The sequence below is a fragment of the Malus sylvestris genome, chromosome 10, assembly GCF_916048215.2.
Source record: "Malus sylvestris chromosome 10, drMalSylv7.2, whole genome shotgun sequence".
In the NCBI taxonomy this organism is placed as follows: Eukaryota; Viridiplantae; Streptophyta; class Magnoliopsida; order Rosales; family Rosaceae; genus Malus; species Malus sylvestris.
Genome location: NC_062269.1, coordinates 23,339,099 through 23,465,172, shown reverse-complemented (window position 1 = coordinate 23,465,172; position 126,074 = coordinate 23,339,099). Strand labels below are relative to the sequence as shown.

Genomic DNA, 126,074 nt, shown 5'->3' with positions numbered 1-126,074 from the left:
CGCTGCGGTGGTGGCCTGGAACCTTGTCACTCCCAAAGATAACAGACTACTTTCCAAACGGTCTGATGAGTTGGCTGTTAAGGATTCTCTGGCTCTCAGTGTGCAGTGTGCAGGTTCTATGTCTAATATAGCCCAACGTCTATTTACTCAAACCCGTCAAGTTGAATCATTGGCGGCTGAAGTGGTGAGTCTCAAACAGGAGATTAGAGGGCTCAAGCATGAGAATAAACAGTTGCACAAGCTTGCACATAACTATGCTACAAACATGAAGAGGAAGATTGACCAGATGAAGGAATCTGATGGTCAGATTTTACTTGATCATCAGAGGTTTGTGAGTTTGTTCCAACAGCATTTGCCTTCATCTTTTGGAGTTGTACCGCGTAGTGAAGCTCCAAATGATCAACCTCCGATACCTCCTCCTTCTGTGGCTCCGCCGACTGCTGATGCTCCACCAATTACTAAGACTTCTCCTAAGCAGCCTTTGTGAAGGCTCCCTCTTATATTTTTCTGCCTCCTGTTCATTTTCAACGAATTTTAATGTAAAATACCTTGCATATCTGTCAATGTTTCAAAAATAAACCCACACCAAAAACAATTAAACAAAAAACAAATAAAAATGACAATCATGGCAAAATAAAATTGCAAAAAAAGGAAGGTTTTTAGGAAATCAAAACATGGGTTGCCTCCCAAGAAGCGCTTGCTTTAACGACTTGCAGCCGGATGAAACTTCCTTTTAAGCTTGGATAGGGCCCACGGCACTGAGTGGGATTTCTTCCACAATCTGCCCCACATCACTCTCATAGTATAGCTTCAGGCGATGCCCGTTCACTTTGAATTCGTCGCCGTTCCTTAAGCTTTTAACTTGGACTGCACCATGAGGAAAAACATTAGTGACAACAAATGGCCCAATCCACTTAGACTGTAACTTACCAGGGAACAATCGTAGACAGGAATTGAATAGTAACACTTTCTGTCCAATTGAGAATGTTTTTCCCCGAATCATTTTGTCATGAAACGCCTTTGTTTTTTCCTTGTAAATTCGTGCATTCTCATAGGCTTCTTTCCGTATCTCCTCAAGTTCATTCAGTTAGAGCTTCCTATTCATTCCAGCAGCATTTAAGTCCAAATTGAATGTTTTCACAGCCCAGTGCACTTTGTGCTCCAGTTCCACAGGTAGGTGACATGGCTTGCCGTAGATTAGTCGAAATGGAGACATCCCTAGAGGTGTTTTGTAGGCAGTGCGATATACCCACAGTGCATCATCTAAACGCAAGCTCCAATCCTTCCGGTTTGGCCCAACAGTCTTCTCCAAGATTTGCTTGATTTCTCTATTCAAGACTTCGGCTTGGCCAAGTGAGGGTATGACGTGGAAACCCGATGCTTCACATTGTACTTTTTAAACAGCACCTCAATGGTGCGATTGCAAAAGTGGGAGCCTCTATCACTTATGAACACCCTCGACATGCCAAATCTGGAAAAGATGTTAGCCTTGATAAAATCTGTCACCACTCTAGAATCGTTAGTATGGGTGGCTTTGGCTTCCACCCATTTTGACACATAATCAACGGCTAGCAAAATATAAGTAAAGCCATATGAGGGCGAAAAGGGTCCCATGAAATCCATACCCCATACACCAAAGATCTCCACATTAAAGATAGGGGTTTGCGGCATTTGGTCTTTGGCACCGATTATACCTGTTCTTTGGCATCTATCACAAGTTATACAAAATGTTCTAACATCCTTAAATAATGTAGGCCAATAGAAACCACTCTCTAAAACCTTAAGGTCTGTCATTTGGGTGCCAAAATGACCCCCACATGCATAACTATGGCAAAATGCAAGAATTGAATTAAACTCAGAATTATGCACACATCTACGAATAATCTGGTCAGAACAATACTTCCACAAATATGGATCATCCCACACATAAAATCGTGCATCATTTCTGAGTTTATCACGCTTGTATTTATCTAGAGTGCTAGAAACTTGTTTTGTGACCAAATAATTGACCAAATCAGCATACCAGGGCTCACTTACCTCTAGGGACAGCAATTGCTCGTCAGGAAAGTCTCTAGAATGGGTAAGGAGTCCTCCTCATGCACCAAACAGCTGAGGTGGTCAGCCACCACGTTTTTCACTCCCTTTTTTGTCTCTTATTTCAATGTTGAACTCTTAAAGTAAGAGCATCCAACGAATCAGCCTTAGTTTAGCCTCATTCTTGGTGAAGAGGTACTTCAACGCTGCATGGTCAGAATATACAATCACTTTAGTGCCAAGTAAGTATGAATGAAATTTATCTAAAGCAAATACAACTGCAAGAAGTTCTTTCTCAGTGGTAGAATAATTCAATTGAGCATCATTTAGTGTCCGGGAAGCGTAGTGGATGACGTGGGGCTGTTTGTTCCTCTTTTGGCCTAAAACAACACCAATGGCATAATCGGATGCATCACACATTAGCTCAAATGGAAGGCTCCAATCTGGTGGCATGATGATGGGGGCCGAAGTCAACATGTCCTTAAGGGTTTTGAAAGCGGTCTCACACTCCTTGTTGAACTCGAAGGCTACTTCCTTTTGGAGTAAATGGCAAAGGGGTTGGGCGATTTTTGAGAAATCCTTGATAAATCTCCTATAAAATCCTGCATGGCCAAGAAAAGAATGAATCTCCCTCACTGAAGTGGGAGACGGTAAGTGACGTACAAGATCTATTTTAGATTTATCAACCTCAATCCCTTTTTTTGATATGATATGCCCCAAAACTATACCTTGTTTTACCATAAAATGGCACTTTTCCCAATTCAAGACAAGATTAGTTTCGATGCATCGTTGTAAGATCAGAGTAAGATTATTCAAGCATGCATCAAATGAGTCACCAAAAACACTAAAGTCGTCCATAAACACTTCAATGATCTTTTCCACAAATTCTGAGAAAATACTTACCATACACCTTTGGAATGTGGCTGGTGCGTTGCATAGCCCAAATGGCATGCGTCGATAAGCAAAGGTACCAAAGGGACATGTGAAGGTAGTCTTTTCTTGGTCATCGGGACATCTGATTATAACCCAAATAGCCATCAAGAAAACAATAAAATGAATGACCGGCTAACCTTTCCAGCATTTGATTAATAAAGGGCAGCAGGAAGTGATCTTTTCTTGTCGGAGCATTGAGCTTCCGATAGTCAATACAAACTCTCCATCTGATTTGGATTCGGGTGGGCACAAGCTCATTATCTTCATTTTTTACCACAGTGACTCCGGACTTCTTAGGAACAACTTGGACCGGCGAGACCCAATGGCTATCAGAAATTGGGTAAATCACTCCACAATCTAGTAGCTTGATGATTTCCTTCTTCACAACGTCCATCATGGGTGGATTGAGCCGGCGTTGTGCTTTTCTAGATGGTTTGGCTTCTTCTTCCAAGAGTATTTGATGCATGCAAGTGGTAGGGCTAATTCCCTTGATATCGGCCAATGTCCACCCAATAGCAGTTCTGTATTCCCGAAGCACCCTCACCAACTTGTCCTCCTCTTGTGCAGTGAGTGAAGAAGAGATGATGACAGGCAGCGTTTCTTGTTCTCCCAAAAACACATATTTCAAATGGCTCGGCAATGGTTTAAGCTCTAGGGAAGGGGGCTGGATTACATAATGAAGCAACTTGTTAGTCGAATTGGGAATTGAAATTAGGTTAGGAGACTTACCAATATGCCTTGGATTTGACTCTAGGGCAGCAACCATCTCCACCAATTCTTCTTGAATAGGCACGACAAGATGTTCCTTGTTGTTGCCGTGTGCATGCCTAAGTGATAACCCTTCGTTTTTTAGTCCAATGCTTTGCGTGAGAGTCTTTTCAAGTGCATCCTCACTTCAATCATCAAGGAATTCCTGCGCCCAAGAGTCAATCACATCAATAGAGAAACAAGAGTGACCATCATGAGGATATCTCATAGCATCAGAAATATTGAAATCAATAACTTCCCCATCAAATTCCATGGTCAATGTTCCCTTGAATACATCTATCTTTGTACGGGCAGTCTTCATGAATGGTCGGCCAAGTGAGATTGGTAATTGAGGGGAATGGTTCAAGTCTTCTATTTCAAGCACGTAGAAGTCCGCCGGAAAGACTAGGTGATTCACCTGCACTAAAACATCCTCCAAAACACCTTTTGGATACGCATTAGATCTATCGGCCAGTTGAATGATCACTCCATCATTTTTTAATTCTCCCAAGTTCATAGATGCATATATTGAATAAGGCATGACATTTATTTATGCACCTAGATCTAACATGGCAGATTCAAAGCGAGTATTTCCTATAACACAAGGAATTGTAAAACTGCCTGGATCTTTGCACTTAGGAGGTATTTTCGTTGCAACACAGCTGAGACATTCTCACTTACCCTTACCACCTCTTTGTTCGAAGCCCTCTTCCTTGTAGTGCACAGCTTCTTCAGGAACTTAGCATACTTGGGGACTTGTTTAATTGCATCTAGAAGTGGAATGTTGACTTGCACCTTTCTGAATGTGTCAAGGATGTCTTTGTCACTCTCATCCTTCTTTGATTACATAAACCTGCGAGGAAATGGTGCATTGGTTGGAATGGAATTAGAAGTCATGGAATTTGAACCCAACTTACCTTTGGTGGTCGAATTAGGGTGTGTAGGTGGCTGCAGCAAAGATTGCTCAATCCTTGCCGAGGGCAGGCCTTGTTCCTTCTCCTCAGATTGCATCTTTTCGTCCTCATTTTGATTGGATTTAGATAGGTTGGGATCAGATCCAACTTCTTTTCCACTTCGCAAGGTGATGGCTTTGGCAGATTCGAAGCCTCCATTTGGATTCACATCCGTCGAACTAGGTAACTTACCTGGTTCTCTACTAAATTGCCCCATGAACTCAGCCATTTGTCCCATTTGTCTCTTCAATTCAGTCACCTCTCGAGCATGATTTTGCACTTCCTTGGCGTAATTGTGAATATCTTTGGCTTGATTTTCCTGACCCTTCGCCAACGTAGTTAGTAACTGAATAACTTGAGAATTATCAAAAAACAAACCTGAGTTATTTTGGGCAGGTTGTGTTTGGGGTTATGCGGGTGCATACGGTTGCTGTCTGAATGCACTTTGTTGTTGGGTTTGTTGGGGCTCCCTCCATTTGAAATTTGGATGATCTCTCCAACCTGGATTGTATGTATTTGAGAACAGATCATTCCTTGGTTGGTTTTGACTCCCAAAACCCACGGCGTTGGCAGATTCCCACCCTCCGTTCTCGATCAATTGAGGGCATTTATCCGTAAGATGTTCATTCATTGAGCACACGCCACAAGCGGCTACACTTTGTTCTTTTGGTTTTTCAACCATCTGTGAAAGAAGAGTAGTAAGATTAGCCATTTGATTTTGAAGTTCGGAAATAGCATTTACCTCATTAACTTGTTGCTGTCGTAGGTTGTCTCTTTGACCAACGTCTTCATATTATTGGGCATTCAATACTCGGTTAGCAATTAAGGTCTTGGAAGCCATGGGTGTTTTGTCCACCAAAGCTCCTCTCGCTGAGGCATCTAACATTTGGCGTTCAATTAGTAGAAGCCCTTCGCAAAAATATTGAAGAAGAAGCTCCTCCTTCATCTGGTGCTGTGGACATGAAGCAACAAGGGTTTTAAAACGCTCATAGTAAGTGGGAAATGATTCACATTGGTTTTGTTGAATGCCACTAATCCTTTTGCGTAGTAGAATGACTCGAGAAGTTGGGAAAAACTTCTCCAAAAATGCCCGTTTCATACTCTCCCATGATGTGACAATTCCGGGGGCTAGCTTATACAACCAATCTTTAGCCTTTTCCAAGAGAGAAAAAGGAAAAGCCTTCATTTTCAGAATGCTCCCATCAACATTCACAGGGGTCATGCTCGAACAAACAACCTTGAACTCCTTCAAATGTTTATTAGGATCTTCCATGGACAACCCATAGAACTTAGGAATATGGTGCAATAAACTGGACTTTAATTCGAACTCGTCGGTCTTATTTTGGGCCGCCCTTAGATATTGAATGCATAAAGGCAGAGCATTGTCCAATCCCGAAGCAGAAAGCTCCTTGATTGTTCAATTGTCTACTGCCATATCTTGGACTTCTTCAAAAGTCCTTGTCATGGCCTCTTCTTGCTCTTCTACTTTGTCTTTTTCAAGATCTGGTGCAGGTTGAGATGGTTGGGGATCTTGTTGATTCCTTGCTCGTCTCAAAGTTCGTTCAAAATCATCGTCAAAGTCAAAGATGTGCTTATGAACAGGTTGAGAACTTCGAGTCATAAACCACCTAAAATAAGAAAACAAGTAAAATCAGCAACTAGGAACAAAAACACATGAAAATAAACAAAAAGAAATAACAAGGGATTAGCAAAGTTGCTAATCCCAGGCAACGGCGTCAAAAACTTGATGCAAAAATTAACTTAACACACAAATTTAACCCTCTTTTGACAACTGTAGTATAAGTATAAGTAGGGATCGTTCTGGACCGGGGATTATGAGGGCTTGCTAATAACCTCTAAACTGACTCAAAACATAAAACTAAACTTAAAAATACTTAACAAGACTCACAAGACTCAAAGCCAACTTAAAATACTCAAAACAGCTTAAAATAACTAAATAAACTTAAACTAGACACTAGGAATGACTTTGGACAAAAATTGACTTTTACTTGAATCAAAACATTTAAAAACATAAATTAAAACATATTCTAACTAATTAGACACACTAAAGTAAAGGGGGATTGAGTTTTGGACGAAGTTAAAACAAACAAACAAGTATGAAAAACTAGACAGACTGTAAAACAAATTTGAGAAATAAGATGATGGATGGCATAGCTAGAGGCTTTTTCTCCACACATGATATGTATGCAAACAACTCAATTTCCAGTTACTACTTCATTGAATTATGAACGACAATGCTCCAAATTAACTGTGACATCACTAGTTATCTCTCAGATTTTCCTTGTTTTATTGGATTGGATGACATCATTCGACCACCCAAAACATTCTTCAAAAGTTCCCTACATGACATCATAATAGAGATACAATCAAAGATCATTACGTTTAATGAAAATCATAAGCATTGACAAAGCACTTGCAACTATGACATCATGTCGCTTATGCTAGGAATTGAACTTAACGCGATCGTCTATAAGCGACCTTCATTACATGTGAATATAAGTTTGTAACGATTATGTGAAACTTCCTTATATTCTAACAACGGATTTATGCATGCCAATTAAGTGTCGACCCTTAATTAAAAAATACAAATAAGTTATCAATCAAATAGTTAAGCCAATTGCATTCATGATCCAAGAGTTCATAACTGGAATTTATCAAATTATATTGCACACATGATCATGGCTTTGAAATCACCCCCTAGCCAAGAGGGGTTTAGCCACTCATATTGACAACAAAATGAAAGGAAATGAATTTAAACATTAGAAACAAAAGAAAGAAAACACATAAACGCTCCAACGATCCAAGTTGGACAGCAAGCACGTCCAAGCACTTTCCTTCCCTTCCTTTGCTATGGCACAAGGTATTGGTGAGTGTTTGAAGGTTTGTTTGTATGGAGGAATGGATGTGAAGATGAATGGATGTGTTTGGATGAAGGTTGTGTTGAAATGGGAGTGAATGATCTAACAAAGTATGAACTAAATTTATGTTACACACACTTCCTTTTATAGAGGAAGTGCATGGCAATATGGAGTGGTGTAGCAATTGAGTGCAATGATTCAATGTAATGATGCATGAAATCTGAAATGATGGAGGGAACAAGGAATGGTGTAGCAATTGAGTGCAATGAGTGGTGTTTGAAATGATTTAAAGGTAAAAGTGAAGTGATGATGCAAAGCATGGGGGTAAAATTGAGTGGTGTTGCAGCTAGGGAACATGAATGATTGTGGACATGGTAGAGAAAGGAAATGGAGGTGGAATGATGCAACAAATGAGTCAATGGAGGGAACATGGATGATGATGCACGGCATAGGAATCCAAAGGGAGTGCAATGGTGGTGCACAGCAATGATGGAAAAGTGAATGGTGGAGTGACACCCCTTTGTAGCTAAGCTCTTTGTCCTTTTTACATTAATTCTTCTTTCTCTTTAACACATTTCTAGCCTCTTTAGTCTTCAATTTCGTCCATCCACCTTGCTCCATGCATGTGCTATTCATTCCAAACCCAAAACTGCTCCAAAATGTACCAAAATGCATCTTATTGCTTCATAAGGCTTATGGACCTACAAACACACGAAAATAGCTTAAAATACATAATTAACTAAAAAATAACAACATAAATGCATGAGAACAAGCTAACTCAGTTGCATAAATATGCTCCTATCAAGTATACCTTTTCAAATTGAAAGGATCCATCGGCTAAAGATTACACCAAATTAAACATTAAAGAAGCATAACTGAATACAACATAAATCATCCAAATACAGTGCAACTACATGTATATATTAAATTCACAAAAATAAATAAATAAATAAATAAATAAATAAATAAATAAGGAAAAGTGAGGAAAATTTGACCATACGAAGTGCCGATTTCATGGTCTTGCTCCAGTTTCTAATGTCAGAAATGGGTGTGTTGGTAGTACTGGTTATCTTCGTCCTCCACCCCAACCTGCGAAGCGCTTAAATGTCATAACAGCAGCAGCACTACCTGAAGTATCCCTACTAGTCAAAGAAGTAGCAAAAGAAGATGAGGAGGAAGACGATGTATGTTCTTCCATTGCAAAGAGAAAGGGAAAATAGGGGGAAATTTATTTCAAAACCCTAACCCTAATTTAGTTCTGAGCATGGATTTGTTCATATGGGGACGATGATGATGGTCTCGGCTGGTATATGCGACAAATCTGGAGGCAAAGCATGGACCTGCAAGGGTACGCGGCCGGTGAGACTAAGAATGGACAAAGAGAGAATCAGTGAGGAATGTGAGCGAAATTACAGAGTGAGAAAAGGAAGGGTGGGGGATTTGATGAATGGTTACAGAGAGAGTCGGGAGAGAAAAAGAGAAAAAAAGCATGGTCTCCCATCCCGAAACCCTCGATGAGGCCATCTTCAACAAATGGCTCGTTTTAGCCATTTGCGCTCTCTAAGATATTAATATTTTAATTAATAGTACAGGGTCATATTTGCCTTTATCTCCAACCAAGGGCCAAACATAATTTATTATTTAAATTTAAAAACTACAACAACTTAAAATTTAAAAAGGGTGAAAATTATGTGAGAAATAGTGTAGGAATGGCTTAGGTATTTATAGGGAAAAAAAGGGGAATTTTTTTAATTCATTAAAAAAATATTTGGATTCAAAATTTTCCCTTCTATTTGTGTCGGTTATAACTGACAGAAATATAAAAAAAAATTGGGCCAGCCATTTGGCCCTTTGGCCCTTTCAGATTCTATAGGGCCCCATAAGCCCTCGGTTGGAGAGGTTTTTGGACTATTTTCGGACTATTTTCGGCCCTTTGGACCCTTCGGTTGGAGATGGCCTGAATAACAACAAACCTAAACCCACCCCAATCCGTCTCAAACGCACAGGACAAAATTGCCCTTCCAACCCAGCCCCAATATCAGCCCATATCTGATGGCTTTGTTGTAAATAGCGTGAAATTGTGAGGCAAAGATTTGATTGTAGCTAAGCTACAGTCAAATCTCTCCTCAACTTTAGAATAGATAATGGCATGGCTTTTAGCTACAATCAAATCTCTCCTCAACTTTAGAATAGATAATGGCATGGCTTTTAACATCTCTAGATCTTTTGTTAAAAAAAAATTTAAAAAAAAATCTCTGGATCTAGATCGTTACATGACATCAATTAACTTAAGAATAAGAACTTCATTTTTTCGTAAAATTAACACATAAAGTATTAAATATTGCCATATATTGTGGCTTCAACGATTCACATATTTACCAATCTAATATGGAAAAAATGAACTAGTAAGATTCAAGTGTTAAAAGTGAGATAACGCATGAATTTGCACTATATGATTTTCCTTGAAGTCACATTGATCACAAAAACTGTGTCATATCATCATTTCAAGTAAGGTTTTTATCACAAATGATCCTTGAAGTTGATCCATCCACATCATCAAGATGGTCCCTGAAATTGAAAATCGACTAACGTAGTCCCTGAAAAGGTGTCACAAATCTATGTGGTCCTTCTGTCACAATTCTGTTAAAAATTTTGTGCTGATGTGGCACATAAATAGGTCCCACAAGTTGTTTTTATTACAAATGTTCATTGAAATTGAAAATCGATCAATGTAGTCCTAGAAACAGTGTCTAAAATTAATGTGGTCCTTCCATTATAATTATGTCAAAAATTTTGTTATATGTTGATGTGATGCAGAAATGGGTCTCATAAATCTAATTAAATTAAAAACAAATTAGAAATAGGTTTAATAATTTAATAATTAATTAAAAAGGTTATCAACCTAGAAACTTAGTCCTGCAATCACCTCTGATCTCGACCCACACTCCTCTACCTTCATATATGGTAACCTTCATCGTCTCTTCTCTGAAAAGAGAATTCTCAAGACACCCATCTTTGCACCCTTTGACAGCCTTCACCGAATTGGACCATGATTGAGACCATTTTTGGTGATGACTTCTCTGACATCACCTTAACATTTAAGTGATCAACAGCCTCATAACCTCAATCTTGAAAAGTTTGTCGGGCGCTCCCCTTGTGATCTTGGTGACACGAAGAACGGCGAGCTCTACATTGAGATAATCTGATTATGCAAAACGGTATTTTGACAACCTTTTAAATTAATTATTAAATTATTAAACCCACATCTGCGCATAACAAAATTTTTATCATAATTGTTATGGAAATAGCATATTGATTTGTAAACCTATTTTCAGAGACTACATTGATCAATTTTCAATTTCAAAGGCCTTCCTGATGGTGTGGATCAATTTCAATGACCATTTGTATAAAAACTCGTAAATCTTGTGAAACCCATTTATGTGCCACATCAGCATATAACATAATTTTTTACGAAATTTTGATGGAATGATCACATTGATTTGCAACACCCACTTTCAAGGTCTACATTGATAAATTTTTTATTTTAAAAATCATCTTAATAATGTGAGTCAATTTCAGGAACCCTTTGTAATTCCCTTTCAAGTAAATATACAACAAAAGAAAGTCCTATTGTTCTAACCGCGCCTCCTCCATATTAGGGGTGGGCACGGGCCGGGCCGAGCCGGGCCGGACCTAATTTTCAAGGAACCGGAGGTTAAAAGAAACGGGCCAGGCCGAGTCGAGTACATCATATTTCATTACAGGAATCGGACCGAACCCGGCCTGTTTGAAACGGGTCGGTCCGGGCCGGGTCCACCGGTCCTTGGTTTTTTTTTTTTTTTTTTTTTTTTTTTGCGAAACGGAAAGGACTCCAAAACCACCGCCATGCTGCCTTCGTCGTCGCACCACAGCTTCTCCACTGAGCCCCGCACCGGCACCGCCACGTTTCTCACCATGGCCAACATCCTCACAAGCAAAACCTCCATGCTTTCCGACTCTGGTGGCACCTGCTCCGTCTCGGACTGCATCCCTCTCTGCTCTCGGACTACCTAATGGAAGAGAACAAAACAAAACACACCATTTTAATATTCAATACCCAATTTTTCAAATGGCAAACAGATCTGAAGCAACTAAATTCCCCAATCAAATTATAAAAACCCCATTCTTCCTGATGGCATGGGCAGTCTAAAACAGATAAACAAATCCAAATTTTAACAATCGAATCGAAACAGTCCAAGCATAACACAAGCAATCCAAGATAAACAGAATTGAAAATTACAGGAGCTGTTTTTTAAAACTAATCGATTCAAGTTCAATTTAATTCAACAAAGTTTCAAACTCAGTCGATTCAAATTCAATTCAATAATATATTTGAAATTGGAACATAACAGAGGTCAAGGTTCAAGAACCCAACAAAATCCCTAAATCTAGAAAACCCTAATTTAATTTTCAATCCTAAATCCCTAAATCGTAATACCTTAAAACTGAAAAGGACTTTGAGCAGAGTCGTGCGATGCAAATATGGGTCTAATTTAGACAGAGGAGGCGTCGTTTCGAGTTGTTCGACTTCGTCCGTCCCTTTGAGTTCGTCACAGAGAGAGAGAGAGAGAGAGAGAGAGAGAGAGAGAGAGACATGGCGGCGGACGCAGCGAGGAAGACAGGAGCAAATCAGGAGAGATGGAGGTCTGACGATGATGGTGGCGGGGTACAGAGCTGGGATGGTGGGAGGCTGGAAGCTAGTTAGGAGGAGGTCTCGAGGTAAATGAAAGGAGTTGGGGAAGAGAGTTCGAGAAGACTAGGGATGACTGATGAGGAAAAGAAATGGGCCGGGTATGAGTGAAATGAAAAGTGTCGGGGAGGAGAGATCGAGAAGACTAGGGATGAGGAAAAGAAACGGGCCGGGCCGGGGGCCCGTTCCTTTCTATTTTAAGACTCGCCCCGCCCCAATAATTTCATATACCCGAACCGCCCCGCCCCGTTTTGTGTTTAGAAATATTGGACCCACCCCGAACCTGAATTACCCGCCCCTACCCGCGGTTCCTGTACCCGTTTGCCCACCCCTACTCCATATTGTACGGCCCACTCAAATTTTGGCCCTCCATAAACTCTTTAATCAAATCAGTATCAACATTCTCCTCGGGCTCCCACGTGGCCTCATCTATATCCGTCCATTTCACTAAGTACTCTATCTTCCCCTCATCCCCGACTCTCTTCCCCACCACCCATTTTGCCACCGGGTACTCGAGCCCGCCTCAAATATTACCCCCTCCAGCTCCATAATCACACTCTTCAACCCCAACTGCCTTACGAAGTGAATCGGGTTTCCCTGCGGCATTGTTTTAAGTATTTACTTAGCCAAATCCAGCAGCTTCCGTCTTATCTCGTCCTCTACCTTGGGATTCGCTCCCATTCCACCAATAATTTCATGACACCTGGCCAAACTTGACCAGCCACCATGTGCAAAGTCGTCGATCTCCTGCCATTATCGTTGTGATCCAAGTTGGCCCCTGCTTCGGCTAAAACTCGAACACACAACTCTGACCTGAGACCAGAGACGAAGCCGTGCGGTCGTCCCCGTCAACGACGTCGCGTGAGTCATTCTCAGATGCTATAAGCTCGTTCAGAGCAGATTTATCAGCGGTCTATCACAGGCTCTCGTACTCTGCCATCATGTCCTTGGCTTTGGGCGTATAGCCGTCTTTCTAGGAAATCAAGTATTGCGTTCCCTTGCTGCCCTCTAACGCTCTGCTTTCGATGATTTTGTCACCCTCATTGTACGACTTGTCGATATCTTCAGCTTTATTGTCGTAAGAGAGATGAAGTGGGTTCTAGGCTTTAATGGATTGGCTTCCTTGTTGGTCGTTGATGACGAAGACGATTGTGAGGGTGGTGGGCTAGGTGCCAGTGTAAGTGGTGAATTTAAGGTGGTGGAAGGATTGGGGAGGGAAGGAGAACGTGGTGGTGAGGTTTGGGGAGTGTTTGAGGCCGGAGATGGAGTACTAGTTAACGAAGAGAGCGTCCATGGAGTTTTGATGGTGGTGGTTGTTAGAGCAGTGACTAAGCTTTCATTGGTAATGGTCTGAGGAGTGTTCTGGATAATGGAAAGTGTTGGAAAGACTGAGGATAAGAAATCCCATCAATCCATATGTCATGGGTTGCTTTTGCTTGCTTTGAAGTGAGAGTGGGACATTGTTGGTGTTTTCATGTGTTGTTTCTGAGGTTCAAATTTGACACTAAAAGTTGAGGTTCAAATTTAACCCAATTGTTAAACTGATAAGTCCATTATTTTTCAATACTGATAAAGCCCATTTGATGGTTGCATTTTTAACCCCGTTTAATATGACCTTTAGAGAAATGAAACGCGGAAAGAACGCTAGCTAACTCTTTACATTAGTTGGTAGCCAGTGGTAAAGGACGGATTACGGAGGTCTCAAGTTTGAAACCCACTACTGTTGTGGAAGCCAGACTTGTGGTCAGGGGAAGCTGAAATGCCTCTATGAGTCTTCCCGATCCCCGAAAGTGGTATATAACTATGGCTTGCCACAAGTTGTCCTCCTTTTAAAAAATGAAAAAACTCTTTACATTTCCTTTTGACATGTAAATATGATCATATTACTTGCATCAAGCCCTTTTTTTTTTTTGAAAAAAAATACAATATTTCATTCGTTGAAAAAAAAATGACATTACAAATACATATCATGAATAATTCGCCCTTCAAAGGGTCTCAGCAAATTAAATCTAAAAGTATTACAATAAAGGTTCACTAATCGCAAAGCAATGAATAGACTTCAAGCACTCATCCCAGCTCATCGAAAGCTACAAAATTACACTACAAGCATTAAATCTCATGTTACGCGGAGATCAAGTGGAACAAAATTTCAAATCATATATTGGGACAGGGAGTACAATGCCCATGGGTCAATCACGTCACTTGATATTGCCGCCTCAATCCTAGAACAGCAAATGAAGTAGATCCAGCAAATCAAACAGCTCCACCCTATAGCACACGAAAACAAAAATTAAAATCAAGCAACTCTCCTATAAAGAGCAATCCAACTAGCAAACTCTTCTAAAGCGAGAAATCAAAACCAAACTCCAAGACAATTCTTATATATTATTAGAAACAAACAAAATATATAAAAGGATAAAATCATGTTGTTGCTTCACATCCTCCCAACATCTGAGAGCCATATCACCGCACAGGCTAAACACATAGTGTTGTTCTGGCTAAATCCAATTCTGACACAATTCGACATCTTCCATGGCTTCCAACTTCAACACTATATCGAGGGTGATAGCTGGATCAAAACCTTGTGTTTATGATGTGCGTGGAGAAAAAAATGATGGTTATCACTGCGACTACAGTATTTCATGGCTACAATTCTACGCCAAAGAAAGTAAATTGAAAGAGACCAAGAATGATTTTCAAGAAGATTGCCGCTGACCCCAAAGCCAAGGCAAGGGCCAACAACAAATAAGTTTTCTTTGGTTTTTGCTTTAGACCGCTAGAGTTTTTGGGGAAACTTTATTACTTGCATTGAGCCATTTTTATGGTAGAATTTTTTTTTAAATTATTATTATTAAGGAGAGGAGGAGGGGTTTAAACTACTACAACAATTTAGGGGAGGGGAAGTTTTGAACCCAAGATGCAAGGGTGGAAACCCAACACCCTATCCAATAGGATGGTGGACCACATGCAAAACTATTACAATAATCTAGGGGAGGGAGAGTTTTGAACCCGGGAGACATGAGTAGAAACCTAACACCCTATCCACTAGAATATTGGACCACATACGTTTTATAATGGAATTTTGATTTGCTTGCTCCTACGTATAATGAAACTTGTATAAAAAATAATATTAATATAATTACTTTTGTCAAATTTGATCTTTTAATATCATGGCGAGAGTTAAAAACTAATCATACAAATTAGAATACATTTTCTTTCGACCAAAAAAAAATTAGAAATTATTTTCTATGATGTTTTAGTCCTTACAAATTATAAATTACCAATTCAGTTGTGTAAGGTTGCTTGTATACGGACCCCTACATTACGCCCTTCTTACTCTTACCTCCATTAAGAAATGTTGCATTGTTTTGTAAGCGATCGAATCTCAATCAACGTGCAGAGTATTGTTTTCTTTTCACACAAGCAATGTTAAGAGAGATGTGAATCAAGCAGAAAGCCGGGCTCCTTTCTGTACAAACCCCCTACGCCGTAAGCACGTAAAACTAGTTGCCAACACTACCGTGCCAAAATCGTGGTTTATGCCATAGAAAATGAAAGTCATCAGTCCATTGCCGGCTGTATAACAACCCATGATCACATGCCAGATGGACGTAGACTTTTTCGTGATGCAATACACCGGCCAGTTCATCTAGAAACATTAAACTACTCTCCAATCAACTCAGTCTATTGACATTTAAATTGTCTTTTTTTTTTCTCATATAAAAGGTCAAATTGTTAAAGAGTGAATTTTGTATCCGGGATTAAATGAATTTGCATGTGCTTAATTATATATTGAAGTTGAACTATTTTCTATAGAAAGTGGTTTTCACACACTTTTTTTTAGTTTTTTTACACTTATGTTTGATGATTATCGTTGATTCCCTTTGATTTATTTAATTCGATAGCCATAAACAAAGAGTCCCCCATTTTCAATACTGCCAATTGATTTTATGTTAGAACTTTTCAATATATATATATATATATATATATATTATTCACGTGTTAGACTACTCCTTAATCTTAACTTTAAAAAGCAATCCGACTTTTTTCATGTACAAATGTGAATCTAGTATATCAACAAGGCAAGCAAAACAACAACAACAACAACAACAAAGCCTTTTCCCACTAAGTGGGGTCGGCTATATGAATCCTAAAACGCCATTGCGCTCGGTTTTGTGTCATGTTCTCCATTAGATCCAAGTACTCTAAGTCTTTTCTTAGGGTCTCTTCCAAAGTTTTCCTAGGTCTTCCTCTACCCCTTCGGCCCTAAACCTCTATCCCGTAGTCACATCTTCGAACCGGAGCGTCAGTAGGCCTTCTTTGCACATGTCAAAACCATCGTAACTGATTTTCTCTCATCTTTCCTTCAATTTCGGCAACTCCTACTTTACCTCGGATATCCTCATTCCTAATCTTATCCTTTCTCGTGTGCCTACACATCCAACGAAGCATCCTCATCTCCGCTACACCCATTTTGTGTACGTATTGATGTTTCACTGCCCAACATTCTGTGCCATACAGCATCGCCGGCCTTGTTGCCGTCCTATAAAATTTTCCCTTGACCTTCAGTGGCCTACGACAGTCACACAACACGCCGGATGCACTCTTCCACTTCATCCATCCAGCTTGTATTCTATGGTTGAGATCTCCATCTAATTCTACGTTCTTTTGCAAGATAGATCCTAGGTAGTGAAAACGGTCGGTCTTTGGTATTTCCTGATCTCCGATCCTTACCCCAAACTCATTTTGGCCTCCATTTGCACTGAACTTGCACTCCATATATTCTGTCTTTGATCGGCTTAGGCGAAGACCTTTAGATTCCAACACTTCTCTCCAAAGGTTAAGCTTCTCATTTACCCCTTCCTGAGTTCCATCTATCAACACTATATCGTTTGCGATAAGCATACACCAAGGAATATCATCTTGAATATGTCATGTTAACTCATCCATTACCAACGCAAAAAGGTAAGAACTTAAGGATTGTTGATGCACAAAATCAGTGAGGACTTTGGTACAACAGAAAGTATTAAGTTTGTGATCCTCGCTAGATTGCTCCTGTCATTAGTATGGATAAGTATGTAAATGGATAGAGACAGGAAAGCAAACATAAGATGTACGTGGTTCACCCAGATTGGCCACGTCCACGGAATAGAGGAGTTCTCATTAATTGTGAAGGGTTTACACAAGTACATAGGTTCAAGCTCTCCTTTAGTGAGTACAAGTGAATGATTTAGTACAAATGACATTAGGAAACATTATGGGAGAATGATCTCGTAATCACGAAACTTCTAAGTACCGAAGTATGGTATCGTCTTCACTTGCCTTATTTGTCTCATAGGTAGATGTGGCATCTTCTCTGGAAGTACTCTTCCTCCATCCAGGGGTGGTATCTTTAACTGGTGGAGATGCATAAGGTAATGTATCAATTTCACTTGAAGCTTACTTGTAGTTTCAGGCTTGGTCAAGCGCGATACAAACCATGTAGTAGGAGTCCCCCAAGTTGCCGAGCTAGGGGATCTGCTGAAAGAGGTGACATACAAGGTAAGCAATCAGAGCTCCAAGCAATCAGTCCCATATCAGAAGTTTGATTTCAAGTTCCGGCTGATTGTTCTCATTCTCCCTATCTTGCAGGCAACATGAAGGATAAAGAGAAGAAAAAAGAGAATAGATGATATGAGATACTTTTGCTTTTGAAGAAGTAACTTTCCACAGGCTTATTCTTGAACTGGGCTGGAGGGTTTTCTGGTTTCATCTAGAGTATAAGGCCGACTGAAGAATTTGAGGGTCAAAACAAGTCCATCAAATCTAGAGTACGTTCGACCCTGCTGATATGGGATACTTTTGCTGCTGACAAAGTAATGGATGTATCGGTACGTGTTCTGTTACGCTTGTCTCTACATGCTTCCTTGTATCCTTCTCACTTGCCCTATCTGTTCCTCAGGCAGATGTGGTATCTTCTCTGAAGCATAAGATGTTGAAGATGAGTACTCGAGAGCAATGCCAGGTAAGTAATCAGGTAAGGGGTTCCAGGCAGTCAGTTCCTGACTGGAAGCTTGAGTCCAAGTGCTGACTGATTGCTCTCTTTCTCCTTGTCTTGCAGGTAAGAACAAGGTCAAAGGAAAAGACAAGGAAAAAGCATGATATGGGATACTCTTGCTTTTAACCTTAATGATATGAGATATTCTTGCTCTGGTGTAGCTTGTTTGCAGAGGTATTATCGAGGGGAAAGAAAGCTGAGTATTTCGAGAGGTTTCGTTGGGAGTGCCCTCTCAGATATGAGGAAGGGTTGAGCATTTTTGCAGGTCTGCCTGTCCGTTGAGGATGGAGGTCAACATATATAGGAGTCTCCCTAACAACAAGTAGTAATGTTATTCATTTACCCTGCTTGGTCATAGCACGGTAGTGGGAGCTACCAATTTCACGTGTTTTAACTCTGTCAAAGCACTTTGAAAAATTGGTCTGTGGTATCTGGAAAGCTGATGTTGCGTGTGAAGATTACAGACAAGCTTTATCCAAAGAGATATAACTCTCGAAGTTGAGAAAGCGGTGCCTCTTCGATTTTCGAACAAGCAATCCTATCGGGGATCTGGCTCTCGAGATTCGGAGAACGGTGCCTCTTCAATTTTTGAGAAAGCAATCCTGCTGGGAATCTGGCTCTCGAGATTCGGAGAGCGATGTCTCTTCGATTTTTGAGAAAGTAATCATGTTGGGAGTCTGGCTCTTGAGATTCGGAGGGTGGTGCCTCTTCGATTTTGGAGCAAGCAATCTTGTTGGGAGTGTTTTCTCAAATGTGAGTAAAGGTTGGGCATGTTTGCTAGTCTACCTTGCCACGGAGCACAGAGATTGACACACAGGGACTTTCCAATTATCCAGCAGTGGTGCTGTTCCTTTACCCTTGTGGGTAATAATATGGTAGCTAGACCTTCAAAATTTATGTGTCTAAACTTTGTTAGTATTGTTTCTTTGCTATTCTTTTACCCTTCTTGGTCATAGCGATGTAGTGGGAGCTGCAAGCTTCACGTGTCTAAACTTTGTCAGAGATCTTTGGCAAAGTTATCTGTGGTACCCATGAGCTGATGTTGCGTGTGGAAAGTGGATGATTGAACAGTAAGATTCACGTGCTTTCTACTTCACCAAAAATCTTCGACAGAATGCCCGCAATTTCCGCAAAGTTGAGTGTGCATGTGACAGGTGCTGATAAGGCTGAAAAAGCAGGTGCCTCTTCGATTTCTGAGATCAGCCCTCGTGGTCTCTGAGCAGCCCAGCTTTTGAGAAAGCAAGCGCCTCTTCGATTTATGAGATCGGCCTTCGTGGTCTTTGAGCAGCCCAGCTTTTGAGAAAGCAAACGCATCTCTCGTGGTCTCTGAGCAGCCCAGCTTTTGAGAAAGCAAACACCTCTTCGATTTCTGAAGCTCCGTCGAGTGCAGATTTTTATAGAGGCTAGCATTAAGTTCCAAAGCACACTTGAATCTCCACCAGTAGAAGCTCCCTTCTTACACTTCTAAGATCTTGATTTGTCCGACCTCTTCTCTCTTCAACACCTTTGAAAATGTCCGGCCCCTCCGACCGTCGTTTTGACTTGAACCTTGTTGAAGAGGTAGCTACGCCTTCTCCAGACAACATATGGCACCCATCATTCTTATCCCCTACTGGTCCTCTTACCGTTAGGGATTCCGTGATGAAGAATGATATGACCGCTACGATGGTGGTCAGGAACCTTCTCACTCCCAAAGATAACAGACTACTTTCCAAACGGTATGATGAGTTGGCTGTTAAGGATTCTCTGGCTCTCAATGTTCAGTGTGCAGGTTCTGTGTCTAATATGGCTCAACGCCTATTTGCTCGAACCCAACAAGTTGAATCATTGGCGGCTGAAATGATGAGTCTTAAATAGGAGATTAGAGGGCTCAAGCATGAGAATAAACAGTTACACCGGCTCGCACATGACTATGCTACAAACATGAAGAGGAAGCTTGACCAGATGAAGGAATCTGATGGTCAGATTTTACTTGATCATCAAAGGTTTGTGGGTTTGTTCCAAATGCATTTATTGACTTCGTCTTCTGGGGCTGTACCGCGTAATGAAGCTCCAAATGATCAACCTCGGATGCCTCCTCCTTCTAGGGTTATGTCCAGTACTGAGGCTCCGAATGATTCCCCTCCGATGCCTTCTCTTTCTGGGGCTCTACCGACTGCTGAGACTTCTCCTAAGCAACATTTGTGAAGGCTCCCTCTTGTTTGTTTATTTTGACTTATGTATATGTACATATTTGTAACTTATCGGAGATATCAATAAATAAGCTTTGCTTCATTTCAACATATTGTGTTAAATACACCAAAGCCTTCTTCACTAAGTTCTTTGAATTTTTCTTTTGTTAAAGCTTGTATGTTGAAGCTTTGTGAGTGGAGCATGTAAGTTGAGGTAGTGTTCCCTTAATTTCCCGAGTGAGGAAAACTTCTCGGTTGGAGACTTGAAAAATCCAAGTTACTGAGTGGGGTCGGCTATATGAATCTTAGAACGCCATTGTGCTCGGTCATGTGTCATGTCCTCCGTTAGATCCAAGTACTCTAAGTCTTTTCTTAGAGTCTCTTTCAAAGTTTTCCTAGGTCTTCCTCTAGCCCTTTGGCCCTGAACCTCTGTCTCATAGTCGCATTTTCTAACCGGAGCGTCAGTAGGCCTTCTTTGCACATGTCCAAACCACCGTAACCGATTTTCTCTCAGCTTTCCTACAATTTCGGCTACTCCTACTTTACCTCGGATATCCTCATTCCTAATCTTATCCTTTCTCGTGTGCCCACACATCCAACGAAGCATCCTCATCTCCGCTACACCCATTTTGTGTACGTGTTGATGCTTCACCGCCCAACATTCTGTGTCATACAGCATCGCCGGCCTTATTGCCGTCCTATAAAATTTTCCCTTGAGCTTCAGTGGCATACGGCGATCACAACAAGGCAAGTAAAAGAAAAGAAAAAATTATTGGATTCCAACGTTCAATTTCCTCTCTGTCTTGAGAGCAGCTAGCTCCAAACACAATCTACATAATCGTTCACTAATTAATCCTTCCCCCAGAAGAAAGAAGAAATCCAACGGAAGCTTCACGGTTGTTGTATTTCCGATGCTTTTAAGGAAAAATCCAAGAAGGTAACACTCATTAGCAAGAATAAGAATAATATTAATTAGAATGTCCCATAAGCAAAAGAAATTATTTGTTTCCGCGTAAAATCCAATAATAAAATATTTCCCACCATTTCTTTCCTTTTCCTTGCGCCCACCAACATACAATCCTTTCTGTTCTTTTCAGTTTGGTAAGCCAGAAAATTTTCAGCGTATGAAAATGCCGTGTGTCGCGTCAGAATTCCCGGGCTTCCCCACTCACTCCAGCCAGCCATGCAGAAGAATAAAAACTTCTACGCGGTTAGGGCGCCACCCAAGTCCCAACCTAGACATGGGCATTCTAGTCATTTAAGCAACCCAAATTTGCACATTTTCTTACGTGGGGCAGTTCCATTGGTTCATACAGGGAATTGCCATGTGGGCCCTTTACCACTTGTGTGATATAATATATGGCTACTCGTTTTGGTTTTGGACCTTCGCTTGCTTGCTCGCTCTTTATAAATAAGTCGTAGACTGTTACCTCTCAGCATATTAAAGTGTCTCTTTCGTAACCTTCTCTGTAATTGGACTAGGCTCTCGAGCACTCATTTTTTCCGATTTCTCTTCTTTCTTATTCTTTTTCTTCAATTCGCTCGTCGATCATTGCCACCTTCTTCCGAAATGCTGCTCAAATTTCTAGCTGTCATTGTTTTGGTTTTGGGTCTTGTGAGTGCGGAGGATCCTTACCGGTTCTTCGATTGGAATGTAACTTATGGTGACATATATCCGCTCGGAGTTCGTCAACAGGTTTGCAATTTTCACACACTTGTTCTCTGAGCTGTGATCATGATCTTTGATCATATTTTTATAAAATGTTTATGTTTTATATCACTAATTTGTGTAAATTTCAACTTTTGTTGCAGGGGATTCTTATTAATGGTCAGTTTCCGGGGCCAGAAATCTATTCCGTCACCAATGACAACCTTATTATCAATGTCCACAACAGCTTGCCGGAGCCTTTCCTCATTTCATGGTCGGATTTTCTTCTAACTCTATATTATACTTTCTCTTTTCTATTTTTCTGGCCATTTGTCATTTTTTTTTTGTCGGACATTTTGTTATCTTATTTCCTTAATTAATTATTAAGTTGAAAAAGTATTTCTTATAAAATAGGATTAAAGGATTTTTTTCAGTCACTTTCATGGTAACTAAGTCTTCTTACACATATTTCGTACACGCACAAAAAAGTTATAGTTAAATCTTGACTAGTAACCTTTACAGGGTAGGAAGCTAATTAATTAAATCATGCAATAGCAAGAATATTTATTCCCTAATTAGTAAAGGATATAGTCTAATTTGCTTTCCAAAATACAATATTACATTATTTTTGGTTTTGGATTTGGTTTTTGTTTTAATTTTAAATTTAGAATATAATCACAAGAAAGTGAGATAAGAGACATGCACATAAATATAAGTCATTATCATGTAATCTCCAGAATTTCATTTGTCAAATCGCCAGCTTTTTATTGAAAAAGTCAAAAAAAGTGTGTGGTATATATTTTTCTTTCAAATACATAATGCTATCTTGTCAAGATTTTTGAATATTTTTCTTTAATTAGTTTGAATTTTATACGATTATATGTCAGATAAGCACAATTGTCACGTAATTTTACATGTGGGTGGAGAATGACAAGTGCAACATGACATGCATATTTTATGATCATATTATATGCGGGTTTGTTGCTGGCATTTGCAATATGACATCACGCATTTATTTTGTTTTGATCAAGAAAACCAAATTCACTAGGAAACTTTTATTGACTATTTCCTCTAATTAGAAAAAATAATGGTGTGAAACTGCAATGGAGAAAGTAGCTTTTACTATTTCCAAAATCTTTCCAGTTTGTGGGGATTAGGTCAACTCTCAAGAGTTGAGAACCCATAACATGTTGTACCCACTTCCCTCTTGTCTACCCTTTGTTGGAAGTTCTTTAATTGGTTGTAAAATTGGAACTTAAGCTGTTCACGTAGCCGTGTTACGCTCAGTTGTTTACATGCATGTGTGAACTACGAATTCTAATTGTAGATACGTACATATATGATTTACAATGCTTAACAGTAAGACCATAATTGGTCGTAGAAGGAGTCCAGCTTGTTAGGATTTAGGGTTAAGAATTATTTCTAGAGTTTTGAAGTAAAATAATGTAAAACTAAATTGGTCAACGGGTGACTTGAAACAGGAACGGAGTGCAACAAAGGAGAAACTCATACCAAGATGGAGTGTATGGAACCACATGCGCTATCCCACCAGGCCAGAACTTCACCTACACACTACAAGTGAAGGACCAAATTGGAAGCTTCTACTACTTCCCATCTCTTGCCTTCCACAAAGCAGCCGGTGGATTTGGAGCCATTAAAATCCTCAGCAGGCCCTTGATCCCAGTCCCATTCCCCGAACCAGCTGGGGATTACTCCATTCTTATTGGAGATTGGTACAAGACTGATCACAAGGTAATGAAGATTCGAACTTACGACGCCTTTCAATACTGCGATTAAAAGTACTACTAAACTAAGAGCAAGTTGGAACTTCCGTGACTGATTAAATAAACCCGTTTTGTAACTGTTTCTTACAATATGGTGAGGTGAAATTGGAATTTGATCAAATTTTTTAACCTAAAATTGCAGGTATTAAAGACCATTCTAGATCGTGGTCACAGGCTTCCCTTCCCAGATGGTGTTTTAATCAATGGACGTGGACCAAGTGGTACAACTTTCACATTTGAACAAGGTAAAACCTACAGGCTTAGAATATCAAACGTTGGGCTCCAGAACTCTCTGAACTTCAGAATTCAGGGACACACATTGAAGCTGGTTGAGGTTGAAGGGACCCACACTCTCCAGACCACTTATGACTCGCTTGATATCCACGTGGGCCAATCCTACTCTGTTCTCGTCACAGCAGATCAGGCCCCTCAAGACTACTACATTGCTGTTTCAACTCGTTTTACCAGCACCGTCCTCACCAGCACTGCAATTTTTCACTACAGCAACTCGGCCAGTCAAGTTTCAGGCCCAATTCCTGGTGCTCCCACCCAAACTGACTGGTCTATTAGCCAGGCCCGCTCCATTAGGTATGTGACATTTACCATTTGACCAAATGAGGAGGCCAACTTTCCTTTTACCGTTTTAGCATATTTATCTCGTCTTTATTTTTATTAGTGTAGTACAATCTCGCCAATAGTATCATTTGAAAAGCTCTCACCACACTTGGATTTGAAAACACATCCAATTTACCGTTTTCATATTTAAAATTATTAAATTGTATTTGTCTATATAAATCTCATCTTTTTTTAGAGATGTGTTATGATCTAGTATCCGATCAGTGAAATATTTTATTTAAAAAGATTTCGAGTTCGAATTCCCTCACTGTTAATATAACAAAAATGAAATGCTTCATTTGTAGTTGTTGTACACCAATTTAACGTTTAAATTTTATACAATTTTCAGGACTAATTTGACAGCAAGTGGACCAAGACCAAACCCACAAGGCTCCTACCACTATGGTCTTGTGAATGTGAGCAGAACAATCAGGCTAGAGAGCTCGGCAGCTCAAGTGAGTAGGAAGCAAAGATATGCAGTGAACAGTGTATCTTTCATCCCAGCTGACACACCATTGAAGCTTGCAGACCACTTCAAGATTGATGGAGTTTTCAAGGTTGGAAGCATCTCAGATAATCCCACTGGCCAAAGCATGTACCTTGACACTTCAGTCATGGGTGCTGATTTTAGGGCTTTTGTTGAGATTGTGTTTGAGAACAGAGAAAATATTATGCAAAGCTTTCACTTGGATGGTTACGCCTTCTGGGTTGTTGGGTAAGTAAATTGATGATATAATTCTGCAGTATGTTATGAATACAATGAATTTGAAGATGGTAAAGTTGGTCACTAATTCTCACATTTTTACTTGAATTTCAGAATGGATGGAGGTAAATGGACACCGGCTAGTCGGAACGAATATAACCTTAGAGATGCAGTGTCCAGAAGTACCACACAGGTAATTAGTCGCCTATTGATGTCAAAAACTTATCCAACGAGACTAAAACCGTAAATGAGGATGAATATATGAGAGTTTTAAAGATACAAGTGAAAGTAGGGTACCCTATCACATAACAATATAACTGACATTCATGTTTTACAAATGTGACTAAAGTCTGGTTTGAATATGCCACAGGTGTATCCAATGTCATGGACTGCAATTTACATTGCATTGGACAACGTTGGTATGTGGAACGTGAGGAGTGAGTTTTGGGCAAGGCAATACCTTGGACAACAATTTTACCTACGAGTTTACTCGCCTGTGGAGTCACCTAGGGATGAGTACCCAATTCCCAGAAATGCCCTTCTTTGTGGTAGGGCTGCCGGCAGAACAACTAGTCCTTAATCAACAACCTGCTGCAGATGATTTTACACAAAAATTTGATTAACCATTGCACTTTATAAATTAGTCACATTCTTTGCTACAGAAATTGTAACATTTGTACTTTGGCAATAAAATGCAGCTTTCATTTAATTCTTTGGCATGTAATTAATTTGTGCTTCATGTACTAGAAGCCAAGTGGAACAAACATATTGTGGAGTTATTTTATTAAAGAAAGAAAAATAAAAAAATTTAATTGCAAATTGGTGAGGTCAAATAAACAGGCTAGCCTCCTTGTTTGTTTCAGAAAACTTTTGATTTAGTATTATGTGTATACAAAGTGATCACTAATGAAACAACCAAATTTGTTTATAGTACCAATGTGTTTACAAAGTGATCAGTAATTAATAAAAGAAGGGTATCATAGTTCTTATCATACTTAACATTAAGTTCATGGTTATTAAATAATTAACGAAGCAATTAAATATTTGATCAATGCTCAAGCCGGCCATAGGTATGCCAACTCTGAATCATTTCCATGCATATAAATTCCCATTAGAAGCTTGTTCTTAAACATAAAATTTGTTGATACACAGATTGCTTAATTAAATTAATTGTTCTTTAACTACATCTTAATTAATCTCTCATGGCAAACAAGTCATGGGTTGTCCTTTCTCTGGTCCTATGTGTGGCTGTGGCTGTGGCTGTGGCTGTTGTTAGTGCATCAGACCCAGGTCTGCAACTAATCTTCGTACTAGGGGACTCAACTGCTGACGTTGGAACCAATAACTTCTTGCCCACCAGCATGGTTAGGGCTGACTTTCCTCATAATGGCATTGACTTTCCTTCCTCAAAACCCACTGGAAGGTTCAGCAACGGCCTCAATAGTGCTGATTTTCTTGGTTAGTGTATTTGATTGTTCACTAGATAGGACGTTCGTTTCTTTATCTTTATTAAGTAATGACATATCAATAAAAGAACGAACCCTAAATCCTGCATGGATTACAAAGCTTAACATAACTCATTGCTTTTCTTGGGGTGATCATAGCTCAGATGCTCGGTCTCAAGAGAAGTCCGCCGCCTTTTCTTTCTCTCAACGCGAAGTCTCTTCGCAAGAAGAGGTTTAGTGGTGTTAACTTTGCTTCTGGAGGGTCAGGCCTTCTTGACATAACTGGAAAAACATCGGTATGTTTTTAAGATAATTGTTATCATCATAAGCATGTGATGTTTTTTTTTACAGTTTTCTCATTTTCTTGTTCCAGCTGACTCTGATGAAGTTTGGAACACCAGTGAAAACTCCGGTTGTTGCCCCATCCGGCAATCGACAAAATGTTGTGTCATTAACAGAGCAGATACAACAATTTGCCACTGTCAAGAGAAATCTTACGGCCATAAAAGGGGGGAGGAGAGTAACTGAGAAGTCTTTGTTCTTCATCAGCACCGGTAGCAATGACCTTTTCGGATATTACCACTCAAACAGTTCCATTCCAAAGGAAGAGTTCTTATCTTCTTTAGAGCTTGCTTATGAGAACCACCTGAAGGTGATATTTTTCTCTATGCTTAGCACTACCCTAAACCCAAATGCACAAGTTTCATAGTTTAGCTGAGCCCCGTGTTGACATAGCAGAGCTTAATCGATCTTGGAGCGAGGAAATTTGGCATCATTAGCGTTGCCCCCATTGGATGCTGCCCATCTCAAAGGATTCACAACACTACCGGCGGATGTTTGGAGGGTTTGAACGAGCTTGCACTAGCTTTCCATGCAAGGTTGGATGCTCTAATGCTGAAGCTCAGCTCAGAATGCAAGGACATCAAGTATGCACTTGGGAATGCATTTGAAATGACAGTAAATGTCATTCAGAATCCTTTTCCATTCAGTAAGTCAATACTCACTTCAGTAATTTCTCATTTTAGTACATTTTCTTAAGCCCCGTTTGATAACTATTTCATTCCGATTTCTGTTTTCAGTTTCCATAAAACAAAATACTGATTTCAAAATTAAGCCAAATTTTGAATCTCTCTAAAATCAATTTCATATTACAGTCGTAGTTTTCATTTCTTTTGCTCCCCCTTCTCATTCACCAATTTTATCTCACAAAATATGCATTGCACTCAAGTGTCAAAACCCTGTATCTAGGACCTTTTGAAAATAGTTAGCAAACAACTTACAGTTACCAAACGAGATCCTGCAACTAGTAGGTGAAGGAAAATGAGCAATCTAATTACTATCAAATTTCCTTTCCATTTTTCAGATTTCACGCAGGTGGAAGCTGCATGTTGCGGAGCTGGGAAGCTCAACGCTGAATCCTTCTGCATTCCAAGTGCCAAACTTTGCTCGAATCGCAACAACTACTTGTTCTGGGATTTATTTCATCCAACACAGGCTGCTTCCAAGTTAGCAGCTGTAACACTCTTCAGTGGTGGAACACAATTCGTAACCCCGATTAATTTTGCTCAGTTGGCCAAGGCTTAATAGCAGTGAGTAACCATTATGACGTGATAGTTGCATCCGTAGAGAAGACAATAATCGATAAGGATTGTCTGCCCTCCCACTTCCGGTACCCTCCCATGGCCTCCTGTTTGTGTGGTTACGGTTCAGCTACATCAACATTTTATATTACTATTCATTTTTGTCTTATTATCTCTATAAAAAAAATATATAAAATGTTGACGTGGCTTAACCGTGACCACACAAAACAGGAGGGCACATGAAGTGGAAGAGCAGACAATCCTTGTCCGACAATAATTGAAGTTGACTGTTGAAATAACAAGTTTGTAAGCAGATGTTTAAATTTTGTGCTTCTGCAAAACAGTCTGTAATAACGAAAATGGTTTTACATTAATCATATGATAAATCAACAAAGAATATCTAATTAAGAATACAATTTCTTGTATAGACGAACTGAAAATTAACATTAATTACGATTAATGAACGCCTTGCCAGTTACAAGTTAGACCGATCGGGTGCAAAGTCTCAAGAAACATAGGAAAATTTGTATCGAAGAATTAAGAAACAAAATCTCAACATAAAAATTGCAAGTAGCTTGCAAAGTAAATGGTTTGCATGCCTAAATCAAACCAATCCAAGTATGATTTGAACCCTAAACCGAACCAGACCGTAGTAATGAGCGCACTTTTTCGCTTTCTTTTTTCTTCTCGCCTTCGTGAGAAGTTGAGGGTTTGAAGAGTTGGTTGAGAAACAAATAAATTGCAAATCAGAAACTAATCAGAAAGATAATGTAAAAAAAATATATTAAAATATGATAGACACCCACCATTAGTACATGCGTACAATAATTTGGCTGTTTCGCTAAAAATATGATAGACACCCACCATTCTGCTATGTCCCAGAAAACTGGGTTGTTAATTTTGGATTTCTAACAAAAAATAAAAAGATAGAAATGCTAAAACAACAATTACCAATTTTACAGCAGACTACCTGAACAAAAGTTCTGAAAATACGTAGGGAGTTGATTAGGCTAATCGAACGAAGATTGCATATTCTTCAGATCGTGTTTCCAGAAGCAGAAATTGCACATATAGTAGGGCAGAAACCTTTTATGCGTTTCAAATTGCAAATGCACATCGGTGGACATGATGATGAAATCGACAAAACAAACCCAGGAGAAAAACTCAGATGCCCATTGCATGGTGAGGATGTTAGGCGATCACTCAGCAAGCTGCACAATTGAAGGTAGGAATTAGGCTAGCTTCATAGTTACAAAAAATATCTGAACTAGTTAAATAACATTCTACACATCCGAACATGTAACACACAAATCCATCACCGACGCTTTACATCACAGATTTAATCTTAGCCCATGCCCATTAACTACTTAAATGCCATCACCATGCGTCAACATATTTAACAAAGCACTGTGAAGAAACAACAATCCCAACTCCGTTTCATCGGGACATTCCGAACTAAATAGGTACTAAGTTGTCGTTGCAGCATATGCCTCCACGGGAGTCAAGCTCAAAGTGACAGGTATTTCATGGGCTATCCACTCTAAAATACGGGGTCTGAAATTAAATTTACTTTACCAGAAAAAAACAGCATAAGTAAGCCCTAGCATCTAGTTTTGGGGAGTTAAGACATTATTTTAAGGTTGGCATTGCCATTTTATGATTGTACTAACGGTTTTTTGTATAAAGTATATAACTTAGGTAGACTACTGCAACTAATTATCACACAAGCAATGACTGTATATATATCCGAGACGAAACTCAACCTGATTTAGAGGATTATCCGGAGATTTCTTCCAAAGCTTCCATATCATATCCTTGTATTGGTTGTGTGTAAGACCTGGTTTCTCTTCCTTCAGCCTCGGGAGCTCAGCTTCTTCAAAAGCCTACAATTATTACACGAAATTGTCACAAGAAATCACTATGTCAAAATTTCATAAGACCGAAGCGGTAAACACCAAGAGATAAGATTGATTAGGCTGACTTATCAACGAAAGTTTTAAAAAGACATAGTTGGAAAAGTTCCATGGCTCTTAACAAAAGAAATCAGTGATCCTAAGAATATGACTTAGCTTCTACCAATCCCCACCTAAAATTATTATACTTCAAGAAACGCCAACAATTAACATTATACTTCATTAGCAGATGACAACACTGTCCTGTAGAAGTGGGGCAGGAACAACAATTTTACCAAAATCATATTTTAAGTTGCCGTTCCAGAAGAGGGATCACACATTAGATACATTCGTCAGTCTACACAAAAAAACATGCATTTGATATCAAATTTTATGCACAGAGCACACTACATCATAATTGGTGCAACGTGAATTCCTTTTATTGGACCCTGGCTGGAAATTACTGAGATCGTGAGTATAAAGAATGATTCTGAAAGCCCAAGTTCATAGCTTTAAGCTACATTTGAGCACCATGATGAAACGGAAAGTGCTCAGGACTGGATAGGCAACCCATCCGTCCAAAAGAGGTGTTGTACTAACGATTCACACTGCTAAGATTTCAGAGCCAACACAAGCAATCAAGCACACTCATACACACCGACACTTAGAGTAGCTGATCACGACCAACTGAGCAAAATGGACATCATCGCAACTGACACTTAGAAGGCTTTCATTTGCGCTTTCATTTGCATTCCTTCGTATGGCATGTTTTTAATGCCGAGTCGGATTCCTTACTCAGATAATACCCAGAGCTTCAAGCTAGTACAGTACCATTCCTAATTCCTAAAGCTCAGTTATTCGATACAAACTACAACAATTCTTTTCCGAATCCGAATGCATTAGATTTTAGGTTTCAAAGCTATCAAGGAAAGCATTACTATCCAAAACGAAATTGAAACCGATGTAATCCAGTACCCCTAACCAAACAAACCCTAAATTCTCCCAATAACAAAAAAAAATACACCGCACCTTAAACGAAGCCTTGAGCCTCCTCTCCGGGTGCCGATCCACCGGCAAGCTCTCCGCCACGGACATCTTCGCAACCGCCTCCTCCACCGACCTAGCCTCAATAAAAGAATCATCCCGATTCTTATTCTCTACCACCACCATCCTCTCATACTCCTCCTCCTCGGCCGTACGGCTCTGCTTCTTCTTCACCTCATCCGATTTCTTCTCCAACGCCGCCTGCTCCTCCTCTTTCCGCCGTCTCAGCTCGGCCTCGGTCACCTTAGGAACCGGGATCGTGACTCGGCCGACCTTCTTATCGGGCTTCTTTGCCGCCTTTTCGAGCTCCTTCTCCTCCAGCTCCGCCAATCGGCGGGCCTCGGCTTTCCGCGCGGCGGCCTCCGCCCGCTTCTCGGATTCTTCCTCGCGCTTCTTGGCAGCGCGGGACTTGCTGCCCTCCGCCTCGCGCCAGTACTGCTCGTCCTTCTCGCGAGACTCGCGCTCCTTGCGCTCGGCTTCGGTGGAGCTCTTCCGAGCCTTGGCGGCCTCCGCCTTGCTGTTCACACCCATCTTTTTCGGCATGTTTTTCGTGCACACGCTTTAGGGTTTTGATCGTCTGCGACGACTGTGGTGATATTCTCCGACTCCGTTCAACAGCGATGTGATGTGAAGAGTTACTGGGACTCTGGGAACGTGTTCCGTTCACAGACAGCGACGGGACAAAAATAAAAGGCGGTTGCGGTTTATGGGTAGCAAGCTAAGTGGGCCTTAACTGGGCTAAATCAAGAGGCCCAAAATGTTGAATCTAGACTCGCGCTGCTTAATAAGCAAAAGGCTAGCCTAAATTCCATCCTCCCCGATGACAAATCAATTATTTCCCTAACCATGCTACAATTTTCCCCAAGTGCCTATTAAGCCTTAACATTTTTTTCGTTTGAGAAAATGATAATGAGACTCTTTTAAAGTGGGATTTTTCATAGTTATCTATCAAATCACAATTTAACGTTAATTTTCGTGTTAATATTATAAAGGGTAAAAAACTATTTACTACCCTTATGTTTCGTGGTTTTCAACATTTAGTACATCAAGTTTTTTTCGTCTCAGAGTCATACCTAAAATGTAAATTTTGGGACAGTCTCATACATCCGTTAGTCAAACTGTTAAATGTGCCGTTAATTGTGACGTGGCGCCCATGTGAACAATGAATGGGCGCCACGTGTCAGCCATGTTTTTTTTTTCTTTATTTCTTCTTTCTTCTTTCTTCTTCTTCTTCCTCTGACTGCAACTTTTTTTTTTCTCCTTCCTTCCTCCTTCTTCCTTCCCATTCTTCTCCTTCTTCCTCCTCCTTCCTCCTTCTTCCTTCTTCCTTCTCCTTCCTCCTTCTTCCTTCCTCTTCTTCTTCTTCTTCCTCCGAATCTGCCCAAATTCGATTTTTTTTTTTTCTTCCTTCTTCTTCTCCTTCCTCCTTCCTCCTTCCTCCTTCCTCCTTCTTCCTTCTTCCTTCCCCTTCTTCTCCTTCTTCCTTCTTCCTCCTTCTTCTTCCTTCTTCTTCCTCCGAATCTGGGGAAGATGAAGTTTTTTTTTTTTTTTTTTGAGGAAGATGAAGAAGAATGAAGAAAGAAGAAGGAGAAGAAGGGGAAGGAAGAAGGAGGAAGGAAGAAGGAGAAGGAGAAGGAAGAAGAAGGAGGAAGAAGAAGAAAGAAGAAAAAAAAAAGTTGCAGTCGGAGGAAGAAGAAGAAGAAGAAAGAAGAAAAAAAAAAGCCGAATCTGGGCAGATTCGGAGGAAGAAGAAGAAGAAGAAGAAGAGGAAGGAAGAAGGAGGAAAATAAATAAATAAATAAAAACTTCCCCAGATTTGGAGGAAGAAGGAGAAGGAGAAGGAGAAGAAGGGGAAGGAAGAAGGAGGAAGAAGAAGGAAGAAGAAGAAAGAAGAAGAAAAAAAACCGAATCTGGGCAGATTCGGAGGAAGAAGAAGGAAGAAGGAGGAAGGAGGAAGAAGAAGGAAAAAAAAAAACTTCCCCAGATTCGGAGGAAGAAGAAGAAGAAGAAGAAGAAGAAGAAGAAAGAGAAAGAAAAAAAAACGTGGCTGACACGTGGCGCCCAATCATTGTCCACATGGGCGCCACGTCACAATTAACGGCAGATTTAACATTTTGACTAATGGATGTATGAGACTATTCCAAAATTTACACTTTAGGTATAACTCTGAGACGAAAAAAACTTGATCTACTAAATGTTGAAAACCATGAAAAATGAGGGTAGTAAACAGTCTTTTATCCTATTATAAAACATTATGAAGAAAAAAATATAAGGTGACAAAGAGTCCATAGAAAGTCCCACTTTTAAGAGAGTCATCTTACCATTTCTCTTTGCCATAATATTGAATTGTCATAGTGAGCTCGTTGGAACCTTTTTCTTTATATAAATGATAATACGGAGAGATTGAAATGCCCTTGTATTGATTATCGAACTTTTTGGAATTTTTGAGTTCTTGGTTTTTTGGGGGTTGTGTTTGTGTATTTCATTTTTTATGCCTAATGTCATGTGCAAGTCGCATAATCGCTTTCAATGGTGATCCTAACATGTTCGGATTTTGCTTGAAAGAATTGTAATCTATTTAAGGATGTAAAATGATAAAAGTTTATAATTAGGTTAAGTTTGGACTCAAGTGATTAAAAGTATTTATCTTTTTATCTGAAATCTTAAATTTGGTTCCCTTATCTCAGTATCATAATGACCAAGAATTCTTTGGAAAACCATTAGCCTCCATAGAGCATCAAAAGGGAAAGTTGTCATGGGTGGAGAAAGAAGTAAAACAACCTCTGTTTCCCCTCCTCTCTACTCATTATCTTTTTGCAACGCAGCAGCGATCTTTGTTTTATTTACAGTTCCTTATCGAAGTTGCAGTTGCTTACATTCAAAAAGTGTTCCCTCCAAGTTGATTGGTAGTTATGTGCACATAATCTCTTATATGGCACGGCATGAGGTACTTGTCACACCCTACATATTTGCACAATATGGTTGCTTCTAAATTGGCCAACTCGACGGCATTATTATTTATTTTAAGTCTTTTTGGTTTGAGAAGGGCCTCAAATTTCATCTCTAGTACTATTTTAAAAGTTTTTACTTTTCCATAAGTTCTAATAAAACCATTATCGTTTCATTGTTAAAAATTCAAACAAATAATCACAAATCATGAAAAATTTTAACACATATCTACTCGCAGTTTAAATGTTGAACGAATATGAAAGGGTTAGGTCCATAATGCATATGAGTCAACAGCTGAAGATTATTAGTTGGGTTAATCTTAGTTTACTACTCTAAAATTTTTTGGTTTTCAACATTTGGTCCTTAAAGTTTCTTCATAGTACCTAAAATCATAATTTTAGGACACTTTCATATATCCATTAAGATTGTTGTTAAATTATCCATTAACTGGTGACGTGGCATCCATGTGGATAATAACTAGACGTCACGTGTTAATATGGGACCTATGTAAAGTCATTGTCCACTTGGATGCCACATTACTAGTTAACGGCTAATTTAATAGCAACCTTAACGAATGTATGAAAGTATCCCAAAATTATGACTTTAGGTACCACTCTGGGATAAAAAAATGAACTTTCATGAAAAGGGCTTGAACTAAGTTTATTTTAATAAAAAAAACCATGATATAACTTTATTTAATTGAAAAGACTTAAATTTTAATGAAAAACCCTTAAATTTTAATAAAAAGACAAAAGAACTTAAATTTTAATGAAAAAGACATAATTTTAAAATTAAAAAAAATAATAATAATGCGCTGACCCATGTGTCCTCACACTGTTTATGAAATTTCTATACTATTTATGAAACTTACTGCACTATTTATGAAAACTTATACACTGTTTATGAAACTTAATACACTGTTCATGAAACTTAACGGTACTACAGTCTTCTTCCTCTTCTTGAATTTTCTTAGCACATTCTCACATTCCAAATACATTTTCTTCAATACTCATCAAATTTTCTCTGAATGTTTTTTTTATCAGTTTATATGGGGGGATGCGCCCACTCTCTCCCTCTTTTCCCTCATTATTGAAAAAATTCACTTAAATTAGTTAAATGGGATTTATCCCATATCCGGGCCACTATCTCCCTCTCTTCCGTCATTATTTTCTGAACCTTCTCTGAAACTCTCTCTCTTTCGAACTCAATCTCTCTAGCACCGAGAGAAGAAAGCTCTCACTCTCCCACTTACCTTCACAAATCAACCCCAAACTTAGCATATTTGAAGTCTGTGGGATGCAAAGATCACAATGGTGGTCTTACATGTGGGATCAGTGCAGTGTGGACCTTGGCACCATTAATGCCCAAGAGCTTGAAGCTCTCAAACTCAAACCTAGGTGAGGTCTCTACTTACTTTTGAATTTCTATGTTTTAATTTCACTATGCTGCACTTTGTGATGCTAATTTTGCGTTGAAACTCGAGGGTTTCAACCTTTGCAACTTATGCGCATACAAACCCCAGCCCTGACGACAAATTCCAGCAAAATGTCGTCAAGTTTGAAGTTAGCTGGTGTTGGTAATGCATCCATTCTCTCTCTTGTTTCTGGGATGTTTGGATGAAGGATTTGTTGTATCAGTTTATATGGGGAGATGCACCCAGCACAAGTTGGGTTCTTTATGTTTTTTTTTTAATTATTTTTTAGTCCTTATCATTAAATAAAGTTAGTGGATGGTTTTTTATTAAAGTGTAAAGATTTGAAGCCCTTTTCATTAGTTTTTCTTAAAAAAAAACTTTATGTACCAAATGTTGAAAACCAAAAAATTTCAGAATAGTAAATTGAGATTAACCCCTATTAATTTGTACTAGTCATTAGGATTGTTAATTATCTTAATCTTCCCATCATTAACTCCAAATCTCTGAAAAAATTCAAAGCCAATTAATGTCCTGACCAAATAACAACTTAAAAAATACAATAAAAAATTATCCACTAAGAAAATTCAAAGAGTGGGTCAATTAATATTCCCGAACACTCTACGGTGATCCTCACCTAAAATTTATGTGGGTCCCACTATGTTATCACCGATTATTGGTTGAGATTTGATTTGACAAGATGATGAGTGAATGACAATTGTCAAAACCGTACGCCACCATGCATTTTAGCAGCGACAAGCTTGATTCGATACCTTTAGAGCATTTTCAGTAACTCTCAATGAACAGTAATTAATTAAGTGCATTTCTATTCCTAAACTGAATATGCAAGACAATTTGTATTAAAATATTAGTATTTTTTATTTTACAAATTATAAAATTATAATTTTATTTTTAATTTCGAATAATAATAAAAGATTGGTTAAAAGTATTTAAAAAGATTGAAATGTAGTGTTAAGTAAAAGAACATTTTTAGATATTTATTGAAAGAAATTATAATTTTTTATATTTTCAATTAGTTTTTTTATTTATAATTTTTTTGTTATTTCTATAATTTTTTAATAATTTAAATTGTCACTAACGTTATTATGACGTCACATAGACGTAGCGCTAGCCTAGGCGATTATTGCCTTTCTCCATTGGGTGCACCTTAACTCCAATTACTTGGGTGGGTTGGAGTGTTTTGGGGAAGGGAGAGAGTGGATTGGGTTGCCTATTTGCAAGGCAATAAACAACGGTGGAGTTGCTCTTAATGACGCCAAATAGATATATGTACAAGAAGTATAATAATATACTTAATTTGAAGATAAATTTTTCTAACCAATTGTATTATCACATATGATATGCTAGGTAGTGTTTCGATGTGTACCGAGTCATGTTCCTACCATACTGAAAAATATTTTGGTTAATCTCAGTTTATTACTCTGAAGTTTATTGATTTTCAACATTTGGTACATGAAGTTTTTTTCGTCCCAATCTGGTACTTAAAGTCATAATTTTGAGACATTTTCATACATCCATTAAGCTTCTCGTCATGACCTCCGTTAACTTATGATGTGGCGCCCATGTGGACAATGACTAGGTTCCACGTGTCAATATGGGGCCCACATGAATATTAAAAATTATTTTTAAAAAATCTGGGCCCTACCTCACCCCTCCTTCCTTCTCCCTTCCTTCTCTTCCCTACATCCACTCTCCCCGCACATCCACCCATTTGCCCCCGACCCTCTCCCCTTATTCTCCCTCCATTCTCTCATCTGCACCCACCTTCCCTGCGCACCCGCCTATCTACCCACTCTTCTTCCACCTATCTGGGTATGACGCAGGCCTCGCCGCCACACAGATGGGTTGGTGTTATCGAAGGTTAATCACGGTGGCAGTGGATCAACAGAGCCAGTAGCAGATCGGCGCTTCGGAGATAACGAATCACCGTCTCGATCACTTAATGATCTTGATCTTGAAGGCCTTGGTGACAGCGACGGGTTTGGAGGTTTCAAATACGACGATGAACGATCTGATAGGAGGAATTGGGTGAAGAGGGTGGATGAGAAAGAAGGGAGGGGATGTGAAGAGGGTGAGGGTGGGCAGTGGCGGATTCATAATTTTAAACTCGGGGGGTCCCAATAATAAAAGTCAAAAAATTTATAGACAAAAATAACATTGAAAAGTTAAATATAATACATTTCATTCAAAAATCGTATGCAAAACAACTTTACAAGCTATAAAATCGTAATTCAAGCATGCACAACGAGGTTTCATAGTCTGAAAATGTTCCATGACAGCTTCATTACCAATACATGAAAAAATATATTTCTCAATGTAAACAACTAAGCTGTCATTCCCATTGATCTCCTATTTTGTTGCGAAGTTAACCTTTAATGATATTCATAGCTGAAAATGCCCACTCCACTGAAGCGATTGCAACTCATAAAACCAAAGTCAACTGAACAAGCAAATATACATAGGTAAATGTTTGATGCAACCCTTTCTCCACCATTTTCTTAGCAAGATCATTAGTTCCCCACAATTGAGAAAAATCATTATTAGAACGCACAAAATGAATATAAATATCAAGTTGATCTTGAAGTGCCGATCTATCTCGATCCGCGAAATCTTTAGGATACATCTGAGCAAGGCGAACAAGCTTTTCTTTATCAAAAGCTATAAATGAATCATTCGGACTCAAACATACCAAGCAAATAAGCAATTCAGTATTACCTTCAGTGAAGCGATCAATGACCTAAAAAAAGAGTTCCACTTTGTAATGATGACGATTGGTCTTTCTTAGAGTCTTACGCAATGACTTCCCTTGAATGACATATGAATCATCCATATTAGGCACCTCAATTTCATGTTCAACACAAAAAGATGATACTTTATCAACCAAAATATCAAAATTTTCATCATTCCTCATGGAATGTAGTTGTTCTTTACATGCCTTGACTAAAGCCATTGCATTCACAACCTCTTGATCTTTCTTTTGCAATGCTTGTGACAAATCATTTGTAACTCCTAATATAGATTTCATCAAAAAGAGGAGGAACACAAACTAAAAAATTATAAATCTTTTAATAACCTTTTTGCTTCACCAACACTATCATTGAAGCAATCTTCAACAATCATGTCAAGCATATCCACTGCAGATAAGAACATTGTAATCAAACTAATCAAAGCACCATAATGTGAATTCCATAGTGTATCACCAGCACATTTGAGACTAGTTTCTTGATTTAACCCTTGCCCCGTTTCAAGACAATCATTTTCAATATCTTTCATGAGATTTTCTTGTTGTTTCTCTCTAAGTGCATCGCGATGCTTACATGAGCATCTAACAACATTAATCAAACTATTAGTCAATGTGAAAAAAGCAGCAACATCGGAGTTTTTCTTTGCTACGACAACAAGAGCTAATCATAGTTGATGACAAAATAATCAACATAGAATGCACAACTTTCTTCATCCAAATTTTTTTTAAGGCCATTGAACTCACCTCTCATATTACTCGCGCCATCATAACCTTGACCTCATAGGTTGGAGTAGCTCAAATCATGTAGTTTGAAGAACTCATCAATGGACTCCTTTAGTTTACTTGAAGTTGTTTCGGTAACATGTTGAACTCCCATGAACCTTTCAATTACTTGACCTTTGTTGTTCACATAACAAAACCACCGCCATTTGCTTTTTTGTTGAAATATCATGTGATTCATCTACCATTATAGAAAAGAATTTACTCTCTTTTACTTCATTCATAATAGCCTTAATGGTTTTGAAGGCACATGAATTGACAATATCTTTTTTAATTGAATGAGCTATTAGCTTGAGATTTCCCAGAGCATTTTCCAACACAACTTCCTTTATTTTCTCATCATGATCTGCAAGGAATTGCAAGAGCTCTAAATAATTCTCCCTATTATTTGAAGTGTCATTTTTATCTTGGCCACGAAAAGGAAGGCCTTGTCGCGACAAGAACTTAGTACAATCTATTGATGCATTCAAGCAAAGACGATATTTCATACACTCTTCTTCTGGAGTTTGATCACAACTGCTTCAATATATGTCTTTTGGTTCATTAGATAACTAGCCGCTTCTCTAGCTTTATTGTGGAAACTACCAATAGGACAACATGTTTGTCAAAACATTCTCTTGCATTCTTTCGTTTCTTAAAGCCTTCCACAGTGAAGGCATCGCTTCCTAATTGTAAAAAGTTGATTTTAAAGAGATAGCAATGAAGACAAAATGTCACATCTTTAGATATACTATACTCCAACCGATCATATTCTTCAAACCACGAAACAACAAATCGTCGCTTTTCTTTGCATGCAAAGTGTATGGGAACTCATGCTTTGTAGGCCTACAAGGTCCCATTTGCAAATATGCTATTCGGACCTCATCTTGAATATTAGAAGGATAGTTCTTCATTCAAATTCTTTTTTCCCAGGTCTCTCTCAAGATTATTAAAATCAATGTCACACTCATTTTGTCTTGAGCTCAAACTACCCAAACAAATAGATGGTGCTATTGGCTTTGGCTTGAAAAATCTTTCCATATTTCTTATTTCTAAACTACACATTTAACCAAAAACACAAAACATATACCAATTAACCAATAAACAAAATTTCCATCTAAATTCCAATGATAAAATGAGTATACAAACATAAAACATATCAACAATCATATCAATAAAAATCTCCGTCAATATCTAATATAATTTAATTGAGATTAGATTAGAATACCAAAAAACTTACTTGAATTTTGAACCAAATAGTGGTGGCGTGGAGAATTGAAACAAGTGGAGGTATGATATTGGAGTAATGTAATTATAATGTGGGATTGGGTGAGATTAGAAATTTAGGGTTTTAAAATCGGGGAGTTGCATTGGAATGTGGGTGAATATAAGAAAGATGGGGCATTGGCGGAAAAGCAGATGAGTGGGGAAAGAGGGGACTCTTGGGAAAGATGTGGGGCTAGGCTTTAAAACAATATGGAGTCATAGACAAACGACAACATTTTGTTTCATTGTTTTATTTTTTATTTTTTAAAATTAAAACAATTGGGCAAAACATTGCCATTTTGGACCAATTGTTAAAAATGGTCCCTATTTTCTTTCTTCTCCTCGCGCTGTCTTCTTCTTCGCTACAACAGCACAGACCTTGTGTTCAAGTACGAGGGGACCCCCGAAAAATTTCTAGCAGCGATTTAGGGTAGCCGAGGGGTCTTGGGACCTCCCAGGTCCCTCTGTAGATCCGCCACTAGGGGTGGGTAGGGTACAAAGGTTGAGTGGGTGTAGAGGAAAGAAATGAGGGGAGAGGGTTAGGTCAAGGGAAGATAAAGGAGGGAGAATGAGGGAAGGGTTAGGAGGGATGAGGTAGGATGCCTAGAATTTTAAAAAAAATTTTCAATATTCACGTGGGCCCATATTGACATGTGGCATACAATCATTGTTTACGTGGACGCCACATTATCAGTTAACGAAAGTTCTGACGGAAAATTTAACGGATGTATGAAGTGTCCCAAAATTATGAGTTTAGATACCAAAAAAAGACAAAAAAACTTCATTTACTAAAAATTGAAAATCAAGAAACTTTAAAATAATAAACTGAGATTAACCAAAATATTTCATTTCTTAAGTGAGCGTATCATTATAGTCTTTGTATAACATTGTATACTACCCATACGAACTCCTATATGATACCTTGTTGGCTACACCATGTCAGACGACTCAAACATGTCCGCCGCTCAAGGAGATTCCCTCCGGCATGGTCATGCGGGACTCACTCGTATGACAAAAACAAATTAACGGTCTAGATCGTACCATTCAATTCAAAACGTGAATCTGTTCAGAATTTAGAACCTTGTAATTATCAGTGAATACTAATAAATTACACGGAAATAAATTGTTAATAAAGTAATTACCCAGAACAACGAATTACTAATGACTGCAATTAACGAGTTGTACACTGAAAACGAGGTCGTCAAAGGAGAATAATAATCGTCATCTTAGTGATGCGAGCACACGGAAAGCAAACCGCGGACGTCCACACCGTAACTCTCCCCCATACAAGAAAACAAAACACTCCAGTTACCTCTAACCGCCGTTTGGTATCATTCCCACGCGAAATTTCTGAATTCCCTCCCTGTTCCAATCAGGTCCCACCACATACCCTTAAACGTTAGCGAAAAGCGCCACGTCACGCGAGCACAGTAAATCCTCATTCCGCAAAGGGTGGGTCCCGCGGAAAAAGAACCGTGTCGGGTGCCCAAGCTCTGCAGACCAAACGGCGTCACTTTTGCTTTTTGGGACCTCTCCCTCATCATTATCTCCTTCATCATCAACCCCACTGTGGACAATCCCATTGCACTAGCATTTCTAGAGAGGGAGAGAGAGAGAGAGAGAGAGAGTGGAACAGTGTGGTGTGAGAAAACCTGGAAGCACTTTTTTATCCATCACTTCTCAGTTTCTTTGCTCTGCAAACAATCTTCCGACCACGTGAGTGCTGCTGCTTCTGTTTTTCTTATCCCCTGCGGTAGGCTTCAGGGCAGCGAATGTGAGGCTGAGATCTGAGCTTCTACGGACGACGCTCGTTTTGGATCTTTGGACGACAATGGGGAGTGTGTCGTCGGAGGACGGTTCGGACCAGCAGAGCGAGCGATGCGGGAGCTACAGCTTAAGCGCCGACGTGAGCGAGTCGGAGAGTTGTAGCAGCTTCTCGTGCCGGAGGTTCGATGCGGAGGGGGCTTCGAGCTCCATGACGTCGTCGCCGCGACCGGGCGGCGGAAATTTCTTCTTTCAGGCGCCGGTGATGCTTCCGGTGATCGGAGGAAAGGATGTGGTGGCTTGGGATGAGAAGCCGGAGAAACGAAATGCTGATTTGTCTGGTATTATATTTTGTTTTGTTTAAATTTGTTTCTAATTTTAGGGGAAAATGCTGAAAAATGTAGTGAAAATGTTTTGTCCAGTAATTTTCACAACTTGATAAATCAGTGAAAATAATCATTAATTTGTTGCTCCAGCTGAGAAAATTTTGTAGAGATTTGATTCTGTTCTATCTAAGATAATTAACTTTTTTTTTTAAATTATTTTAATTATTTATGGATGTAGAAGTGGAGATGATGAAGGAGAGGTTTGCCAAGCTTCTGCTTGGAGAAGACATGTCAGGAGGAGGAAAAGGAGTCTGCACTGCCCTTGCTATCTCAAATGCCATCACCAATCTCTCTGGTAAGTCACATTCCTTGTGGAAGGTGCAAATTCTTATGCGATTTTGATCGGCATGTTTTCGATCTTACGTTGATGTTCTGTTTTGGAACTCAATTTTCTATATTGGAATGACAGCGACGGTGTTTGGCGAATTATGGAGGTTAGAGCCGCTGAAAGCACAGAGAAAGGCAATGTGGCGCCGGGAAATGGACTGGCTGTTATGTGTGAGTGATTCAATTGTTGAGCTTGTGCCTTCGATACAACAGTTTCCGGGTGGGGGGACATACGAAGTCATGGAAATGCGGCCGCGCTCTGACTTGTATGTGAATCTACCTGCCATTAAGAAGCTTGACGCAATGCTGCTTAGTATGCTAGATGGGTTTTGTGAGACAGAGTTCTGCTATGTTGACAGGGGGATTATTTTGGGGGATTCGAAAGAGGGTGAGGGGTTTATTGGTGGAAGGCCTTCAATTAGGCAAGAAGAGAAGTGGTGGCTGCCTTATCCTAAAGTTCCGCCAAATGGGTTGTCCTTTGAAACAAGGAAGAAATTGCAGCAGTGTAGGGACTGCTGCAACCAGATATTGAAGGCAGCCATGGCGATTAATAGTAGTGTGCTTGCTGAGATGGAAATCCCAAGAGCGTACATGGAGTCGTTGCCCAAGGTATGGGGTTCGACATCTCTTTCCAGGATTCAACATGTGTGCTTACTATATTAGTGACTGACAATGCTGTTTTATTAGCTTTCTTCATATATTTATATGTTTCCTGTCAATATTATTTGAGTTTTAGTTTCTTTTTCTATATGGGATTTAATCTCGGTGAGATGTCACATGTATATCGAGTGATCGAGCTTATATTTCAGTTCCATTCTAAATCATGAGATGAGCTATCTCTAAATCACACGGAAATCCTGTTGGAGATCTTTTGTTATCTTCCCTTAAAAGTTTGTCGTTCATTTTCTTTGTTCATATCGTTTGTGTTGTTCTGCAACTGTTTCCTGTTGTATTTGACTGATTTATAAATGTGTTAATGGTACTCATGTCCTTTTTATAGCTTGGAAGTAGAGCTTTGCAACAATTATACAGCATTAGCAGTGAAAGGAAAAAAAAAAAATTTCCGTAATGGCAGATGGAAATAACGCTCTCGTTCTGTTCTTGTTTGCTTAGTTGTGGCTGATACTGGTGCTGAAACATCTCTCAAATGTGTTATATAGTGAGATTGTAAATAGATGCCAAATATCACCATTAGAAATAACTGTTAATCGTTCGCATTCTACATAAAGTTTTCATTTAGCTGATTTAAAATTTTTTAACGCCATTTTTTTTTTCCATTCATGATAGAAGGGGAAAGATTGTATGGGCGATATCATTTATCGTTACATAGCTGCAGACCAATTTTCACCAGAGCATCTTCTGGATTGCCTGGACTTGTCCTCAGAACATCAAACTCTAGAGATAGCCAATAGAATTGAGGCAGCTGTGCATGTTTGGGCGCAGAAAGACCAGAATAAGCACAATAATCATAAAGCTAAACGGGCATCCTGGGGTGGCAAGGTCAAGGGACTTGTTTCCGATACTGAAAAGAGCCATTTTCTGGCCCAACGAGCAGAGACACTCTTACACAGCCTAAGGCATCGTTTCCCTGGCCTCCCGCAAACTTCACTAGATATGAACAAAATACAATATAACAAGGTACATTTGACTGCATGTTTGCATGTTTTCTCTATCCATCTACGTTAAAACACATAACCATCTATGTTACATTACTTAATATATATCACCTGAACCAGTATGTCGTCCATCAATTTATAAACTCTGGTTTATCAGATATGTTGAATTCCTTCATTTTGAAATTTTTTTACCGTCCAACTTTATTATTGCGCATTATTAGTTACTTTCTAGTTTCCGCACACTGCAATAACTTCCGAATTTCAATATATAAAAGAACAAATCTTCGAAGGATGAAGTTTCTGAAGGATTTTTCTTTTTTGATTTTACAGGACGTGGGGCAGTCAATTCTGGAAAGCTACTCAAGAGTTATGGAGAGTCTGGCCTTTAACGTAATGGCAAGGATAGATGATGTCCTCTTCGTTGACGATGCTACCAAGCGATGTGCTGCTGCGGAATCAGTGTCTATCTTCAGCAGGGGAGGTTTGAGTGGCCTTCCTGTCCAGAAGCGGATGTCACCGAGCCCCTTCTCCATTCAACACACTCCCTATGCGTCTCCACTTGCAACACCGGCGTTCTGTTCCTCCACCCCAGTTATTGGAAGTCCAGGAAGAACACCTCTGTGTGTAAAGCGCAACGTTATAATAGACGACAAGTCAGAGAGATTACTCACAGCTGATTTTGAGAGGGTGTGGTCGTACGCCGGAAGCCTAAGCTCAAGAAGAACAACCGGGGATGCTCCTGAACGGGATTGACTAAGTTAACTTTAGGTCAGTTTAAGGTTAAGTAGGTTCATATTACAAAAAGAAGTTGCAGAGATGGGTCTAAAGCCTAACGCCGGGGTGCTGTTGAGATCCAATGTTGTATATTCTTTATTAGCAATAGAAGTAGGTTGTTTCTCTATAGTTTTGAATCTGATCAGGTAGTAGATGAAGGAAAATGACAATTTTAGTTTAAAGTTGGTTATAAATTTTCGGCATTCTGCATGACGCTTGTAGCTTAAGTAGTTAAAAATCTATCCATGTACTGTGAAGTAAATGTTCAATTTCCCCCTCCCCTAATATCTTTTATATCGAAAATTAAAATCCTTGCATTCCCTTCTTTCCTGAAGGCCCTAGACCTAGGGGGCATCGTTTTGCCTGCAAACTTTGGCAGAAGTTTTGATTGAATCTCTGTTCCTGGAAGCCCTAGATCTAGGGGGCTCGTTTGAATCAAACGAACCAAATTCAACCATTGAATACTAGTTGGGGTTGATTCGGTTAATATTGGTCAAAACCGAATAACAATTGTTTAGTTTGATTCGGTGTTAGTAATGATATTAGTCAAAACAGAACCGAACCAATCTACACCGTTAAATACTAATTGATTCGGTTATATTTTTATGTCAAACCAAATCAAACTGATCTGCAGCCACCCATTCACCGAGGCTTAAAATGAGCTAAATTGAAAACAAAAAAAAGAGCTACTATGTCGAGTTCAATACTCGTTCATCGAAATTGATCCTGTTCGTTGTTACACTTTACCAAACTCTCATTTTGTTGTTCGATTATTGGCGGTGAACATTATTAAGGAATTTGAGGTCATTCGTTCATTTCTCATCAAACATTGTGAAAGTCATTCAGTTTTTTACGATCATTTATGTTCTTTTAATCATTTTAGGACGTATTAAATTTATTAAAAATTCTGTTTAACTAAATTTTCTATAATAAATCAAATTGCTAAATAGTAACCATTAACCACAACAAGTGGTCTAGTAATAATAAAAGTGTGGATTGCATTTCTTCAATAAATAAATAAAATGTGTGAGGTCGTGTATTCGATATTTCGAGATGGTGATGAGTCTGCTTGACTGTGCCTACAAATAAGATGAAGTTCCTTGTAATTACTTCAGACCCTAAAAAAAAAAAATTGAATAACCGTGACTCTTCCCTTTTATATGAAAAAAAATTGCTAAATTTAGCATTCTCCAAGACTTGCTGGTTACTATATTAAATTGAGCCCGCCCAAATTTCTGTTCTAGCCCTACTTTCAGAGAGTTGAGAGTGAATGCTCATATAGCCATGGCGGAGAAGCAAAGCACCAAAGCAAGCGGTCCAGGCCCGAGGAAGCCGAAGGTTATATTTGGCACCAAAGCACTTCAAACCGGGGACGGCGGCGATGTTCCTTCGAGCTTACTCGGCGGCATAGTCGAGAAAGGTATTTCCGATATGCCCCTGTCGGGCCCCACTCCACCGCCTCGCCCAACCGTTCTTCCTTTCCCCGTCGCTCGCCACCGCTCCGATGGCCCGGTAAGCCTGCAAGTTTGATACTTTGATCACCACTGTGAGAAGTTAAAAAAAAAAAAATTGTTATTTGGTCAGTTGTGTGAAAAGTTTTGATTTTTCTTTTTTTTTTTTGTTTTTTGTTTAATTGAAAGAAGGTTTAATAATTTAGGGAAAAACGGTAAACATGTATATGAATTTGTGACTGGTTTTGGTTGATTTGACAGCATCGGGGTCCGGTAAATAGTAAATTGGGTGGTGGGCAAGGGGATGAGGAGGATGATGAAGATGTAATGGACTTTGAACACATTAGGGATTTCGCTAAGCGGATCGAAAGGAAGAAGAAAAAAGATATGGACTTTAGTAAGTGGGCAGAGGAGGAGCTTGATGCAAATAGCTCAATAACTTTTAGGGAAACAATGGAAGCGAGTACCAGAAAAATTGAGTCAAGTAAAGTGCATTCCCCGCGAAAGAATGAACAAGAATCTGCTTTTGGTAGCTCGAAGATTGAACGAGGATCTGTGTTGGGTAACTTGAAGGTTGAACAAGAATCTGTTTTGGGTCACAATAACATGGAAATTGAAGCGGACATGAACGGAAAGTCCATGCCTGATAATATTCAAAATGAACAAGGGGGGTCTGTGTCGCTTGAGGCTCAGATTGATGAAGAGAACCGTGCACGGTTGCAAGGGATGTCTGCAGATGAGATTGAAGAAGCACAGGCGGAGATCATGGGCAGACTGGACCCTGCATTGCTCGAAGTACTCAAAAGGAGGGGTGAAGAGAAATTGAGAAAGCAAAGAGGCCCCAGCTCAGATAGCAATGAACCAAAAGCTTCTACTATCTCTCACAGTGGTCCGTCTCATGTGGCTACAAAAATTACTTCAAACAATACTCGAACTTCAGTAAAGGATAGATTGGAGCAGAATTCAGGCAAAGCCAGTGGCAGTTTGTGGAATGCTTGGAGTGATAGAGTCCAGGCTGCTAGGAACTTAAGGTTTTCCTTGGATGGGACTGTTATTATAGATGGCTTCCACCAGATATCTCGGAGTAGTAAGTTTTAATACTTGTTTATATGATTTTTGGCAGAAGCTAATTTTGTTTTTCGTTCTATATTTGAAGAGATTATGTATTCCTCGTCACTCCAGTTTTGCTTTTTACTTTTTCTGTTTTATATTCTCTAAAGCGTGGGACTTAGTTCTGTATTCTGTAGTTAAAGTTTCTCTTACTAAGAAATTTGTAGCATCAGTAAAATTTTTCATGTATGGGGAACACATGAAAAATTTTACTGATGCGATGGCAAGTGCCTTCGCCCATGAGCGGTAGGTCTCGGGTTCGAGCCTTGGGAGCAGCCTCTCCATAAATGGGGGTAAGGCTAGCCGACATTCACCTCTCCCAGACCCTGCGTAAAGCGGGAGCCTTGTGCACTGGGTACGACTTTTATGGGGAACACAACTGCACTGGATGATATTACTTTCAGAATGATAAAAATACCTCAATAGAGTATCAGGTAAAATTTTCTCCAATTTTACAGGTAATTTATCTGAGCGTGACTACCTGCGTACTGAGGGGGACCCTGGTGCTGCTGGTTATACAATCAAAGAAGCAGTGTCGCTCACTAGGAGTGTGGTCAGTTTATATTCTTGATTGCTGTAATTGTACATCAACTGTTTTGATAATGTATCTTTTGAATTTCTCTAAACTTGATGATGTACGATGTCCATGGCCCTCTATTATATTTTGTATCAAATCTTGTTGCTCCTGGTAAAGTTTGCTTCCTGATTTCATAATCTTGTTTTACCATATGCTGTTTGGTGGTTTCAGATTCCTGGACAGCGGACACTTGCTTTGCATTTCCTTTCAACTGTGCTTGATAAGGCATTGCATAATATTCAAGCGCAAGATCAGTTTATCGGAAAAGATGCTAGTAAAGTTGATAAATCCGCTGACTGGGAAGTTGATAAATCTGCTGACTGGGAGGCCATTTGGGCTTATGCACTTGGCCCAGAACCTGAGCTTATTTTATCTCTCAGGTGAATAATATCTGGATCCTTATGTTCCAAAATTTTGGTGAAACCAACCATATATAAATTGTTCCCTTTCATCTTGTAAACTTACTCTTCTGTTGGATTGTTTTGTGTACTAGTTGATATTTCAAACAATTATTTGATTTTTTTTTACTGGATGCCGTTGCAATTTAACTTCTAATTTATTGCAGGATATGTCTTGATGATAACCACAATAATGTAGTCCTAGCTTGTGCCAAAGTTCTTCACCGCATATTAAGCTGTGATGTGAATGAGAACTTCTTTGACGTTTCGGAGGTAGAGTTTTTCTTTTCTGTTCTTTTTACTACTCTAGTTATACATTTCTTTATTCTTTTTTTACTTTTCTGAAGTTTATGATCTATTGGTATTTGATTACTTCAAGCTTAATATATTCTGCCCTCAGAAAATGGCAACCCTGCATATGGACACATTTACTGCCCCTGTATTCAGAAGCAAACCAGAGATTGATGTTGGTTTCCTGCGTGGTGGATTTTGGAAGTACAACGCCAAACCTTCTAATATTGTTGCTCTCGATGAGGAAATTATTGATGATGAAACTGAAGGGAAACGCACCATTCAAGATGATGTTGTAGTTGCTGGACAAGATTTTGCGGCAGGTTTGGTGCGGATGGGAATTCTTCCAAGGCTTCGCTATGTTTTGGAGGTTAGTCCTTATTTAGTTTTTACATTCAGGACAACTATAAGAGCTGTGCAGGTATTTGATAACCACTCAAGGTTCCCAAGATTTATATAGAGAACCAAACACTAATTTAAATTCAGATGCTCACCTCCTTCCTCCCTAGTGGAACTTTGACGTTCATATTGCATGTCTTTAATCTTTTGTTAGTTAATGTAGAGAGGTTGTCAAATGTTACTAAATTGCACGGCCTCTTTAACATTAAACACGAGTGTAACACATCAGAAAACTCACAAGTGCCTAGCTTGAAGGATCCCTAAAGTCTTGACACAGGGTTATGGGTGCGTCATGTGTGCGTACATACTTTTTAATAAGTGCTTTGCTTTCTCATTCTTCTATCAAGGTAATGAGGGCTGAGCTATATTCTTAGTTCCCATTGTTGGATTGATGTGAATGTGGGTTTGTGGTGCATGAAAGAAAACACAGATTCAACAATTAGTAGTGTTACAATATAAAAAGGTGCTGCTAAAAATTTTTTTTGTTGAAGATGATCTGCAGTTTCCTCCTAAAGTGTATTGTTTTATGTTGTTTCAGTCTGACCCTACGGCAGCTTTGGAAGAATACACAATATCTATACTTATTGCAATTGCAAGGCATTCCCCAAAATGTGCGAATGCAATCATGAATTGTGAAAGGCTTCTTGAAACAATTGTCAGCAGATTTATCGAAAAAGACATTGTAGATATCCAGCTTTCAAAAATAAAGTCTGTTAGACTTCTAAAGGTAAGTAGTTTCTGTACAACTTTTATGTCCACTTGTCTAGTACGTTTTGTTCCTGGTGTTATAAGGGAATTATGCCTGCATTTAATTCCGGATAAAACTTATACTTTTTTCCTTATTTTTGTGTAAATAAAAGGTGATGGCTCAATCTGATCGTAAGAACTGTGTTGCTTTTATAAAGAATGGGACTTTCCAAACTATGACATGGCATTTGTATCAATCTATTTCCTTCCTTGACAACTGGGTAAAATCTGGAAAGGAAAACTGTAAACTTTCTTCGGCTTTGAAGGTTGAACAGCTTCGTTTTTGGAAGGTTTTTGTTCAGCATGGCTATTGTGTGTCATACTTCTCAGATATTTTCCGTAACTTGTGCTTTTGGCTGAACCCACCTACAATGGAAAAACTTATTGAGAATGATGTACTTGGTGAATTTACGTCCATCTCTACAGAAGGATACCTTGTTCTGGAGGCTTTGGCTAGAAGGCTCCCAAGTTTGTTCTCACAGAAGAGTCTGAGCAGTGAAATCTCTGAGCATTCTGGTGATGGAACTGAGTTCTGGTCTTGGAGCCAGGTTGGTCCAATGGTTGATATAGCTCTCAAGTGGATAGTTTTGAAGAGTGATCCCAGCATACGTAATTTCTTTGAGAGAGAAAATGGAAGTCGTGGTGGTCTTGCTTCCCAAGATTTATCAGTCACTTCCTTGTTATGGGTGTATTCAGCTGTAGTACAAATGCTTTCCAGAGTGCTTGAAAGAGTGGTCCCGGATGATTCTGTCCACTCACATGAAAGTGGTAGTCTTGTGCCATGGCTTCCAGAGTTTGTTCCTAGAGTTGGACTTGAAATAATTAAAAATGGGTTTATAGGCTGTTCAGATACTCTTGATGCGAAATATGGAAAAGATCCTAGCGGAGGTGACTCTTTCATTGAGAAACTGTCTCATTTGAGAAATCTGGATAAATGTGAAACATCATTAGCTTCTGTAAGTTGCTTACAGGGGTTAGTGGGGCTTGTTGTTAGCATTGATAAGTTGATAATGTTAGCCAGGACAGGCGTCCAAACACCTCCCCAAAATTACCCTTCATCAAGAGAAGAGAAAATACTCAAGGACGGTATACTTAAGGGGTCTTTGGTTGAATTGAGAAGTGTGCAAAATACTTTTATGAAGTTAGTTGCTTCTGAGTGGCCCCTTGTGCAGTCCATTGAGATGTTTGGCAGGGGAGGACCTGCTCCCGGGGTGGGAGTTGGCTGGGGTGCCTCTGGTGGAGGATTTTGGTCTGGTAGTGTTTTGTTGTCACAAGCAGATGCAAGATTTCTCGTTGACTTGCTTGAAACTTGGAAGCTTGTGTCCAATTTGGAAAGCCCCACAGAAGAAGAAATGACTTTTACTATGCTGGCAATTAATTCATCTTTAGGAGTATGTGTAACTGCTGGACCAACAGGCAGGACTTATGTGAGAAAGGTGTTAAATATTTTGCTTGATGTCTCAGTTCTCAAGTATCTTGATTTCTATATTCGACGTTTTCTTTCCTCAAATGGGGGTGTGAAACTGTTTGATTGGGATTATAAAGAAGAGGATTTTGTACTCTTCAGTAAAACATTAGCTTCTCATTTCGGCGACAGATGGTTATCCATAAAGAAAAAGCTCAAAGATAGCGTGAATTCCTCTGATAGTAAATCACTGAAAAAGGGCAAAGGTTCCCTCGATACTATATACGAGGAATCGGACACATCACCTTTGATCACTCAAGATTGCACTTCTTTAGTTGTAGAGTGGGCTCACCAGAGACTGCCACTACCCATTTCCTGGTTTCTCAGTCCAATCTCAACCCTTTGTGATAGCAAGCATGCTGGTCTTAAGAAATTCTCCAATTTACACGATCTCATGCAGGATCAAGGGAATTTTGTTGTAGTTGCCAAAGCTGGGCTTTTCTTCCTTTTGGGAATTGAAGCACTGTCCAGTTTCTTACCAGCTGACATTCATTCCCCAGTTAAAAGTGTATCGTTAGTTTGGAAATTGCATTCTCTATCTGTGATTTTACTTGTTGGAATGGGTGTGGTTGAGGAGGAGAAGAGTAGGGTTGTTTTTGAAGCTTTACAAGATCTCTATGGGAACCTTCTTCATCAGTCAAGGTCGTCTAACTTAATGCCAGAACATAGAAATGAAAACAACCTGGAGGTTCTGGCATTCCAATCAGAGGTTAACCAGAGTTACTCTGTATTTATTGAAACTCTTGTGGATCAGTTTTCTGCTATATCTTATGGTGATTTGATATATGGCCGGCAAGTTGCAGTTTATCTGCATCGTTGTGTGGAAGCTCCTGTGCGCCTTGCTGCCTGGAATACACTAACCAATTCTCGTGTTCTTGAACTTCTGCCACCTCTAGAGAAATGCTTTACAGATGCAGAGGGGTACCTTGAACCTGCAGAGGTACGGCAGCTAGTCACTGACTCGTTTGTGCTATTCAGTACTTATACGAGCTTTGAGTGATTTGTTATTCAGTTTTGAGTATTGCGTGCGTGCGTGTTGTGTGTGAGATAGAAATAATAATTGTGAATTAAAATTAGTGGCCTTTTTATGACAAAAGTGTGAAAATTTATCAAATCTTGTGCTTGTGCAGGATAATCCGGATATTTTGGAGGCATACGTTAAGTCATGGACTTCTGGTGCCCTCGATAGGGCTGCAAGTCGAGGATCAGTTGCATATACACTGGTTATCCATCACCTTTCGGCTTTCATTTTTAGCTCATACACTGGTGATAAGCTATTGCTTAGGAATAAGCTTTCCAGGTCTCTTTTGCGAGACTTCTCTCTGAAGCAGCAACATGAGGTATGCAGATTTTTCTTACAGTCGTTAAACTGTTCGCGTTTATCTTGTAGTAAGTCTGCCTTGAGAGTAGGTTGTGTCTAGCAAGTGGGTGAAACATAAATGTATATCATACAAGATATGCCTTCTTATACTATGAATGTATAACATGAATGTTCATTCAGACAACAACTCCATCTGCGTTGAAAATGATTATGGAATGTGCCGTATCATGATACTACTAATATGTATTTCCATAATAACTATTCATATCAAAGCTGCTGTCTCCGAGTCTCCACAAAGCAACATTTGAGGGAGAAAATCTAATGCCATGTGGAATGTAATTGCAGGCGATGATGCTGAACCTTATTCAATATAACAAGGCATCTATATCGCATGAGACCAAGCACGAGGATGGAGTGCCTGTGGGGAATGACTTTGAGAAGAGGCTCGAGTTACTGAAGGAAACTTGTGAATTAAATTCCTCACTTTTAGCTGATGTGGAGAAGCTAAAGTCATCCTTAAAGAACAATCTATCATGAGCAATTCTGCACTTCGTATGCTTTTTGTATGTGAGAGAGAGAGAGAGAGAGAGAGAGACGTCAAAAACATGTTTTTGCATATATTGATCGATTTTCTAACTTGTAAAGGACTGGACTTAAACTCCTTTAACTTGTGTACATGAAAAAATTAACAGGAATTCTTTTAACATGCTCAATCCAGCTTGTGTATGGAATAGCATGGGATTGACCAAATAAGAAGAGGCGCCCTGTAAGAGAATTGTTGAAGTTCTTGTATCTACAGTTTTCACCTTGAATTTGGGAACGAAAATCATGAACTTGGTGCGAGTTAGATCCACCAATTTAGCCCCGCCATCCCTTCCCCACCGCCACAAGCCGCTTCTCCCCGCCCCATTGTTGCGGTTGTTTTTTTTTTTTTTTTTTTAAATTTTCTTATAGTATTTTTTTCTAAATTATATTAGTGCCTGTTTGGTAATTCTCAAAAACAACTTGGTTGAACTTCTCTTCAGAACACTTTTTTCAACAACCCAAAAACTTGTTTGGTATCTAACCTGGAAACTATTCATATCTTAAAGGATTTAGGCTATATATGACCCAAAATCTTGTCTGTACAAAATCATTAGGTGGTGTTGGCTGAGGGAGGATATCGAGGTCGGGTCGAGATCTGAGAAACAACCTAGAAATTACTCACCAAGCCCCAATATCTTGACGACTTGATTTGGAACTTCCAATTTCACATTTCATACAATGAAATCATGTTGTTTTCAGGTGGGTTATGTTCACATATATGGTGATGGGTTGCTAATTTCAAATGTTGCCATTGAAATTGAGCAAAGTGAGCTTGAAATAAAGCTTCGGTATTGGTGGAGAGGTGAGGGTGGGGCTTGTGGGTGATTAGAGTGAGAGGATGGTGGGATGGTGGGAAGAAAATATCTTAGTCGCCGGAAAGATCCATGTGACGATCGACATAACCTCTCTCAGTCGTTCGAAAACGTCTCTCATCGCCCCCGGTGACTCTTAGTTGATGTTTGGTGTTGCTGGCCTCGATGCTAAGGCCATCTCCAATCGATCCGGCCAGAGGGCCATAAGGCTGAAAATAGCCCTAAATGACACTAAAACCGTCACCAATCGGAGGCTAGGCTAAAAGACTTGTGGGCCCCACCAGGGCACAAAAGTATAACCTAGCCAACCGACTGTCCCAAACCAGCCAGCCCCGACTGGTCCAGGTTTTTGAATCCCAACAGCTAGTTGCTGACGTTAGCTAGCCGTTATATTTGAATTTTTTTTTTTACAAAATTTTTTAAAAAATATTTAAAAATTCTATTTTTTTTCCCTATAACTACCTAAGCCATTAAACAACATTAAAAAAAATATTAAGTAACATGAAACAACATGAAACAACATTAAACAATATTAAACAACATTAAATAACATTAAGTAACATTAAACAACATAAAACTTATACAACATAAAAAAACATTAAACAACATGAAAAAAAACATTTAACAATCTAAAGCTTAAACGTCTACTCCATGCTTCTTTTGGCCCAAAGATGTGCAACAAGATCCTGTTGTAGGTACTTGTTTGTGGCATGGAAACATATCATCCTATGGCGCCTCATGTGCTCATTTAAAGAGATATTACCAGTTTTTGGATTCAAAGGCAAATTAGGCCCATCATATATTTTTGCACGAGCTCTTCTTGACCTATTTGGATCTTCTTGGTTGTGGGAATTATAGGCTAATATCCACCCTATTTATGGACATTGGAAGCTGAAAATAAGAAGTGCCATGCAAATAAAAATCCTATAAAAAATTCCCACAACCAATTACATCTCGACATGTGGCACTCAAAATTTTATCCGAAAAATTGAGATTACATATCAACAAGAAATCTGGAGAGTTACTCACATATCAACATGTGGCACTTGAAATCTGAGACGTAAAATTATTGAGATTCCTTATCGACAAGAAATCTGCAAAGTTACTCACACATCGACACGTGGCACTTGAAATTCGAGACGTAAAATTATTGAGATTCCTTATCAACAAGAAATCTGCAAAGTTACTCACACATCGACACGTGACACTCAAAATTTGAGACGTAAAATTATTGAGATTCTTTATTGACAAGAAATCTGCAAAGTTACTCACACATCGACACGTGACACTTGAAATCTGAGACATAAAATTATTGAGACTCCATCTCGAAAAATTATTGACGTAGTTTAATTTAGGTAACCATATAAATTCAATTAAAATAATAAATTATGTTTGACGCTATGACCCTTTGGCCCATTCAGTTGGAGATGGTAAGAAAAATGGCTTGACACTGTTCATTAAAATATTAATTTCTTGGAGGGCTATAGCGGCAAAGAGAGCCCCTTGACCCTCCTTCGGTTGGAGATGGCCTAAGGTCTTACAGATGTTGGGAAGAAAGAGCAAAAAATAAACAATAAAAACAGACTTTTGTTGTTCTCAGATTTTAGGCTAGTTTTTGAGTTATTTTTTAATTCAAGTTTCACAAAACATCCTTACCAAACAAGTTTTTAAGTTGTGAATTGAGAAACAATTTTTGAGTTAAAACCCTTGAACTCAAATAGAATACCAAACAATTTTTTTTTTTTTGGAGGTTTAATAAAAGCTCTTATTGCTATTCACTTTTAATCATAAAGATATTTTTGGTGGGAAATGCTTATTAATGGATCAAACTTTATTCTTTATTTATTTTTATGTCATTATATCATTTATCATGGGGGGTTATCGGGTGACCCGTTAATAACGGGTTCTTAATGGGTATACATGCGGATAACACGTGGGTAACCTGTTTTGACCCGTTAAGAAAAAATTTATTTTGATAATTTTAAAGTTTAATTACTAAAAGATTTATTATAAAATACAATAGCCATATTAATATATACAATATATTCTATATTAAATATATAGTTTTGTATTATTATTCTATATAAGTTTAAAAAAAAAGTTTTAGTCATTATTTATTTTTATTATGAGAGTTCCTTATTATCATTACTAGGATAAATTTTACTTAACATGTTGTTGTCCAAAATTAAAATAAACTAATATAGTATTTGTATAGGCATGAACTAAGAAGACATACATACAAGTATGAAAAATGTGAAAGAATATATAAACACTCGTGATTCATCATTATTCCTCCACGAGTAGATAATGGTTACCTTACATTATCGTTTAGATTTTTAAAATCCTCCAAACCTTCATGAATAATGTTTTTTATTTGAGGGAAAAATTAATAAAATTAATAATAATTATTGTAGAAGTGTAAAAAATGACACGCCCCGATCCCGATGTCCTAGGGACAAAGGGATGGTCACGTGCTGGCCGACACCCGAAGGGTGACGAAAGCCATTTATTGAGTGCAAATGCTGACAACAAGGGATAGATAAGACTTATAAATATAAGAGAATAAAGAATATGTATTTAAGGAACGTGTTCAGAGCACACATCTAATCTAGAACATTAAAAGAATTAATATAAAAATTGAATGAACACAGAAATGGGTCCTACACCGAGAGGACTCGAAGATACCGATGCGGAAGTGCCTGGATGCCGGGATTGTATGCCTCGATCCTAAATCCTGAAGGGGGCGCAAAACAAACATGAGTGGACCAATTTGATATAAATATAACAAAACAGTTATCAACGTACTAACCCCCAAGTTTTATGAAAATACATATATAATGATAAACATAGGTTTTCCGAAACCTAGCATGTCGTGCAATGTCTCAAACCATAACTCATATATAATAATCACTAGTGAATTGTCCGATAACCCCCAGGCCCCATGCCGGCTCCCCGTCTCTGAGCAGACAGTCAGAGGAAAATACACTTCAGGCTCCATGCCGGCTCCCCGTCCCTGTGCTAAATAGCCAGAGGAAACACACTCCAGGCCCTATGCCAACACCAAACCGTCGCCCGGGACGGACCGGAATCTATCCCTACGTCCCGTAGCGGAAAGGACCACTAGGTAAGTACAAAACCATTGAACATACATATATTGAAAAATAACTTCATAGTATAAAGTCATCCATCATCTATACTATAAAGAGGTGTTCGAAACATGTTCTAAATATCATATCGTCATCCATCAGATATTCTATAAGAACACGGGTTATAGGAAAAATAGTAATAATTTAAAGTAGCCTCAATAAGCATGTTATCTCACAAAACGTTTCATAAAACGTAATCATCAAATCATGCTTTTCATGTATGCATTTCTACTATAAAACATGCATTTTAGAAGGGGTCCACTCACAGTACTTAGTTGCCAAAAGCTGCGCCACTAGCGAAGACGGAAACGTCACAATAATTGCCCCTAAGCACATAAATGGTCCAATTAATAAAACTATATAATAGCAATTGAATTTGGGAAAACGGACATTGGAAACGGATCCAGAACGTCGAATTACCCTAAGAAGGGTCCCGGACGAAAACCCGAAAAGTCAACCCTAAAGTCAACGTTGACCGGGGGTCAACGGTCAAACTAGGTCAAACGGGTTTTAGGCTTGAACCCGGATTAGGGTTTAGAGTTTAAATAAAAATAGGGGATTTGGGATTGGATGGGTTTAGGGTTTTAAAGGATTTTAGGAACCTAGGATTTTTGGGTTTAGGGTCCTAAGGTTAAAGGGTTTAGTGCTTAAGGCCCTTAAGTTAAAAGGGTTTGGGAAAGGGCTGAAAGCCCATTCAGATTGGCCCAAGGCCTTAATTCTAAAACAGGAAATAAATAAAAACCTCAAAAGGTTTTTGGGTTGGACTAATGGGCTGCGGGCCCTAAATCTAATGGCCCGAAGGCCTTTTGGGTCCTAAACCAATAACAAATAAATAAAAACAATTAAAAGGATTGGGCTAGGGCTTTGGGCTTATGCAGTACGGGCTTAAGGCCCGTGGGTTTGAGAAACGGCCTGAAGGGCCTGGTTTGCCAAAGAAGAAGGCCGGAAATTCGGCCGGAAAACCACCCCACTTTAAACGGCCATAACTTTATCACTACTCAACGAAATTAAGCGAGACAAAAACGAAAGTTGTAGCCCTGGAAGAGACGAAGAGAATGATACCTCACACGACGTCTAACTCGCCGTTGTTTGGCCGGAAATTGCCTCGAAATCCTCGGAGGTCGCCGGAAACTGGGTAAGATTCAAATGAGTATAACTTCTTCAATACTCAATGAAATTGAGTGAAACAAAAATGAAAGTTATAGTACTCGACAAGACGAAGAGATTGATACCTTGCACGCCGGCCAAAAGAGTTGCAGCGAGGGAGAGAGATGAGGTCCGAGAGAGAGAGACACGGGAGAGTGAGGTAGAAAAGAGAGTTGAAAGAGGAGAGAGACCGGGGAAAAACCAAAAAAAATCATAAGGTGGGTCCCACGGGCTCACTAATTAAGGCTTTAAAACAATTTTTTAAAATATAAAAGGGGTTGGGGTGTTTCAAAAAATGTAAAAAAAAAAAATATACAATCACTCATAGTGACAAACTTTACAACTTTCATGAAGGGGTCAGCTTTGAAATCCAACACTATAATTCATAAACCTTAAATTTATATTTAGCTGTCGATTGCCATTTACGCTTTGTTCTTCTTACTGAATTTCATTTTTTAAAATTTTCTTTTTTGAAAACATAATCATATGGCGAATGTAAGAAGATGAACGGTTCAGATATTTGATATCACGTTTCGATATTTACGGTTAACTGAAATATGAGTCGATGTCATATAGTTTGTAGAAACTTTATAAACATCAAGCAGTATTTTCACTAACCGTAAAACTCTGCATATAATATCAACGGTCTAAACCGTTCATTTTCCTGCATCCTCTAATAGATCAAGTTTTCAAAAAACAAAATCTGAAAAAATAAAATTTGATGAGAACAATGAAGCGTAAATGTAAACAACAATCAACGGTTAAATTTTGATCTATGATTTATATGATTATAGTGACGAATTTCGAAGTTAAGCTCTTCATGAAAGTTGTAAAGCTTGTCATTATGAACATTTAAATATTTTTTCTATATTTTTTTACACTTCTACATTAATTAAAAAACTATTAAAGACTTTAGGTAAGTGAAAATATAAGAAAAATACGTTTTTATGTTTTGGATGTGACAATATAGTATGTATATACTTATTTAGTATTATGTTTTTCATTTGATTATTTATTGGTTTTAAATATATTTTCCTTAACGGATAACGGGTCGGGTCATATTACTTGTTAATATTATTAGGTTGATTTCGGGTCGGGTCATTTTACCCGTTTATTTTAACGGGTGTTACACGACACGACCCGTTAAGATATCGGGTATGACACGAAAACGACACGAACAAGGAAAACATGACACGAATGCCAGGTCTACTTTGCATATTTTTCACTCTATTGCATTATTGTTCTACTTTTTCATCTTTTGCTTATATGCTGACAACTCTTCTGTGCAGCTATGCTTTTATCATGTTGTCTATGTTGTGCAATTCCTATTCTGTCATATTTTTCCAGTACTGATGATCTCCTTCTTCTAATTCTGCTTCTTTTTCACTGTCTTCTTTTATCTTGTAGCAGGTTGCTGCAGTTTCTTATTTGAAATTTTGAGGCTTCCAATAAGGCTGATGATGGATATTTGTTTCGTTGTAGATATACATCTTTTCATCTTCTACTACTAATAACATATCATAATTAAAATATTCCTCCAAGGCAAACATTTGGGTTCCATGATGCCTCAAAATGTGTTATAGCGTAGGAGTTTATCTGTAGGGTGATATAGAGGACTATATGAAAGATTCTTCGTCTGTTATGGCTATGTGCCTTAGCTCTTCCTTATGCATATGTTTGCACCAATTTGGAGGACTACTGATAAAACTTATACAATTTTTTTCCAGACTTCTAAGTAATCTTATGCTATTTTCTTAAACTTAATTGGGATATTTCTAATTGGCAACTATGGTTAATAAAAATCTTATCGAGATAACCAAAATCTAATAGCAATAACAGGGAGAGAGGGACGAGCTTCTTCATTGTTGCCGCAAAAACTCATCTTCGACATGCTATTGGACTAGGTGAATCCTTCAGAAAACAAACGTCCATGGACCCCATAGCTGTGCACCTACAAGCATGTCTAGGACAAGCCTATGCATTCGTTCGTCCAATGCCACCCCTTGCTAATATCCAACTCAATTCCAAAGGCAACCGAGGGAAGAAATCTGCTACCGAGGTTAATTTCGACAAGCTTGTGTGTAGTACCCGCATCCCCAAAGGTACTTGCATTCACACAGACAAGCATGTCGAAGAAAAACAACTCACAAATTCCCACCCCCTCTCTTGAGTTTGGGGGGCACATTAAAATCTTTATGCTTGAGCTAAACCGTATCATTCTCACTCCCAAGCATGTCGAAAAAAATCCACCCAAAGATTTCTCCCCCCGCACCCATGTTGGTGGCGACGGTGGTGTTGAAGCAACACTACACCCATGAGCGAGAATGCCCCAAGATCAACACACAACATGTGATGGGTGTGGCGAGCTTGTCATCTCTAAGGTGATGGGTGCTGGGCCTGCTAGCTGCTTGGTATGGTTGTCAAGCAGGGAGCACCCACCCCCCTATATAAGTTGGATGAGTTGTAAACTACTCAATTGTTAAGCTGTAACATCAAACTCCTTTTTGTTTGAAATGATTGATCCAATAAATGTTGGATTAGTGTAATTTAAAGAAAGCAAGACTTTTTCAAGGATGCCTAGTCTTTTTTCTTTAGTAGAAGTCGGGAAGTTTAATTATTGGATCAACGCAGGTTATGCACCGGCGTTTGATGTTAGAGCTTAACCAATGAGTAGTTTACTACTCATCCAACATTATTGGATTAAATACTTCCACCAAGCACATCATACGGATTTCAACCAATCGCGCAAACGGTTTCACTGGATATACTTTTAAGAAAAGGAAACAAACATTATTGAAAACTGGGTAGTTGAATCTTTGACTAAAGTGATGGACTTTTTCATATATGTTCAACATATGTAATTCATCAAAGCTTCAATTCCAATCCCTTCCCGTAAATTGTGTGTAGATATATAGTGGTAGTTTAGAGCTAAGAAACACTCACAAAAAGATGGAAGAGAAACGAAGAGAGTTGACTTGGGAAGAGGAAGAGGAACATGCCAAGGTGGATGTGTGGAAACATTTGTTGAAATCGGGTGGTAAAATGTGGCTTTGGGCTCGGAAGCTGAAGCAATTGATAGCCATGGAAGCCCCTTGACACTCTTAGAGCTCTCTTCTGCTCTAAGTTGTGATCCATCTCACCTTTACCGCCTCATGAGGGCACTAATCCACCGCAAAATATTCAAAGACCTAAACACAACCCAAAAAGGTTCCAGTGGTTATGCACAAACACCTTTGTCTCGCCAGCTACTAAAATCCGGAGAAATTAGCATGGCCGCACTGATCTTGATGGGGAGTAATCCGGTAATGATGGCACCATTGCTAGGCCTAAGTGCCCGAATTCAAGGAAACACTAGCAATCCAGCGTTTGACGAAGTACAAGGACCTATGGAGCTTCGGCGCAACCAATCCTAGGTCACAGCTGGCAATAGATGATGCTTAATACACGAATAGTTAAAGAAGGCTCTGTTTTTAGTGAGAGACGCTTGATTGATTCGGGTAACTCTGATTAGGATCCTCTGGGGTTTCTTGCAGTAGCAGTGCATCTGCATTCGAAAACATGGGCTGTTAAATCCATTTGGATATATGAAACTGGAAAGGAAGTTCAAGGGCGGCTGTTTAAACGAATTACATAAGATGTTTTGGTTGGGAATATGTTTATACACCAAATCTGGAGAAATGAATGAAGCTGTCGAGGAATTCTTACGCGTTTTATTTTCCTCAAAATAAGGACCTCAGGTGAGCATCACTACAAAATTAATACCGGTTACAAGAGGTAGCCTGTTACCTAATATTGATTGAAGCATCAAACCCAGACAGATTGGCTGTAGAAGTCAAGGCTGCCGTCCTCTTGTGCACCTTGTCCATTATTTCCTTGAAAACATTCTTCAAATTCGATGAAACGTGTCAGCATAACTCCCCTGCTGCTTTCGTACATGTGATGGATCGATGTTGCAAAAAAATGGGTATAACAAGCTGCCACCCACATCTTTCATCTCCATTCTAGTATATGCACAAGTTCATCCCAAAAACCAAGTGCCGTGAGGAAGAAGCACAGTTTTTTTTTGAGAAAATGATCACCAAAAGCTTGGATTTCCCGACTGCTTCCACAAGGGAAGACGTAATTCAACCTCCTCATGACTTGTGTTGGTGAGAATATTATCTTGAAGTAAAAAGAAGCCTGAAGATGGTCAATAAATGTTTTTGCGGGTGCCCTCACTCTTAAAGTGAGAAAGACATCATCTTTTGCTCAAGGAGGGTTAACAGCAAAAGCAGCCATATGTAGTTATAAGGGAACTTATTTACCACACCCATGCTTACTTTTGACATTTGTGTTGAATAAATCCAAGGAGATTCAAGTAACATAAATAAACAGTGATGTGTCGAACGAGAAAAGATCTGCAGGAATCATTTCCTTACTTGTAATTACCTGCAATTCCACAAGTAAAAACATGAAAGTTAATGTGCTGTTGGGGTGTAGCTATATTCGCAATGAGAAATGGTGGACAACGTGAAAAAATCTGGATGGAATATTGTCGAAGTTAATGCTAGTTGAATCGTTTAGCAACACTAAGAAGAACCAATACCCTGAGGAAAGAAGCTCTCCTGCTTTATCTTCTGTTTTTCCTCCTTTGCATTCCATTGCTAAGAAACTGTCTCAGTTGATTGCTCTTTTTTATTTTTCTTCCTGTAGTGCCTCAGTGTAATGCAAAGATGCTAATAGAATAGCTTAGTACCTGTTCCAAATAAAAAAACATGTAAGTGTCTTTCACATAGAATGTAGCACGCTAGTCTGTTCTTAAGAATTTAAATTCAATTGCAATTGTCAACTATGTATATATGTGTAAAGGGCATTAAAGCTGAACTTCAAATAAATCGATCTTTCTTTCTTTTAAATTCTTACGTTGGAGAGCCGAAAGCTTGAAACAAAGAAGACCAAACAAGCAAGAACTTTGGCTGCCACAGCTTTTTCACTGCAATTTAACATGTTTGATCTTGCACTAACAGTTTTTTTTTCTTTTCATTGTCTGTGGAAGTACATCGTCTTCTTGTTCCTCATATGAGCTAAACATTTCACTTCCACTTGCATCAAACTCTTCACGCCGTCTCTTACAAATGTTTGTCGGGGGACTCATAAGCCTGTTGCAATTTTTCAGTTCAATTCTTCGGAGAGCAAAGAGACGCTCGATTGATTCAAGAAACTTTTCAACTGTTCCATGTAACCAAAGATACTTCAGATTTTCCATAGGCTCCAAGATTTCTGGAAAGTCTTCAAATTTAAAGCTACCAGTGAGATCAAGTTCCTCAAGATATTTCAACTTGCAAATGCTCGTTGGGGACTCATAAGCATGTTGCAATTTTTCAGTTCAATTCTTAAGAGACCAACCAGATTCTCGATTGATTTGGGTAACCCTTTAACAGCTGTTCCATTTAACCGAAGATACTTCAGATTTCCCATAGGCTCCAAGATTTCTGGAAAGTCTTCAAATTTAGAGCTACCAGTGAGATCAAGTTTCACAAGAGATTTCAACTTACAAATGCTTGAAGGGAGAGTCAGAAGACTCTTGCAATTTTTCAGTTCAACTCCAATTCGGAATCCACAGCGATGCTTGATTTTTTTAGGTAACTCCCCACCAGCCCTTTCATTTAACCAAAAAATAGAGTCCAGATTTTCCATAGGCTCCAAGACTTCTGGAAAGTCTTTAAATTTAGAGCAACCAGTGAGATCAAGTTGCCCAAGATCTTTCAACTTATAAATGCTCGCCGGGAGACTCAGAAGCCTGTTGCAATTTTTCAGTTCAATTCTTTGGAGACCAAAGAGACGCTCGATTGATTCGGGTAACTTTTTAACAGCCGTTCCATTTAAGCAAAGATACTTCAGATTTCCCATAGGCTCCAAGATTTCAGGAAAGTATTCAAATTTAGAGCAACCAATGAGATCAAGTTGCCAAAGATATTTTAACTTAAAAATGCTCGCTGGGAGACTCAGAAGCCTGTTGCAATTTTTCAGTTCAATTCTTTGGAGACCAAAGAGACGCTCGATAGATTCGTCTAACTCCTCAACAGCCGTTCCATATAAGCAAAGATACTTCAGATTTTCCATAGGCTCCAGGATTTCTGGAAAGTTTTTGAATTTAGAGATACCAGTGAGATCAAGTTGCCCAAGATATTTCAACTTACAAATGCTCCCTGGGAGACTCAGAAGCCCGTTGCAATTTTTTAGTTCAATTCTTCGGAGACCAAAGAGATGGTCGATTGATTCGGGTAACTCTTCAACAGCCGTTCCATTTAACCAAAGACTCTTCAGATAACCCATAGGCTTCAAGATTTCTGGGAAGTGTTTAAATTTAGAGCTACCAGTAAGATAGAGTTCCCCAAGACATTTCAACTTAAAAATGCTCGCTGGGAGACTCTGAAGCCTGTTGCAATTTTTCAGTTCAAGTCTTTGGAGGCCAAAGAGACGCTCGATTGATTCGGGTAATTCCTCAATATCCGTTCCGTTTAAGCAAAGATAGTTCAGATTTCCCATAGGCTCCAAGAGTTCTGGAAAGTCTTTAAATTTAGAGACACCAGTGAGATCGAGTTCCGCAAGATATTTCAACTTAAAAATGCTCGCTGGGAGACTCTGAAGGCTGTTGCAATTTTTCAGATCAATCATTCGGAGACCGAAGAGACGCTCGATTGATTCAGGTAAATCTTTAACAGCCGTTCCATTTAACCAAAGATACTTCAGATTTCCCATAGGCTCCAAGATTTCAGGAAAGTCTTTAAATTGAGAGCTACTAGTGAGATCAAGTTCCCCAAGATATTTCAACTTAAAAATGCTTGATGGGAGACTCAGAAGCCTGTTGCAATATTGCAGTTCAATTCTTCGGAGACCAAAGAGACGCTCGATTGATTCAGGTAACTCTTTAACAGCCGTTCCACTTAACCAAAGATACTTAAGATTTCTCATAGGCTCCAAAATTTCTGGAAAATCCTCAAATTTAGAGCTATCAGTGAGATTAAGGTCCCCAAGATATTTCAACTTAAAAATGCTGGCTGGGAGACTCAGAAACCTGTTGCAATTTTTCAGTTCAATTCTTCGGAGACCAAAGAGATGCTCGACTGATTCAGGTAACTCTTTAACAGCCGTTCCATTTAACCAAAGATGCTTCAGATAACCCATAGGTTTCAAGATTTCTGGAAAGTCTTTAAATTTAGAGCAACCCGTGAGATCAAGTTCCTCAAGTGATTTCAATTCACAAATGCTTGTTGGGATACTCAGAAGCCTATTGCAATTTTTCAGTTCAATTTTTCGGAGACCAAAGAGACGCTCGATTGATGAGGGTAATGTTTCTATTTTTGCCCCCGCCATCACTAATACCACTAGATTTCGGGGAAGCTCCCAAAACTTGGCAAGAGATAAGCATCCCTGTAGACCAAAACCAAGCGGTAGTTTCATCTTACAATTGTTGCTTGGAAGATTCTCAAGGTATTTACAACATTGAATATTCAAGTACGAGATCTTTTCGTTATTCCAAACTGATGAAGGCAAGTCCCGTATAGCAGTATTTGATAAATCCAAGTATTCAATGTTTTCTGGCAAGTCCGGAAGACATTTGAGACTCGAGCATTCTCCAAGGTCAAGATGAGTAAGTTTGTCAAGACATTGTAAAGACGAAGGTACTTTAACCAAACTTCTACAACCAAATAGATTTATATGCTCTATTTTTCTACTTTGAGAGAGATCTGGAACTTTGGTCAGTTTATCGGAGTGATGAAGATCCATCACTTTTAAGTTCCTAAGATTCTGTAACAAATTAAAGAGGTATTATAAGACTTAAGGACTTAGCCAGAAAAAAGTTTCCAAACGACAAAGTTTATACAAGAAACAAGTATATATACCTGGTCTTTATTCCAAAGTTGCTCAACTTTGCAGCGGCCCATTCGAATCTCAACAAGATTTTCTGGAGAAAATTTTACTGGTAAACATTTCAAAGGATATTCCTCCCAGCAAAGATATCTAAGAGGATTGGGAAGAGAAACTTTAAATTTGCAGTACTTCCCAAAGCTAGAATTCATGACAGTAAGTAATCTTAGATTGGACATCTTTTTGAAGTCTGCAAAATCCAAGTGTAGCTGTCCAACCTTAGACCCTTTAAAGATTATTGCTTGAACAGTTTCAGTTCCCTGTAGACATTCAAGAGCAAAGTATAAATGTGAATATATGCAAATGCAAACAAAATTTAATCAAAACTACATTTGTATGTTATGTATCTGACTAGTTCATTATAAATGAACTTTTCATATACAAGTGTCTATTTATAGAAAATTCAAGAACTTTTTTATATATTTATTTTCTGAAGAAACTGATGCATTTGGCTCTTACACTATTATTTTTCAATACGTGATAAATATCCTCAGCATCGAACAACCTACTGCGTCTTCCAGGCTCTTCAATACATTGTTCATGAACAATTGCCCTACCCATTTCTTGTACCAAATCATGCATCTCCAAGCAGTTCCATTTTGAAATTGATATCAGAGACTTATCAATGAGAACTTTAATTCCACCCTCAAAGAAACCACGAACATCTAACATTTTTTTTGCAGAATCTATTGTCGTCCCCTTATAGAAACATGCAATATCAAGAAATATCTCCCTTGCATTTCGTTCTAATCCCTCGTAACTTAGTCTCAACATGTTCTCAATTTCTTTATTGGGAAATTTTTTCAACTCATTCCATTGATGTTCCCAGTCTTTACTGTTGTCGCAGTGAAGGAATAAGGAACCCAAAATCTTGAGAGCTAATGGCATCCCTCCGGCATAATCTACCACCTTCCCTAACAACTCTGCACAACGTGATTCAGTAGAGTTATTTTTGAAAGCATGCAAATGAAAGAGCTCAAGAGATTCTTCCCAACTTAATCCCTTAACCTCATATATCTTGTCAACACTTCTCTTAAGTAGGCGCTTATCTCTAGTTGTTATAATGATTTGACTTCCGGGGCCAAACCGAACATGATCACCTAGTAGAAGTTCTAACTGCCTCGAAGCATTCACATCATCTAGAACAATGAGGGCCTTTGTACGGCTGAGCCTTTCTCGAACAGAAGTTGATCCTATAGTTGGAGTGCTGATATCAAGATCCTTTTCCTTTAATATCTCACGAATTAGTACATTTCGCAAGTAGTTCAGTCCATGTTTTTCTGACTCCTCCCTAACGTTTGCAAGGAAACAAGAAGCTTCAAATTTAGAAGAGAGTCGGTGATATACAGCATCTGCAAGAGTTGTCTTGCCAATACCACCCATGCCCCAAATACCAACAGTACAAACATCTGGGGAATCAATGCACAATAACAATTCTATTTGCTTAATTTTTTTTTCAATTCCAATCAGGCCCTTCAAATCACTTGATGATATTCGTTTCAATTTTGTCAAAATATCTTCAACAACTTTTTCAATGAAATTGGCCTCCGTCCTAGCAAATGTGAATATCAACAACAAACAATATTAATAAGTGTGCCTTAACGAACCTTTTTGATAAAAATGGTTGGTAGAAATTGGTACAAGTTGCAGAGTTAGTTACCCTGTTTTGTTTGAATAAACAAACCCGGACAGATTGGCGGCGTCCTTCAGAGCATCTCTCCACTTGCACACCTTCGTCACTCCCTCCACACTGTCCTTGAAACGTTCTTTGTGTTGAACAAATGCATCTTCATAACTCCCCTGCTGTTTTCGTATATGCGATGGGTCGATGTTGTAGAAAATTGGTATAACAACTTGTCCATTTTTTTTCTTGCAATCCAATATATGCACAATTTCATCCAAACACCATGTGGAAGAAGCATAGTTCTCTGAGAAAATGATTGCCGAAAGCTTTGATTTCTCAATTGCTTTTAGAAGGGCAGGTGCAATTTGATCTCCTTTCTCAAGGGTGTCGTCTATGTAGGTTTTGATCTTCTTCCCACATAAAGCAGCATAAAGATGGCTGGTAAAAGAATTGCGGGTGTCCTCACCTCTGAAACTAAGAAACACATCATACTTCAAAGCATAAGGGGAGATAGCAGCAGCATCCAAAGAAGCAGCAGCCATATTCATAGCCTGAAAACCCACAAATCAAAAGTACCGATTAAATCTCCTAGGCTAAACTTATGGCCTCATTTCATATAGATTGGATTGGAAAGACTAAGCAACTATTTTCAAGGTATGTTGAAGGTAGAAAACTTATCCATTCCAATCATCCCCACAATCATAGGATTAAAGAGGAGAAGTTTCCTTCTAAACCCCTCAAAATGGAACATCATTCTGGTAACCCAAATCATTCTCCTCTACCTTCGATATAACTTAAATTTAGAAGGTTAGTAATTCAAATTCAATCCTAGCCACAAAACGAAGCATATGTGTATGAGTTTTCATAGCCTTCAAATCCTTACATATTCATATAACATGCAAATTAACGATCGTTAAAAGAGGTCGCACTTGGTGCGATGACAAGTGCCTTCGCCCATGAGCGGTAGGTCTCGGGTTCGAGACTTGGGAGCAGCCTCTCCATAAATGGGGGTAAGGCTAGCCGACATTCACCTCTCCCAAACCCTGCGTAAAGCGGGAGCCTTGTGCATTGGGTACGACCTTTATGCAAATTAACGATCGTCAAAAAAGAAATAGTACAACCTATGATATTGGTTTAACAGAGAATCGTCAAAAAAGAAGTTGCAGAGAGAGAGACTAATTGCCTGATCAGGAAATATAAATGTTAAGAGATAAATTATAAACTGAGAAGCAAGATTGCCTTACCTATTAGGAAGCAACAGATTGGTGCAGTTGCAGAATCCAGATGCTGGCTAGATCAGGTTTTAGCAATTCTATCCGCATGGTTGACTATATGAACGAACGAACAGTCCAGGTCTTTACCCAATCATTCTGCTAATAAATTTTCAAGCCTTTGCATTGCCCATAATTTCATTTTGTGATTAAAAAAAAACCAAATTTTCCTTTCACCATCTTATAGAATATGGAGGGTTCTGTTAATAGATAATTCAGAACTCCTTTGAATGTCCTTTTAAAATGACTGAAAACGGTTTTAGTGAAAATGTTTTTAGAACCAATCTTTAGTAAAGATGCAAGTAAATCTTGGATAAACACTTAAAGTGCTTTCTATAATAAGCATATAACTGGTGCTTCGGGAAGCTCATAAGTGGTGCTTGCAGAAAACACTTTACGTACTTTTGGAACCCAAAAATATTTTCTCTAAAAGTGATTTTAGTTATTTTAAAAACACATCCAAACGAGCCATTGGATACTAGTTAAAAGTATCTCCAAAGATGAGTAAAAAAAAATAACACATCAACAATAACAAGTAAAAAAGAAAGTATTAATGTTTTTTAATTGAAATGTCAATTCTTATTTAACATGATGTAGATTAACAATAAAGATGGTTGCTGTCAAATTTAACACCAACTTCATATTTATTTTAGTGATTAATAGATGTTCTTTATCATTTTCATTATTATTTTTTGTTCTAAAAACACTTATCAGGTAGAGAACAAAATTTAAATCCTTTGAAGATGCTTCTAAATAATGATACAAATAGAATGGACGAATAACATTTTTGTTTTAAAAACTAAAAAGGGGAAATCGTTTTAAAAAGTGCCCTTGGTATTAACGTGCCCTTGGTTTCTCAAATAAGTGTAGTGTAATATTGTATTTTCAAGTTTCCCGTCCCAGTAGGCATGTTTGCTTTGTGTAGTCTGCTTGTAGTCTTCGAATGGTTGCCAATCAAATTAGTTGAAACATGTTGTGGTTGATATTTAACTTTCTTTGGCAATAAGCATACTTTCGGAAACCCTAATTCTCTCAGTTTTAAGATATACCTACATGTAACCTTCAAATTAAACAACCAAGTTTCGTGTTTCAATGTCCTTAACGGGGCTGAACCGATGGATAAAAGCTTTCGTAAAAGTAGGGAAACGTAAGAAGAGGCAAAAGAGAGGTTTCTACAGTCTGGTAATGATTTTAATTTTCTGATGTGGGATTCACTTTCAACCATGAGCATGCAAGAGAGAGAAGGTCGACTGGCTGGCTAGGTCAAATCAATGTTTTGTTGGAAAATATTAGTATTTAGATTTATTTTAATGAATATAATTTTGGGCCTAACCCGTTAGTATTAGGATTTCGTTTCCTTGCCTATTAGGGTTAAGTTAGTTTTCTATATATATGATACTTTGTAACTCTGTAGAATAACAAGTTAGTCGGGATGTAATCTCTTGGGGTTTTGTAGCCATTTCGGCATTCTTGTTTATTTAATAATATTCTTATTATTTTGTAGTCTTGTTCATGGTGCATTCTGATACAACAGTAAAAGACGAGTCTTCAACTAATATTTTACTAAACTCCCAAAACATCTGCCTTAGCACCTGCATCTTTTGGTGTTAGATCTTAATTAACTGAGGTTTTTTAACTTTAATACTTCAAGAAGTTTGAAATTTAAAATAAGTCTGGTGTTAAATTACATATTTATTATAATCCTTTGATGTGTCCTTAATTCAAAATAATTAATGTACATTTTATTTAATGTCTCTCATTAAATATTTAAATTTAATATTGTTTTTTTTACCAAAAAAAGAGTTTTTTAATTTATTAATTTTATTTAACATTCTTCAAACTTGAAAGACTCAATTAATGTACCTAAATGTTAGTACCAAAATGTGTGTACCCAAATGTATTATATTGAACTAATGTATTTAAATGTTAGTACCGAATTGTATGTACCAAAATATATGCACCAAAACGTATTATATTAAATTAATGTTGTGTGTACTGAAATGAATGCACCGAAATGTATTATAATGAATTAATGTACATAAATGTTTATATCGAAATGTATATACCAAAATGTGTGTACCTAAATTTATGCATCGAAATGTATTATAATGAATTTAATGTACCTAAATGAAGAAGACAAAGTACATCGAAATACATTGTATAACAAAAATTAGTTTATCTAAGTGTTTACAACACAATATATTTCAATAAATGGAATGAAAATGAAAATTATAATGAAATAAAATTAATACATTAAAAATTAGGAAGAAAAAGAGAAATAGTTAAAAAATCAAAATATAATTAATAAATGAGGTTATTAATGTATCAAGGGAATAAAATTATATTTTGATCTTACTCATATTTTAATCTAAAATTCATATTTGCCAAGGATTGAAGTGAAGTTTTCTATTAAGAATATTAGTTTACACTAATACAGTATTGGCTCAGACCTTCAACCTTAAACCAATCGTTGATCAAGCACCATTTGATAAAATACTTTATCGAAAAAAATTGAGATGTATAAGCAAGGCCAAACCTTCAATAAATTATATTGGAATTAATCTCTTCACACAAATTATTTACACTGCTAATTAAGATCCTAAGAGACCCTCTCTCTCTCATACACACAGAGATGGGGGATTAAGAGGGAGTTAACTTTGGAAGAAGTAGAAGAAGAACATGCCAAGGTGGAGATATTGAAATATGTGTTCGGATTTGTTGAAATCGCGGTAGTAAGATGCGCCATTAAACTTGGAATAGCTGAAACAATTGAAAACCATGGAAGCCCTTAACACTCTTATAGCTATCATCTGCTCTAGGAAGTGATCCTTCTCTCCTTTACTGCGTTATGAGGGCACTAGTCCACCTCAAAATATTAAAAGAAAAACCGACAGTCCAATCAGGCCCCAAAGGTTATGCATAACACCTTTGTCTCGCCGGCTACTTAAATCCAGAGAAAAAAGCATGGCGACACTGATCTTGCTGGATAATAGTTCGGCAATGTGGTCACCGTGGCTTAACATAAGTACCCAAATTTGAGGTGATATAAACAATACCGGGTTTGACGAAGTACATGGTGGGGACATATGTTTTGAGGTTGTTTGGATTTCCAAGCCTTTAGAGTTAAGTTCCTTGTTTTTAGGTTTGCTTCAAGTAGTGGTTAATAATCCCTATTCTTGAGGGACAAGTTGTTTAGTTGATTTTAATCTCTAGTCATGTACCACGTAAATATGACTGTTAGTATGTGGGCTGCATTGCTTTATTTTCAGTTTCCTTTGTAAGGGTATTCTTGCCATTCGTATTCTTCAATTCAATAACAGAAATTCTCCCAGCTATTGAGTACAATTTAGACTTTTATCATGAGTTTTATCAAGTGTTCATTCTCGGTTCTAACATCTGGTATCAAAGCCCCATCACGGGGCCTGATCAAAAGTTTGAAGCTTAGAAACTAGTTTTATTGTGAAGCAGCAACATCGTGGCCACTGAAAGCAGCTTTATATAACCTGCAATCCCATGATTCAATGGACACTATGATCACTGGAGCATGCTCATGGAGAAATTCTTGTGCTCCAAAGAATATTGGAGGTTGGTGGAGATTGGGATCCTTGCAGCAGTAGAAGGTACAGATCTCACTAATGCACAGAAGAAGACAGTGGATGATCAAAGGCTGAAAGATTTGAAGGCAAAGAACTATATGTTCCAGGCCATTGATTGTTCAATTTTGGAGACAATTACGAAGAAAGACATTGTAAAAGATATATGAGGCTCTTTGAAGCAAAAGTACCAAGGGACAACATGAGTTAAGCGTGCACAGCTACAAACTCTTAGCAAAGAGTTTGAGGTACTCTACATGAGAGTTGGTGAATCAGTGAATGAGTATTTTGCATGAACCCTCATCATTGCCAACAAGATAAGGATCCACGGAGAGCAGATGGGAGATGTCGTGGTCATTGAAAAGATCCTGCAGACTATGACACCTAAATATGATTATGTGGTGTGTTCTATTGATGAGTCTAATGACTTGGATATCTTGTCCATTGATGAACTTCAAAGTAGTTTACTGGTACATGAACAAAGGATGGGAAGACATGTTGTGGAAGAATAAGCGCTGAAGGTGACTTATGATAATCATCCAGGAGGAAGAGGCGGATGTGGTGGTTACAGAGGAAAAGAAAGAGGAAGGGGTAGGTGTGTGTTCGACAAATCTACCCTAGAGTGTTACAACTGCCATGAGCTAGGACATTTTACAATGGGAATGTCCAAAGAAAGGTTAAGATTCAAAAGCCAATTACGCAGAGACTAAAGAAGAGATGTTGTTGATGGCTTATGTGGATGTCAATGAGGCTGGCATAGATGAATTGTGGTTTCTGGACTCGGGTTGCAGTAATCACATGCGTGGCAAGAAGGAGATCTTCTCGAAGTTTAATGACAACTTCAGGGAATCTGTGAAGTTGGGTAACAACTCGAGGTTAGATGTGCAAGAGAAAAGGAATATGCATATGGAGGTGAATGGAATCATGCAAGTAATCACTAACATGTTCTATATGCCAGACCTAAAAAATAATTTACTTAGTATTGGACAGCTAAAAGAAAAAGGTCTGACAATTATCATGCAACATGACAAGTGCAAAGTATTTCATCTTGAGCGGGGTCTGATTATGGAGATAGCAATGGCAGCCAAAAGAATGCTCATTATCTTGGCTCGTTCACAACTTTGGGAGCAAAGATGCCTTATCTCTATGACAGAAGACCAACTATAACTTTGGCATCGCAGATACGGACACTTAAGTTGGAGTCGTCTGAAAATTCTTCAACAAAAGAAAATGGTGAAATGATTACGAAAGCTTAAGGCTCATGTGAAGGTATGTGAAGATTGGTTGGTAGGGAAACAACAAAGAGACCCATTTCCAAAGGAAAGCACATGTAGGGCATCAACAATCATTTAGCTCGTGCATGCTGATATATGTGGGCCAATAAGTCCTATGTCAAACAGCAAGAAAAGGTACCTCATTACCTTTATTGATGATTATAGTAGAAAGACATGGGTGTATTTTTTTGGTAGAAAAATCAGAAGCCTTCGCTACCTTCAAGAGTTACAAGGCTAGGGTTGAAAAAGAAACTGGTGTATGTATAAGGAGCTTACGTACAAATCGTGGGGGTCAATTTACATCACAGGAGTTCACAACTTTCTACAATATACATGGCATTCAAAGGTAGCTAACATCTACATACACTCCCCAACAAAATGAGGTTGTGGAAAGGAAGAATCGAACCATTATGAATATGATTCAAAGCATGCTTTTAGAGAAGAAAATTCCAAGGACTTTTTGGCCAAAAGCAGTCCATTGGACCATTCATGTACTCAACAGAAGTCCAACATTGGCAGTAAAGAGCATGACACCTGAAGAAGCTTAGAGTGGTTCCAAACCATCAGTGGAACACTTTAGGGTTTTTGGATGCTTGTCACATGTTCATATCCCTGATAGTTAGAGGGTTAAGCTCGATAGCAAGAGTTCAAAATGCATCTTACTTAGAGTCAGTGAAGAATTCAAGGCCTATAGGCTATTTGATCCACTATCTAAAAAAATAGTTGTAAGTCGGGATGTGGTATTTGAAGAAAACAAAGCTTGGGAATGGGGTGAGAAACACAAGGAGGCGATCATTGTGGATGCAAATTTCTTCCTCCTCGATCTTGGACGATTTTGCACCTACAAAACAATTAACACCTTAGGTTAAGGCCAAGAGCCTCACGCGCCCACGATGAATGGGGGGGGCTTTGGCCGAAGAACCTCCGATGCCAAAGTTAGAATTTAGAGAGAAAGAGTGTTTAGAGAATTTTGGGATTTTTGCCAAAGTGTTGGAATTGATTTTTTGGTGAGAATAGGTGCCTATTTATAGAGTTAGGAGGTGGCTAGGGTTTTTAGGTTTAATTAGCCAATTTATTATGATTAATTGGCTAATTTAAACATAAAGGAATGTTTTGATGGTTATGGGTTTAATTGGCTAGCTAATTAGTGTAATTAAAAAGGGAAAATGGTGGAAAAGGTAGAGAATATGATAGGCTCTTTTTGGATGGGAATGGCCGGCCCTTGGTGTGATTTTGGGGTGATTTGGTGATGTAATTAGCCTTTAATATATTGATTATATTAATTGGTTGAGGATGTTATGGAATGTTTGAAATAAATGGCTAATTGAATAAGGAAAAAATGAGGTAAAAACATATATGAAATAGGTTTTGAATTGTTACCAATTTTGGGTACTTCTGACTTGGTTGATGGATGATTCTCCACTGCTCGCGTGTAGGAGACCCGGTATGCCTCGAGGGTATTTTTGTCCTTTTTGTCCAAAAAACCCACGTGTCGCCTTGTGAATATTTTTGGCTCCACAAATGCCCCCACACCTGTTGGGCTGCTCGCAGAAAAGGGCGGCAGGTGTAGAGATTTTCTTGCTTTAGGAAACTTAGGACTGCTTCCTATTTTGATGTAGATTCTCTCTTTAATAGGAAATTAGATCCTTCTAGGAAAGGGAAATAAATTTCTCTCAAAGCCTATTTAAGTCCACCTTAAGTGGGTTATTAAATCAACTTTGGAGAGCGATTTATTCTACCCTACAAGAGAGAGATAGCTTAGAGGATATTTGTTCCCCCTCCTCTAGCAATCTTATACATCTTGCCCGTGCAAATGACCGTCTTTCGTTGCTTTCTTCGTCTTCCTAGTGCCGCACCAATGTAAGAAAAATTTAATTTTTCTTGCCTTATTCTTGGATAGTGCTATTGCGGGGTAGCCGTCGGGGTGGTGCGGCACGTCGGCTGGCAGGGGCCAGGAGCTGGCTCGGCATGAGCTGAGGAGATGTCGTGGCAGGGACCACTGCTTGGGCAGCTTGGCTTGGCTTGAGCCAAGGGCAGCTTGTGCAGCTGGGGTCGAGGATTGTGGCGCTAGGGCACAATGTTAGGCGAGCCGCATGGCTCATGTCCTTTGGGCTCTTGGACCTGACTCGGGCCAGGCTGGCGATTGAGAGAAATAAGGAGATTGCGGGTCTCATGGGCTGCTGGAATGTTGGGCATGCAGGCCTTCTGCCTGCTGGAATGCTGGGTTGAGCTCCCTTGCTGAGTACCATGAATGTCGTTGGCTGCTTAGTCTTCTTTGTTGAAAGAAAGGTGGGCTGCTCCAGAAAGATGAGGTAAAGAGGATCAAGGCGGATGCATTGGCTCGTCTGATCGCTGTCGTGGAGCTTACTATGAATGAAGATGGAAAGAAGAGATCTTCCCCGCCTGCTCATGAGATGCCTAGTTAAGAAAAAACTGAAGACTTCTTCTGCTACTCATGAGGGTCCGCTTGCTACCGAGAGGTATGTGATTGACATAACTTCTTCTAATGGGAAGAAAAATAAGGCTGCTAGATCTGAGCATGTGGCGTCTTCCATGTTGAGAATGGCTAGTACAATTGTGGATAAGATTGCTCAGCGTAAAGGTTTTATCATGCCCCCAGTGCCGAAGTCTGTACCAGGACGTTCTTTGGGAGCCAAGTCCGGTTTACCTTTGTAGAGACTTGCTATTATGAAGAGTGGTAAGGTGGACTCTGCTGCTAAAGTGGCGCCAAAGCCTGCTCCCTTTGCTGCTGAGATTGATTCGCCTCATATTCAAGATCTTAAGCTTGCAATTTCTGAGCTTTGTTTCGCTGCTTATGCTAAGAAGGGAGTAGATGAGCTGCAGCGCGTCTGTGTTAGTCTGCTTAAGAAGAATGAGCAACTGAAGGGTGAGAATGATGGGTTTGAGGTTTTAAGACCTTCTCTATTTCTCCGAAAGACTTGCTTGCTTTTACTTTTAAGGCTTCCATTGGTGAAGTAGTTGGAGAAGTTAGTGCCCAGACTGGGGCAGCCGGGGGTGAAGCGCCGGATGATGCCGTTGCTAAGAGTGTTACGGCTGTTGAAAGTGTGGCGACCGAGTAGTCGTGGGATGTCCAAGCTGCTGTAGTGTAGTATTTTAGGTAGCCTTTAGGATTTTCTTTGTTTTTCCTTGTAACTCTTGTTTTGCTTGAACTCATTCAGCCTTTGCTAGTTGTTTATAAACATGTTTTCCTTCGTTTTTCTTCATCTTCACTTCTTTTGTTCATGCCCTAACCTTTAGACTTGATAGACCAGTGGCAGGCATGCTACTTTTTTATAAGCAGACAAGCTCGCGTAGCCTATGCAGCTGTAGGTGTTGGTGTAGAACTTTGCAAAGTTGTTAGCCATAGGGTTGGCAGCCGGATGCCTTACTTACAGAAGAAGACAAGTCCGCGTAACCACTAGGCTGTTAACCTTGACTTTCTTCAATTCCGTAGGTTGCGTAGCAAGTATCACAACACTTTAGGACTTGGTGTAGGTTGTTCCGCGCTTAGCAGAGGTGAAGCTTATCGACTACGTAGCATGTCGGCAGTGGATAAAACTTCGTATATGCGCGCTAGCTTGTTTAACCTTTCACAAGAATGTGCGGTTGTATAAGTCTAGCGTGGCTTTACTGCTCGAAGGGCAAGCCGTAGGCAGTCTTCCGGAATCCGTAAGCTACCTTAGTGCACTCGGTAGCAGCTTTAGGATTCCAGGGCAGCCGTCCATCGGATGTACTGCGTAATGTGCCCTCTCCGTCTCTAGGGCCCGGTTCCCCACGGATTAGGCCAAGAGACCCAAAATCCTTCAGTTAGCTAAGCCTTGAAAAAGACCATTGCGGCTACTTCTAGGAATCCCGGCGCAAGCCATCGTGCATCTAGTTATACTAGGGCAGCCAGGCTCATCCACGTCTGGATATTCGGAGTGTAAAGTTTATCCTCCCGTCTTGGAGAGCTGACCCATATGGGTGTTGGGGAATTGGTTTACCCTATCGCACTGGAGAGCAATTAGTTTACCCTCTCGCACTGGAGAGCATGGTTGGTCCCTCGGGGGGCGCAATTCCTGCGATGGGTCCCTAAGAAGGGCACAATCTTCTTTTGAAGTGCTGGAGTGATCACTTGTTGTAAGCATGCAGCCGAGCCAAGTTGTGATTACTTCTGAATTCCTCATTGAAAAACGAGTGAAACGAACGAGAACTTAGCTGTAAGGTAGGAACTGCATAACAACTGGATAGTCATCGACTTGTGAGGTGGTGCCCGTCGAGCTTCTTAAGTCTTCGGGCTTTGATGTAGTCGGAGGTCACACTTGGTACTTCTTCAGATTGTAGGCGCTCTACTACTTTTCGATCTTTTTATCGTTTCATGGTAGCGGGGGTATAATTACTTTTGCCGCCTATTCTGCTGAGCTTGTACAGACCTTCCTAGATGAGATCCATCTTTTTAGATGTTTCGGCTTGCCTATTGCCTTAAGGATATCTCGGCATGGACATATGCTGCTTGATGCCATATTTTTGGAAGAACTTCCCCAAATCTTTGCCCACGAATTACAGGCCGTTGTTGGTGACGATGGATTAAGGGATGCCAAATCGGTACATGATGTTCCTCCATATGAAGCGATATATGTCCGTCTGAATCGTGGTCGTCATGGGCTCTGCTTCCACCTATTTGGTGAAGTAGTCGGTTGCCACGAACCACGGCTGCTCGCGAGCCTTTGTAGTTGGATGCGCCGTTGACATGCGAATGCCAGAAATCTTCATTGAGGGAATATGTGCGGCTAAAGTGTGATCGACTGCCTTCGGGGCATCGTTGGGCCGAGTTGTTACGTTCGTCAGAAAACTTTGCATCTGCCAGGGTCTACGCCTTTATCGTCGCCGGTTTGGATTCGGCGAAATAGTGCGTCATGATGATGACTGCAGGTAACTGTAGAATATAGGTAGTCGGGCCCCCAGCTCTTCTCGCATGATGGTAGAGCTTATTGCTACTTTAGATACCGTCAAACATGCGAATAAGTCCTCCGCTGCTTCTAGGGAGGTGATGTCGGGTACTTCTTCAAGTCCTTGAATGTGCATTGGCGAGCCTCATCCCAAAGTGCATGCTTCTCTGCTAAAGCAAAAGAGTCTGCCAGAGTTAGATCTTCTTTCATGATCAATTTTCCGAATAGAGGGTGGTCTGCGGGAAGTCCTTTTTGGAAGGCTGCTCTAGCTATCGAGTCGTTGCATCCGACTATTTTTGCCTTCTCTACTTTGAACCTCCTCACATAGTCGCGAAGCGACTCCTTTGGGTTCTTCTTGACGTCGAACAAATGGTCAGACTTCTTTTTGATCGAGCGATAGGATGAATATTCTTTGGTGAAAACCAAAGAAAGTTCGTAGAAATTCTGGATGGATTGTGGCGGCAGGGTGTAGAACCAATCTTGCGCCTCGCCTTGTAGAGTGGTGGCGAATATCTTGCACATGAGATCATCGTTGTTTCGATAAAGGATCATTGCACTTTGGTAATGTTTTAAGTGTCTCTCCGGGTCTTCATCCCCTTTGAAAGATGTGAAATGTGGCATGCTGAACTCGCGTGGAGGCTCTGCCTGCTCAATCTCCTCCGTGAAGGGTGACCTGCTTATGTTGGTTATGTTCCGTCGTAGTGCCTCGTCGGTGACCTCGTTGCGTTGGAAATCATGCAATCGCTTGGTCAAGAGTCTCTCTACTTCTTCCTGAATTTGCCTTTGTTGGGGTAGCGGAGCTCTCGGCTGCCCCCAGTCATGACTTGCTGGTCTAGGCTGTTTTTCCATGTGTTTGGCTCGTCTATGCCGCGGATGCAGTGCATGTGATGTGTTCCTAGTAGGCGAGCGAGTTCTTCGCATGCTGCTGGTTGAACTTGAGTTGGATTGAGTGACTGCTTCTCTCCGTCCGTCGTGCTGCCTACTCTGATGTGAGGTGGAGGATGCTCATTGTGGGCTTAGCTGCGAATAAACACTTTGCCCGGAAGGTTGTTCATGTTGACTATCGGAGTATAACCCCAACCGTGAATGTATGCTCCTCCGTGGGCCTAGTCGAGAGTGCATGCTCCTTCGCGCTCTAAGACGGGAATGTACACTGCCCAAACGTTCGGCTTGTGGCTGCTTGCCGGGACGTTGCTGGAAATGTCCGTCTGCCCTTGTCCTACTTCGGGATACCTCGTCCGGGGCACGTTAGATCCCAATGTGTTGCAAAAGTTGATTCACCAAGGTTGTCTGTTGTGCAAGGGCGCTCGTCAACTCTATGACTTGTCGAGACAAGTGTTGTTAGCCATTTGGATTGGAAGAGCTTGGAAGGAATGCGCCTCTTTGGGCAGTGAAAGGGTGGTAGACTTCGGGCGCGAGATTTGAGTTGGGAAATGTCAAACCCGCGAAAAAATGTGGTGAGAATGCCCCCGGTTCGATGGTAGGTCCGGATGGTTGAGATAGTCTTGGGCCGACTTGGGCTGCTTGGAAAGCCACTGGAGCAGGATAGGCAGTGAGAGTGGGCTGCTCGTCGGGAGCAGGCTGGGTCATGAAAGCAGGCTGCTTGGCAGGAGCAGGCTGGGCCATGGGAATGGGCTGCTCGACGGAAGCAGGTTGGGCCATGGGAGTCGGCTGCTTGACGGAAACAGGCTGGACCACGAGAGTGGGCTGCTCGTCGGGAGCAGGTTGGGTCACGAGAACAGGCTGCTTGGCAGGAGCAGGCTGGGCCACGGGAGTGGGCTGCTTGATGGAAACAGGCTGGACCACGGGAGTGGGCTGCTCGTCGGGAGCAGGCTGGGTCACGAGAGCAAGCTGCTTGGCAGGAGCAGGCTGGGCCACGGGAGTGGGCTGCTTGATGGAAACAGGCTGGACCACCGGAGTGGGCTGCTCGTCGGGAGCAGGCTGGGTCACGAGAGCAAGCTGCTTGGCAGGAGCAGGCTGGGCTGCGAGAACAAGTTGCTTGGCGGGAGCAGGCTGGGTCGCGAGAGCAAGTTGCTTGGCGGGAGCAGGCTGGGCCACGGGATTGGGCTGCTCGACGGAAGCAGGCTGGACCACGAGAGTGGGCTGCTCGTCGGGAGCAGGCTGGACCACGGGAGTGGGCTGCTCGTCGGGAGCAGGCTGGGTCACGAGAGCAGGCTGGGCCACGAGAGTGGGCTGCTCAACGAAAGCAGGCTGCTCAATGCGCGGTGCATGTGAATGCGAGGCTTGGGCTTGGGTCCACGTAAACTTGGATGACACGGCTTGGATTGTGGTCTTGGCACCGTGAGCCTTGGATGGCACGGCTCGGGCCGTGGTGAAGGCTCCATGGACCTCGCCACGAGTGGCTACCGAAGTAGCCACCGCGGTGGTTCCCATGGTGGCCGTGGTGAAGGCACCATGGACCTCGCCGTGGGTGGCTACCGAGGTAGCCACCGCGGTGGTTCCCATGGTGGAAACTCGTGGTGGTGATGCCGCTCCCCTTATTGTCGCATTTTGCCTCACGGATCTCTGGGCCGTGGTGAAGGCTCCATGGACCTCGCCACGAGTGGCTACCGAAGTAGCCACCGCGGTGGTTCCCATGGTGGCCGTGGTGAAGGCACCATGGACCTCGCCACGAGTGGCTACCGAAGTAGCCACCGCGGTGGTTCCCATGGTGGCCGTGGTGAAGGCACCATGGACCTCGCCGCGGGTGGCTACCGAGGTAGCCACCACGGTGGAAGCTCGTGATGATGATGCCGCTCCCCTTATTGTCGCATTTAGCCTCACGGATCTCCGCAATCCCATTTCTTGAACATTAGAATTTTCACTTGTGGAATTTTCTAAATTTCTAGCCATTATATTTTGCTTATACGTTTTATCAAAGAACCTTTGCAAGTAAAAAATTCTAATAATAAGAACGTATGAAAAATATTCAAATGGACTAGAAAATAAAGAAAAAACATTTTTGTGCGAGAGTCTTCTACGAGTATGGATTTCAGCTCTCAATGAAAGCACCAATTTGTGGATGCAAATTTCTTCCTCCTCGATCTTGGACGATTTTGCACCTACAAAACAATTAACACCTTAGGTTAAGGCCAAGAGCCTCACGCGCCCACGATGAATGGGGGGGCTTTGGCCGAAGAACCTCCGATGCCAAAGTTAGAATTTAGAGAGAAAGAGTGTTTAGAGAATTTTGGGATTTTTGCCAAAGTGTTGGAATTGATTTTTTGGTGAGAATAGGTGCCTATTTATAGAGTTAGGAGGTGGCTAGGGTTTTTAGGTTTAATTAGCCAATTTATTATGATTAATTGGCTAATTTAAACATAAAGGAATGTTTTGATGGTTATGGGTTTAATTGGCTAGCTAATTAGTGTAATTAAAAAGGGAAAATGGTGGAAAAGGTAGAGAATATGATAGGCTCTTTTTGGATGGGAATGGCCGGCCCTTGGTGTGATTTTGGGGTGATTTGGTGATGTAATTAGCCTTTAATATATTGATTATATTAATTGGTTGAGGATGTTATGGAATGTTTGAAATAAATGGCTAATTGAATAAGGAAAAAATGAGGTAAAAACATATATGAAATAGGTTTTGAATTGTTACCCATTTTGGGTACTTCTGACTTGGTTGATGGATGATTCTCCACTGCTCGCGTGTAGGAGACCGGGTATGCCTCGAGGGTATTTTTGTCCTTTTTGTCCAAAAAACCCACGTGTCGCCTTGTGAATATTTTTGGCTCCACAATCATGGTTGATCTTGAATAGACCAAAGATGTATTGGAAGTATGCCCACAAAGCCACTCATTTGATGTAATAGCTTTTGGAATACTTATTGTATTAAACTATTATATGTTTAATGAAGGGCAAAGCTTATTGTTAATCACTATTTATTGTATCATGTGTTTAAGCAATAAGGGAATCCAAGGAAAGTATTTAATCTGAGAGAAGTAATCTAAGTAAGTTAGATTAACAAGACCTTTCTCTTATGTTCATTCCAAAAACATTCCTAGCCATAGGATTGCCAATTGGGCATTGACAATCCACTAAGGTTAATATGTGTTATGTCAACTCAAGCGTGAGTATGACTAGTCTCAAGTCATTTAGTGTTGGACACTAAGACAAACACGTAGGTGCTTGAAAGGGTGATCAAGTACACTGAACAACGATAAAAAAAGAGTTCGAACATACATGTCATGTAAGAACTTGTTAGTTGCAATATGAAAAGTAGTCCTTTGACCTGAGGCATCATATATGTCTAATGATTAGGTCCTTGATCTTTGATCATGTCAAATGCATTCCATCGAGAGTGTCCACGGCATTGTTGGGGTCAAGATATCTAGTCATGTAGGCATATAAATGCACAACAAGAGATCTCTAACCTTCCATGGTGGAATGAGAATACTCTAAGATATGATTCGGGAGTCTTTGGCAAAAGCATATGAATATGACTTAGGAAGTTTGTTTCAAATCATATTCAATTGAATCATATAAAGAAGTATCACATTGGATAGTAGACATAAAACAAATTATCACTCAAACAATGTGATTAAGAGTATTGTATTAGAGAAGGATCGTATTGCATTGTAATTGTAACTGGATAGGTTCTCCAACCACTTCTACTTAGCTTGGGTACCCATGACATACTGCTAGGTATCACTCATGGTTTGTGGAAGCCCTGAAGATTAGCAAACACTAATCTTCAACAAAGGGAGAATTGAAATGTTGTTTCAATTCACAATCGATCGTTAAGAGTAACAATTGCCCACTGCGTCGCTAATTGAAACCTAGTGGATCGTACACCGAGTAAGGATGAAAGTGATTAAATATAAATGAGATGGATAAGCGATTAAATGGTTTAATTGAGAATTGTGAAGATTAATTAATTAGTTAATTAATTTTACGAAAGGTTCGTATTGGGCTTTTAAGTTGGTGTTGGGTTTCGGGGCCCAAAAGTGTTTTGGTCCACAAGGCCCATTATGTTTAAGTTGTATGACAACTAAAACAAAATGGGCAATTAGCCTAATAACAAAGACAAGGCCGGCCATAAGGGTGAGTGGATGCAAACTTGAATTAATTACAAGTTTGCCACTCACATGTGATGTAGTATAAAGTCAACTTTATAGCTTTTTCTCATTAGGGTTTTCTTGAAGAAAAGAAGAGAAACACCTTCTCTCTTTTTTTTTCTAAAAGGAGGCCGGCCACTTAGGGAAGAATTAGCTAGCAATCTTTTCTTCTATAAGTCATCCATTTCATCTTCACACCTCATCCTTAGTGTGGAGACTTAGAGACACCAAATCTTTGGTGTTCTTGGACATCATTTCCTCACATCCTCAAGGAGCAAAGGAGCATCAAAAGGAAGAAAAACCCAATGAAGATCCAAGGAGCTAGGAGGTGACTTGAAGGCCCTCCACTTAGGTGAATCCCTTGTGTAAACAAGGATGAGCTTCAAGGGTAATGAATCTCTAAATCCTTCCCTCTTTTTAATATTGTTAAAGAGTCTTGTGGTTCACCATTCACTAGGCTTTGAAAGTCATGGGTTTTATAATTTTTTTTAATGCATGCCTACTTTAATGTGTTATTAGTTTGCATATGTGTTCATATGTTCTCATATGTTCTTAGTTAGGAAAAAAATTTTCCTTCAAGATGAGAAAGAGGATACATGAGATGATGCAGATGTGAACCTCATCGAAGAAGAAGCATTAGATAGTGAAGAATCAGATGAAAACAATCACCTATCAAAAGGAGATTCCTCTCATGACTCACCAAATGAAGCCACTTCCAATGACGGACGAGTTAGAAAACATTCGGCATGGATGAGAGATATGTGAGTGGAGAAGGCCTTTTTGAAGATGAAAACATGGCTCATTTAGCTTGGCTTGTTGACAGTGATCCTATCACTTATGAAGAAGCTGAAAAGAATGCAAAGTGGAGGAAAACTATGAATTTGGAAATTGAATCCATAGAAAGAAACAACACATGGGAGTTGATCAAGCTAGCATCAGGAGGGAAAATGATTAGAGTTAAATGGGTTTATAAAACAAAGCTTAATGAGAATGGTGAAGTGGAAAAATACAAGGCTTGCTTAGTTGCAAAAGGGTACAGTTATGAAGTGGATTATGCTGAAGTGTTTGCACCTGTAGCTCGCTTAGACACAGTGAGAGTTATACTTTCACTTTGAACCTAGAAAAGTTGGTCAGTTTATCAGCTAGATGTCAAGTCAGCGTTCTTACATGGAGAATTAAGTGAGGAAGTGTTTGTTACACAACCTTCATGTTATTAAAAAAAAAAAGGGAAGAACATAAAGTATACAAGCTTAAGAAGGCCTTATATGGACTTAAACAATCTACTCGAGCTTGGTATAGTCATATAGAGTCTTACTTTATTAAGGAGTGGTTCAAAAAGTGCCCACATGAACACATTTTGGTCGTTAAAACAATGGATGGAGGTAAGCTGTTAATTGTACGTCTCTATGTTGATGATCTTATTTTTTTTTCTGGAAATGATGAGTCTATGTTAAAAGAGTTTAAGTGTTCTATGATGATTGAATTTGATATGACTGATCTTGGAAGAGTGAGTTATTTTCTTGGGATGGAAGTGGTGTAAAGGTTAAAAGGTATTTATGTTGGCCAACAAAAATATGCTTAGGAAGTATTGGAAAGTTTCAACATGGATCAGTGCATTCTAGTGCATAATCCTAATGTTCTTTGTTTTAAGCTGACGAAGGATGAGGATGGGGTCATGGTTGACATCACTATGTACAAACAAATTGTGGGGAGTCTTATGTACCTGATTACCATACGACCTGACATTATGTTCGTTGTGAGTTTAATTAGTAGGTATATGGAACGTCCCACTGAACTCCATCTGCAGGCAGCAAAGAGGGTGTTAAGGTATTTGAAGGGCACAATTGATTTTGGGTTGTTCTACAAGAAAGGAGGAAATGAAGATCTCATTGGTTACATGGTTAGTGATTACGCTGGTGATTAAGATAACATGAAGAGTACTTCAGGGTATGTTTTTATGCTGAGTTCAAGAGCAATCTCATGGTCTTCGAAGAAACAACATGTGGTCACATTATCCACCACTGAAGCTAAATTCATTGCTACAGATTCAAGTGCATGTTAAGCAGTATGGCTAAGAAGGATTTTACAGCAGCTCAATCATAAACAATGCAGATCCACGTTTGTTTTTTGTGATAATAGTTCAGCAATGCTCTCAAAGAACCCAGTAATGCATGGTTGTAGTAAACATATAGATGTTCGTTTCCACTTTCTTTGTGATCTCATTAAGGATGAAGTCGTGGAATTGGCTCAGTGTTCTACTCAGAAGCAAGTTGCAAACATTATGACAAAGCCTTTGAAGTTAAACATGTTCTAAAATTTGCAGGAGTTAATGGGTGTTTGTTTACTTTCAAGTATAAACTGATTGTTGTTCGTATTCAGTTTAAAGGAGGATGTTGAAGTTGTTAGGATATCCTAGCCGTTAGAGTTAGGTTCCTCGTTTTTAGGTTTGCTACAAGTAGTGGTTAATAATCCCTATACTTGAGGGACAAGTTGTTTGGTTGATTTTAATCTCTAGTCGTGTACCGCATAAATAAAACTGTTAGTAAGTGGGTTGCATTGCTTTATTTTCAGTTTCCTTTGTAAGGCTATTTATTGCCATTCATGTTGATGCACAAAATCAGTGAGGACTTTGGTACAACAGAAGTGTTAAGTTTATGACCTTCGTTAGATTGTTCTGGTCACCAGTGTGGATAAGTATGTAAATGGATAGAGACAGGGAAGCAAACACAAGATGTATGTGGTTCACCCAGATTGGCTACGTCCACGGAGTAGAGGAGTTCTCATTAATTGTGAAGGGCTTACACAAGTACATAGGTTCAAGCTCTCATTTTGTGAGTATTAGTGAATGATTTAGTACAAATGACATTAGGAAATATTGTGGGAGAATGATCTCCTTTTATAGAAGAGAGTTTCTAGCTTTGTTCTGACATTGACACGTGTTGTGTTGTGATTGGATTCTAATGTTGACATGTGTCGCACTATGATTAGCTTCTGATGTCGACATGTGTCACGCTATGATTGGCCTCCTGGTTGGAGGGAAACTCTTCTGCGTCATTGACGGTATAACGTTGATCGGTGCTCAATAGTTTCAAGATTGGTCAAGTATGGTACAAACAGTGCTCCCCTAAGTTCTCGAGTGAAGGAAGCTCTTAGGTTAGGGACTTGCAAGATCCAAGCTGCTGAGTAATCACAAAACTTCTAAGTACCGAAGTGTGGTATCATTTTCAGTTGCCTTATTTATCTCATAAGTAGATGTGACATCTTCTCTGGAAGTACTTTTCCTCTATCTAGGGTGGTATCTTTAACCGGTGGAAATGCACAAGATAAGGTATCAATTTCACTTGAAGTTTACTTGTAGTTTCAGGCTTGGTCAAGCATGATACAAACCATTATTAAGAGTCCACAAAGTCGCCGAGCTAGGAGATCTGCCGAAAGAGGTGACATACAAGGTAAGCAATTAGAGTTCCAAGCAATCAGTCCAGATCAGAAGTTTGATTTCGAGTTCCGACTGATTGTTCTCATTCTCCCTATCTTGCAGGCAGCAAGAAGGATAAAGAGAAGAAAAATGAGAAGAGATGATATGAGATACTTTTGCTTTCGAAAAAGTAACTTTCCACAAGCTTATTCTTGAACTGGGCTGGAGAGTTTTCTGGTTTCCTCCAGAGTATAAGGCCGACTAAAGAATTTGAAGGTCAAAACAAGTCCATCAAATCTAGAGTACGTTTGACCCTGATGATATGAGATACTTTTGTTGTTGACAAAGTAGTAGATGTGGCATGGCGAGGCTTTGCTCTTTGGCGATGGTGTCAGCGAAAGGTTATTGAAGCTTCTCGAGCTATTTGAATAAGGCAACGATGTCGAGCTTGGATTTGACTTAGACTCCTCTGTCTGGATTATGCAGTTCTGCAGGGAGGGTGTCGTGCTATAGTGATCTATTCCAGCTCATCGTTGAACTTTCTGCTTCAATCTTTTGCATCACAGAAGTGGTGCACAACCTTTGCATTTGAATGGTCATTCAGAGTACTACTTCTCAGCAACTCATCCATGCTTGGCAACTTCAGTGTAAAGAGCCAATATTGTATCAACTGTTCTGAGGTATTTACCGAAAGAATTCACGACCTTGACAACAGTTAAGGATGAGTACTCGAGAACAATGCTAGGTGAGCAACCAGGCAAAGGTTCCGGGTAATCAGCTCCAGATCAGAAGTTTGATTTCAGGTTTCGACTGATTGCTTTCTTTCTCCTTGTTTTGCAGGTAAGAGCAAGGGCAAAGGAAACGACAGAGAAAAAGCATGATATGGGATACTCTTGCTTTTAACCCTGATGATATGAGATACTCTTGCTCTATTGTGGCTTGTTTGCAGAGGTATTATCGAGGGGAAAAGAAACTGAGTATTTCAAGAGACTCTACTGAGAGTGCCCTCTCGGATGTGAAGAAAAGTTGAGCATTGTTTTTTATTTGCAGGTTTGCTTGGCTGTGGATGATGGAGGTTGACATATATAGGAATTGTCCCAACAGCGAGTAGTAACATTGTTCCTTTACCCTTCTCGGTCATAGCAATGTAGTGGGAGTTGCAAGATTCACGTGTTTTAACTTTGTAAGAGCACTTTGAAAAAGTGGTATGTGGTATCTGGAAAGCTAATGTTGCGTGTGAAGATTGTAGACAAATTTTATCCAAGGAAATCTAGCTCTCGAAGTTCAGAAAGCGATGCCTCTTTGGTTTTCGAACAAGCAATCCTGTTGGGGATCTGGCTTTTGAGATTTAGAGAGCGGTGCCTCTTCGATTTTTGAGAAAGCAATCCTGTTGTGAGTCTGGCTTTCGAGATTCGGATAGCGGTACCTCTTCAATTTTTTAGAAAACAATCCTGGTGGGAGTCTAGCTCTCGAGATTCGGAGAGCGGTGCCTCTTCAATTTTTTAGAAAGCAATCTTGGTGGGAGTCTGGCTCTCGAGATTTGGAGAGCGGTGCCTCTTCGATTTTTTAGCAAGTAATCATGATGGAAGTGTTTTCTCGATGTGAATAAAGGTTGGGCATTTTTACCAGTCTGCCTTGCCACGGAGCACAAAGGCTGACACACACAGGGACTTTCCAGTTATCAAGCAGTGGTGATATTCCTTTACCCTTGTGGTTAATGGTAGGGTAGTTGGACCTTCAAAATTTATATGTCTAAACTTTGTCAGAGATCTTTGGTAAAGTTATCTGTGGTACCCGAAGAGCTGATGTTGCGTGTGAGGATTGTCGACATATTTTACTCAGGAAAATCTGCTTCTCGAAATCCGGAGAGTGGTGCCTTTTCGATTTTTGAACAAACGGCCCTAGTGCCCTTTCTTTTATAGGGGCACTAATTGTGTGCAAGAAGTACGTTCAGAGAGTTATTGCTTGTAGGAACTTTCCCCTTATTTTCATACTTCAGAGATTTATTGGACCTCATTTCTCATTCATCATTTTTGAAAATGTCTGACCCATCCGACCGTCGTTTTGACTTGAACTTTGGTGAAGGGGCAGCCATGCCTCCTCAAGACAACATATGGGCCCATCCTTCTTATCCCCTACTGATCCTTTTACCGTTAGGGACTCTGTGATGAAGAATGATATGACCGCTGCGTTGGTGGCCAGGAACCTTCTCACTCCTAAAGATAACAGACTACTTTCCAAACGGTCTGATGAGTTGGCTGTTAAGGATTCTCTGGCCCTCAGTGTTCAGTGTGCAGGTTCTGTGTCTAATATGGCCTAACGCCTATTTGCTCGAACCTGCCAAGTTAAATCATTGGCGGCTAAAGTGATAAGTCTCAAATAGAAGATTAGAAGGCTCAAGCATGAGAATAAACAGTTGCACATGCTCGCACATGACTATGCTACAAATATGAAGATGAAGCTTGACCAGCTGCAGGAATCTGATAGTCAGATTGTACTTGATCATCAAAGGTTTGTAAGTTTGTTCCAAAGACATTTATTGCCTTCGTCTTCTAGGGCTGTACCACGTAATGAAGCTTCAAATGATCAACCTCCGGTGCCTTCTTCTTCTGGGGTTCTGCCCAGTACTGAGGCTTTGAATGATCACCCTTCGATGCCTTCTCTTTCTGGGGTTCTGCCGATTGCTAAGACTTCCCCTGAGCAATCTTTGTGAAGGCTCCCTCTTGTTTGTTTATTTTGATTCATGTATATGTACATATTTGTAACTTATCAGAGATATCAATAAATAAGCTTTGCTTCATTTCAACGTATTGTGTTAAATATACCAAAGCCTTCTTCACTAAGTTCTTTGAATTTTTTCTTTTGTTGAAACTTGTATGTTGAAGCTTTATGAGTGAAGCATGTAGGTTGAGGTAGTGCTCCCTTAATTTCCCGAGCGAGGAAAACTTCTCGGTTGGAGACTTGAAAGATCCAAGTCACTAGGTAGTTGTGAACCTTCCAAGTATCGAGATGTAGTAGCATATGGTAAGAGTCCCCCAAGTCTCCGGTCGAGGGAGTTGACGAATGAGGTGTCTTGATAGTAGCCAAGTTTCCAAAGTAACAAAACTTCATCGTTTTCCTTTCTAAGTGGTAGCCCAAAATTCCTCCTTCATATATATTTTTTATGAAAGTTGTTAGGCCCAAAGAAGATGAGGTCTAGGCCTTTTTTTTTCGAATTTCCGAAAAAAAAAAATATTTTTAAGCTTTATAGGTGAAACTTTGTAGGTGAAGCTTTGAGGTTGAAACTTTGTTGGGTACCATGAATTTATTTTGCTTCAGACTATCTTGATCAAAAGTGTGTGAAGCTTTTGGCATTTGTAGTTGAAGCTTTGGTGTTGAAGCTTTGTGGGTGAAGCTTTTGTGTTGAAGCTTTGGAGTTGAAGCTTTGTGGGTAAAGCTTTGGAGTTAAAGCTTTTGTAGGTGAAGCTTTTGAGTTAAAGCTTTGTGGGTGAAGCTTTGGAGTTGAAGCTTTGTGGGTGAAGCTTTGGAGTTGAAGCTTTTGTAGGTGAAGCTTTGGAGTTGAAGCTTTGTAGGTGAAGCTTTTGTGTTGAAGCTTTGTAGGTGAAGCTTTGGAGTTGAAGCTTTTGTAGGTGAAGCTTTGGAGTTTAAGTTGAAGCTTTTATGTTGAAGCTTTGTAGGTGAAACTTTTGAGTTGAAGCTTTTGTAGGTGAAGCTTTGGAGTTGAAGTTTTGTAGGTGAAGCTTTTGAGAATTGTGGTTGAACTCCTTTGATGAAGCTTTTGTTAGCACCATAAATTGCTTTTGCTTCAAATTGTCTTGATCAAGAGTGTGTGAAGCTTTTGAGAATTGTAGTTGCCCTCCATTGATGAAGCTTTTGTTGGCACCATAAATTGGTTTTGCTTCACATTGTCTTGATCAAGAGTGTGTAAAGCTTTTGAGAATTATGGTTGCCTTCCATTGATAAAGCTCTTGTTGGCACCATAAATTGGTTTTGCTTCATACATTCTTGATCAAGAGTGTGTGAAGCTTTTGAGAATTATGGTTGAACGCCTTTGATGAAGCTCTTGTTGGCACCATAAATTGGTTTTGCTTCACAGTGTCTTGATCAAGAGTGTGTGAAGCTTTTAAGAATTGTAGTTGTCCTCCATTGATGAAACTTTTGATTTTCACCATAAATTGGTTTTGCTTCACACTATCTTGATCAAGAGTGTGTAAAACTTTTGAGAATTTGTAGTTGTCCTCCATTGATGAAGCTTTTTTGAATTTCCCATTTTTTTTTTTTTTTGGGAAAACTAGAAATTTGAAAATGTGGGAGAGACAACGTATACAAATTTTGCTTCCACATTATTGAGCAAAAGATTGTGATGCAAGCCATACCTTGTAGTAGTCGAAGGTTTGGATTAACCATGTAAATTGAATTTGCTTTGAACAGTCTTGATCAAGAGTGTGTGAAGCTTTCTATGAGTTGTATGCATTGTTACAGAGGAGAAATGTCTGAAGCAGATGCAAGAGGACTGAAGAGCTTGATCTTCGTATACCATGCACTGAAGCTGTTGTTGGCTTGCAATAAGACTTTGTTAGTGACTATAACTCTTGTTAGGCATAAATGCTCCCCTAGTTGAGTTGTAAAGCTTAAGGGTTTTATATTATTTGTGAATGCTAGGAGTTCACATGTACAAGTTGTACCATTCATCTTCTAGTTTGTGGAATGAATGGTGGGTTGCTTTCATCACTTTGTTGGTGGTACGAAGGTGAGTTCCTTCATCACCTTTCATCACCTAGTTTGTGGCACGAAGATGAGTTCCTTCTTCACATTTCATCACCTGGTTGGTGGCATGAAGATGAGTTCCTTCTTCACCTGATTGGTGATAAGAGTGGCAAGTTGCCAAATAATATTAGAGTACGGTTGTACATTTCATCACCTGGTTGGTGGCATGAAGGAGAGTACGAGTTCTACATTTCATCACCTAGTTGGTGGCACAAAGGTGAGTTCCTTCATCACTTAGTTAGTAAGAATAAGGGCAAGGTGTCGAGGCATATTATAGCAAGTGTAGAATGACACAAAGTGTGTTGAACCCTTTCGAAGCACAGTTGGCTTATGTATGGATATGTTGGAATGTATGATGTTTATGTATGAATGTGTTGGAATATATGAATGTGTTAGAATGTATGATGTTTATGTTGATTGACATGAGTGATGCTTATGAATGTTTTGTTATGCATGAAGGGATCCATGCTTTCGATATGTGAACCATGTTAGTTGTAACACTTAGTATCACATACTTTGTGTCAAAGTACGCATGTTGAAGCTCTGAGTTAGAGTATAAAGGTAGGTCAGCGTAGACCAAGTGTTCCAATGCTAGGAATGCAAAAGACTCAGAAGAAGTTGTCTAAATTCCCTCTTCTTTAAATATTTACTGAATGGCTTGTGTGACAAAAGATCTCAAGCGGTTGAGGGTCAAAACATTTTCAATGTGTATGCCTTCTTATAATAGCATTTCCTTTAGTACCTAGTCTTCCACTTTGAAAGAGTGAGGCTTGGCCCCATAGTCATAATAGTCGACGATACGTTCACCCTTGGTTGTCTTGATACAAACTTTTATCCCTCTTGTTGTAATGGGCTTGCTGAGAGTAAAATTCTTTCCTCTTATCAGGAGACAAATATGTTTGGTGACTTAACGAGTAGCTAAATGAGGTAGGAGATGATGCAATGGGTGTTTGAATGGCCAAGATCTCCTCAATTGGTAGAACTTAACTTCCACTTCCCACTTGTTGATAATGGTTAACCATATGGGGGTTCCCTTGCTATGTCCTTGCTTCGGCGGAGGCGGCACCTCAAAGTAAGTCTTCCAAGTGTTGGCATTGATCATGTACTTGAAAAAACAATCACGTAGGCCTGCCGTGAAAGCTTTAAGGGCGGTTTTGTCATCTGCCTCAGCGCAACGAGAATACTCATGGCTAAAACGACCAGCATACTCTCGTAATGACTGGTCCGGCTTCTGGCGAATAGTGTACAAGTCATTTGCAGAATGTAAGCGATTATTCTGGAAGATGTGTTGAAAGACAAATAGTTTCCTTAATTCCTTAAATGAGTCTACTGTCTCAGGTGGAAGACGACAATACCAGTTTAGAGCTCCGCCAGAGAGGGTTGAAGGGAAGAGAAGACATCACCCTTCGTCGGCGTGCATCCGATATTCCATGGTGGACTCAAAGAGGTTAAGGTGTTCAATCAGGTCCTCCCTTCTAGTATAGAGTTGTAAACCAAGCTTTTGTTTTGTCTTCGCTTGAAGGGGGTTGTCGAGGATCCTTTTTGTAAGAGGGATAGGCCTAGGTTGGTTCCAATTAGGTATCTCAGCTTGTCGTTCGGCTTTCAACTCGTTTACTTTCTTAAGGAACTGTAGGACAAGAGGGTCCTGAATGGAGTCATGTGCCACTGGAGCTTTCTTTCGTAAATCTCCATCTTCTCTTGGAAGTAGGAAGGTTTGATCAAGAGCATGTGATTTTTCCCTGGACTCGTCGTACTGACTTCCAAGGTATGTCTGTCGGAACATCTCTGAGTCCCCTATACCTTCGTGTTTCTCTAAGACTTGTTGCCCCTTCCTTAAATTGGTAGCCAGCCTGGGACATAGGAGGGGACCAAGTCTTTTAGAAACCCTTGGGTCATTGATCTTCGAGCTTACATGGATAAGATTGTCTTAACGTTGCTTTAGGAAGTCTTGACAGTCGCGAAAAACAGCTTTCAATCCTTCCACTCCTTTTGTAAAAAGGTGTCTTCCTCCACTCCTCCTGCTTTGGGTCGAAGCAGCTGGGTTGAGAGAAGTCTCATGTTGGTTGCCATTTCGATGAGTAGCTCGCTCCTCAACAGGAATACCCATGTCGAGGGCAAATGACCCTCCGTGTTGGGGGGCACCCAGTTGATGGTTAACTTCCACATGGGTGATAAGCTTGTGTGTTTTAGTATATTTAGCCTCGTGGAGCATTTCGAAGACCTTCTCATACTACTCTTGGAGGATCTCATTCTTCATCGATATCTTATTGTTCTGAGCCTCTAGCTCATCGACTTTAGCCTGAAGAGCAAACTTTTTTTGTTCATTCTTTCGTTACTTTGCACTATGTGCGAGGGGGTGTCGTTCTATGTGCTGTGGCTTCCTTCGCTCTCCATGTTGGATAGGGATGCCTGGTCAAAAAAGAGTGTACGAATGGTGGAAACTATCTTGACAAAGCTGAAAAAAGTAGGAATAAGTGCAATTCCCACAGACGACGCCAAATGTTGATGCATAAAATCAGTGAGGACTTTGGTACAACATCAAGTGTTAAGTTTGTGACCTTTGTTAGAGTGCTCTGGTCACTAGTGTGGATAAGTATGTAAATGGATAGAGACAGGGAAGCAAACACAAGATGTACGTGGTTCACCCAGATTGGCTACATCCACGAAGTAGAGGAGTTCTCATTAATTGTGAAGGGTTTACACAAGTACATAGGTTCAAGCTCTCCTTTTGTGAGTACTAGTGAATGATTTAGTACAAATGACATTAGGAAATATTGTGGGAGAATGATCTCCTTTTATAGAAGATAGTTTCTAGCTTTGTTCTGACATTGACACGTGTCATGTTGTGATTGGCTTCTAATGTTGACACGTGTTGCGCTATGATTGGCTTCTGATGTCGACACGTGTTGCACTATGATTGGCCTCCTGGTTGGAGGGTAACTCTTCTGGGTCCTTGACGGTATAACGTTGACTGGTGCTCAGTAGTTTCGGGATTGGTTAAGTATGGTACAAACAATTCGTATTCTTGAATTCAGTAATGGAAATTCTCCCAACTATTGAGTACAATTTAGACTTTTATCACGAGTTTTATCAAGTGTTCTTTCTCGGTTCTAACAATATGGAGCTTTTGCTTGCCAATCTTGATCACGGCAAACTTTTCGATGATGCAATGACCTGTGGTGCAAAGATGGATGTGCTTGCAGTGATTGAAAGTTGTCCATGTTGGATATAAGTCAACAATCTGTGATATAATTATATATGCTAATAAATAATAAATGCGAATAGAAAAATTAACAGAGTATGAACAAAACAAAAATATAAAACAGACAACTTGAAGATCGAGGCTTGCGTACCACAATGTCCTTGAAATAGAAATTTCGCCCTTACTTAGTGCTTGTAGTTCTCCGGACTTCTGTTTCACCAGGATTCAACGATCAAGTTAGAATTCCAGCATCGGAAAACTTAACTTCTGGCAAATTTCTATGTGGTTCTCTCAGTAAGAAGGTTTAGGAATGTAGAAGAAGAATTTGATATTTTCTGTGTTCTAAATGCCATACAAATGGATGTATATATATTGTGATTATACATGTTCGCAACAGGTATGAGAATGGGATGTGACTGTTGGGAGACATCTCTTCAGATGGGGTGCTGTGTTCTCTGCGTTTTTCATTGACTTCAGACTTCATCTTAAAAATTGAGTCTGTTAAAAAAATAATTTAATTAAATTCGAAATTAATTAAAAATAATTAATTAAAGAATTTAATTTTCAGAGCCCATCTTTTGATAATTAAATTTATAGTAATTATATATTAATTACCAATTAATTTGTGCACCCCAAAGCCCAACCCCAAGGGTGAGCCCAATTGTATTCTCCAAGGCCTATTACTCCAATCACCTTCTATAAACAATCAGAATAGGTCCAGAAACCAAGTTCTTCCTTATTTCATAAACATACAGCACATTCAGTAAGTTGAGACTCTTTCCAGATGTGAATTTGAGTACCACTTTGCCTTGCCTTCCACCGCAGATGAGGCAGAATTGCCCATATACAACTTTTCTCCATGGGCAACATGATGGTATTTAGTGAATAGATTTCTGTTAGAGTAGATGTGCTTAGTAGCACCAGTATCTAACAGTCATTCACTCACATTTGAGACCATGTTGACCTTGGACACAACAGCAGCCAATTCTTCATTGGTGGTTGCCATGTTAGCATGGTTGTTGTTGTTTCTGTTGGCATGATTTCCATCCTTACGATGATAACAATCTTGTGCCTTGTGACTAGATTTGCCACACATATAGCATGCGCCCTTAATCTTCTTCAGATTCTTGCCTTTGGGAGCAAGGGCAGATTGTACAAACTGCTTGGTTTTCGGAGCCTTATTCTTCTTCGGCTTGGCCTTGGAGTTTCCTCCCTCAACATAATTTGCATTGGCTTCAATGGTAGCAAACCCTCCAGAATGGTTTGCCTTTCTGTGGTCTTCTTCCACTCGTAGCCTCATGATCAAATCCTCCATATTCATCTCACGACGCTTGTGCTTCAGATAAATTTTGAAGTCATTCTAGGAAGTTGGCAACTTTTCGATTATCGCCCCAACTTGGAAATGCTCATTGATCTCGCATCCCTCGGAGTGTAGTTCATAGATCAATTTCAGGATTTCTTCGACCTGAGAGACAACAGATTTTGAATCCACCATTGTATATTTGAGAAACTTACCGATAACAAATTTCTTTGAACCGGCATCATCAATCTTATACTTTTTCTTCAGGGATTCCCACAACTCCTTTGCTGTCTTGCATAGAGAATAAATGTCGTAGAGATTGTCATCCAAACTATTCAGAATATAATTCCTGCAACAAAACTCGGAATGATTCCAAGTTTCAATTGCCATGACAGTCTCTTTCGTCATTAGATTCTCATTAGACTTTGGAGCTTCTTCCTTGACAACATAAGCGAGATTCATCGTTGTCAGGAAAAACAACATCTTCTGTTGCCATCTCTTGAAGTCCAGCCCTTTGAATTTCTAAGGCTTTTCAGAGTATTTTGGTGTAGGGCCATTCACATTCACAAATTGTTGATCCATGAATTTTGTTTCAAGATTGTTGGATATAAGTCAACAATCGGTGATATAATTATATATGCTAATAAATAATAAATGCGAATAGAAAAATTAACAGAGTATGAATAAAACAAAAATATAGAACAGATAACTTGAAGATCGAGGCTTGCGTACCACAATGTCCTTGAAACAGAAATTTCGTCCTTACTCAGTGCTTGTAGTTCTTCGGACTTCTGTTTCACAAGGATTCAACGATCAAGTTAGAATTTCAGCATCGGAAAACTTAACTTCTGGCGAATTTCTGTGTGGTTCTCTCAGTAAGAAGGTTTAGGAATGTAGAAGAAGAATTTGATATTTTCTGTGTTCTAAATGCCATGCAGATGGATCTATATATAGTGTGATTATGCATGTTCGCAACAGGTATGAGAATGAGGTGTGACTGTTGGGAGACATCTCTTCAGATGAGGTGTTGTGCTCTCTGCGTTTTTCATTGACTTCATCTGAAAATATGAGTCTGTTCAAAATATAATTTAATTAAATTCGAAATTAATTAAAAATAATTAATTAAAGAATTTAATTTTCAGAGCCCATCTTTTGATAATTAAATATATATTAATTACCAATTAATTAGTGCACCCCAAGGGTGAACCCAATTGTATTCTCCAAGGTCTACTACTCCAATCGCTTTCTATAAAGGACAAGGCCTTATAAAGTAATGAAATCTTTTGGGAATTGCCAATGTGGGACAAAGAAATTTCTACTCAAACTACTCAAATTTCCAACAGTCCATAGATGATACAAAGGGAATTGAGACAATAGTAGATGTAGGTGGGGGTAATGGGACTACGCTGCGTTTACTAGTCAAGGCCAGTCCTTGGATTCGAGGCATTAACTTTGATCTTCCTCATGTTGTCTCTCTTGCTCCAGAGTGCGATCGCATTGAGAATGTTGGAGGTGACTTTTTCGATCGTATACCAAATGCTGATGCTGCAATTATCATGGTTGGTACATATGAAATCAAGAAAACTAAGGGCTGATGCTGCAATTAAACTTTGGCTATACATTATTCCTTTAAGTTTATTGTCTTTCTCTAAGTTTTCATTCACAACAAGATACGCGCGTTATGATAAAAGGGCGCGACATTATCAATTTTTTTGTGACACGCAGTGGGTTCTTCATGACTGGGGTGACAATGAGTGCATTCGTATCCTTAAGAAGTGACGATAAGTCCAATCTGTTATTCAAGCGTTTCCTTAAATTTTTGGAGGATAAAATGTTAAGGATGCCGGACTTGTATTCTCAAACAAGTATTTCATCGAAGTGAATTTTCAAGTTGTTGTGTCCCTCTGTTCATTTTTCTGTTGCAGGATTGTAAAAATTGTCAAGTTAATTACGTACTTGGCTTTTCGCCTCTACAGACATTAGGTATCCTTTAAACAGAAGGAAAATAATATTTAATTGTACGACTTTCACTTTGTCGTCTGGCTTGTAGTATTTGGATTGTTTTGGCAAAATAATATTGAATTGTGTGATGTGTTGTTTAGAAAGAACAAGAAATCCTCGTCCCACACCGGCAAAGTGGAGAAAGCAGAGTTGCTCATGAAGCATAAAAGGGAGCCAACGGCGGTAATGTAAGACATCTTTGCGCTTGGGGCAATGACGCAGCTAATGAGGTTCTAACCGAGGCGCGTCTATTGCTGGTTGAAAACTATTTCCAAACCCCCTCTCGGGCTTGGGTTCAACCTTATGCCCTTGAGAATTTCTGGAAGGGTCAACTCTTTGGGTAGACCCTACAATTTTTAGTTGAAAAAATTTATATTCCAACTATTTTACTTGAGTTATTTCTCATCTAATGGCAATGTGTTTCTTAGAACATGCAGACCTCATAATCATAACTTTTTATTTTATTCATGTGGAGGTTTTCTCCAACTGTGCGAAAACTGGAGAAAATATGTGGTCGCGGATGAGGGAAACTAAGACGTACGTGTTTGCATCTAAGAATACGATGCTTGCAATCCAGAGTTGAAGAAAGACATTTTGTCCTTTGAACTCAAGCATATAACCCCAAAACAACCAATGAAGTTGACCGCCTACCCACAATGCGATGCACGATAGGCCTTTCCATTTAAGCTTCATGTTGCTCCAAGCGAGAACCAGCGGCAGGAGACAAAAGAACCACACAAAGTATTGTGCAGTCATTACCTGTCAACAATGAGCAGAAGTAATTTAGATTTAGTCGGGAAAACAAAATTATGTAAGAAACCATACGTTCGAAAGTACACTAGGAATGCAACATCGAAAGTAATCAGGTACGTTAAAAATTTACTAATCCAGCAATTTATATATGAGAAAATAGTAATAAAGAGAAAAACCTTGTTGAATGCCACGAATGCCACTGTCTGTACTAAGCAGCAGAATGGAAGGTCTTTGGCAAAACTAAAAACAAGAACAACCTGGACTATCAACTGAGGCAAAAATGAGACGAGTTTCTCCAATATCGAAAGTTTTAAGTTTAGGGTGGTACTGAAGGTAGATGTGATAAAAGTAAACGGAAAAATTGTGCCTTGGATCAGTACGGGTAAGATGATACAATAGTGCTTCATACAGGAAATCCCACCCATACAGATGATAGAATAAACCAGTGAAAAGGAAGAATACGGCTGCTGATATAAAGGAGAAAAGTATCCTTTCTCGTGTTAATGCACTTTTCAAAAGAAACCACGGGCAAAGAAGCTGAGTGAGCCTTGTAACAGAACTGCTTTGAGGTGAATCTTGCCGACGATTCCAATATTGAAGTCTAGGCTTCTGACCATGTCGAAACACATGCGGATCCAGAATCATAAGGATGGGGAGTGCGTGAATAATGGGGTAGATTCTGAAGTGGACAACAAGCCCATACCAAAATGCAGCTTGTAACTCACGTCCTGTCATGAAGAAAAAAACAGTTATGGACGGAAGCCATAACAACCATTCAAAAAATTTAGTTTGACTAACGCTTCTTATAGCAGAATGCAATGCCTACTTGGGTTTTCATAGAGAGATCATGCTCACAAAATGCACAGGATCATTTTGAATCCGAGAAACATTTGGGAATATTGAAATCATAATTCTATTATCATAAAAAGGAAAACAACAAAGATAGTGCCATGTTTGTCGGTATCTAGCACAGTCACCTCAAAGAGAATGAATCATGAGAAGCTCGAACATCATTACAGAAAACACGAGAAATAGAAGCGCATTGCTAGTTTGATAAATGCGATACACAAAAGATACTCTCACCGGATAGAAAGAAACGTAAAAGAACCTTACATCCAATAATGCTTCACTTTCTGTAATCTCTGCTGAGGTTTATACAAGTACATAATTTCACTTTCATAAAAAGCATTCGATTTGATTCGTATTTAAGATAATCTAGAGATATGACTCATTTATTACTGACAGTAATTAGTAGCAGTAAATATCAGACAAAGAAAGAAACTTACACCGTTCATAAGACATATGAAGACCCAAAGAACCAAAGCACAAACAATTGGCTCACAATTCCCTCGAGTCCCAATCGTAAAAGTAAACGGATTAAAGAGCCAAACAATCACAGAAATCATGCTCAATTTCTCCGGCACCCCGCGAAGCTTCAGTATGATCCTTATAAACAAACCCACAAGCAAATCTACACAAAATGCGCAAATGAAACCGGTTAATATCTGTTTAGTATCTGCAGTTCTATTTTCCATTAGAAGTCTGTAACTAGTTCTATTTGCGCATATTTCCGAATACAAAAACAAAGTACCTGCAGCTGAGAAGATGGATTTGCCCCAAGGGCGATGGAGAATGGAATTGGGTAGGAGCAGAAAGGCGAGCAGAGGAGAGTATCTGTAAGTGGATCTCTGAAATGGGGATTTACCAGACGCCATTAGAGAAGCTGCGTCCGAGAAGACCATGTAATCGATGTCTGTGTACCTCGCCTCCATGTGGGCATCCTGCCACTCTCCGTACAGGATTAAAACCACCCTCAGCACCGCCGAGACGATGAGGAGCGCACGGAATTGTATGGGCGCCATTGGGGATTGGAGGGGACGGAGATCCGAGGAGGGAGGGAGAGGAAACTGGTGAAAGGGGTCGAAGTTGTTTAAGCGGGCTGTGTAGTAAATAAATGCTTTAGCTAATGAGATTTTGGACAGAACATCTTTTTACTTATTTATTTTTAGAGCGCAATATTCAAATTTCCTTGAGCAACACGTCTTTGTTAATTTTTGTTTATTGATCTTAATCAATTCATTCGATTAGATGGTCAAAAATCGATAGGATGTGTGAAAAGTAAAAGTGATGTGAAGAGTACCACCCTTTAAACTAATCTAACTTATATACTAAGGAGAATTGACTCAAGTTGCATACAGGCTGGCATAATTTCTTGATCAACAAATTTGACTTGTATTTATTTGGGTCGTATTAAAGGAAAGCAATCATGTTTATGCACTCTAGTTGGAGGATCGATTCTTACCATTTCTTCTCCTTCCTAACAACTAACAATTTAACACGAGTTGGGTCCTTTTTGGTTAATCTAGCTTCAGTTAGTGAGGATATAAATGTACTTGGCTTTGACAAGCTTTCCAATTATATTTCAGATGTTTTATTTGATGATTGTAATGATTTTAATGAGTAACATTGTACCGGAGTCTGGAGGCATGGTTTAGTAGTTTCCTACAATGCATTGCGATAAAGATAGTAAGTTGCTCTTCAATAACTCGAATGATTTAATAAAATATGTCAGTTCGATATTCGAAGAAATTACATCAAGTCTGGAAATAGCTAAACGGAGAAATTTGCAAGTCAATTTTATAACTTAAATATAATCAACTCGCTTAATTTCTTTTTTAGAGAAACTAATAAAAAAAATTCTAAACTTTAAACTTTAACCAAAAGTCATCTTGTAAGCTGCAGCAAAGACGCGTGCAGCGTACCTTTGTTGCTTCGGACTCGGCACCTAAGCTGCAGCACATGCAAGCTCTTACGCGGCCGTCAACAATGAGACCCATTAATCTCATAAGTAAATAAACACACACAAAAACCAAAATCTTCCACTCCCCATTTATAGCAATTGGAAGCCTGCTTCTATTAAAAACAAACCCAGAAAATAAATCCCAATAAGAATCACAAACCAAAGAAAAAAAAGAAGAAGAAAAAAGATGAGAATCGAGGAACCTGACGAACTTCGACAGAACTCCCCTAGGAACCTGACGAACTTCGACATTTATCTTAGTCACTAAATGTAATTATTGAGTTTTCTCTATGTATTATAGGTTTGTAATGGTAGAACGTGGCCTTGTTGTTACTGTGCGTGTCGGCGCTTACATCTTTATATTTTTCGTATCTCTTTACGACATTAAGGCATTTTTTTCAGATTTGTGATTCAATATAATAGGATGAAAATCGAAGAAAATTAGAAGAAGAAAAGGTGTTCAGAAGGTGCGAAAGTGTCGGCAAATTTTAAGAATTCAATTTAAGAAATAGTCAATGCATGTCAACCTGTGTTTAGTTTTAGAAATAGTGTCCATGTTCATTTTCAAAAATAGTGTAGTAGTGTTCAGTTTTCAGAAATAGTATTCAATTTCAGAAATAATGTAATACAGTTTAGTTTCAAAAATAGTATAGTGTTGTTTGGTTTCAAAAATAGTGTGTTATGGAAGCACGAGTCAGTTTTTTTTCTATTTTTTCTATTTCATTTTTTTATTATATTAAACTTTTGTCTTTTTAATAAATTTTATGTCTTTTTCATTAAATAAAATTATAAGATGATTTTTTGTTAAAATAAACTTAACCCAAATCATTTTCATTAAATTTCCCTTCTTTTTATCCAATCATTTTTAAGGGGTAATATTTTACAAATATCGATTTTATTGGGTAATATTAGGAAGACTAAATTTTTTAAACCAAATTTACAAACCAAATGATGTGGTTGTTGATGATTAGACTATTACATAAGCGTTAATTAACGTGCTTATTTTCGATTGGTGACATATCATTTGATTTACAAATTTAGTTTAAAATTTTAATCTTCCTAGTATTATTTTTTATTAAAGAAAACATATAAAACAAAGGATAAATTACAGTTTGCACCCTTAGGTTTGAGTTGAATTGTAGTCTCATACAACATCTTTAAAACATTTCAATTTCATACATTACCTATCATTTCATTTCAATATCATACAGTCATTAAATATATTCCGTTAAGTTTTATGTTAAATGATGACGTGGTAGTTAAATTTATCCACACAAATATTTAAAATAATTTAAAATATTATTAAAATATTATTTATCCACATAAATAATAAAAACTAACTAATTATCATATTAGTATTCACGTCTTTTGCAAAGTGTAAAACTCATTCGCGTTGAGGATAGTTCTCATTTGTAATCTTTTGGTGTGGGACGCTCTTTTCCTTCGACCAAGTTGAAATCTCTGACAAAGTTTTTTATCGAAACCCCTTGTATGCATCATGTCCTTAATGTTCGGTTGGAAGTTTTCAAACTCATCATCAATTAATATCATACTTTGTTTCAAAAAAAAAAAAAGACTCATTCGATTTAAGCAAATTTACTATAATATACCAATGCAACATATTTTTAGAAAGGAAAATTTCATTTGAACCCTTATAACCTCTTTCTACACCCATATTATTTTCAAGTAAAAAACTAATATCTTTTTAAACCGAAGTTTACTACCTAATATACCATCACATACTCAATTCAACATGTAAATTAATCTTTACACTCATTTAGAAAATAAAATTTCAATTGAATAATTTTTATTAAAGAACTAATATCTCTTTAATCCCAAATGGAATAAAATCCCAAATTGCATAAGCATAAAGTCGTATGGCGTGCTTTCGTTAATGTAATACACTACTACATCGTAATTGATGTACGTAGTACAACATCATTCTGTGTAGAAATTAACATAATTTCTTAAGATGATGTGCCCCATTGTTGGAGCTGCTGCGCACTTCACTATGGCTCCCATCGCTATTGTTGCTAGCTGATTTGTTTGTGTTGTGGTACTTGCTGTCTTCTAATGAACCAATTTTCAGTTATTCCGTGATCTAAGGTAAGTGGTAGCAAACAACATGCTCATTTACTTTCGTAAATGGTAGCAAACCCTTGTTTCTTTAGGTTAGTTCTAGATTTTAAACCATGGTGATGGAGTGGATTCGAGGAAACCAAATTGGCATTGGCAGGGGAGGCTTCGCCACCATTTACACAGCAAAACACAATAACTAATATATTTTCAACTTTCAACGTTGATGGTTGTGATTGAAACCAAGGTCTTAAATATCGATAATATCGTTTTTTTGAGAGGGGGATATTTTCACACGTATCCACCTTATTTTCGTCAATATATCGGGAGAATATCGATAATATCGGTAATATCGGGATAATATTAGTAATATCGGTAATATCGGGATAATATCGATAAAATAAACATAATAATTCAGTGTGTGTCAGTGTGTGTGTGTCGGTGTGTGTGTGTGTGGTGGTGTGTGTGTGTTATGATAAGTTACATAATATAATATATAATATATATAATATAAATCCCCCAAACGGGCCAACTTTTGACAACTTTTGACAAGACAAAAAGTAGTGATGGTTGGTTTCATACTCAAAACCGTGTGCCACTTCCAACTCTTTCACATTCGGAGTATCAGATCATCACACCTCTATTGCACCTTTTCGTTTCTTCTTCTTCCCTTAGCCCTTTCAGAGCCTTTCTAGAGCCCTTTCAGAACTTCAACACAAAGGGTTCCATATTTAAGGTAAGTTTACAAACTTATATTTATATTATTGTAATTTATACAACAACAAAAAAAATTGTGTGGACCCGTACATGTGATCTAAGAACCAAATAATACTTGCATGTTAATTTTTTGAAATAATTAAGTAATGTTGTATAATTATTCCCTAGGATAATTTTAATATGTTTAATGTTATTTATTATTTTATTATTTTATTAATATTAGGTTTTATTATCAAATTGGATTATTATTCATTAATATTAGGTTTTTTTTATTATCAAATTGGATTATTATTCATTAAATTAGATTATTATCAAATTGGAATATTCATTAAATTGGATTATTATTAAATTGGATTATTATCAAATTGGATTATTATTCATTAATATGTTTAATTTTAGGATTATTTTATTATCAAATTGGATTATTATTCATTAATATTAGGTTTTATTATTCCATATTATTTTTATAATTACTTAAATTCTTACAATCATTTTCTTTACTTCGTATTTAATTCGTCTGTAGAATAACTTTATTATTTAGGTTCTCTTATATAACCGTCATCACTACTATATTTTTTGGCAAAAAAATAATTGCCTAATTTCCATGAAAAATAAATATAGGTACGTTTAAAATGTCTAGTGGAGTTACTAAACGTGATCCAGCTTGGGAATATGGAGACCCAATAGACGGAAACAAACATGGCACAATTTGAAAATATTGTGGTCGGGTAATGAAGAGTGGCGGAGTGACAACTTTGTTGGAAATATGCCCTGAAAGTCAATCTTTGGAAGAAACCTTTCAGGACAAATAAATCGATGTATAGATGAATCTTATACATCAAATGGCAAAGATACTAATTAGGACTATCTCAATAAACGATATATGTCCTAAATAGTGTATCCATGGACAATGGATCGATTGAAGAAGTAATCTAATGATGTTAGACTACAGAGACCTTCTTCACATAACCAAATGTCCAAAAAGGTTCCTGGTCATTGGATTGTCGGAGGGATACTGACAATGCTTAGACCGGTACATACTGTGTCTGCTTCAAATGGAAGGATGGAAAGTCTCATCCCATTCGTGTTGTGACACTAAGACAAGTATGTAGGTGCTCATTAAGGGAATGAGTTCATTGAACACAATCGAACGAGAGTACTTGCATGGAGGTCTACTCACATGTCAAGCAAGTAACTCTAATGGTTGGAATAATGTAAGTAGTCCTTTGACCTGAGGCATCGTCGTTGTCTTGTGGTTAAGTACTTAATCTTTGATTATGTCAAAGTCTCCCCATTCGCGGGTGTCCACGGCATAATTGGGGTTAAGCCACTTAGTCATGAAGGCAAGTGTATGCGCAACAAGGAATCTCTAATCCTCGATAAGAGAGGAAGAATACTCTAAGATATGATTCTGGAATCTTCGGCCGAAGTATCGAGCGTAATAAAGGAAAGCGTTCCTATACGACTCAAAAGAATCATATAAGAAGGAATAATCACATTAGGGGTTTGACATAATATTTCCATACTCTAGTAATGTGATTGAGAGTATTGTTTTAGAGAAGGATCGAATTACATTGTAATTCCAACTGAATAGGTTCTCCGAACAAACTTCTACATTAGCTTGGGTAGCCATGATATATAGTTAGATGTCACTCATGGCTTGTGAGTTCTTCTAAATGATTAAATGTAGTCGTCAAAGAAGAAGGTGAATTAAAAGTATGTTTTAATTCACTAAGTGATTGGATTAAATATAATCAATTGGATTGGTGCCAATCACCTCACTGCCTTGCTAATTAGAACCTAAAAGATTGTTCACCAATACACTATTGTAGTGAGTAACTAATGGATGATGGAAATAATTAATTGGATTAATTAAGTGTTGTGATTAATTTAGAAAGTCTAAAGAAATCATAAAAGCGATAAAGATCGTTTTGGGCTTAAAGAAACGTTCGGGTTTAATTGGGCCCATTGGGCCTAAACCCATTGGGCTTTTATTCAAGCATTGGATGACTTGAAATATATAATAGCCCAAAGCCCAAATCCAACACAAGAGGCCGGCCACTTTAAGTGGAAATGGAGAGATATTTAGTCAAGTGGTTGACTAGGTTTCTTTTTGTCTATATAAGGAACTTTATAGAGATATTGTTCAATAGGGTTTTTGAAGTGTTAAAACAACAAAGAGGCAAAAGAAAAAATAGCTCTCTAACACTACAAAGGCCGGCCACCTTAGGGGTGTTTTTACTAATACATCTTTCACCATTTTGGTTATTCCTTCATCCTTCTCACTACACTAGTGGGTGAGGATCTTTAGAGGTTTCCTACTTTGGAAACTTGAAGAGAACCTAGGAGCACTCATTCTAACAAAGTGGAGGAGGCAAGGAGGGAAGCTAGGCTCAAGGAGTTCAAGGAACAAAGGGCTTGGAGGTGGTCCATCCTTGGTCTCAAGTCTAGATCAAGAGGTATTAGACTAAACCTTCAATTTGTTCTTCTCTAAAATTGTTTTGATGCATCATATATAAACCTATGAACCTTGAAGGGGATTTGCATGACTATAGCTTTGATAATTTGTTATATATGCTTCCGCTGCTTTCATATATTAAATTTGATTTGTATATGCATGATAGTCATTTTGAAATCCCTATATGTGAAAAACTCATATTTTTCCCTTCAAACTTAAGTACCATCTTAGTGGATTAGATCCAGGAAATAATGTCCAACGATGCGATAATGTCCCCCCCCAAAAGTGAAGGCATTCATCACCACATTATTAAAAAATAAAAAACACCAAAAGGAAAAGAAAACCCATGGAATGAAAAATATTTGAGTTAGGCTACGAGGAGAAGTCATTGGCCAAGCGGTTGATAGTGATGATGATGACGATGAGGATGAATGTGATGATGACATAGGACCTGAAGAACGACGCAATTTCAAACAAGCATTACGTGCCTCCAAACAGTCAACATGGGAAAGAGAACACCTTCATAAAATTCCTAATAGAGCACAAGGTTCCGAGACAAGTGGTGGTGCACAAATGAGACGGGGAGCAAGTGTTAGAGAATCACAACCAACACCACCAATAGCCCCAAGTTTATATAAGTCATCCAAAGCACGTCAAAAGAGTGTTTGAAGTTATTTCACTGGAGGTAATGTGAAGGAGGGAATGGGGCGTCTAATTAGCAAGTTCTTTATCTATGAAAATGTCCCTGCTGAGAAGGCATCATCACATCATTTCAAAAATATGGTATTGGGATGTCAACAGGCCGGTGTTGGAGTACAACCTCCCACTCCCTATGAGGTAAGAAACAAATATTTGGAAATGGAGTATAAAGACATTGGCGAGTATGTTAACAAGTTGAGGTCAAAGTGGGAAACTAATGGTTGCACAATCATGTGTGACGAATGGACTGGCCCGACCAGATTGTCTATCATAAACTTCATGGTATACTCTAAGGGAAAGACAATTTTTTTGAAGTCCATTGATACTTCAGACCATATAAAGAACTACAAGTATATTTACAAATTATTGAGGGATGTAATCATGGAGGTGGGAGAGCATAAAGTTGTCCAAGTCGTGATCGACAACGGTTCTGCATTTGTCAAACCTGGAAAAAAGTTAATGAAGTATCATAATGTGTTTTGGACATCATGTGCAGCACATTGTATTGATCTCATGTTTGAGGTAATGGGGAAGAGAGAGAATATTGCTAATGTTGTAAAAAGAGCTAGAACGATCACAAATTATATTTACAATCACGGTTGGTTGTTGGCAAAGATGCGTGAATTTTGCAAAGGAAGAATTATTCGTCCAGCTACCACTCGATTCGCCACCAACTATATTGCATTAGACAGCCTACTTAAGAAGAAAGCAGGATTGAATCAACTATTCACTAGTGACGATTGGGCCAACCACAATTTCAGCCGCTCAAATGCAGGTCGTATGGTGGAAAGTATAATGCTTGATCATGCTTTTTGGACTCAATCAAAACAATTGTGCCAACTGTTTGAACCTCTTTACAAAGTTTTACGGATCGTTGACACATAAGTGTATCCTACTATGGGGGTAATATATGAGTTGATGCGTGTAGTGAATGAGGACTTGGAAAGAAAACATGGTGCAAGGTGGGTCATAAAGATAATTGATGACCGATGGTATAAAACATTATACCACGATTTACATGCAGCATGTATAAATTATGTCATAATTTGCAATTCATTTCTTTAGTTGCATAAGTATTATTTCTCTTATTAGAGTACGTGTTTCTTTGAATAGCATATTATTTGAATCCTCGATACCAATACAGACCCGGTGTTGGAGATAATGGTACCCTTATACGTGTTGTACATAATGTATACTCTAAATTAAACCCTGCATCACCAGCAGTTGGCTAATTTGGAAATAAGGTACACGATTACTTAAATTATAATAATTACATTGTTGGATTAAACTAACACGATTTATTGAATTCAGCTAACATGGTTTAAAGATGCAAGAATAACTTTTGGAGAACCAACATCAGTTGCTGCTCGAACAAAAATGTCTCCTAGTGAGTGTAAACATATTTCACTATCAGTTTATAATAAAATTTGTTGGAGTTATTAGGCTTATCAACATTGTTTTTCATTATAGCTGAATGATGGATCATGTATGGGACTGATGCACCAACTGTGAGAAAGTTAGCAATCAAAGTATTATAACAAACAGCTTCCTCATTTGCTTATGAAAGAAATTGGAGTACATTTGCACTCATACACACAAAGCAAAGAAATAGGTTGGCTCATAGTAGGTTGGAAAAATTAGTTTATTGCTATTACAACATGAAGATTCAAATTCGAGAAAAGGAAGCATAAATAGATCATGTCGACCGTGGTGACCCACTAGAAGTGTTTGATATTGTTGTTGAAGATGATGATACAGAGGGTAACCAACTTTATCAATGGATTAGATCTCTTCATTTAGATGATGATAAAAGCAACCCAGCTCTAAGAGTTGTTGAAGAAGCACGTAATGAAGGGATAAATGTAGAAAGAGTATTAGAGGAGGAGGTGGGATCTAGCAGCGCTAACTTTTTCGAAGAACTTTTGCGCCCAAGACAAAGAAACACTGGAATTCCACCTTCTTCCAATCCTACACAACCACAAGATCCTGCTGATACTAATGATAGCTTTAGTACAAGATCAGGAGACTCACCTACCACCGGAGGTAGGAATGATGAAGGATATAGTGGAGCTGGAGGTAGTGATGGATATGGAAACTATGTTGGACCACCTCCTAGATTTATGAGCCCCTTCACTAGTGAGGCAAACTTCACACATGCAACACAGGATAAGGACCATGGCAATAGGCCGGCAGGACCAGGAATTGGTGCCATAGGGAATGACTATACTCGTAGAGAAAGAGGCAAGGGGACTTTGTCAAGTCAAGAAGATGACTCGTTATCTATAACTTCGGACTCTGTTGGAGTGAGAAGTAGTAATTATGGTTATACTCATAACCAACCATTTCCCTACCCTTCATATCCCATTCCTGTTGGGATGGAATCGAGCGACTCATGGAAAGAATCCGAGACTCAATCTTCAAATGATTTTGCTTATGGACAACGTCAACCAATCTCGGATCCATATAGGTGACATGTTAACAATTACATGCAAAACTATTTTGGGGATTTATCATTTGATGACTACTTTTCATAATACACTTACTTTACACATAGAGATGATGAAGATAGTGAAAATTTTGAACCTCGTAGGAACTCTATGTGGTACTAAGTCACTCATGTATCTTACCATGCAATGTATAAAGTGTAAAATATTGTACTAATTCATTATATATAAATGATTATGATGTGTTTAAACTTCTTTCATTAATTACTACATATTTTCTACACTTACAATGTTTGCCAGCTCGCTATATAATCAACTTAAATCAGTTAAATCCATCATGCAATGCATTTCCTTCCAATTTTTTGTGATAAACTAATAGATAATCGACTAAATAAACATCCTGCAAAGTTTCAATAAAAATTTCCAAGTTTTTCTTACAATTTCGGTGGTTTTATTCAATTTTTATCGATATCGATAATATCCCGATATTTCCATCTAAATTTCCGTGTTTTTGGACTACCGATATTTCCGATATCAGCGATATTGTAGACCTTGATTGAAACTTAAAAACCCATCTTCTCAACTCTAAAAAAAATCGAAATAAAAAAAAATTGCATAAATCAATTCATACCTTAGTTAGAGGATTTAGAACTTCAAAATCACTAGGGATGGCAACGGTTCGGTTTGGGGACGGAAATGCTATATCCATCCCCATAACCACGAAAATTAACCATATCCATAACCGTAAATTAACCATCGGGTATTATCCATAACCATACCCACCAGGTAACGGATTCCCCATCTTAACGGGTATATCCATCTTCGTCAATACAAAAAATATATTCGTTCAGTTGAGACATTATAAGTTAGTAGATATTAATTTCATCATTAAACATTTGATGTATAAAATGATCCAATAAATGGATCTTGTTGAGTATAAAATTAAAACACTAATGATGTTGGCTTATCTTTGATAACTCCCATAAGCACCATTGAGTTCACATTGATTTTGATTCAAAACTTTACTTTCCTACAAAATGCAACTTTTGTATTCTCAAGGTAATAATTCGGTGAATAATAGATATACAAATATATCTATATCTATATATATTGATGTATAAAATGATCCAATGAATGGATCATGTTGAGTATAAAAATTAAAACACTAATGATGTTGGCTTATCTTTGATATTTCCCATAAGCACCATTGAGTTCGCATTGATTTTTATTCAAAACTTTACTTTCCTACAAAATGCAACTTTTGTATTCTCAAGATAATGATTTGGTGAATAATAGATAAAATATATATATATATATATATATATATATATATTATACTATAATATTATATATAAATTATATTATTTACTAATCGGGTCGGATTCGGTTATGGATACGGTTTGGGGACCTCTATAACCATATCCAAAACCATAACTGAATAATATAAACGGTTTTTCCCCATATCCAGAATATACCCAAACTTCCATACCCATATCTATTCCGTTCGGGCGGTTATCCATAGTTATCGGGTTTAACGGTTAGAATTACCATCCCTAAAAATCACCATCCATTCATAAAAAATAAAAAACAAATTAAAAAAAAAAAGCTTGTTTATGTATAAGAGCTCTTAGGATTTTAGCCAGAATGAACATAGGATAAACATTGCGTGAAACTAGGGTTTAATTATTGAGTATGGGTTTATTGATAAATTTTAGTTTAATTGTTAATCTTATCATGTACTTGACGGTAATTATGCAAAAGGGTAAGAAAGATAATTCACATTTAAAGTTTAAGTTAAATATAGAGAGATGTTGTATGGGTTCAAATAAAAAGTTATTTTAACTCAAATTTTAGCTAAAAATAATAAAAAGTTATTTTGAAAGTCCCTAAAAAATTCAAGTTCCAATCACACTCTCAAAATTAGGGAGTCCTGTAATTATTTAACATCTCACATTGCCTAGGGGGGTGGATCCTCTAAGCCTAATATGTATATTCTCATCTCTACCTAGCACGAGGCCTTTTGGGAGCCCACTGGCTTCGGGTTCCAAGTTAAGCGAGTTCGCGCAAGAGCAATCCCATGATGGTTGACCCACTGGGAAGTTCTCGTGTGAGTTCTCAGAAACAAAACCGTGAGGGCATGGTCAAGACCCAAAGCAAACAATATCGTGCTACGGCGGAGTCAAGTCCGGGATGTGGTGGGGACCCGGACCGGGATGTAACAATTGTGACCAATAGAAAGAATTTTTTATTATTTAATATAGTATTAAAATTATAATAATTAATATCAGGAGCTTGTTTCTCGTCCTCTAAATTCAGGAGCTCCTAGAGGTTTGTTATCCTAGGAGCATAATTGGAATGTAATTGGAGATGAATTTTTCCAATTTCTCCCTATATTTTGGTTAGGAACTCATTTAGAGAGATCATTTAACTCTTTATAATAGTTGCATATTAGCCATATCTAAATTCACTACATGAGTGAGTTCCCTTTCTTGCATCCATGTTTGAATTTCTTTGCCCGCAGTTTAAATTAATTTAAGTAGAATATCGTGTGTATCAAAACTCTTATAAGAGAAAGAATTTTATAGCTCAATTAGTTATAATACATTTTCTTTTATGGCCGAAATTGTGAGTTCAAATCTCTCATCCTACAATGTTGTTTGATGAAATGTAGCCAACCCTCAAATCTCTTAACCTTATTTGAGTAAAGATGTTGCCTTTTGAATCTACAAAAGACGCTAACTTTATAACTGAGGGGTTATCGAAAAGGGTAATGCTAGGGAGATAAAAAAATTTAAGGAAAAATTAGTATCCAGTCTCTAGTTCTTACTGTTTATTAACTAAGACCTTATTAGTTATCAAATTTTGATTCAAGTCCCTAGCATTAATGTGATAATGAATTTACATGTTTATTATATAATTTTTTAATATAAAAATTATTAATTAATTTAGGGTTTAATACTCACACCTCTATTAAACTTCTAATTAATTTTCAATTCAAACATTTCCAAAATAATAAAAAATTAAATTAAATTAAGTTTGTACCTATTAGTTTTTTTATATATATAAAAAGATTCTTAATTTTTAATCTTAAATGTACCCATTCATATAATTTTTCAATTTTTTTAATCTTAAATGTACCCATTCTCAAATATATCAATTTGTTATATGTAAAATGTACCATTTTTTAATATAAAATCCATTCAAATTTTTTAATCCATGTTTAAACTTATATGGGTACATTCTTTTTCGTTGATTTGAGAATGTATCCATGTTTTGGTACAATAACTTTTTTTGTTAATTTTGGTTAATGTACCCATACATATATGTATATACACACACACACACACAATATAATAGAGAGTATAATTTATATTTTATTATTTTTAATCCCATAAATTATGGGTTTTATTCAAAATCTCATTAATATAAACAATTACAAATTTCAATTTTTAATTTTTAATTTAAAAAATACAGTAACTTACATTATTACATTAATGTCAGGGACCTCAATCAAAAACTAAAAACTAATAAGGTTTCAATAAAAGAATATTGATAGTTAGGGACCGCATCCAAAGTGTCCCATTTTTTAAACCAAATGATGTGGTTATAGATGATTCGATGATTAATTAAGTGTCGATTAATGTGCTTGTTTCTTATTGGTGACTCATCATTTGGTTTAAAAAATTTGATCTTCCTAGCATTATCCTATCGAAAATGTTGAGTTTGTTAATCGGTTAGGTTCCTCCTCAGCCATCTGGCTGAATAATTAAACGTTCGGTAGCAGTCTTGTTTGCATCTTGACTCTTGGCATTAGATGCTTAATATTTATGTTTACTTAATAAGCAAATGTTTAACAAGAAGGATTTGAGTAAACATTTTGCCATTCGAATCTGCGGAAGATGCAAACTTCATAACTGATTGGTTGTCCAGAATGGCGAGTTTGTTAGTACGGATAGATTCCTCTTCAGTCATCTGACTGAATGATTAACTGGTTGGTAGCAGTCTTGTTTGCATTTTGACATTAGATGCTTGAGTTCCATTAATTGCAATGTACCGGTAAAGCACATTTGTGTTACTGCCGTACTGGTACATCATAATTGTTTAGGTTTTTTCGTCTAATCTCTATTTGATTATATTTGGTAGGCACTGATCTTGATGTTTGATGTATCATCAATCTATCTCCGTCATAACTTCGCTCAAGTTTGGGCTTTGGCGTCGGATAAACTCACGTCCCTCGAGATTGGCTACATTTCATCATTAATGGTGACTGAACTACTTTGCCCAAATTTTGAATCCCATCAGTCATCAAACCGTATTCAGCCTTCAATATTGCCAAACATTCACAAATTGTGCCTTTCAGTTGACTATATAACTGATGCTATGGTTGGAACGATTTCTAAAGGTCTCCTGTCCCTCACCCATTTGGATCTTAGAGATGCACCCCCTCATAGAACCAAGAGTTTCATTTGACCTTAAAACTCTGGCCTTCAACAGATTAATCAGCATGGGAAGTTGAAACATCTCTCATTGGTTAGGAGCCAGGAGTATGTCATTACCTATTTTAGAAGAGTACATGATCTTGGGCTCCCCTTATTGGCCGACAAGTGTAAAAACATGGAAAGCATATTTCTCAGTGGCTTCTGTTGTGTTACAGACACAGGTTTCAAAACGATCCTGCATTCTTTGGGTGTCTCATGGGACTCAATTAACCGATTTGATTTTTCATGACATTTCTGCAACTTCCCTTTCTTTAACGCATGTTTGCTTGAGACGATGCACTCTTTTAACCAACCATGCAGTGACTAGTTTGGCGTCTAACGAGGATCTGGAAGTTTTGGATTTGAGAGATTGCAGAAACCTCGGGGATGAATCCCTCCGAGCCATAAGCACTCTTCCAAAAGTAAGGACGTCGTTGCTAGATGGCTCTGATATTAGTGATGTGGGATTATCGTATTTGAGACCAGTGGTTATAAGTTCACTAATTTCATTGTCTGTTAGAGGATGCAAGAAACTTACGGATAAATGTATCTCTGCTCTATTTGATGGCTCTTCCAAGTTGGAGTTGCAAGAATTAGACTTGTCCAATCTTCCTTATCTCTCCGATAATGCAGTTTTATTACTGGCAAAGAGTAGGATTCCGCTACTTGAACTGCGCATGCGGCAATGCCCACTCATAGGTGACACTTCAGTAATGGCATTAGCATCTATGCAAATTGACGAGGAGAGGTGGCATGGTAACTGCTTAAGGTTGTTGGATCTGTTTAACTGTGGCGGGATATACCCCGCTTTCGTTTCGGTGGTTGAAGAAACCATATTTTCCAAGGCTGAGATGGTTGGGAGTTACGGGTTGTGTGAATAGAGATATGGTAGATGCTTTGGCTCCAACTAGACCGTTCTTGCATGTATCGTGCCATGGTGAGGAGCCGGGAGTTGAGCAAGGGGATACTGCCGATGATGTTTACATGCATGACTTTGATGAGATGGACGAGCTTGAACAGTGGCTTGCAGAAGATGATTATGTTGATGAAGATATGGTGAACGCAGAGGCAGTGGAGTGATCGGACACTTAGTTCCATCATGTTATTGTTTATAATTGTAGTTCTGTTGAAACTATAGAATGTATCATGGTTTTTCATGAAGAACGATATTAGTACTCTAAACTCGATTAAGGGGAGTGGCGAGGATTTGAACCTGAAACGCAGTGGGATGAAGAGGAATTCATCGGGAGAATACACCATTTGCAAAATGTATTATGGTTTATTGATTAGTGTTTTGCTAGGTGTTGTATGATCTACACCAAAGTTTAAACTTTAGAGCTTGTTTGATAATTTTTTTTTTTTTTTTTTTTTTTTTTTACAATTGTGCTTTAGATATGAAGAAAGCATATGAAGGAAATGAGGGATGAAGAAAGGTGGTTCGAGGGAGGGAGGAAAACAATAAAGAAGAATGAACAAAGACAATATCTTGAAAGTGAAATAACGTAAACTATTTATAGTTATCATTATTTGTGCTGATACATTTCTTTTATACCTCTCCCACAATCCTTTGCACTCTTCTATGTTCTTATTTTCTCCTAGGTGTAGTGATAGGGATTTTTACCACCTGCAAAAGTAAGGATAAAAACACTTAAAAATACTTGCAAGAGTACAAGGTTATCGTAGTATAGCAACTCAAGTAAGGTCGTTCTCCACATGGATTGAATGAATAATTTATGTTAAAACAAAATTTTAATTAATTATTTGAAAACAAAGTTTGGAAAAAGGTGATTTCATGACCTAAAATATTAAAAACGAATTTAATTAAAAACAATTAAATAAATTAGCAATGTAAATAAAACAAAAGAAAATAGTTTTGAAAATAAATTTGAGCACTAAGATTCCGCCGTTACCTTAACAATCCTACGTAGTTCATCCAATTACTTATTAATTACACATGCATATTTTGAAGGTTAGGTTTTCCTAAAGTATGCCCTACTTGGAACCTCCAACATAGAACGTATATCTAATATGCAACCCGTCCGTGGCGTCCAGATCGAATGTAAACATGCAATACTCATTAAGTTTTGTGAAAACCTTTTGACAAACCATGTAACCCTTAAGACGTGTCGTCCATCCTAAGAAGTTACACATATTAACCACAAGAAGCCAGGGCCAATTTCAGGGACAGACCTTCGCTAAAATTGCATCAAATTACTTTCTAAATATCCTAATGCTGGCCAATCATCAAGACAATTAGATAGTTTAAAGCACAGTGATTAATAATTCAAAACTTGCATGCATAATATCATAAGTAAATTGAAAAAAAAACTACATATTCTTACTAAGGCTCATGCCCTTGCCTTAACAAACGAAACTAGTTACGAATAATCATAAAACAAAATATTATTAAAAACATGGATAGAAAACACCTTGAAAATAAACTTGAATCGAAAAGCTCTCTAAAGTGTGTGTGCGTTCTCCCCCTTTTACCCTAATGGCTAAAAAGCCTTATTTATACTACTACAAAATAAAACCCTAAAAGGTCTTAGAATAAAACTAGGAAACATAATAAAATAATAAAACAGAAAATAAAAGGCTTCCTATTTGAACTGAAATTCGGATTTCTCCAAAAATCACACTGTTGACTAACCAAATCAACTTCGATTGGGTCCCAAAATGTCTCTTTTGAAAGCTGGAGACGTCCCCTACAAATCCTCAGAAGGAATCTTCCTCAAAATATGCCATATTTACCTCCAAAATGCCCAAAACATCCAGAAACGTCAATCTAGGAAAGCTGCGCGCTGGGCCTTTATTTCATCACCACGGTCAAACAGCTTGGTAGAAAAATCTGGAATTTTGATACAAACATCTTGAAAGGCACATGAACATCCTCCAATTGGAATCACTCCAAAATTCATTCGTTTGGTTACTTTTTGCTCCAGAGGAAGTTGAATGTCCTACATTGAAAATACATAACAAAGTAACAAAATTCTACCAAAATAACCCAACAAAATTCTAACAAAATAACCAATAAATTAATACTAAGAATAGGGTAAAATATATAGTATAATATCGCCTCATCATGTAGTTTTGTCTCTTAACACAAAAATTAAAACTAAAAGTAAAAATAAAATAGTTATCAAATGATCCGATAATTTTTGTGGCATATAAAACCAAGAAACATGAGTGTAACATGTTCTTCTACTAGAAGTAGTAAAGTAGCTTCTTTAATTTACAAAAAAAGTGAGTGTAGATTTTGTGTGGGAAAATGTTGTGTAAAGGGTACATTGGACAAGAGTTGTGTAGATATTTCAAACATTTCGGATCCCTTTTCTTCCCTTCTCAGTAACAAGTCTCACTACCTACAAATTCTTCTAACTGATTGTGTTTTGAGCTACATAAATGCATGGGAATAACACTTGTGAATCTTAGGGTTTTTCTTTGAGATACTTTGATCTTTTCCAGGGTTTTTTTTTTTTCTTTTTTCCTATCATGAGCTTGTGCACTAGTTGCCACCGTCCTGGTGGATTTGATAGCATGATAGGCCCATGAATAAGCAAAAGAATGCATATAAGTCTTGAAATCATCCACAATCAAACACAGGGACTTGAGAATTTGAGATGACACTCCAAAGTTGTAAGAACACCATTACTGATGAAAAATTCAAATATTTTTACACTAAGGGGGAGGTGGTGAGCTTAGCTTCACAATGGGCTAGCACTAATGTGGTTCAAATTCGCTTTTGGAGAAAATCGAACCTAATTAAGACCTCTCACTAACAAGTGAAGAGGAATACCACTAAACCGTAGTACTAAGTAGCAATATTTCTTGATTTAACACATAAGAAATTCTGCACACAATAATTATATATAACAAAGAGGACGACACTCTTTGATACTTATTTTAGCATCAAATAAAATATATTACACATTTCCCTCAATAACATATCAAATCGTAGAACTAGGGGATAATTATATCCATTCATAATGTAGGTTGTCTAGCCTTAAGATTAGGGAACTTTTTGAAAAAAAAAAGAAAATTAGGGAAAATTAACAAGAATAATAAGGATAAATCGATCATCACCGATGGAAGCGTTTGCTACCAAGAGGAAATATGTCCCCATTCAATGAACAATGAAAAAGTTGTCTAGGTTCATTGAACGCGCCAGCCCTTTTAATTTAATTCTGCAACAATATAATAAGAATATAATTTGTCACAGAATTATTATATGTTCTCTGAGTCTTTGTTATGTTTTATCTAGCTTCTCTTTTGTTCCCAAATGTTTTCCAATACTTGGAGAATATAAATATATTATCTTTGGGAGCTTACATAATTAAAGATTATATCATGGGGCAAGTGGTGGATTGCTCTAATTCTTTTTCAATCTATTGTGTTTTGGGTTCAAACGCTTCATCCTTTTCATGGTGTAGTTCAGAATAGTAATAATAATTTTATTAATATACATATAGATAAACATAAGTACGTACCTTACTAGAATATTTGATGAGGAGTACTCTAAAACATCTGATGGAATACCATACCTAAAAATGGGACAGTTGAGATGGACATGTAAAGAGGAATAAAAATGCCGAAAACTAAAATCGAAACACAAACCAAACTGAACCACACTAAATAGTTCAGTTTTTGCGATTTTGAAAACAGTTTCCGTTTGAAACTAAACTTCAATATGGAAAAACGGTTTGGTTTTAGTTTTGAACATCTAAAACCGTACCAAAACGAACCGCAAAGCAAAAATTAAATTAATATATAATTTAATACCAATATTAGGTAATTTATGTTGTAGGCTTTTTTTTTTTTTTTTTTTTTTTTTTTTTTGTAGGCTTTTTAAAGTTTATAACAACTAATGTAATTTTTATTGTTTATGTATTCTTATTCTGCAGAGTTAGGCCAATTTGAATTTAAGTATCGCCTCTCTTACTCTTAATCCACAACCATAACAACAAGCTCCAATGCAACCTCAGGCTTCTTGTTCACAAGGTTCAATAGCTTCTAATCCACCAATTAGGTCCAAGGTCTTCCCAAGTATCGCCTTCTCAAGCCAATCACAAGCTCAAAGGCATCCTCAACCTTTGAAGAGTAACCGTCCAAAAGGAAAGGGATATATAAAGGATTGAATGACGCAAAGTAATGACTTGAAGCACCAAAAATTTTTTGTTGAATCACGTGAACATTTTTTTTTTCTCTTTCGATTGTACTACTATTGCCATAAGGCATTTGATGTTGATGTTTGTATGAACTTTAGTTTTAGTATGGTAGACTTAGTTTTTCCAATTGGGTTGTACTAAACTAATACCATAAGGCATTTTGATGTTAAACTCTATTTCAAGTTGAATTTAACGTTGTGTGATCATGAATTTTTTTTATTGTGTTGTATTAATGGCATAAAACATTTAGTTTGCAAATGGTTTAAAACTAAAACCAAAACCATTTGAAACCGAACCGAACCGCAACCAAATAGTTTGGTTCCATTTCGGTCAAAACTTCAAAACCACGAGAGATATTTATGTGTGAGCGGAACACAGGGTGGTACACCACGTGTCACTATACAAATGGTGGGATATGTATGTTAAAAAGTTAATAATTTAAAAAATATAATTTTTCACCACTTGTATAAAAACATGTGGTGTACCACCCGTGTTCCGATCACAAAGAAAAATTTCTCCAAAACCACACCGTAAAAAAAATCGGTTTCAGTTTTGGTTTCATTCAAAATCGAACAAAACAAAATCGTGCCTATCCCTACCCGATAAACGATAGATTTGAATATACTATCTGAATTCTCCCGAATACCAATTTTAGTGTACATACTAGAAAAACCCTAGAAATGCACTCATACTTGAATACGAGTCAAGATGTCTCAGTGAGGTACAATGGTTGTTTTGATCGTATCTTTAACTCGTTAGCTAGGTTAACGCTGGACAGCTCCTTCAGGGACATTTTGGAACCACTAACCAACCCCTTTTGTTTTTTTTGTTCCTGATTTATTCAACCCTTTTGTATGGAGAAAACACTCCGCCAAGAAAAAGAGAGAAATGGCTACAGAGAAATAGTAACTTTTGGTTGTTGTTGGAGTAACAATAATATTATTAACGAGAGAAAAATGGTAAAATGTCAAAATGTCAAAAACTTTGTATCATTGACACCACATTTTATCACTTTATTTTCTTATTATGACACTATTGTTACTCCAGCAATAGCAATCAAGAGTTACTATGTTTTTGTGATTATTGATCGCTTTTCCTGTAGTGCTCACTTAGTTACTCGCTCAACACTTTAATGGTTTCCTTCGATGCTCGACTCTAGTAAAAATTTGAATGCCATAGCACGGGTGCTTCGATTGTTAATGTATGTGTTAATGTACAAAATTGGGTTGATCTCGGACTAATGTAAATCTGACCATAAATCACACAGACACACAAGAACACGAAGATATATCATGGTTCACCTCAAGTTGGGGCTACGTTCACACTGGTGTCGATTCGGTTTCACTATGTCAATGAAGCTTACAATGTACATGGAGGCTATAGAGGCTAGGGTTTGCTCTCTTGCCATATTTGTCATCCTTTGCCCCCCTTAAAGTGAGGGTGAAGAATCTCTTTTCTAGAATAAGGGTTTTCTTCACCTCATATATGCACCATGGGCTAGGATGTGAGCCTCAAATACTAAGACCTAATATATAGGACAACAGTAGGCCTGACAATTCCTGACACGACACGACACGAAAATAACAGGTGTTCGGGTCGACACGATAATGAATCGGGTCGTTATCTGGTAACCCGATAAGCACCTGTTAAGATAACGGGTTGGTTCGGGTATACACATGGGTAACACGATACACGATAAGCAGAATATTAATTTAAGAATTTTATAACCCTAAAAAATACTATAATTATATATATATATATATATATATATTAATTTAACAATTTTACACCCCTAAAAGCTATAATTATATATATATATATATATATATATATTGACACACCCCGTCCCGAAGGAGGGCGTGCTGGCCGTCACGTGAGTGTGACGTAACCATTTACACGGTTCAGAAGCTTAAAAAAATACAATTACTATGATGAAACACCCGAGGGGGAGTCCTACTTTTGTGACTTCTGTCAGAACACCGCTGGATTCCTCGTAGCCACCAAAGCTCTGCTAACTAGAACTTGGAGGGGCGCAAAACAAAATTGCGTGGGTCAGTACAACAAAGTTTTTCGAAAACATTTCCTTTAAAATATTTCTAGCCCCTCGCTGTAAAACCCGTATACTTTCCCAGAAAATAACATAATAATATATAAACATATATATATATATATATATCATCAAAAACTCAAATTATAATCCTTCAACGCTTTTCAGAAAGAATATGCCATGCCAAGCCATATGCCAAAATATAATGTGAATACATCAATATAATTCAGGTGAAATAATAAATCAACCGGAGACCCTACAGTGGTCCTGTACGACTGATTCTATAGCTCAATATCTCATCCAGCCGAAGTCACCAACTGTGACCTGTACGGCCCTGCCGGAGTCACCAACTGTGACCTGTACGGCACTACATTGCATATAAGTCGGAACTACCTATAGTAGTCTGTACGACTAAGATGCTGAAATAATACGCTCTAGTGCTTCTCTCATTAATCATCTGTGCACATAATCTAAGGTCACCTACCAGTCGGAACCCCTCTAATGGTCTGTACGACTGGCATGTCGGAACCACTTCTAGTGGTCTGTACAACTAGCATGTCGGAACCACCTCTAGTGGTCTGTACGACTAGCATCTACTTGGATCCAAGGTGAGCGTGTGATGCAGGGTGAATAACATAAACACTAACACCAGGGGTGCAGGTTACGAGCTCTTAATATAATTCACATCATCATTCATTCATATAAACCATATAAACTCACCTGATACTCACCTGTGCGTCCACAGCACCAATTCACATATATATATATGCATCAATATCAATTCATATAATTTATAATATGCATCATGGCAATTGAAAACATACTTTCATATAAATTCAATTTCTGGGACAATTAATAGTATATAGGTAATACGAAAAACAAAAACTGCCCACTCACCTGGAGTTCGCCCAACAACTCCCTAGCACCACACATCAAGGCGTCGTGACGATCAGCGCCTAGAACGATAATCAAATCCAACCTCAGAATTCATATCGATAGAATATATAACTTATATAAGACACGTCACTACGTAGTTCGATCTGGAAGATCTGCAACTCAGATTTCAAATCCATAAATTCCAGAGGTCCAAAATATACCTCTAGGACATCATCCTAAAATTTCATTACCATCCAACGGTCGGATCTCCGTCAATTTCCAAAACCAAGTGACGGTTAACATTCTACATTATGAACTTACAACTCCAATTCCGAAAGATTCATTTATCGGATTCCTGATCTGTAGGTTCCTATAATCCTCAAATATTATGTATTACAACGTATCAAAGTTTGGTGACGATCCAACGGTCGGATCGTCAATTCACATTTTTACCTAACCACGAATCGTAACGAACTTAGGTTCAATTACTCAATTTACGTCCAACAATTATCAAAACTGAACCTAGAACCTTAAACACATGCTAAGAATGACATTGACGGGCCATTGGCCACGCGCCGCCTCACGGGCCGCCGCGGGTGGCGGTCGGCTGCCCTGACTCGCCGGAAAATCCAACTATTTCCAAAAAATCTCAAAAAATACAGAATCGAAGATCTCAATGAGTAGAGAAACTTTCATACCTGTGGCCAAGGCCAATGTTTCCTGGAAACACTTCAAATGCATCAAATTCCGTGCGGACCCTAGAATTGGGTGAGTTCCAATTCGACCTTCAAATCAACTCCACCGTCCAAATCAAAGCCTGGGCTTTGTTCCAGGTCCTAAGGGAATACTAATGGTGTTAGTAATTGAAAGAAAACATTTCAAGATTTGAAGAATTTGGACAAGAAGGTCGCGGCACCCGTGTGGGTGTTCTTCGCGAAATCACCACGAAATTTCATGATTTTTGGGGTGAAACATGAAGAGGGAAGGCCTAGGTGTTGATTGGAAGTGGTACCTTGATCCAATTTGTGAGAAATCCGGTGAAAATCGCCGGAATTTGGGTGTGGGTGTCGCGGGTAAACGGGTTGGGGGAAAACCCGTTTTCTGATCTTCTCTCCTCCGCTTCTCGCCCTCTCTCCTTTCCTCCTTTCCTCTGTTCCGATTGGTCGGCTTCTCCCTCTCTCAATCCCTCCTGATGCCTTCTTCTCTCTTGTCCCGATTGGGCATTTCTGCCCAATCTCCTTCCTCTGTTTCTTCCTCTCACGCGCACACACACACAAAAACCTTCTTTCACTTATATTTATTTATTTTTGTTTTCCTTACATCCAAGCCATCCATTTAATTCTTCATTAAATCTGGACCATCCAAATTTTAATAATAAAATTTATAAAATGCCCAAACTTCAAACTTTAAAATCTTTTTCTTTATAACTCCAAATAACGAACCGTCAGCGCCCACACGTTCGTAGCGACGAGTACTACGAGGATATGTCAAGAAAACAAATCTTAGAAGGCACGACACAACGATTAATCTCGAATAATGCACGTACCTCAAAGGGCATTTTTGTAAAATCCTTTATTAAAACTTTAAAAATTCTTAAAATTAGGAACGGACTGTCACATATATATATATATATATATATATATATATATATATATATTAAATTAACTATAATAATTATACCCCCAAAATATTAACTATAATAATTATATATATAATTTTAAATTAAATTTTATACCCCTAAAACTATAATAATTATACGTACAAAATAAATAGATTTAAATCTACTTAATAAATAAATATATATATATATATATACCATTCAACTCTATGGGATACGAAACTAATTTTAACGATCCAACCGTCAAACTTGTTTGTATATGCTTCGAGATCGCATCAGCAAAAAATCGCAAAAAACAAACATTCAGAGATCAAGTAACGAGACAAAACTTTTCAACGGTTATAAAACAAAAAATCATGATTTACGGTTATTTTAACTCCGATTTTGATGCTTTTTTACAGCTACACTCCTTGACCCTATATGAATACAGTGAATGAATTTGATCTTCAATTTAAAATATTTACACTAGTTATGTTATACTTAATGAAAGTATGAATAAACTCTTTAAGTGTTAGTGAATCTATTGTTTTGATGGGATACATATTCTACGAAATTAGTTTCAACGATCCAACCGTCAAACTTGTTTGTATATACTTCAAGATCACATACGCCGAAAATTGCAAAAAAAAAAACATTCAGAGATCTAGTAATGGGACAAAAAATTTCGATGGTTATAAAACAAAAAATCACAATTTAACGGTTATTTTAATTCCGATTTTGATGATTTTTTAGCTACACTCCTTGACCCTATATGAATACAATGAATGACTTCGATCTTTAATTTAAAATATTTACACTAGTGGATACTACAAAATCTTATGTTATACTTGATGAAAGTATGAATAAACTCTTTAGTGTTAGTGAATCTATTGTTTTGATGGGATAAACATTCTACGAAACTAGTTTCAACGATCCAACCGTCAAACATGTTTGTATATAC

At 38.5% G+C, this 126,074-nt stretch overlaps 6 protein-coding genes, 2 long non-coding RNA genes, 1 other non-coding gene and 4 pseudogenes across 10 annotated transcripts; 7 read left to right on the top strand and 6 right to left on the bottom strand.

The window, feature by feature from the left end:
* Window positions 1–11,022: 11,022 nt before the first annotated feature.
* Window positions 11,023–13,751, bottom strand: LOC126587281 (signal recognition particle 43 kDa protein, chloroplastic-like; annotated as a pseudogene).
* Window positions 13,752–21,915: 8,164 nt separating this feature from the next.
* On the top strand, window positions 21,916–26,052 carry LOC126587277 (L-ascorbate oxidase homolog). The gene is made up of 7 exons (XM_050252318.1): window positions 21,916–22,179; window positions 22,296–22,405; window positions 23,613–23,883; window positions 24,058–24,503; window positions 24,880–25,245; window positions 25,348–25,426; window positions 25,604–26,052. The coding sequence occupies exons 1-7, from the start codon at window positions 22,054–22,056 to the stop codon at window positions 25,811–25,813; spliced, it is 1,608 nt and encodes a 535-aa protein (XP_050108275.1). The 5' UTR covers window positions 21,916–22,053; the 3' UTR covers window positions 25,814–26,052.
* A 383-nt stretch (window positions 26,053–26,435) lies between these two features.
* LOC126587280 (GDSL esterase/lipase At5g55050-like) lies at window positions 26,436–28,525 on the top strand. The gene is made up of 5 exons (XM_050252319.1): window positions 26,436–26,691; window positions 26,838–26,974; window positions 27,052–27,330; window positions 27,417–27,666; window positions 28,042–28,525. Exons 1-5 carry the CDS (start codon window positions 26,436–26,438, stop codon window positions 28,260–28,262), a joined length of 1,143 nt encoding a protein of 380 aa, XP_050108276.1. The 3' UTR covers window positions 28,263–28,525.
* Window positions 28,526–29,029: 504 nt separating this feature from the next.
* LOC126587283 (uncharacterized) lies at window positions 29,030–31,870 on the bottom strand. Its single transcript, XM_050252320.1, has 3 exons — window positions 31,180–31,870; window positions 30,022–30,141; window positions 29,030–29,469 (listed from the first exon to the last, which is right to left on the bottom strand). The coding sequence occupies exons 1-3, from the start codon at window positions 31,735–31,737 to the stop codon at window positions 29,458–29,460; spliced, it is 690 nt and encodes a 229-aa protein (XP_050108277.1). The 5' UTR covers window positions 31,738–31,870; the 3' UTR covers window positions 29,030–29,457.
* Window positions 31,871–41,909: 10,039 nt separating this feature from the next.
* On the top strand, window positions 41,910–45,527 carry LOC126587276 (rop guanine nucleotide exchange factor 1-like). 2 transcript variants are annotated; one of them, XM_050252317.1, is made up of 5 exons: window positions 41,910–42,448; window positions 42,672–42,788; window positions 42,903–43,429; window positions 44,111–44,458; window positions 44,767–45,527. In XM_050252317.1, exons 1-5 carry the CDS (start codon window positions 42,175–42,177, stop codon window positions 45,187–45,189), a joined length of 1,689 nt encoding a protein of 562 aa, XP_050108274.1. In that variant the 5' UTR covers window positions 41,910–42,174; the 3' UTR covers window positions 45,190–45,527. The 2 variants fall into 2 exon arrangements, with proteins under 2 accessions (XP_050108274.1, XP_050108273.1); XM_050252316.1 differs by having other exon boundaries at window positions 41,911–42,448; window positions 44,108–44,458.
* Window positions 45,528–46,360: 833 nt separating this feature from the next.
* On the top strand, window positions 46,361–53,752 carry LOC126587274 (transcriptional elongation regulator MINIYO-like). Its single transcript, XM_050252314.1, has 10 exons — window positions 46,361–46,722; window positions 46,923–47,748; window positions 48,230–48,324; window positions 48,520–48,728; window positions 48,914–49,019; window positions 49,147–49,407; window positions 49,975–50,163; window positions 50,297–52,588; window positions 52,779–52,988; window positions 53,315–53,752. The coding sequence occupies exons 1-10, from the start codon at window positions 46,495–46,497 to the stop codon at window positions 53,504–53,506; spliced, it is 4,608 nt and encodes a 1,535-aa protein (XP_050108271.1). The 5' UTR covers window positions 46,361–46,494; the 3' UTR covers window positions 53,507–53,752.
* A 3,626-nt stretch (window positions 53,753–57,378) lies between these two features.
* Window positions 57,379–58,692, bottom strand: LOC126587285 (uncharacterized). Its single transcript, XR_007611020.1, has 2 exons — window positions 58,575–58,692; window positions 57,379–57,838 (listed from the first exon to the last, which is right to left on the bottom strand). It is a non-coding gene; the product is annotated as an uncharacterized LOC126587285 (long non-coding RNA).
* Window positions 58,693–61,473: 2,781 nt separating this feature from the next.
* LOC126587275 (disease resistance protein RUN1-like) lies at window positions 61,474–69,570 on the bottom strand. Its single transcript, XM_050252315.1, has 8 exons — window positions 69,438–69,570; window positions 68,230–68,744; window positions 67,029–68,121; window positions 66,545–66,829; window positions 63,561–66,449; window positions 63,244–63,393; window positions 62,445–63,086; window positions 61,474–62,202 (listed from the first exon to the last, which is right to left on the bottom strand). The coding sequence occupies exons 2-5, from the start codon at window positions 68,739–68,741 to the stop codon at window positions 63,972–63,974; spliced, it is 4,368 nt and encodes a 1,455-aa protein (XP_050108272.1). The 5' UTR covers window positions 68,742–68,744; window positions 69,438–69,570; the 3' UTR covers window positions 61,474–62,202; window positions 62,445–63,086; window positions 63,244–63,393; window positions 63,561–63,971.
* On the top strand, window positions 61,608–98,781 carry LOC126587282 (acetylserotonin O-methyltransferase-like; annotated as a pseudogene).
* Window positions 98,782–99,198: 417 nt separating this feature from the next.
* Window positions 99,199–99,350, top strand: LOC126588078 (U4 spliceosomal RNA). Its single transcript, XR_007611312.1, has one exon. It is a non-coding gene; the product is annotated as a U4 spliceosomal RNA (small nuclear RNA).
* Window positions 99,351–99,446: 96 nt separating this feature from the next.
* LOC126587278 (GPI mannosyltransferase 1-like) lies at window positions 99,447–101,722 on the bottom strand (annotated as a pseudogene).
* Window positions 101,723–114,881: 13,159 nt separating this feature from the next.
* LOC126584332 (F-box/LRR-repeat protein 10-like) lies at window positions 114,882–116,508 on the top strand (annotated as a pseudogene).
* Window positions 116,509–123,542: 7,034 nt separating this feature from the next.
* LOC126587273 (uncharacterized) lies at window positions 123,543–124,782 on the bottom strand. Its single transcript, XR_007611017.1, has 3 exons — window positions 124,529–124,782; window positions 124,215–124,352; window positions 123,543–123,596 (listed from the first exon to the last, which is right to left on the bottom strand). It is a non-coding gene; the product is annotated as an uncharacterized LOC126587273 (long non-coding RNA).
* Window positions 124,783–126,074: the final 1,292 nt, after the last annotated feature.

Excerpts from the sequence above, each read along its gene's own strand:
- LOC126587277 (XM_050252318.1), top strand. The coding sequence starts at position 22,054 with ATGCTGCTCAAATTTCTAGCTGTCATTGTTTTGGTTTTGGGTCTTGTG. Across the intron at positions 23,884-24,057 it reads GGTACAAGACTGATCACAAG|GTATTAAAGACCATTCTAGA; the intron begins GTAATGAAGATT and ends CTAAAATTGCAG. Across the intron at positions 25,427-25,603 it reads TGTCCAGAAGTACCACACAG|GTGTATCCAATGTCATGGAC; the intron begins GTAATTAGTCGC and ends AATATGCCACAG.
- LOC126587280 (XM_050252319.1), top strand. The coding sequence starts at position 26,436 with ATGGCAAACAAGTCATGGGTTGTCCTTTCTCTGGTCCTATGTGTGGCT. Across the intron at positions 27,331-27,416 it reads CTTATGAGAACCACCTGAAG|AGCTTAATCGATCTTGGAGC; the intron begins GTGATATTTTTC and ends TTGACATAGCAG. Across the intron at positions 27,667-28,041 it reads TCAGAATCCTTTTCCATTCA|ATTTCACGCAGGTGGAAGCT; the intron begins GTAAGTCAATAC and ends TCCATTTTTCAG.
- LOC126587283 (XM_050252320.1), bottom strand. The coding sequence starts at position 31,737 with ATGCCGAAAAAGATGGGTGTGAACAGCAAGGCGGAGGCCGCCAAGGCT. Across the intron at positions 30,142-31,179 it reads GGCTCAAGGCTTCGTTTAAG|GCTTTTGAAGAAGCTGAGCT; the intron begins GTGCGGTGTATT and ends TAATAATTGTAG.
- LOC126587276 (XM_050252316.1), top strand. The coding sequence starts at position 42,175 with ATGGGGAGTGTGTCGTCGGAGGACGGTTCGGACCAGCAGAGCGAGCGA. Across the intron at positions 42,449-42,671 it reads ACGAAATGCTGATTTGTCTG|AAGTGGAGATGATGAAGGAG; the intron begins GTATTATATTTT and ends TTATGGATGTAG. Across the intron at positions 44,459-44,766 it reads ACAAAATACAATATAACAAG|GACGTGGGGCAGTCAATTCT; the intron begins GTACATTTGACT and ends TTGATTTTACAG.
- LOC126587274 (XM_050252314.1), top strand. The coding sequence starts at position 46,495 with ATGGCGGAGAAGCAAAGCACCAAAGCAAGCGGTCCAGGCCCGAGGAAG. Across the intron at positions 46,723-46,922 it reads GCCACCGCTCCGATGGCCCG|CATCGGGGTCCGGTAAATAG; the intron begins GTAAGCCTGCAA and ends TTGATTTGACAG. Across the intron at positions 52,589-52,778 it reads GGTACCTTGAACCTGCAGAG|GATAATCCGGATATTTTGGA; the intron begins GTACGGCAGCTA and ends GTGCTTGTGCAG.
- LOC126587275 (XM_050252315.1), bottom strand. The coding sequence starts at position 68,741 with ATGAATATGGCTGCTGCTTCTTTGGATGCTGCTGCTATCTCCCCTTAT. Across the intron at positions 68,122-68,229 it reads GTTTATTCAAACAAAACAGG|GACGGAGGCCAATTTCATTG; the intron begins GTAACTAACTCT and ends CACATTTGCTAG. Across the intron at positions 66,830-67,028 it reads ACGTATTGAAAAATAATAGT|GGAACTGAAACTGTTCAAGC; the intron begins GTAAGAGCCAAA and ends GAATGTCTACAG.